Source organism: Mauremys mutica, unplaced genomic scaffold (assembly GCF_020497125.1).
Source record: "Mauremys mutica isolate MM-2020 ecotype Southern unplaced genomic scaffold, ASM2049712v1 Super-Scaffold_100373, whole genome shotgun sequence".
Lineage (NCBI taxonomy): Eukaryota > Metazoa > Chordata > Testudines > Geoemydidae > Mauremys > Mauremys mutica.
In genome coordinates, this window is record NW_025423324.1 from 3,380 (window position 1) to 144,707 (window position 141,328).

The 141,328-nt window shown below is 51.7% G+C and overlaps 2 protein-coding genes and 3 long non-coding RNA genes across 8 annotated transcripts; all 5 read right to left on the reverse strand.

The window, feature by feature from the left end:
* Positions 1-19,261: 19,261 nt before the first annotated feature.
* LOC123361127 lies at positions 19,262-20,083 on the reverse strand. The gene is made up of 3 exons (XR_006576109.1): positions 20,039-20,083; positions 19,790-19,862; positions 19,262-19,400 (listed from the first exon to the last, which is right to left on the reverse strand). It is a non-coding gene; the product is annotated as an uncharacterized LOC123361127 (long non-coding RNA).
* On the reverse strand, positions 20,081-53,013 carry LOC123361126 (zinc finger protein 75A-like). Its single transcript, XM_045001309.1, has 12 exons — positions 52,960-53,013; positions 46,128-46,241; positions 45,231-45,799; positions 35,281-35,337; positions 34,485-34,580; positions 34,004-34,108; positions 33,527-33,662; positions 32,658-32,752; positions 32,022-32,174; positions 31,239-31,384; positions 20,528-20,673; positions 20,081-20,351 (listed from the first exon to the last, which is right to left on the reverse strand). Exons 1-10 carry the CDS (start codon positions 52,991-52,993, stop codon positions 31,283-31,285), a joined length of 1,461 nt encoding a protein of 486 aa, XP_044857244.1. The 5' UTR covers positions 52,994-53,013; the 3' UTR covers positions 20,081-20,351; positions 20,528-20,673; positions 31,239-31,282.
* A 9,897-nt stretch (positions 53,014-62,910) lies between these two features.
* LOC123361128 (zinc finger protein 501-like) lies at positions 62,911-67,276 on the reverse strand. Of its 4 annotated transcripts, XM_045001312.1 has the most exons (4): positions 67,222-67,267; positions 66,696-66,773; positions 66,490-66,603; positions 62,911-66,174 (listed from the first exon to the last, which is right to left on the reverse strand). In XM_045001312.1, the coding sequence occupies exons 1-4, from the start codon at positions 67,253-67,255 to the stop codon at positions 65,063-65,065; spliced, it is 1,338 nt and encodes a 445-aa protein (XP_044857247.1). In that variant the 5' UTR covers positions 67,256-67,267; the 3' UTR covers positions 62,911-65,062. The 4 variants fall into 4 exon arrangements, with proteins under 4 accessions (XP_044857247.1, XP_044857248.1, XP_044857246.1 ...); XM_045001313.1 differs by lacking the exon at positions 66,696-66,773 and having other exon boundaries at positions 67,222-67,276; XM_045001311.1 differs by lacking the exon at positions 67,222-67,267 and having other exon boundaries at positions 62,911-66,171; positions 66,696-67,019.
* A 24-nt stretch (positions 67,277-67,300) lies between these two features.
* LOC123361129 lies at positions 67,301-69,995 on the reverse strand. The gene is made up of 3 exons (XR_006576110.1): positions 69,343-69,995; positions 67,851-67,938; positions 67,301-67,348 (listed from the first exon to the last, which is right to left on the reverse strand). It is a non-coding gene; the product is annotated as an uncharacterized LOC123361129 (long non-coding RNA).
* Positions 69,996-78,565: 8,570 nt separating this feature from the next.
* Positions 78,566-80,693, reverse strand: LOC123361130. Its single transcript, XR_006576111.1, has 3 exons — positions 80,640-80,693; positions 79,108-79,195; positions 78,566-78,612 (listed from the first exon to the last, which is right to left on the reverse strand). It is a non-coding gene; the product is annotated as an uncharacterized LOC123361130 (long non-coding RNA).
* Positions 80,694-141,328: the final 60,635 nt, after the last annotated feature.

Genomic DNA, 141,328 nt, shown 5'->3' on the forward strand with positions numbered 1-141,328 from the left:
TACTGGCTCTGCCGAAAGGAGCAGGCCAACATCAGTGTCAGAAATTCCCCAGAGTGTTAAAGGCAAGTCAGTGAGGTCAGGGGAGAGAGAGGGGGGGTTTCCCAATTACCCTGAGCTGGGGCCGAATCTCCTAACACTGTCATCAATAATCCTACCCCTTCAGGAGTACAGGTTAAAGTAGCCTCAAGCTTACAGAGTAAATCCCGGCCCATCAAAGGGATCGGACAAGCTGGGGAAAAAAGAAAACGGTGAGAAAAACATTTATCAGCATAAATAACATTTAGAGGCAAAGTGAGTCCCAGAGACTGTGGGTTGCCTTCCACCCCAGTTGCAGTTTTAACCTCAGAGGATAGCCAGGGAGAGGGGGCATGATTTAAAAGAGAGAAAGTAGCTCCAGTATCAATGAGGAAACAGACAGGCAGTCCCTGGACTGAAAGGGTTAGATGAGGCTCTTTGCTGGGAGGGGAGAAAGTGAGGAAAGAGCCGGCTAAAGACATTAAGGAAATAAGACCATCACATTGTTTGCCTTCGCCCCCGGGGTACCGTCATTGAGAAGGCTGAGTTTGCTGCAGCTGCTGCCCGTAGTTGATCCAGGCCTGAGGAACGGGCTGGGCTGGTGGTGCAGGAGTGTATTCGTCCCTGGTGTAAGTATCTGCGGATGCGACCGGACCCTCTGGGCGTCCCCAGGGGCATTCACGTTTAAAGTGACCGGGCTGTCCGCACTGAAAACAATTTCCTGATGGCTGGGGTTGCCAGGACCCTCTTCCCCGAGCACCCTGAAATTCCCTGCCACGGCCACGGCTTCTGCCTCGAATACCACCGCGAAAAGCTAAAGCCATCAACTTATATTCTTCCTTTTTCTCTTTCTTTTTACTACTTTCCCTTTCTTTCTCCCATGCAAAACTCCTTCCGAGGTGTGCCCCTCCAATTCCTCCTTATCCCTCTGCAGAGATTCCAATTTGGAGTCCTGCAGATTCCCCTCTGCACTCTGGAGAGAGTCCCCTTGCGGAGGAATAGGGGCAGGTGCAGTGGGGACCAACTGACGAATTAAAACACGCCGTGGTTTACACCCTTCATCGAAATAACATGGAGGGGGTTCACTCCCGGAAGAATACCTGACTGCCATAATTTTTAAAGATTTCCACAGCTCTGCTGCTGTGTCCCAACAAAACCAGTAACATAACTGTCCCGGATGGTCTTTTTCGATCTGGCTCCTTACTCCTCTTAAGGCAGCCTGTTCGAAAGAGCCATACGAAGGCCACCTCATCTCCGGGTCGGCCAATACCGCGGTATACCCAGTCCAATTCCTTACACACAGTGTGTACAACTTCCTCCTAGACATTCCTGTCTGTACTGGGAGTTTCCCTTCAATCCATAACTTATTTACAATCCCCAGCGGACTCTCAAGAGGCACGCTAGTCCCTTGACCCATGGTGTCTGACAGGAGCCCTCCAACTGGCGTTTATCCTGCTGTCCAGTACACGACCCCTCAATATTGAATTGGCTGGGAGAAATCTCCCGTGGCGCCTGCCAATTCGTATATGAGTGGTCTGACCACTGGACAGAGGCACCGCACCAGAAGGAATCCCGGACGAGCCCCCAAATTGTTAGGTAAAAAGCAAGTCCTACTCACCTCTCCAGCACCCGAGTTTGTGCGGAGTTGGTATAGGGCTCAGAAAACTGTCAGAGACCAGACAATAATTCGTTGATCAACGGGCTCATACCATCCTTAGCTTAAGAGCAAAGCTTCGGAGTAAGTGTGGCAAGTTTATTAGGGGTGAGCATCAATGTTTATACACAGAAGTAAACAAAGTGATTAACAGATCATAATGGTCATGCATAATCAATCAAGATTCTACAGGATAAAACAGGTTAAAATGCAAATTGGAGAAGACAAAGGAGGAGGTGGCTGCTTATGGCTACTTATTGGGAGGGGAAGGGTCATGAGTAGTTCGCAGGTCAAAACTTTTGATTAAAAGTTTCAGACAGAGACATGTAGTCTGAGTTAAGTTTCAGTGCGTAAAGAATTCAGACTCAACAGTATCTGCCACATGGGGGGACGAAGTAGGCTGTTAGGAATTGATTCAAGTTCTAGGGCGTCTCCGTAGACCCTTTCTACAGCCGTCTAACTCTGCTGACTTCAGCCTGCCCCGGAGCAGTGAGAGGAGGCCTGGGCCCAGAGGCTAGCCACACTACTAGGTTCTGGGTTGGCATTGCCCCGTCCAATTCTATCGAGTCAGGCCCATGCCTGTTTAGAGGTCTGTTCAGTTCAGGCACTTCTGGGGTAAGACGGCATGTAGGGAAGGGAAGTATCCTGTTACAGGGTTCTGTGAGTTTACCGTTATGATAAATAAAGTGACCAAGAACCATTGAAAGTCTGTATTTAAGTATTTGCTGCCTAGAGCAGCCCTTCTAACCTCCTCTGTGTGTTCCTTACAGCGAATGGATATCACACCCCCGTGACGCCCATGCATCAAATGGAGCCTGGTCATATGAATCTCCGAAAACCCAGCGGGGACCCCCAGGTAGGTTTTGGGGAACATTCTGAGCAGGAGTGTAAAGGAGTAGGGTAGTTTGTGAGCCCTCCAGTGACCCTCGCAGTGAGCATGCTTTAGAAGCCGCCAGAACCCAGTCAGAGCCGCAGTGTGTATGGAGCTGGGCCAGGCCTGTTTGTGTATAGGCAGCAAACAGTGGAACCCCACTGTACCGTGTACTGTGAAAAAACTCAAACAGATACAGACAGACAGACATCTTCCTTTCCAAATGCAAACAGATGGACATCCTACCAAAAGGACTAAAGGTAAACGGCTGCTACTCTGAAAACTGTATCCTGTGGTTTCCTCATGGTGCTTTGTTGTGAAAAGAGTGATAGACACAAGGAGGCCTTTTGATGCTGAATGATAGGATAATGATGTGCTAGCAGCAATCCACTAAGTCTCTCCTATAGGGACTGTGGTACAAAAGCTAAGCTTGAAAAGGCATTTAAATGGCTTTACCACCCAGTAGCCATATGTCGAATGAGGGCATCATTGCTATGGTTACAGTTACACCCCCCCTTTTAAACTTCAGTGAGTTACTGATAACCCCCCAAAATGTTTAGTATCGTCTTCAAATGCAGGCCTCAATCCTGCAAGCATACATATGCTTAACTTTACTCCCTGAGTAATCTGACTGAAGCCAATGGCACTACTCATCTGCATAAAATTAAGTATGTGAATAAATATTTGCAGCACTGGGGTCTGTATCACTGTGAGTACTTTAACTAGAACTTCATCTAAACCATTATTTAAACTAGTTTTAAAATGCTGGTCCCAATACAGAACCCTGGAGGACTCCACTTTCCCCAATCTCCACAAAGAAGAGACACCTTTATCTCCAACCTTCTGCTATCTCCCTACTGACCTGTTCTAAATCATCTGTTTAAAGCAGTTTTACAATAATCCATTATAAAACTTCGTCAAAAATGTCTGAAAATCCATCTGTACAAAATCATATGGTTCTGCTCTTAGAATAATTATTTCATTCTAAGACCGTAATAAAATGTCTGAAATGATTGACTTTTCATAAGCCCACAGCAATTCACATTTCACCTACCTTACTTTCCAATATAGCCTTAAGCCATCTATAAATACTTGCACATAAAACACCTCACAAATCTACCTCTCTATTCCTGACCTCTTGCTCTTTTGTGGCAGACACCTTCTCTTGGATGCCCTGTAGTCCACTCAGTCTGGCAAAAACGCCACTCCTCAGTTCCCCTTAAAGTCCCCTCCTTCATGTCCCGTCAGTGTCATCCTGGACTCTTCCCCCATCCATAATCACTCACAGACAGGCTACCGAAGGAAAACCCTGGCCTCACTCCCACTTTGAACCCAGTCTACAGCCTGCTGGCTTGGTTGGCTCTAACTGTGTCTTGTGTCCATAGGATTTGGGAACTGGTTTTTAACAGGAGATGTGGGTGATTCTAAAACCCGCCATGGGGAGTACTTTCTGAGGCAGCTGACCATGTGTCACGGTGGCCCAAGGCCTGGGCTGACCCAGCAGTATGCCCTTAAGCTGGTTCAGCACACTGACATTCTGCAGTTTGGCTGGTCCTCCTTCCTCCAAACTCTGTGCCATAAGCATCCCCGAGTTCTTTGCACCATGTACTTTTGATGCCATGTATATTCTTGGAGCATGAGGGAAGGATACTGCCCAGTGTTCCCAGAATGCACCTTGACAGACATGATTAAACAGCAACAAAGAGTCCTGTGGCACCTTAAAGACTAACAGATATATTGGAGCATAAGCTTTCGTGGGTGAATACCCCCACTTCGTCAGACACATGTAATGGAAATTGCCAGAGGCAGGTATAAATATGAAGGCAAGAATCAGTCTGGAGATAATGAGGTTAGTTGTATCAGGGAGGGTGAGGCTCTCTTCTAGCAGTTGAGGTGTGAACACCCAGGGAGGAGAAACTGCTTTTGTAGTTGGCTAGCCATTCACAGTCTTTGTTTAATCCTGAGCTGATGGTGTCAAATTTGTAAATGAACTGCATCCAATGAAGTGGGTATTCACCCACGAAAGCTCATGCTCCAAAACGTCTGTTAGTCTATAAGGTGCCACAAGACTCTTTGCTGCTTAAATGAACTGAAGCTCAGCAGTTTCTCTTTGAAGTCTGGTCCTGAAGTTCTTTTGCTGTAAGATGGCCACCTTTACATCTGCTATTGTGTGGCCAGGGAGGTTGAAGTGTTCTCCTACAGGTTTTTGTATATTGCCATTCCTAATATCTGACTTGTGTCCATTTATCCTTTATGAGTAAACCGGATGATTAGTGCAAACTAGGGCTGTCGATTTAATCACAGTTAACTCACATGATTAACTAAAAAAAATTGTGATTAATTGCACTGTTAAACAATACCAATTGACATTTATTAAATATTTTTGGATGTTTTTCTACATTTTCAAATATATTGATTGCAATTACAACACAGAATACAAAAGCAGCAAAGAGTCCTGTGGCACCTTATAGACTAACAGATGTATTGGATCATGAGCTTTTGTGGGTGAATACCCACTTCGTCGGATGCATACATGTATTCACCCACAAAAGTTCATGCTCCAATACATCTGTTAGTCTATAAGGACTCTTTGCTGCTTTTACAGATCCAGACTAACACGGCTACCCCTCTGATACTTGACAGAATACAAAGTATACAGTGCTCAATTTATATAATTTTTATTAGAAATATTTGAACTGTAAAAATGATAAACAAAATAGTATTTTTCAATTCACCTTATACAAGTACTGTAGTGCAATCTCTTATAATGAAAGTGCAACTTACAAATGTAGATTGTAAGGGATAGGGATGGATAGCTCAGTGGGGGGAGGGATAGCTCAGTGGTTTGAGCATTGGCCTACTAAACCTAGGGTTATGAGTTCAATCCTTGAGGGGGCCATTTAGGGATCTGGGGCAAAAATCTGTCTGGGGATTGGTCCTGCTTTGAGCAGGGGGTTGGACTAGATGACCACCTGAGGTCCCTTCCAACCCTGATAGTCTATGATTAGATTTTTTTTGTTACATAACTACACTCAAAAACAAAACAGTGTAAAACTTTAGAGCCTACAGGTCCACTCAGTCCTACTTGTTGTTCAGTCAATCGCTAAGAGAAAAAGTTTGTTTACATTTACAGGGGATAATGCTCCGGGCTGGCTTTATGAAGGATGGGGCCCAATTTGAATACCTGGTGGTGGTCCGGGTCTTCAGCAGCAGGGGGTCTGCTCTGGGTCTTCCGCAGCACCAAAGGACCCCCCGCCACCAAAGAGCCCCGGAGCAGACCCCTTCACCACTGAAATGCCGCCGAAGCCCCGGACTGCTGCCGGGTATTCAAATCATGCCCCGCCCTTCATAAAGCTGGACTGTGGCTGGGTAAATAAACAAAAAAAAATTAAAAGGTGCCTAAGGCACAGGGCCCTAGCGTGGGGCCCTCTTAGGCACGGGGCCCGATTCAGGGAAATTGGGCTAATCGGCCTAAAGCCAGCCCTGATAATGCTGCCCACTTCTTAATTACACTGTCACCTGAAAGTGAGAACAGGTGTTCGCAAGGAACTGTTGTAGCCGGCATCGCAAGATATTTATATGCCAGATGCGCTAAAGATTTATATGCCTCTTCATGCTTCGGCCATTGTTCCAGCTTCTATGCTGATGACTCGTTAAATTTAATTAACGCATTATTTTTTCTGACTGAACTCCTTGAGGGAGAATTACATGTCTCCTGCTCTATTTTACCCACATTCTGACATATATTTCATGTTATAGCAGTCTCGGATGATGATCCAGTACATGTTGTTCATTTTAAGAACACTTTCACTGCAAATTTGACAAAATGCAAAGAAGGTACCAATGTGAGATTTCTAAAGATAGCTACAGCACTCAATCCAAGGTTTAAGAATATGATGTGCCTTCCAAAATCTGAGCAGGACAAGGTGTGGAACATGCTTTCAGAAGTCTTAAAAGAGCAATGTTCTGATGCAGAAACTACAGAACCTGAACCACCAGAGAAGAAAATCATCTTTTTGCAGGTGGCATCTGACTCAGATGATGAAAATGAACATTTGTCGGTCCGCTCTGCTTTGGATCGTTATCGAGCAGAACCCATCATCAGTATGGATGCATGTCCCCTGGAATGGTGGTTGAAGCATGAAGAGAGATATAAATCTTTAGTGCAACTAAGATGTAAATACCTTGTGACACCAGCTACAACAGTGCCATGCAAACCCCTGTTCTCACTTTCAGGTGAGATAAACAAGAAACAAGGAGCATTATCTTCTGCAAATATAAACAAACTTCTTTGAGCGATTGGCTGAATAAAAAGTAGGACTGATTGGACTTGTAGGCTCTCAAGTTTTACATTGTTTAATTTTTGAATGCAGGTTTTGCGGGGTTTTTTTTTACATAATTCTACATATTTATGTTCAACCTTCACGATAAAGGGATTGCACTACAGTACTTGTAGGATGTGAATTGAAAAATACTATTTCTTTTGTTTTTTACAGTGCAAATATTTGTAATAAAAAATAAATATAAAGAGAGCACTGTACACCTGGTATTCTGTGTTGTAATTGAAATCAGTATATTTGAAAATGTAGAAAACATCCAAAATATTTAAATAAATGGTATTCTATTATTAACAGCACAATTAATCACAATTAATGTTTTTAATCGCTTGAGAGGCCTAGTGCAACCACACAATCCTCTCACTTGACCTAGTTACAAACTGATCACAAAACACTTTTCACTGGACTGCTTGCATGGATGAGCGCTGGTTACCATTTCTTCTAGGACAGCACAAAACTCCCTCTCTTTCTGCTAGTTACTACTGCCAAAAAAGGGCAGCAGCTGTAGCAAAGCTGAGATATTCTAGGCCAGCACTTAGCTAAAGTTTCAGATTTTGCTCTATTTAACCCCTTTTTTTGTTTGTTTGTTTTTTTAAACATTTTTCATAGTTTCATAGTGTTTAAGTCCAGAAGGGACCACTAGATCAGTGGTTCTCAATCCGGGGTACATAGAGGTCTTCCAGGGGGTATGTCAACTTCTCTAGAAATTTGCCTAGTTTTACAACAGGCTACATAAAAAGCAGTAGCGAGGTCACTATAATCTAAAATTTCATACAGACAATGACTTGTTTAGACTGGTCTATATACCATACACTGAAATGTAAGTACAATATTTATATTCCAATGGTTTTATTTTATAATTATATGGTAAAATTGAGAAAGGAAGCAATTTTTCAGTAGTAGTGTGCCGTGACAGTTTTGTATTTTTAGCTCTGATTTTGTAAGCAGATAGTTTAAGTGAGGTGGAACTTGGGGTACACAAGACAAGTCAGACTCTCAAAAGGGGTACTGTAGTCTGTAAAGATCGAGACTCACTGCACTAGCTCAGATAGTCTGACCTCCTGCATAGCACAGGCCATTACATTTCTCACAGATACTGCTATATTGAGCCCAATAACTAAAGCATTTCAGTCCTCAGGAAACTAAACTGAGGTGAGTCTCAGTCAGAGAAGTCTAAGTCTAAGTTGGTACAGCACACAGCACAAGGCCCTGCTCGGGATCAGGGCCTGTGGGCATTACTAGGATAGAGAATTAGTTGAATTCTCCAAAGTGACACATCCCCTCATGATCAGTTCAGTACTGCAGGAGTTCAGAGCTTGGCCTTGTGGGCAGTACCATGGGGCGCAGCAGGTTCAGTGGCTCTGGGGGGCTGCACAGGTACAGTGCTTCAGTGGATGGGCACAGTGCTCAGTGGCTGGATGTAGAGGGTACAGTGGCAGTGGTGGCACAGTGGAGGGGCCCAGCCAGGAAGGGGCCCAGGGCTCAGTGGTGGGGGCTTAGTGGAGGGGCACAGTGGGGAGTGGGCACCAGGGCTCAGTGGAGGGGTACAGGGGCTTAGTGGAGGGGGCTGGGGGCACAGTGGAGTGGTGCAGGGGCTTAGTGGAGGGGTGCAGCAGGGAAGGGGCACTGGGGCTCAGTGGAGGAGGGTGGTGGCTCGGGGTCCTTGTGCCCAAGGCTGCTCCTGCCCGGCCTCCCCCGCGTCCCCGCATTGCTCCCCTGCCCACTGCCCTGTCTTTCTCGGCCAGACACTGACACCTTTCACTGATTCACTGCGGAGCTCGGACCAAGCACACTCACACACCCTCCCACCATGGAGCGCATGCTGATGATGCCTCTTTCCTCTCTCCGCAGAGTCCGGGGTCCCTGCGCGTGCCCAGGAGGCTGGCCAGGGAGAGCTCGCGGACAGTAAGTACAGCCAGAACAGCCAGCAGCGCTGCAGGCAGGGGGTGAGGCTGGACAGTGATCCCTGCCGCTGTGCCGAGGGCCAGCAGTATGTGGGCCAGCTTCTGGGGCAGGGCAGAGCAGCCTGGGATGGCAAAGAAAGCCCCCGGCGGGTGGGGTGGTCCTGGGGCAGCCAGTCAAACCAGAGGGCACATTTCTAAAGCTCGGTCTGGGGGCTCCCTGCTCTGTTTTTAAGGGGCACTGAAGAAAAAACAACTTTAACAAAACAGCCTGGGTCAAACATGTCAGGCCAGTTCTTAGCAAATTGGCCACATCCCAAAAATGGAATTGACACTAATTGCAATCCTGTGCGTACTGCCAACAGAGGCCCTGAGTCTCAATGAGCAATAGACGTTGAACTGCTTGGAGCCCTAGCAGGGCTCCAGGCAGAGGTGAGGAACATTGGCAGTGAAGCCTGTTCTGCCTGTGTAGAACCTGTTCTGTGAATGAATGGAAATCTTCATTCTTCCGGGCTACCAGGCCAGCATCTTTCACTGGCACTGAAGGTCACACCCCGAAAAACCATACAAATCAAAGTGATACAATTTCACAAGAGATATCTGTGCCCTGAAATATCATCCATACCTATTGTGTGAGGACTTCTGCCAAGAGTGGCCCACGTGGCCTTCATTCTCTACCCTTTTTCTGCCATTATATATGCTTTTAAGCATGTACATGCACTGAATTCCCCAGACTTAGAAGAAAAAGAGTAATTCTGTTCTAGCACTGATAGAGCTGAAACGGACCCTTTCCTTTGCTTCCAAGTTTGTTGGTTTTGTCAGATAAAGTTAAGGCTCACAATAATTGGATGCATCTTCTGCTGCTCTGAGATTTGGAAACTGATTAGTTAATCTGTATGTTACATAGTGGCAGAAAACTGACTGAGATCCAAAACTCTTTCTAAATTTGTCTTCAATACAAAATCTAGAAAAGAAGTCCAAGCAATTAGTAAGGAATGCTGACTCTGCAAAATAACTATTGCTGATAAACAGCTGGTAAGGAAGTACTTGGGAAATGTGAATACCTACTGTACAAATCAGCTGTTCTGGGTGATGTGTCTAACAAGCTTACTGATCCACTACCATTCCTTTTTTTTTAAACTCAGGGACAATTCAGGAGGTAATGAAATACTGGAGAAATGGAAATTTAGCACCTTATTTTCAATGAAGAATGATTCTGGCAAATACCACCCTAGAAGTGGAACTTCTCTCTCTAGCTGAAAGAGAGTAATGCAAGGGCATTAATATCTGGTAATCCATCCAGTTTGGTGGCGATTTCTGGTAGAAAGTAGAGATTGCTGGTAGGGTCCGTGTTCATTAACATCTTCATTACTGAACCACATTGAATAGTTTCCAACTTTGCGTTACAGAAAAGGATGTTATTAATCTCCCTAGACTCACCTCCACGGCACCAGGCAGCCAGGCCCTTCTCCCTCGACCGACAGAGAGAGACTGATCCTTCTGGCTTCCCTGGCTTTCTTATAAGCCCCTGTCGCTCAGTTTGAGGCATGGCCCCAGCTGCAGCTACTTCCCCCAGTCAGCCAGGATTTTACCTTGCCCAGCCCCAGCCCTCTGCAGGGCTTTTCCAACAACTTCCAGGCTGGAGCGGGGGGGGGGGGTCACCCCCTTACACGGCACAAAGATAAAAGATTTTCTTTCTATTAAAAAAACCCAAAGGAAATTAACAAACAAAAACCCTTCATTTAATGTTACTCACGTTTGCTTTCATCAATAAAATCATTAGGAAATACAAAGTCAAGGCTTTTAAACAGGATGAAAAGGTTACAAAGTGAAGCATTCTCAGGTTAGCAAATGTCCAAAGAAGTGTTGCCCTGGCACCCTCAATTCAGTCCTCTTGTGCATTTGCAGGATGATGCAGACTTTAATGACATGATCCCATAGTATTTTTTTCCCACAGGACCCCTGCCTTATTCAGCGCACAGGGGTTTCTGCTCTGGGGCTGGGTATTGAAGGAGTCTGTTGCCTGTAGGATCCCTGCCTCATTTCTTGCAGAGTTAACGTTGCACAGGCAATGCTTATTCTGGTATTTCCTAACTTGAGAGTGCTTCACTTTGCAGCCTTTTAGTCCTCTGTGCATTTCCTAATGTTTATCGCTTGCTTTACTGAGGAGAACAGTCTCCATAACAAAGGGCTTGGTTATTTGTGTGTGTGATGTCTCCATTATTTATCGGGTCAGTATCACTAGTGTGCGCTTTACAAGACAGAGAAAGTAAGGACACTCCCTGATACAAAGCCCCTATGATCTGAGGAAGACTGACACAGACAAAGAAAGCAGGAGATGTAAGAACTAGGACGTTCTTTCTTTCTTTTGATGAATAGTCATTTATTTATTATGAATTATTATTATGATTAAAGAAAGGGTGGTGGGTTGGGGAACTTGTGTGGTGAGGAGGTTCTATGCAGAAGTTCCCATTGTTTGGCACATGCAGCTGATCTGAAGTGCCGCGCAGTGCTAGGTTTTGGGTAGCAAGCCCCCTCACAATGGCAAAGAGCCTTTTCAGAACTCTGATGCAATCTTCTCTTGATGCTCATCATCTCTGGTGGCCTTTAACCTTAGGCTCATCTCAAGCTCTTTACACCTCTGGAATGCTCTCTGCTGATTTGCTGCCTTCTTGTGGCATGCCCCATTTCTAGCCAGATTTGTCCAGTCCTTTGTTCCTGTAGAACTAAGTGTGGCTGGAACATTAGACTGGAAGAGTTTGCAACAAAAACAGTATGCAGCATTCTGGGGTTTTGAGTACTGTGGCAGAGCTCTGACCTTGCTCCCGTGGGTCCTGCGCTTCTAGGCGGTTTATGCAAGCCTCAGTGGCTCACTGTGACCCTCCACGTAGCCCTTCTCTCTCTAGGGCCAGAGTATCAGAGGGGTAGCCGTGTTAGTCTGGTTCTGTAGAAGCAGCAAAGAATCCTGTGGCACCTTATAGACTAAGGCCTTGTCTACACTACAAGACTATTTCGAATCAACTTAGTTCGAATTTGTGGATTCGACCTTATGAAGTCGAATTTGTGTATCCATACTAAATACACTAATTCGAATTTCTGAGTCCACATTCACGGGGCCAGCGTCGACTTTGGAAGCGGTGCACTGTGGGAAGCTATCCCACAGTTCCCGCAGTCCCCGCTGCCCATTGGAATGCTGGGTAGAGCCCCCAATGCCTGCTGGGGGGAGAAATGTGTCGAGGGTGGTTTTGGGTAAGTGTCGTCATTGAACCATCAATCACAACCTCCCTCCCTCCCTCCTTGAAAGCGCCTGCGGGCAATCTGTTCGTGCACTTTTCTGGTCAGTGACAGCGCGGACGCCACAGCACTGCAAGCATGGAGCCCGCTGCGATCATCGCCGTTTTCTCCTCCTCGCACTTTATCGTCCACCTCTTCCACAGTCAGCTGCTGAGAAATTGGGCTACTTTTCAATGGTGCTGCAAGCACTGGGGGACCATAGGGGACGTTTTACAAACATCAACGTCGGGTGGCCGGGCAAGGTTCATGATGCGTGTGTTTTCAGGAACTGTGGGCTGCTCAGACGCCTGCAGGAAGGTAGTTTCTTCCCGGACCACGAAATAACTGTTGTGGATGTGCAGATGCCTATAGTCATCCTCGGGGACCCAGCCTGCCCGCTAATGCACTTGCTCATGAAGCCCTATACAGGCGCCTGGGACAGCGACAAGGAACTCTTCAAATACCAGCGAGCAGCGTGACCTGTGACTGTTCAGTTTCTTTACAGAGAAGCTGAACCTGCCCCTGTTTCTTTACCCAGTTACTGTTGACTCTCCTCTTCGGTTACATACCCCGTTCACCCCGTTACCCCCACTTCCTGCACACGTGTAAAAATAAAATACATGTCCCATTATTACTTAACAAAGGTTTCTTTATTCATGACTTTTCGTGAAAGGGTTGAAACTGGGACGCAGGCTGTGCTGGGTAGGGTGTGCGGTGATGTAAAGACCGCCTCTAAACTCAAGGAATGACAGGCTCCTGCTCCTAGAGCGGTCCGCAGTGCCGGAATGCTTCTTTCAACGGAGCCTGCCATCCCTCTTTATGGAATTCTGTGTGCAGGCGGATATGTGACCTTGTGGTGGAGGAGGACGGATACAGATTCCTCAGCTGCGTGACTCAGCGGTCCAGGACAAGGACCGCTGTATAAGATCTGTAAGCGCCCTCCCCCGCTGCAAAGTCACATCTCCCCCGCCCACACAGATCCTGGAAACCACCTCCAAAAAACGACCAGGGTGCCTACTGACTGCACCGTGTGTGTGACCCGCTGCTGATCCTGCCCCCGTGTCTGTACCCTGGGAAAGGTGACTGTCCTATGCAATTAACCACCCCCTTCCCCACGCCCCCCATTCAAACACAGTCTTCTTTGAAAAAACATAACGGAAACAGTAATTAACAGCAAAGCATTTCTATTAATTAAGTAGACAGTTAGGGGATGGGACTGGGATTGGGACTACTGTGAGTCTGGAAGTGAAGGACTTCGGCAAATGTAGGGTATGAGAGCTTTTGGGTACTTGAGCACTGTGCTGTGGTGCAGTGACAGTATTCACGTCCCCGGCCGCCCCTCCTCCTGATTATTTTCGGTGAGGGGGGTATGGGACTTTGTGGCAGGGGAGTGCGGTTGCAGATACACTGCAGGGTGTCTCTGTCCTCCTGCGGTCCTGCAGAACATCCACAAGGCGCCTGAGCGTGTCTGTTTGCTCCCTCACTAGTCCAAGCAGCGTTTCAGTCGCCTGCGTTTCTTCCTCACGCCACCTCTCCTCCCGTTCGCTGTGTGAGCGCTGGCACAGAGAGACGGTCTCCCTCCACTGGCCCGCCTCTGCTAGGTAGCAGCCCATACGTTCCTCGAACATCTTGTCCCTTATCTTTTTCTTTTGCCACCTAATCTTTGCCAGCCTCTGCGAGGGGGATGCTGTGGCAGGTCTGGAGACAGTGGAAGCTGTGAGATGGGAAACGGAGTGAATTCCTTGCAAAGATACATTTTTGCGAACAATTAACTGAGTCTAGGCTGTCTCTGTGAATTCTGGGTTGAGACCCCTGTGCCTGCTGGGGCACAAATCATTTTCGCGGTGGATTCTGGGTAAATGTCGCCAGTCATTCCTTCCTCCGGGAAAGCAACGGCAGACAATCATTTCAAGCCCGTTTTCCCAGAATTGCCCTGGCATACGCCATAGCGTGGCAACCATGGACACTGTTTTGCCTTTTGTGTATGTCACCGTATGTGTACTAGATGCCGCTGACAGAGGCGGGCCAGCAGCGCTACACAGCAGCATGCTTTTGCTTTTGCATGACAGCAGAGATGGTTACCAGCCATATTGTACCATCTACCATACCATAAATTGGTAATAAGATGGTAATAAGATAGGCATGGTTACCTGTCCTTTTGCACTGCAGTATTTGCTGCTGTCATAAGTGCCCCTGGCCGAGCAGCCAGGGGCGCAAAAGCAAAAATTGGGAATGACTCCCTGAGTCAATCCCTCCTTTTTGGTATCTAAAAATAGAATCAGTCCTGCCTAGATTATGGGCAAGTGTACTAGAGAACAACTGTATCATAGAACCAGAGAGCACAGCTGCTCTGTGTCAGATCCTGCCTAAATTATGAGCTGTATGCTATTCACAGGGGGTGCTCCTGCAACAACACCACCTGTTCATTCCGTTCTTACCCCAGCCTTCCTGGGCTACCATACCATTGTCCCCCCACTTGTGTGATGAAGTAATAAAGAATGCAGGAATAAGACACAGTGACTTGTTTGTGAGAAATGAGTGGAAGGAAGCCTCCAGCTGCAATGATAGTCCAGGCAGGACATTAAGGAGTGTGGATGAAGGAGCCCATCATCCCTCTGCTAGTCCAGGGGCAATTGAATCTTTTATTTACAATGAAGGGTGGGGGCTGATGGAGCTCAGCCCCCTGTTGCAATGATGAGGACGGTTACCAGCCATATTGCACCATCTGCCATCAAAAATTAGGGACAGGCGCCCTTGATCGACCTTACTGATGCTAGTCGGCATGGCTACCAACCCTTTTGCACTGCCCCATGTGCCAATAGGCTGATGATGAGGACGGATACCCATCTTTTTGTACCATCAGCCATCCATAGCGTGGGGGGAGCAAGGATGTTGGTGTTGAATGCTGCACCATCGCGTCTATCTGCAGCATTCAGTAAAGATAGGGTGACATGTAAAAGAGTCAACAGAGGATTGTTTTCACTTCTGGTGGTGGGTGGGGTGTGTGCGCAAATTGCCGAACTATGCCCTGACCCACCGCAGACACTGTGTTTGACCGTAGAAGCATTTGGAGCTCATCCAAGAATGCAGATACTTTTCGGAGACAGCAGGAACTGTGGGATACCTTGCGTCCTCATTCCCCCCTCCCTCCATGAGCGTCCATTATATTCTTTGGCTTTCCGTTACGCTCGTCACGCAGCTGCGTGCTGAGTCTGTGCTATGCCGTCTGTCCGAAGATTTTTTTAAAATACTTTGGACCAGGTGTAAAATTACAGTAATTACCCTAATTAGATGCAGGAGTCTCCGAGCGAGATCACCCTGAGGAGGGTCACTGAAGGAGATAGAGAGCGCATGCTGCGTGAAAGCTAGCACGAACCATGGCCCGATGCAGCCGTGCTCGGGGAGGCAGTGCTCCCTGAGTACCTCATGAAAGCCTTGCGCGGAAAACTGTGCTACCACGGAGCACCCAATAAGGCAGCTCTCCCCAGGAACCTCCTGCTGATGCTTTTCGATTAACGCAAGGAGAGCTTCGTGGAGATCTCCAAGGATGATTTCTGTTCTATCCCCATATCTAGAGAGACCTCCTTTTCACACAGTTAAGATTCCTGTTATATTAAGAATAAAAGTTAACATGGTTAAAGCACTTACCGACTGCTCCTTCCCCTGATTCAGGGTCTGGGTTAATGGCCGGGGAGGGTTGTTGGGGGATCTCCGTGACGGTGATGAATAGATCCTGGCTGTCGGGGAAACCAGCGTTGTAAGCGCTCTCGCCTGCCTCGTCCTCCACAAACCCTTCCTCATCTTCCCCGTCCGCGAACATCACCGAGGAACTGGCCGTCGACACTGTCCCATCGTCAGAGTCAACGGTCACTGGTGGGGCAGTGGTGGCAGGCTCCGTAGCGTCCGTTTGCCGCTTTGATTTTTTGGTAGCCTTGTCTGGGGTCCTTGATTTTCACGCGGCGCTGCGTTGCATCCCGCCTGTATCCTCTGTCTCTCATGGCTTTGGAGACCTTCTCGTAGGTCTTCGCATTCCCTGTTTTGGAGCGCAGCTCCGAAAGCACAGACTCCTCGCCCCACACACCGATCAGATTGAAGAGTTCCCAGTCAGTCTATGCTGGGTCCCTCTTTCTATTCACGGATAACATTAACTCCTCTGCTGGAGAGCTCTGCATCGTTGCAGGTGCTGCTGAGCTCGCCCCGATGTCCAGCCAGGACGTCAGATTCAAAGTGCCCAGACAGGAAAATGAATTCAAATTTTCCCGGGTCATTTCCTGTGTGGCTGGTCAGAGAATCCAAGCTCGGACTGCTGTCCAGAGCGTCAACAGAGTGGTGCACTGTGGGATAGCTCCCGGAGCTACTAAGTTCGATTTGCATCCACACCTAGCCTAATTCGAGCTAGCCATGTCAAATTTAGCGTTACTCCACCTGTCGGGGTGGAGTACCAAATTCGAACTAAAGAGCCCTCTAGTTCGAATTAAATGGCTTCCTGGTGTGGACGGTTGAGCGGTTAGTTTGAATTAACGCTGCTAAATTCGAATTAAAGTCCTAGTGTAGACCAGGCCTAACAGACGTTTTGCAGCAGTTACAGTCTACTGAGCCCTTTTCATCATAGGCTGCAAAGAGGTTGGTGAGAGAACTCCCACAGTCTCTGTTCAGCCTCCTGTCCTGACAGGGACCTGACTTCCCCTTCCAGGAGCTGTTCCTGTAGTGGTGGGTTGGGGGGAACCCGCCCTCTACTCTGGGTTCCGGCCCAGGGACCCTAATGGTAGCAATTGTTGGCAGCCAACCTTTCACTGCCAGAGTTGCTACATTTCCCTGGGCCACTTCCCCACAGCTCTCCTACTTCTCCCTTCTTCACCCTTACCTTAGGGCTCCTTTAACGATGGTTTGAGGGTGTCTTCAGTAACGAGCCCTTCAGCTGCACTTCCTCTCCTCTGGATCCCTGGCTCTCCTCTGCCTGACTGGAGTGAGCCCTTTTTATAGTATCAGCAGGGCCTTAATTAGAGTCAGGTGGTCACATTACTTAATGGCCTCACCTGACTCGTTACAGGTTAATTAGAGACAGGTGTTCTCATTAGCCTGGAGCAGCCCCTGCTCTGGTCAGTCAGGGAACAGAAAACTGTTAATCCAGTGGCCAGTATATCTGCCTTCTGCTATTCTGCTGTACCCAACTGCCCTGGGTCTATCACAGTACATAAGCCATGGCCTCTCCGCTTTGTCACCATTGGGGATTTCACACCAGGAATGTGTTGGATGGAAACTTCTATTTTCATTTTCTTTGGGGAACATGAAGTTTTTCACTTGCTGTGGCCCAGGCAGTACAAGGAAGTCCCTCAGGCTACTGCTCAAGTGGGTCCACAGTCCTGGATCATCTAGATTTAAGGAACTAAACTCAGCAGCAGCTGTATCTTGTGCCTCCACCACACTCTTCTCTAATCTACACTTTTCTTCAGGAATGTGCATGGTTACATCCATTTGAGATGGAGATATGGATGCTGCAGTAGCTGCCAGGTCTCCTGCACTCTGACTACCTGGAAGATCAGGCATCTCCTCACCACTCACATCCTTACTGGGGCCGGAAGGCTCAACGTGAACCATGTGTATCTCAGGAGAGCTCCTTCCTGCTTAGACAGAAAAGCTTCCTTTGCTGTCTTTCCTTTTCTGAATGCTGCCTCAGAGGGGCGTTTTCTTCTTTCACTCATGACTGCTGTTCTGTGCCAGCTAGAGTGGCAGGGGACAAATAAGCAGGCTGGTAGCAGGGTCTGAATGAGGGAAGATATCAGCATCTTAAGGGCCTAACTGGCTCCTACTACTTCAGTTGACTGACTGCCTGTTCTCCTCAAGCGGGTTCAAGGAAGCAGCAGGAAATAGGAAGCTCCCTGAGAAGCTGGTGTTAATCTGTCCAGACTCCTGGGGGTGCTCGAGAGGTACATAAGAGGCTCCTCCTCCTCTCCCTCCCTGCAGCTCCTGTTGCTTTCTGTTATTCCCTCTCCCCTTTTCTCCTGCCTGCCTGTTATATCTCTTGTGCCCCCTTCCTCCAGCACAGCACTCCACCATCTCTGTGCATCTCCAGCAGAGAGAAAACATATGCACCAGCACCAGACACAATTTTCTACGCTCTGGATCCTAGTGGTGGCCTGCCACAGTTTGGCACCTGTGGCAGCCGCCTCAGTTCGCCTCATGGTAAGGCCAGCCCTGTCCTGTGGGCACGGAGAACCTAACTCCCATTGAGGTCAGCCAGGGAGGCTGGATGTGCACATTGCAGGAAATAGACGGTCAGGGCAGCATAATCCACTGAAAAAACTGCAGCTTGCTAATTGCAACCCAGGCTCTCCCTGTGTGGCTCTTCGTCCTGCCTCTGCTGGCTGGAGCATGAGCAGAGCTTTCTGAGACAGCTGCTGCGGCTGTGGCCAGCCAGCGAAGCGCGTTTCCCATCGTCTCTCTTCTGGCTGTGGATGTTTGACTGCAGCAGCCCCGCAGAGGTCCTGGCCTCGCTCTCTAATGTCCATTCTCCTCTTGCTTTCATGGCGCTTCTTGGACCATGGAGTAGCCTCAGGAAAACATCCCAGCTGTGGACACAGGCACCAGCACCAATTCCCCAAGCCAGAGTCCCCTTTGCAATCCAGGGAACCAGCCTGGGTTGTCAGGAGCGCAGGGTGTGGCCCATGGTGACTGCAGACCCTGCCACTGCTGCACAGCGACTCCTGGGACCCTCTAGCCCATCAGCACTCGGCTCTCCCGCATTCTGCTGAGCGGCTGAGATCTGGGGGAACAGAAACCCTTTGTGAGAGACGGAAAATCTCCTCCCAGGAACACTCTGTCAATGGCTGCCAGAGGCCGTCCATGTGAAACCCCAAATGTGCAGCCCCTTGGATTCCCACAGGGGAGATCTCAGCTCATTCACTTGTCACCCGTGGCCGCAGTCTCTGACAGGGGGAATGTAGAGGGGGGTTTTGCCAATCCTCCCTTTTGCAGCGCCCATAACAGGAGGAGGTTTGGCCTTGTGATGTGAGCCCTGGGTCTGAGAATCAGGGCTCCTGGGATCTGGGGCTCTGGAATGGGGTGTGGTCTAGTGGGTGGAGCTGGATTTGTTGACAGTGAATGAGAGGGGCTTGTGCTGAAGGACCCTGGGTCAATCCCCACCAATTCCCGTGATGTCTACATGTGGCCATGATTTTACTTACCTCTCAATGTAGGTTATTTAGCCCATTCCTGGACACAGGTGTTACATCTGCTGCTGGCCACCCCTGAGATGTAGGTCCTTCATCCACACAAGGACATGGCACATCAAGGTCAATCCAGCAGCTCCCATCCGGTCTTCACCTCCGCAATGGAGGGCGAGCTCTAACCTGAGCAGAGAAAGACAGGGTGGTGTTCTTCAGGGGAATCTGCTGGAGCTCCTGCATCCCCTGCCCCACCTCACACCCCGACACGCTAAGGGTTTTCCAAAGATACCACTAATCTCGGATAAACAAAGCAGCTGAGATGAGGTCAATGTGGGTGGATTTACTGAGCAGACTGGTTCTAATGGAAGAACAGATTTCTTCCCTGCTCTAGGGAGATTCCCATAGGAAAAGTCTCGGATGTTTGGGGTGGAGGCAATGCAAACCCTCAGCCCCTTGAATGGCAGGAAATCAGGACTCGGGGAGTTAAGGGGTGTCTCTGTCCTGCTGGAGGGAGCAGATCTGGAGACCAGGAAGAGCACTAGTGGCATTGTAGGAAAGCCAGTGACTTCTACCTGTGAAAGTGGCTGAAGCTTCTGGCAGACACTAGAGTCCCGGATCCTTGCACCTCCTTTGGGGATCCCTTTCCTAGGAATAAAATAAGGACACCACACAGAGAATGACATTTGAATCCCAGGTCTGGGATCCAGGGCAAAGGGATGATCTCAGCCAGGCTACGTACCAGGAACCTGATTTTGGTCCCAAGAGCCACAATTACCCAGAGGAGGTTTTCTTCCTCATTTGCTTTCAGGTTATTTACTCACAGGATTCATTTGTCTGCTTTGCCGGGTCTCCACTCTCTGCAGCTGTTCATTGGTTTTAGTAACAGTCTTTCAGTTTTTGCTTCTGTTTCCATTTCTTACAGTGTAGCATCTACTCAGCACTTTTTAAAAAAATAAAACAATTCAAAACAAAATCCTGATCCTATATTGAAAAGGAAGGTTCCTGAGAATTTGGCTGCAGAACTTTAGTGTCTGCATATTTCAGTCCCTATTATTTATTCAGGTGCAGGTCTGATGTAATCTGCGCCCCCAAGAATGCTCATATGATGCACGGGGGGGGGGGGGCTTAGAATACCTGTTAAAAGAGAAGAGAGTAGATTAAAAGGTGGGGAAATCAACCAATGCATCAGCCCTTCTCTGCATCATTAAAGCACCAGGCATGGGAGCGAAACAGGTTAAAAATCCCCATGGTTCTTTCCCACTAGACAGACATCCAGAAAGAAAAAGGCCTTCAGCCAATTATTTCCTTACACTCAGAAGGGGTGAAATTCAGCCCTGTGCAGACAGCCAGGGCAAGGTCTGTGCATCACAGTGGGGTTAAGTGGCACTTCACTGCCCAGGTGCTTGGAGACTTCGGTGGCAGTTTTCCTCCTGGATTGGAACAGCCGGCTGGAATCCTGTGAGGTACAGAGCAGAGAGAGGTTTGGGCCACAACGTTCACCTCAGAGGCTGAGCTTCTGCAGACTTTTGGGATGTTCCCATCTGAGGAGGAGGATTTTGGCCAGCCCCAGCTCAGAGCTTTCAGTCACTTCAACCAGTGATTCTCTGGCACAGTTGATCTAAAGCAGCTGAACTTTTCAGGCCTTGCCCCCATCTCCGACCCCCCTCCCACCTCGCATTGCCCCTTAACAGCCCTCTCCCTTCTCTCGATCCCTGCCAAGCCCAAATACAGAGCCTAGCCCACGCTCCTCCTCTCTTAGACCCTCTCCTCACACGACCCTCCCCTACCTTTGACAGACTGATCCCGGCGCCCTTTACCCAGCTCCTGGAGAAATCATGGCTCCTCAGGACAACCTGGGAGTGGATGGTTCCAACCTCTGTGTGGGGTGCGTGGTTTTCCGTCTAAGCATCACTGAGAGCCAGCACGTCTCGATTTCACAGGACGAGGGAAGTCTAGGAAGCGCTGCACTTCTTGAGGACTTCCAACTTCGCCCCATTTATGAATGGCTTCCACCTTATTTGGATCAATTGTAACATCTTCTGGGGAGAGGATGTACCCCCAAAACTCTGTGGAGAGTTGGCTGGAGGTTCCGCTTTTCCAATTCTGCGTTGAGACCATGCTTCCGAAACCTCTCCAGGTTCAGATGTGCTGCGTGTGCTGCTCTGGGTTCTCCAAAAAGAGACGTATGTCACCCGCATAGATGACACTGTCCCCAAATACATCACTGATGAAGTGCTGCAAGGTCAGGGGACCATTAGTTAGCTCAACTAGCATATCAGACTGTTAAAATGTCCATCGTCTGTTTTGAAATCTGTCTTCCATTTGTCCCTTGCCCAAACGAGCCTTAGATTGGAAATCCTTGCAGATGAAGGTTGATGAAACTCTTTGCAGATTTCCTGTGAGCCAACAATTGTGGGATTCACAGCAGAGGGTAATGGTTTCAAATGATTGCTTTGTTCAGGAGCTGATTGTCTAAAGAGAGGCGTAGCAGAGTCCCACATTTCTTCTTCCCCAAAAGGGCCTGCTCTTAGGACCGGTTTTCATGACTGTACGCAGGGATATCCACTAATTCTGGTCCCAACAATGCGTAAATACAGGGAAAAGCAACTTTCAACCAAGGTGGTAGGTCAATAGGGCAGTCATAGTCCCGGTCCAGAGGTAACAAGTCCACATTTCTTTCTAAGGTATCCATGTAATCTTGGTATTTATCAGGAACGCCACCATTAATCAAACCCTAACCCCTCCCCTTGACCCTCCCAAGCCCTACCCGTTGACCCCTTAGTCCCTCCCACCTGTCACCGAAAGTCCCGCCCCATGGGGGGTTTTAACTCCAGGGTCAAGGTGGCCACATGACTGGTAGCAAGGTGTGCCATGTGACCCCTCTAAGAACTCCTCCCACCACTCTCTACCAATCAGGATAGGTTTCATCCCAGAAGGACCACCCTGAGAGGAGATTTGACCAGTCAGGGTGAGTTCCGAGGTGGGGTGACCCATCCAGAAGTGGGTCGTGTGACTCCTCTAAGAACTCCTCCGACCGCCATCTACCAATTAGGATGGGTTTGACCCAATAGGACTGCCCTAAGAGGAGATCTTGACCAATCAGGGAGAATTCCGGGGCAGGGTGACCCGTCCGGAAGTGGGCCGTGTGACCCCACTAAGAACTCCTCCCAAGGCCCTCTGCCAATCAGAGTGCAGCACCATTACCCCATAAGTCCCAGCACCGGACAGATGAGGCCATCTCTTACCAAGGACACATGGTTTAGAAATTGTGGAAAGGCTGCTGAGAGGAAACCTGGACTCCTTCACCACCCCCGTGAGAACTTCAGACTCTGTCTTAGCCCCGAGGGTCTTTGACCATGCACGGAGAAAGCGCTACATCAGCGACAGTGCTGAGGAGGAGGAGGGAGTGACTGAGGGGAGCCCTTCGGCCCAGCCATTGATGGATAAACCGGAACCAGAACCCCAAACCCAACTGCTTGTGAGACACCCCAATGAGCATGGTGGCCTCTCTTTGTCCACCCCCGTAGAGGTGGAGTGTGATTGAGGCTCAGGGGTGTCACCGGTGGAGAAGGTGAACAGAAAAGACGTCACACAGGTTAATGAATGGTTAAGAAGCAATCGCTTCTTAATGGGTAAGGACCCGGGGGTTGTGTAAATCTAAAAACAAGCAGTGGGCTGCTTACACGGTTTCTGTTATGAAAATCAACAGCTCAATGATGTCTTCCTACATGGCCTGGAAACCCTGGACAGCGTTGCATGAAGCAGCGAAGATAACCGGGCCCACCTTGGTTTTGCTCAACGCCGATACAAATTGTTGACGAGGACTCTGAGGATGATGGCCATGAGGTGTTTCGGAGGAGGCTTGGCATAGAACTAACTGAGCCAGTGCCACGTTGTGAGCGTAAAAAAGTCACGCGGACTATTGTATGTGTTGCTGTTTATGCTGCCCTTAAGCACTGCCTGAGGGAAAAGCTTTGTGAAGAATGCGAGGGCCGTGTCATAGATTTGCCAGGCCAACGGCCCATGACTGGGTGACTTGGACTTTAGTGGATATAAACCACAAGCTCTGGGGCCTATGTGCTGAACTGGGTTTGGAAAGATGATGAAACACGGTTATTGCCGGAGGTTCTGCTGTGCAATGTCTGTGCCTAAGCCAAGAACATTCAGCGCAAGGGGGGACCTTGATCAATGCTGTGCGATTGAGTGGAGCCCCTGACTGTGTTTTAAAGAAAATAACCTGCTTACAGCTGGAGTGGAAAAATTGCAGGCACCTTCTGGTTCATTTTCTTTAAAACACAGTCAGGGTCTCCACTCACTTGCACAGCATTTCTCCAGTTATGGCAATCATGTGAACAAGGACGTGTGTATCACGAATTGTGGGGTTTTTGCTATAAAACCTGTTGAAAAATCTCTATTCAGGGGGACGCCAGTTTGCTGTGCCCCCCCCCCCCCGCATGCTCGTAATAAAGGGGCCTCGGGCGATTCTGATCCAAATACAACGCGGGGGCGTTTTTCCACGACACGGCGTGATATTGGCCATCTAGTCCGCACAAAAAGTTACAGATCCCTGCTTAAGGAAAAGACTATTTGTAAGAAATCTAAAAGGATTCAGCTAGAGAAAGGTGAGGGGACAAACACACGATAGAAAACTTGGTAGCTGTAAATTTAAAAAACAAACCCTATTGAAAAGGGCTTTGTGACTCTCTATGTTTCTGTTTGGAGGCCTTTGGCCCTTAAGTGAGCTAAAAGTTTTAATGAAGCATCTTGGCTTGGTTTCAAGGAGCTGTATGTCTTTTAAATCAAAAATCAATTGTGTGTGAGAACCTAGCGCTTGGGGGTTTTGTGTGTAAAAGTGACCCATTTACAGCAAAAAGCTGAAATGTATGTTGTGGGGGGGGGGGAATCCTAAGAAATGTGCTTACAGTAAAACAAACAGGCTGTTCAGACCTGTGTTTGAGTACAATAGAGTTGACTTATCCTGTTGAACTGAGTGGGTTTAAACCCCACTCCCTCCTCACTGAATAGCCAGGGTGACTGCGATTACTTACCCTTGGTGCCATAGGGTTAAATTTGATGTGGGTGGGTGGTTGTGGATGGTGAGTTCTGATTAATATGAAATGAAATAAAACCTCAGGAATTCACAGATGCTATTGGACAGTTTCAATATGACCCCAGGAGCTGGTGGAACACTATTGGACAGATTAAATATGGCCCTGGAGTTGGTCGAATGCTCTGGGTCATTCTTTCTAGAAAACACCCCCACCCCAAACTTTAAGCATGAAAGAAACGTGTTTAAAAAAACAACTCAAGCCCCAAGACATTCATTGATCTCTGCAAAGGGCCCCCTGCTTGGAAATGGGGACTGTTCAATACTCTAAGAAGGCCCCACAGAAACATTTATTTTAACTTACAGAGAAAAAGAAAAAAGAAAAAAGAAAAAAAAAAGCCCTGTTGTGCAGACAGCTTGGTCCCCCCACCCCAGATCACCACAGGGGGTGCTGCGGGACGGGTTCCTAAAGTCCTTAAGGATCTATTAGTTCAGAGCTGTGGGAATTAAATTAAGCTGCTAGCTACTATGCTGAAGTCTGTTGGAAACAATGGGCTAAGATGGTCTAAAAACCTCAGGTCTGTTGGAGACTGTTCTTTTCAACAGAAACTTTCTTGAAAGGCTGCTGGACGGCAGACAGAGGTACGGCTGGCTGGCTTGAACTCTGAAACTATACATTGTATAATGCCTCTCTTTGCCCAGGCTGTCTTAGGAAAATAATGGTGCCTATCTTCATTGCAGCGTGATCTGCTTAGCATGGACCCAGTAACTTTAAGCTGCACTTCACCACCAGGCCAAGGTAAAAACCATTTTAACTATAGTTGTGCTTAATATTGTTTTTAAAACCTTTAGTTATTACACAGTTTGTATAGGGATTTGGTGGTAATAGTCACTAACATTTTTGCTTGTTCTTTAACCTGAAGGCCCAAACACACATGGAGGGAACAGGACCAGCATGTGCCTGCAACACTGGATCCCTTAGTGAAAGGGAACTTTTTTGCAACTGGTTTTTAAAAGCATGTGGGGGGAGGGGTGTTATTGAAAAGTATATGGAGGCAAACTTGGTTTGGTGTGTTTCTAAAGCTGCTGATTTGTGTGTGAGAGGGGTCTGGGCAAGGCATAGGTGTAGGGTGTAAAAGTACTTGGTTTGTTTCAAACCAACAGGGGTTTTTTCCTGTGCAAAATGTGGTTTAAAATGGATTTTAAAAGCAGTTTGGTTTTTATTCTGCAAATTGAGATGTATTTTAAAAAATGTTTTTGAGGTTTTTGTTGTTTGTTGTTTTTTGTTTTACGTTTTAAGTGGTAGAAATAAACTCAAAACCTGTTTGTCGTACAGCCTGAACTGGGTGATTTGGTTTAAAGCTGTGACTTGTTAAACAGAAAAAAACCCCTAATGAATATTTAGTTTTGAAGTTTACAAGAGGGTTTCCTGTGTTTTATAATAATGCTGTTTGCTCCACAGTACGGTGGAAACATGAGAGATCCCTAGAGCAGAGGGAAAACAAGCTCAGAAGAAAAGGGAACGAGACAGCTGAAAGGGAAAATTCACCAGCATCAGTGACTGATGGATGGATGAAGCCCAGTAAATATATTTTGCTTATTGGTTGGGTTGTTCTGTGAGGTTTTGTATTTGAAGTGAATACATAGGTGTGGGTGAGAAAGTTGGTAAAGTTCAGTTTTGTAAAATGGTTCCCCCCACCCCCCATAGGCCTGGGCAACTTTTCTGACAATGCTTAGTCAGTGCTACAAGGACACCTCCTCCAGACCCGCCAAAGAGCCAGGAATCTGCTTGGAGACCTTTAACAACGCCTCAGCCTCAGCAGGGCTTTAAAGGGCTCAGAGCTCCGGCAGCTGAAGGGAGCCCAGAGCCCTTTAAATTCCCCTCCACGCAGCTCCAGCAGCTGGGTTGGGGCTGGGATTTAAAGGGCTCACAGCAGGGGGGAAAGTAACTTCCAGGACTTACCGGTACTGCCGGAATCCTGAGGGGCCATGGCCTCAACCGGAAGAGGTGGGGCCTCTCAAGATTTAAAGGTCCTGGAGCACCAGCTGTGGATGGGAGCCCCAGGGTCTTTAATTTGCCCCAGGCTCTTTAATTTGCCCCTGAGCCCAGGGTTGATTTAAAGGGCCCAGGGCTCAGGCCGCTGCGGAGCCCCGAGCCCTTTAGATTCCCCCCGCAGCTCCGGCAGCCGGATTCCGGTGTGGATTTAAAGGGCCCGGAGCTCCCACGGCTGCGGGGAGCACCGAGCCCTTTAAATCTGGCCCCAGCCCGGCTGCCAGAGCTGCGGGGGAAAATTAAAGGGCTCTGGGCTCCCTGCAGCCGCCAGAGCTCTGAGCCGTTCAAATCCCTGCTGAGGAAGCCGGTGTGGTCCGGCACGGCATATTGGCTCTTCCTGGTATGCCGTACTGGACCATAATGGCTTATTTTCATCTCTGCTTCAGAGATCCCACGGCTGCGGGGAGCCCAGAGCCCTTTAATTTCCCCCTGCAGATCTGGCAGCTGGGCTTGGGCCAGGATTTAAAGGGCTCGGAGATCCCGCAGCTGCGGGAATCCAAGAGACCTTTAAATACCCCCTGCAGCTCTGGAAGCCAGGCTGGGGCTGCGAATTAAAGGGCTCAGAGCTCCCGTGGCTACAGGGAGCCCAGAGCCCTTTAAAATTCCCCCGCAGCTCTGGCAGCCGGATTCGGGTGTGGATTTAAAGGGCGCGGAGCTGCCACGGTTGCAGGGAGCCAGAGCATTGCCGGGCTGGGGCCAGGATTTGAAGGGCCCAGAGCTCCTGCCGCTGCAGGGAATACCGAGCTTTTTAATTCCCAGCCCCAGCCCGGCTGCCGGAGCTGCGGTGGGAGGGGAGGAGGGATTTAAAGGGTTCTGGGCTCCCCGCAGCTGCCGGAGCTCTGAGCCCTTTAAATCCCCACTGAGGAAGCCGGTGCGGTCCAGCACAGCGTACTGGCTCTTGTCACTATGCTGTACTGGCCCGTACCAGCTTACTTTCATCTCTGGCTCAGAACTCCTACGGCTGCGGGGAGCCCAGAGCTCTTTAAATTCCCCCCGCAGCTCCAGCACCCAGGCTGGGGCAGGGAATTAAAGGGCTGAGGGCTCTCTGGAGCGGCAGGAGCTCCAGGCCCTTTAAATCCTGGCTCCAGCCGGGTAAGGCTCAGGCTCCCCACAGCCATGGGAGCTCCAGGCCCTTTAAATCCACGCTCGAACCCGGCTGCCAGAGCTGCGGGGGGAATTTAAAGGCCCTGGGGCTCCCAGCCACAGCCGATGCTCCAGGACCTTTCAATCTTGAGAGGCCACACCCCCTCAGGACTCCAGCAGTACCGGTAAGTCCTGGAAGTTACTTTCACCCCTGACTTAATCATTCCTTTACCTGTGTTCACGTTGTGCGCCGGTGACTCCCCCGAGCCGCAGTCGCATTCCACCTCTAAGGGGGTGGACAAAGAGAAGCCACCATGCTCATTGGGGTGTCTCACAAGCAGTTGGGTTTTGGGTTCGGGTTCCGGCGTATCCATCAATGGCTGGGCCAAAGGGCTCCCCTCGGTCGCTCCCTCCTCCTCCTCGGCACTGTCGCTGATGTAGCGCTTTCTCCGCGGATGGTCAAAGACCCTCGGGGTGAAGACAGAGTCCAAAGTTCTCACGGGGGTGGTGAAGGAGTCCAGGTTTCCTCTGAGCAGCCTTCCCACGATTTCTAAACCATGTGTCCTTGGTGAGAGATGGCCTCGTCTGTCCAGCGCTGGGACTTATGAGGTGATGGTGCTGCACTCTGATTGGCAGAGGGCCCTGGGAGGAGTTCTTAATGGGGTCATACGGCCCACTCCCGGACGGGTCCCCCTGCCCCAGAACTCGCCCTGATTGGTCAGAATCCCCTCTTGGGGTGGTCCTGTCAGGACAAAACTGATCCTAATTGGTTGAGGGCAGTGAGAGGAGTTCTTAGAGGGGTCACAAGACACACGTCGGGATGGGTCACCCTCACACCCCAGAGCTCACCCTGATTGGTCAAATCTCCTCTTGGGGTGGTCCTTCCGGGAGGAAACCCATCCTGATTGGTAGAGGGTGGTGGGAGGAGTTCTTAGAGGGGTCACATGACACACCTGGCTTCCAGTCATGTGGCCGCCTTGACCACGAAGTAATACCCCCATGGGGCGGGACTTCCGGTGACAGGTGGGAGGGACTAAGGAGTCATGGGGCGGGATTAGGGTTTGATTAATGGTGGGGTGTAAGGGTCCGGGTGCGGGTCCCCTTTTCCGGTGAGGGGTCGCTCTTCGCCTTCGGGCGCCTGGGATCCAGGCCGCCTCACTACAGGAGGCTTGAATAGAAGTTCAGTCGATAAAGCCCAGGCCCTAGCTCAGGGCGGGGCAGCAACCAAAGGCAGGGCTCAGACCCTCAGGCAGGGCTGAGCAGCAGTTCAGTCTGTAAAGCCCAAGCCCTAGCTCAGGACAGGGCAGCAACCAAAGGCAGGGCTCAGACCCTCAGGCAGGGCTGAGCAGCAGTTCAGTCTGTAAAGCCCAGGCCCTAGCTCAGGGCGGGGCAGCACCAAGAGGCAGGGCTCAGACCCTCAGGCAGGGCTGAGCAGCAGTTCAGTCTGTAAAGCCCAGGCCCTAGCTCAGGGCGGGGCAGCACCAAGAGGCAGGGCTCAGACCCTCAGGCAGGGCTGAGCAGCAGTTCAGTCTGTAAAGCCCAGGCCCTAGCTCAGGGCGGGGCAGCACCAAGAGGCAGGGCTCAGACCCTCAGGCAGGGCTGAGCAGCAGTTCAGTCTGTAAAGCCCAGGCCCTAGCTCAGGGCGGGGCAGCAACAAGAGGCAGGGCTCAGACCCTCGGGCAGGGCTGAGCAGCAGTTCAGTCTGTAAAGCCCAGGCCCTAGCTCAGGGCGGGGCAGCACCAAGAGGCAGGGCTCAGACCCTCAGGCAGGGCTGAGCAGCAGTTCAGTCTGTAAAGCCCAAGCCCTAGCTCAGGGCGGGGCAGCACCAAGAGGCAGGGCTCAGACCCTCAGGCAGGGCTGAGCAGCAGTTCAGTCTGTAAAGCCCAGGCCCTAGCTCAGGGCAGGGCAGCAACAAGAGGCAGGGCTCAGACCCTCAGGCAGGGCTGAGCAGCAGTTCAGGTAAGTCCAGGCTCCTAAGCCCAAGCGGTGGGGTTGAGGGGGAGACTGCCACCCATGAGTGGGGTGGCAGGGGGGACACAGGCCCACCCACTCCACTGTGTCCCAGCCCGGGGCCCTAGCAGCTGCGGGGATCCGTTGCAGTCAGTGGGGATCCTGGCCGCAACACACTGACATAGGCTCAGGGTCAGCGGCAGCCAGACTGGGGTCGGCTATCCCCGGGCCACTTCCACTCTCCCCCTCCACTGGTGCCTGTGTCGTTGCGGCTTCAGCCGGGGGGTCTACCAGCATCGGCTCCTCAGGAGAGGGGTGTACCGGTGGGCTCGACTCCTCCTCGGGGTACCGAGCTTGGGGCAGGCTTGGCCAGTCCTCCTCTGGGTACCGGGTTCGGGGCAGGCTCGACCAGTCGTCCTCGGGGTACCGGGTTCGGGGCAGGCTCGGCCAGTCCTCCTCTGGGTACCGGGCTAGGGGCAGGTTCCACCAGGTGTCCTCTGGGTACCGGGCTTGGGGCAGGCTTGGTTCGGCAGGAGCTCGGGCACCAGCGTCTGTCTCCTCCCGCGGTCGGGCTCCAACTGAGCGCTGGGCCCAGGCTTTTGTACTTCCTGTCCCGCCCCTTGACTTCCGGGGGGCGGGGACAGGCGGTGGTGGCTCCGCCCACTGAGGCAGCTGATCTGGCTTATCTCTCTCAGGTGCGCCTGGGAGCCAGGCCGCCTCACTACATGGGGCCTGTCTACTGCTGCCAGGTGTTGAGTATGTGCAGGCAGAACCGGAGCCAGTGTCAATGTCCAGGCCGGAGGTCGAAGCCGGGTGGGCAGAAGTATGAACCAATGTCCGTATCCATGCAGAGGTCGAAGCCATGTAGTTGAAACTGAAGGTGTTGGGGAAGATCAGGAGGAGGAGGAGGCAATGCTGTGCAGCGGGTGGGTGGAGGGCCTGGAGCAAGGCTAGAGAAAGGCAAGGAGAATACTGAGCCGGGGTTCAGAACCCAAATCTGGAGCCAAGAAGGGTCATGCCAAAGTCATAGCTAGACACTGGAGTCAAGAGCCCAGCCAGAGTCAACAGCGAGAAACCGGAGGGCAGGGAAGGGCAGGGCAGGGCGTACATGCGGGCAGGAATGAGGATGACTTACTGGAGCCTGGAGACCCCTTATCGGGGGACTCCCTTCCTAGCAATAACAGAAGGACAGCGGGATGACAAAGATGTCTCTGAGCCTGGGGACCAAGCCAAGGGGAGCTCCCATCCAGGCTGTGTGCCAGGACCCCATCACCCTCCCTGTTCATTTCACACGCACAGACCCCCTGGCCGGAGGGGAGAATAAAGGGCAGAAGTGAAGGTGCCCCTGGGGGAAAGGCTCTAGGCCGGGACCCAGTCCACTTCCCAGATCTACACCCAGGATTGTGTGACCAGGCCCACAGCCCTTCCTCTGCGTCTCAGTTCCCACCTGCCGGATGGGGAGGCTCCTCCCCTGCCCCAGGGTGTTCGGGGGGAGTTTCATTCCTGGCTGGGAAGGGCTCAGATACCAGTTGGGTGGATTGGGCCCCAGGTGGGGGATGGTCGGACATTCGCTGCATCAGAGGTGACAGGGGCCATGGGAAGGTCTGAGCAGTGATGATGGGGGAGGGGCCCCATGTCAGGCCACCCCTCCCAGACTGCAATGGCTATTGAGCACAACCCCTGGCTCTGCGGATGCTCTCACTTCTGGGCCAGCCCCACAGCCTGATTCTTCCCAACCAGTATCTGGCCTGGGCCCAGCCCCAGGGGTCGGGGTGGGGCAGGGTGTCCAGAGCGAGGTGCTCAGCCTTGGTTTCTCTCAGTGCTGCGGGGGGCTCTATGGCCGCTCCCCCCAGCCCTTCCCCCCAGGCACAGTGAGACAGAGCAGTACCTGCGGCAGGGGGTCCGAGCTGGTCATGCGAGGGGGGGGGGCCTTCAATCCTGCCCCACGGAGCACAGCTCCTGCAGGGCGTCGGGCAGCTTGCCCATGAGCCTGATATTAAATAGCTGTCCCATGATTTTGTTTGTAATTTCCCCCTGTTGCAAGGGAACAAGGATCAATCAGAGACTCCGACACCCATGAGAACGAAGGGTATTAACGGCACCGGGAGCCAGCAACATTTCCTCCCCACATCTGAGGGACGGATTCCCCCGCCCAACCCCCGAGACGAAATCTTGTCTCTTCTCTAGTGACTTCCATCCCCTCTCCCACCATTGTGGAATGAACTCCTGCCCCCACTCCTCTCAGTCCCCCCGCGAGAACTGTTCTACCTCCCAACCCAGCGGGAATCCAGCTCCGCTCCCCGGAGTCCCCTCAGCCACCCTCGCCCCCTCCAGCCGAGGGCTGGGAGGCTTTGGGCAGTAGTGCCGGGGGTGAGAGGAAGTGGACACTTTTCCCCAAGGGATCCCCATGTCCTTAACGTGATGCCATGGGCAGTGGCTCTGGTGAATGGGGCACTTATGCAGCCTCTGCTGACTGACTCCACCACATCAGCCAGGCTGCCCTGCTTTGAGCTGCTCAGGGGAGAAGCTGGCACTGACCAATGGCACCTGTCTGGGGTCACCCTCTCCTTGCTCCCTGGTCAGCGCATGGGGATGGGATGGGAGCGATTTTCAATGGCCTGGAGGTGAAAGGCCCTGGGGGTCTCTACCCAGGTGACCCCTCTTTGGTTACCTCGTCCTCTAGCAGCTGGCCGGCTTCCCCCACGATGGAATACGTCAGCACCAGGCCAGCATGGCTGATGCGGTTGTGGGGGTGGTGGATGGCCAGCAGGCCCGCCTGGAGGAAACTCCTCTTCTGGTCTTCGGTGAATATTTCTCCGAAGACCTAAAACCAAAAGAACCAGAGCCCTTGCAATGGCCCAGAACCAGGCTCCAAATCCCTCTAGTGTCTCACAAGGTGGAGAAGAGTCCTGGGGCAGCCAACCTTTGGGGTCCCATGGACCAGGAACCCCCTTCAGTAGGAGGCTGCAGGCACTGAGGCCTCCAATAGCTCTTATGGAGCAGGATTCACCGCAGGTGCCATGAGATGCTGGGAATGTGTCTGCGCGCTCTGGAACCCAGCTCACACAGACAGCCCAGGACCCCTGCTGCTCCCAGCAGCGACAGCTCCTGCAGCTCACCCACTAGAGGTTCGGGGTCTTTTAGATCTGGATCATTCCCACGCCTCACCCCACGGACATTCCCAGGAGCCTCACATACTCTGTGGAAATAAGGAGCAGGCTCTTGCCCTGTGTCCATGACACACTCACTGCAGCGGGACACAGCTCCACACCTGAGCTGCTGCAATGCACCGGCGGAGAGTCCTTACCTCTCCCACCCTGGCCAGATTTCTATATCCCAGGTGCTTGGGGTCATGGAGCCCGTCCTGGCACCACAGGTCTGCTGCCTTCCTGGTGTTGAGCCCTGGGAGAGAAAGACACACCCATTGGGGAGGTTTGACCTTCCGCTTTCAGTGCCTGTTTCCTTCTGGGTGCACACTGGCCAGGCTCCTCCTGGCGTCCGCGGCCCAATGGAATCGCAGGGTCCATGCCAGGCGGGTTAGTACCAGAAGGGGGATTTGTTTCAGCCATCACAGTAATCATGTGACCCTTACGGTCATTGTGCTCTGGGAGTGGGTGTCTGTTCATGGGGGTGTCTAATACTGAGAACCCGCCACACCCACTGAAGTCAGGATCTGGCCCTGGCTACCTGACTGGTGACACCCTACAAGCTTTGTGTCCATCTCCTGTGGTGCCTGTTCCTGCCCCTGCCCTCATGACAGGCTCTTTCCCTCCATGTGTCTCAATAGCTCCGTTCCTGTCCCCTCACGAGCTGGCTGCCCCATATGGGGTGGGCTGATTTCCCTGGGCTGGGGGACAGAGCTGGGCTCTGAGATAAAGTAGCCAATTTCCCTGGCACTTTCACACTCATCTCCCTAATTCAGAGAGAGGGGGAGAGAAGGAGTCACCATCTAAGCTGGGGTCGGTCTCAGAGGAGGGTGCTTCTTTCTGTAGGGTCCCATTGCCCAGCAGAGGGAGTCTTAAAGGAGGGGCCTTGTTTCTATTGGGGTTCCTCTTTCCCGCTACAGCGGGTCTAAGCAGAGAGGCCTTAGTTCTAGAGGCGTCCCAATGGCCAGCTGGAGCTAGTCTCCCAGAGGCTCGTTTCCATGGGGTCCCATTGCCCAGCTGGGTTTCTTACCCCTCTTCTGGAGCAGGAGCTTGTGCAGCCAAGAGATCCCACCCTTGGCATGCCGACTGATGTCACTGGCTGGGTGGTATGCACAGAGACCCAGCTGCAGCACAAATTCACCTGCCTTGGAGAAGGTGGAGGAGGTCTGGTGGAAGGAGAAGGAGAGGGGAATCCATCACCATTCTCCCTTCAGCGCCCCAGCGCCCCTGGACCTGAGCTCTGCTCCCACCCCTCTGTAGGAGGCACTGGGGGAGAGCAGCGAGAGCCCTCATCCTCTCTGTCCCCAAGGGAGCTCGGAGCAAAGGGAGCAGGGCAAGGGCCCTCGCTGAGCACTCGCTGCCTCGCTGCTCCAGAATAACAAGGGCCAGGCACGACCCTGCCAGCCAGCGGCCTATGGAACGCAGTCCCTTACGGACCCAGGGGGACCAATTAGCCAGGGGATGAGGAACTTGACTCTGCAGGACGCTGGGGTCAGAGGTCACTTACGTCAAATCCAGGCAGGGAGGTAGCAAACTGGAGCAGGGCCGCGCTGGTCTGGACGGCCCTGGCTCTCTCCTGGGTGTTTTTTGCCAGGAGAGAGCGATGGATGTGCTGCGGGAGAAGGAGGCAGGGGAGGGTCAGCGGGCAGGCGTACATGCTCTACAAACTAGCCTCTCCCCCTCCCTAAGGGGCTCAGACTTTGTGCTCAGGGTGGAGTAGCCGAGCCCCGGTCGCAGAGTTGAAAAGGGGGTTCAGTCTCTCAGGCCCCAGCCAGGCCTGGTGCTCACTGTTAGTGCTTAATGCAACTGTGCAGAGCTCTGGCTGACAGTCCCAGCTCCTTCCCCCTGCGCTGGCAGCTCTGGGAACGTGTGGCCGGCTGGGTCCAAGCTGGGAGGACACAATGAAACGTGGCTCTTCTAGTCTCTCCTTTGCTGCCCTCCCACAGGGCTCAGAGGCAATTCCACCCCAGACCGTCCATTCTACTCACCTCCAGGAGGTGCTGCAGCTTCTCCACGGTGGGGGTCTCTGTTAGGCAGCCCCTGAGGATGGTATCCAGGCTCCGCAAATGGCGGTTGTGCAGAGCCTGCAAGAAGAGGGAGCACCCGTCAGTCATGGGACACGGGGCTACAGCAGTCAGGGGACAATGAGGAGGATTCTCCAGGAGCCCTGGCAAGACTCAAAAGGCGCATCCTGGCCTCTCCCATTCACATCACTCCAGGGACACTTAGCAAGAGTTCATGGCCGGATGCCTGCTGCCTCATTAATCCTTGCTCTGAGCAGTTCTCTGGGCAGGGCCTGGTACCCAGCAGAGTATGGATCAGCCAAACTGCAATGGGTGGGAGGTAGGATCCCCGGGAGAGTCCAGGCAGGAGATCAGAGAATGAGGAGAGGAAGGAAGGCTGGGATCAGCCACGGAGGGGTAACGCAATCCCCTCTGAACCCCTGATCCATGAACAGCACGTCAGGATCAAGGCACATGCCCTGGACCCCAGACCCAAACCAGCTCCAGGGCTCAGGACCTCCATGGGGTTGGACAGGGAAAGCCGCCCGCTTCCCAAAACCAGTGTCTCCCTGCGCAGACAGGGGTTGGAACTTGGACAGTGTCTGCGAGGACCTTGGCCTGTGTGGGACAAATGTCCCCACTTTGGGGTGCCAGATAACAGAGGAGATGTGTCCCCCCATTGGGGGTGAGGGATTCTCTTGTGCAAGACCCCCTGCCTGGGTGGGGACGGAACAAGGAGCAGGACAGACTGGGTGGCAGCGCAGCTGGGGGATTTTTATACCTCAGCTCTGCCCTGCAGGTGCTGCTGGATCACCAAGATGATGTCTTGCTCCTCCTCCTCCTCGCACTCCTCCTCTTCCTCCTCCTCAGGCCACGACACCTGGGCACTGGGGGTATCTGCACCAGGGAGGGAAGGAGAAAGTTTAATCCCTTCTGCTGCTGGGGGGATGCAGTGGACAGAGAAGGCTCCATGTTTCCCCTTTCTCTGTAAGGAGCCCCATGGCGGCCAGGACCCCACCCTGCCCCTCCCAGAGACGCCCTCAGCCCCATCAGCCTCAGGGCCCCATGGCAGTCAGCCCCCCACCCCAACATGATCAGGGAGGCTGGAGCTCCCCAACTCCGCCCAGCATCCCCTGCCATGGGGCGTGTCTGTGCCACCCCCACTGGTGTTAGTGGGGTCACGTGGGTCAGTCCCGGCGCCTTGGCGAGCCGATGGGCACAGGGTGTTACTAGTCCCCCACCGCCCCAGTCCTCCTCCCTTTCCCCTGGGTCTCCCCTCACCTCCAAAGAAGGAGCCTTCAAAGACAGGGCTGCCAGACCGCACGGAGGAGCTTCTGGCCCCGCAGGAGAATGCGGAGCTGCTGGTGTCTGCAGCGCCGCAGTCACTCAACTCCTGCTCTGGGCTGGCAGGAGGCTCCTCCATGGCCAGGGTGGGGCTGGCGGGAGGCTCCTCTGGGGCCAGGCTGGGGCTGGCGGGAGGCTCCTCGGGGGCCAGGGTTGGGCTGGCGCAGGGCCCCTCAGCTGCCATGGTGGTTGGCGGCTCCTGCTGGGCCCTGGGGCGCAGCTCCTGGCTCCTTGGCTTCCTGCAAAGGAAGCCCCAGAGCTGCCGTCCCCGGCTCCTGCCCTCCCCTGGCTCTCTGCTCCACAGCTGAACCCGGGGCCACCTCCGTTTCGGCCCAGAAGGTGCCTCAGGGTCAGCTAGAGGAGCTACTGTGTTCCGCCTCCTCCAGCAGGCGAAGCAGCTCCTCCCTTTCCCCTGGCCACGAGCCTCTTCCCCGCCCGCGGGGACAGAGGGGCCGCTCTCCGCCTGGGCAGGCTGCCTGATGTCGTCTTCTGGCTGTGGAGCCACCTGCCCGGCCTTCCTCCTGAGCATCTGCCTGATTCGCTCCATCCTGGAACAGAGTGGGGAGCAGCCATGAGTCTGGCTTCAAAGCAGCCTCTCATTAACGAGCCTGCCTGCTCCCCTGCCCACCTCCCCTTTGCTGAGGCAATTTCTCCTCCCGACACATCCCACCCCAGGGCACAGGAACCCTCAACCTGGGGAACAAACCCTGACAAGGGACGGGCTGGGAGCCGTAGTGGTGGGATATTCCCACCACACTGGGGATGGTTCTGGAGAACTCCACTTACTTATTCTAGATCAGATGGAGCAGGATGGCAGATGCTCAGGGTTGCTCCTCTCTTCACCCTCTTCAATCTCCACACCCAGGTGGCCGGCAACGGGTGCCGCTCAATGCCCTGCCAGCAGGGCAAGGGGTAGACACCAGATATCGAAACTGGCTGTGAAAACAATACAATGCCACTAGCAGAACGCTCCTGGGACACTCCATAGCTGTACCCGGGGCCACCTCCATTTGGGCCCAGAAGGTGCCTCAGGGTCAGCTAGGGGAGCTGGGGTCTTCCTCCTCCTCCAGAAAGCCAGAGCTGGGAAGTGCCAGCAGGACTCGATTCCCAGTCTCCCTGGCTCCGAGTGGGACCTGTTGTAGTGATTGACGGATTTGCTCCTTGTCCCCCATCCAAAGCCAATAACACATCTCTGGGTTGGCAGTCATGAGTTAGACCCTCTCAGCACCCTTCTGTCTCCTGCAGCCCTCAGCTGTTCCTTGGATTGCGGTGGCTTGGACGGTAACAGGAGTGGATATTGTTACTGGCTCACTGGGTGGTTCTAGCCAATGAGGGTCTCAGTCTAGCCTCAGAGGCCCACACCCCCAGACACTACAGGTCAGGGTGGATTGATTTCATTCCAAATGTTTTGTAGTTGTATTTTTGAGTTATTTTCCTAATGAGGGATTGATTCTCATGAAATTCTTAGTGGTGGCCGATGACAGAACACGGAGCAATGGTCTCAAGTTGCACTGTGGAAGGCTTAGCTTGGCTATTAGGAAACACTAGTTCACTAGGAGGGTGGTGAAGCCCTGGAATGGGTTCCCTAGGGAGGTGGTGGAATCTCCATCCTTACAAGTTTTTAAAAGGTCAGCTTGACAAAGCCCTGGCTGGGATGATGAAGTTGGGGTTGGTCCTGCCTGCAGCAGGGGGTTGGACTAGATACCTCCTCAGGTCTGTTCCAGCCCTAGTCTTCTATGATGCTAGGAATAGGGATCCATTCAAACATGTTGACTTGCTGGTTTTGCAGGATACAGAAAAACAAAAAGGTTGACTCAACCATTTGGTTTCATTTCAAACAAACTGAGGTAAAGAAGTATCTCTAGTTCGTGCCCTGAACTGATTGTTCCTGCTCATAATGTCCTTCCAGATTTTAGAAGTAGTAGCTCACACCTCCTCCTCTCTAGCCTTTATTCATATTTTACAAGGGGAAAAGAAGCCTTCATCCTTTTCGAACTCCCAATCAGTTTCTTACATTTGAATGAAGTAGCTGCATCAACTGGAATGAAGAAAATATTCTTTCTGCACCCGCAGAAGAGGCTAGTGCTGCCAAAATCTGGCTGAGTGTTTCAATAACTTCTGGATGCCCAGGTGCTTAGGCAATGACTTCCAACAGTTCAGTGCTTTGACTTCCTCTGACACTTGGCAGCAAACATGGACTTCTTCATATATGTAGTTATTTAAATTACTTTAATAGGCTGGAGCAACTAGAGGCCTTAACATCACTTGTCATCATTTCAAATTTTATACTGGATAAGTTTAAAAAAAAAACTTTTTCAATATAAATTTAAAACACCCAGTTTAAATAAAAATAAAATCTCTTTTGGGGGGATTGGGGTTGGGCTGTGAAAAAGCCACTGATTGGTCTTGCCCTTGATTTTAAAAGAACTACTTCATCTGAGAGAATCAGAAACTGCTTGTATTCTAGTCAAGGAGAGGAGGCAGCAAAATTCATCCTAGCAGTAATCTGTTGGGCCTTATTTGCTCAGCCTCAAACAAACAAGTGTGCAAAACTCTAGCTAGTCTCTTTTATGTAGGCCCAGCTAAGAGGTGGTGGGAGGGGCAGGAATGCTGTCTCCGTCCCGGATCCAGTAGCAATTGCACAGGATATTGCCACAAAACCTACATTTTACTGCCAAACTCTCTAAGCCATTCCTCTCCTGCGCTTCCTGGTTTCTAAGTTTCAAATCCACAAAACCTTCCCCTTGACAGTCACTGCCCAGGTGGTGCAGCAGGCAGAGGAACCTGAGCAGTAACATTGTGACACCAGAGGTAACTCAGCCACCTGTCGCTCCCTGACTCTACTAACCCTGAGCATAAATCCGAAGCCTGAGCCCTGCCTTGGGCATCGCTCCCACGGAAACCTGCAGGCTCATTTACTGACTTATGCAAATCACCTGTGGAGAGTTAGCACTGACTGGCTGAATTCACTCTCAAGTCACAATACCCTTCATCTTACAGCACGAATGGAAGGGGCACAGGGTGGAAATCAGGCTTTTCTGGTGGCCCATTTTCCAATTGAGAAGAAGGGACAAGAGGGAAGAAGGAAGAGGGAAGCAAAATGGCCACATTCCAAACACCCCCAGCGAGTCACAGATTAATTCCAAGCCCAGAGGAAACCACTGACGTCTGACTTTCTGTTTCACTTCGGCCATAGAATGTGCCTCTAAATAATTCCCATAGGAATTAGAGCAGATATTTTAGTAAAACACACGAGCTTGATTTTAAAAGAGGCCAGTTGTGGAAAATCCAGCACAACCCTCAGTCAATTGCTCCAAACTCTGAGGTTAAAAATGCTCCTCGCCTTCTTTCCAATGTGTATTGGTCTAGCTTCAACTTCCAGCCAATGTCTGCTCAGAACCTTTATCTGGTAAAGGGAAGATGGAGGCTTGCTGCAGCAAGGCTCCAGGGCTCTGCGAGGTTCCCCCTGCCCCGCATCCCTGTCCTCCCTGGCTGTTGGCAAGGGAGCTCTGTGAGGTCACAAACGCCTCATTCATAGAATCATAGACTATCAGGGTTGGAAGGGACCTCAGGAGGTATCTAGTCCAACCCCCTGCTCAAAGCAGGACCAATTCCCAACTAATTGTCTTTGCTCAATGGGCTGAGTTCCTGCCAAAGGCCTTTGTGAAGTCACTGCCGCACCCACCTTTCCCTGGCAGGCCTGACATCTGCCCCTGGCCAGCCCAGCTGGATGTTTGAGCTGCACCCCGGATCACCCACTTGCTCAATATTGATTCTGGGGAGCAAGCAGGCCACCCAGTAAAACAGCAGAGTCTGTTCCACACCCCACACTTAGCTTTTCATAGAGGCATCGGTTGTGAAACAATTCAGTCTCCTACTGTGGCCTCTATTTCACGGGCTATGAAATTTCACACTCTTAGCACCCTATTAAGCCCAATTGCTTGTAATTCACTAAAAGGCACCTTCCCAACCAGTTATGATGGTAGGACACCAGGAAACAGAGACTCCACCTCTCCCCTGGGTAATTTGTTCCAGTGGCTAGTCTCCCTCACTGTCATAATTATATTGGAAATTGACAATCTCTGATAAGGGCCAAATTTATGACAATCTTTTAAATAATTTAAATAGAAGAGAAAAAATAACATTCAGTAGAATACGTTCACTGCCAAGTTTTTCAGACAGTCGCACCACTGATGTGATAGTTAAGGCCCTGGAAGCAAAGTTAGCTGAAATGCTAACCCAGCTTTGGGCAGCAGTAAAGGTGCAGAAAATATTGTCTTCCTTTCAGTTTATTCAAATCGTTCAGTTCAATCGACTAGTTTGTTGAAATTCAAGAAAGCCATTGGGAATTCACAAAACAGGCAAACTTGTTTTCTTCCCTCGATCTAGGGATGAACACTAGGGGATAGATCTACTGGTTCATCAATCTAGAAACTCGTGGAGACAAGAATGTATCATTTCACTTCACTAACCACACATCAAATTGCCTTTGTTTAAGAAATCTGTTAGTTTGAAATGCAAAACATTTTAATACAACTTCTTTCTTATGCTTCCCTTTCTAGCTCTGGCATGACCTTGCTGTGTGACCAGAGAGGTCACTTCTTTTCTCTTTCCCTTGGTATCATGGGGGATGGAGAAAATTCTCTCAGCCCTAGCAGGAGAGAGATTGAGCAAGTCAGGCGTGTTAGGGCCCTCGTGCTCTAAAGGACAATGGGCGATTGTTGTTTGGGGCAAGAATTCCGACGGATTTGTTACTTGTCCCCCAGCCAAAGCCAATAACTCATTCTGTATTTTCAGTCATGCGTTAGACCTTCTCAGCACCCCTCTGTCTCCCGCAGCTCTCAGCTGTTCCTTGGATTAGAGAGGCCTGGATGCTAAGAGAACTGGAATTATTTTACTGGCTTCCTGGGTGTTACTAGCCCATGAGGGTCTCAGTCTGGCCCCCAAGGCCCACACCCCCAGACACTAAAGATCAGGAGGGGTTGATTTCACTCAAAGTTTTTTGTATTTCCATTTTTGAATTATTTTCCTAATGAAAGATTGATTCTCATGAAATCTTAGAGCTGGTAGATGACAGAACAAGGAGCAATGCTCTCAAGTTGCAGTGTGGAAGGCTCGGATATTAGCAAAATCTTTTTCCCTAGGAGGGTGGTGATGCCTTTGAATCTGCTAGGATAGAGTCCCCTATCTTGTACTTAGAGCCTATATTTTTTCTTACCTTCTACACAGATGACAATGTCTTTGAAACAAATCCACTAGGGAATGAAAAACACACGCACAGAATCTCCTGCACACCAACGTCTCTTGGTCCTGAGTGAGAGACCGCGAGCTGGAGGCTTGCTGCAGCAAGGCTACAGGGCTCTCCGAGGTTCCCCCTGCCCCGCATCCCTGTCCTGCCTGGCTGTTGGCAAGGGAGCTCTGTGAGGTCACAGACGCCTCATCATCTTTGCCCAATAGGCTGAGTTCCTGCCAAAGGCCTTTGTGAAGTCACTGCCGCACCCACCTTTCCCTGGCAGGCCTGATGTCTGCCCCTGGCCAGCCCAGCTGGATGTTTGAGCTGCACCCCGGATCACCCCACTTGCTCAATATTGATTCTTGGGAGCAAGCAGGCCACCCAGTAATACAGCAGAGTCTGTTCCGCACCCCACACTAAGTTTTTCATAGAGGTTATGACACAATTCGATCTCCTAATCTGGCCTCTATTTCACAGACTATGAAATTTCACACACTTTGCGCCATATGAAACCCAATTGCTTGTAAGTCACTAAAAGGCACCTTCCCAACCAGTTATGATGGTAGGACACCAGGAAACAGAGACTCCACCTCTCCCCTGGGTAATTTGTTCCAGTGGCAGTCTCCCTCACTGTCAAAAATGTGTGCCTAAGTCTCCTTTGAATTTCTCTGGCTTCAGCTGGCAGCTGTTGGTTCTTGTAGTGCCTTTTTTGGCTAGATCGAATTAGCCCTGCCCCATGAAATGCAATCTTCCCGTCCTGCTGGACCCCCCAGCCAGGAGAACCCAATAGGGGCCTCCTAGCTGTTTCTCTGCCCGGCTGGTGACAGAACTTCCTCTCCATGGGGATATCGCCCAGCTGCAGCCACTTCCCCAATCAGCCCAGCCTAAAGGCTATTTTCTCCAGCCTTGGCCCCTTCCCAGGGCTGTTTTTAACCCCATCAGGGCCAGAGCAGGGGTCCACCCTGCTACAGGGAGCAACAGGGGATTTCCCGCCCCCCCCATGGGGACTGGGGAGCCATTTCCTCCCTGCTCCCGGGGAAATTCCCCAATGCCCCCGGCCCCTGAGGAGCTGCTCGGGATTCCCCCCACATCAACGGGCCCTTGGGAACTCCAGAGGTGCCAAGCACGAATGGTGACTGGGGAACTGAGGGATCCCACAAGGCCCGCGGGTAGTGGGGAACCACGGGGCATTCCCCAGTGCCCAGGAAGAGTGGGGAGCAGTGGGCCAGCGAGGACTGGGGACCATTGGTGGACTCCCCGCCAGCCTACACTGGTGGCAGCTTGCGAGCTGCAGGGGTGTTTCCCCACCAGCCGAAGTGGCTGCAGAGCCACAGGGGATTTTTTCCCCCAACACCTTGGGCTGGGGAAATGCAGAGCATGTCCACCCTCCCCCCACCTTCAGCTGGGACTAGGGAGACACGACAGCTGAATGAAACTTTCCCCACACACAATCCTTTGAGCAGGGGGTTGGACTAGATGACCTCCTGAGGTCCCTTCCAACCCTGAGATTCTATGATTCTAAGGCATTTATGAAGTTGTGAGCAGGGTCCCAGGAGCCACACTGAGATTGCTCAATTAGGGCATACTGCAAAGAATGGGACCGACAATCCTCAAAACTAGGGGCTATTCCAATGCTTAGATTCACCAAGCCAGCAACAAAGCAGCTCCTGCAATACCTTACCTACTACACAGAGCCAAAGCACAGCTCCCTCACAGCAACCCAGCCTTGGGCTCCCTCCCAGACTGCCCACTTCAACACGATGGGGATAAATCAAAATCTTATTCATCACATTACAAAGTTCCACCAATCCCAAAAGATCCTACACATTATCCATCAAGTTAAGGAATACTTCAGTTCTGACCCAAATACACGCTTACAGCCAATTCTTATTAACTCAACTAAGATTTATTAAAAGAAGAAACAAGAGAGTGTGCTGCTTAAACGATCATTATCCATACAGCGATGCATCGAGTCCTTAGGTCAGTTTCACTGTAGAGATGATGCTTTAGAATTGCAAAGAGTCCTTTACAGAATCATTTCATCAAGTTCTAGTCCAATGTCCAATTTCAATGTCAGGGCGTCCCAGATGGGACTGGAGATCTCTGTCTTCCGACTCACGCTCCCCCACTCCCACCCTGAATAACGCTTCGGCAGATCAGAGAAGAAAGGATCATTTTTGCAGCGTCTCGACAGCACACAGTCATTGGCTGAACAACAGGCTTTTAAAGTAACCTTCTATTTCCTAAACATCACTGGTAATTAATTACATGGATTAACATGAGGTGGTTCTTCATAAAGCAGTTCATAGACGGTTTACCACAAACTTTCAGGAGACAAACAATGACATTCTTACAACCAAGTTTTATCTAAATGTTAATATTCCCTTTTGATCTCTGAATTCACAGAATAGAGCCCTAGACAGGAACCGTTTATTTCCATTGTTAACCTCTAACAAAATACAACTAAACAGAGACTACTACAGTTACCATCTTCTCCCATGTCTTTAACAATACACCGTTACCTCTCGAAGCTCTAGTTTATCTCAGGAGGACACATTTTTCTAACATGTCTCCAAAGGTTGAATCTAGGTCAATTACATGCAATTTCCTTAACACTTTCTGTCTCTGTGTCAGAGAAGTTAAGATCCTGTGTGGATTCTCTCATGTTTAATGAGGTGTGATCTCTGCGCGAAATTTCCCCACAGTCTCTCTCCTGTATGGATTCTCTGATGTCTAACAAGGTGTGACCTACATATGAAACCTTTTCCACAGACTAAACACTTGTGGGATCTCTTTCCTGTGTGGAATCTGTGATGTAAAACAAGGGATGATGGGATTCCGAAACTTTCCCCACAGTCCAAAGACTTATAGGGTCTCTCTCTTGTGTGGATTTTCTGATGTTTAACAAGGGCTGACCTCCGTATGAAACTTTTTCCACAGTCCACACACTTGTGAGGTCTCTCTCCTGTGTGCATTCTCTGATGTTTAAGGTGGTCTGACCTCGATATGAAACTTTTCCCGCAGTCTAAGCACTTATGGGATTTCTCTCCTGTGTGGTTTGCCTGATGTTTAACAAGGATTGACCTCCGTATGAAGCTTTTTCCACAGTCTAAGCACTTATGGGGTCTCTCTCCTGTGTGGAATGCCTGATGCCTAACAAGGTCTGACCGCCGTGTGTAACTTTTCCCACAGTCTAAGCACATATGGGGTCTCTCTCCTGTGTGGACTGCCTGATGTTTAACAAGGTCTGACTTCCATATGAAACTTTTCCCACAGTCCAAGCACTTATAGGGTCTCTCTCCTGTGTGGATCCTCTGGTGTGTTACAAGATATGATCGCTGTGTGAAACCCTTTCCACAGTGCAAGCACTTATAGGGTCTCTCTCCTGTGTGGATTCTCTGATGTCTAACAAGCTCTGACCTCCGTATGTAACTTTTTCCACAGTCTAAGCATTTATGAGGTCTCTCTCCTGTGTGTAATGACTGATGTTTAACAAGGGCTGATGTGTCTCTGAAACTTTTCCCACAGTCCAAGCACTTGTGGGGTCTTTCTCCTATGTGGATTGCCTGATGTTTAACAAGGTTTGACCTCTGTATGAAACCTTTCCCATAGTCCACACCTTCATGGGATTTCTCTCCTGTGTGGATTGCCTGATGTCTAACAAGGGCTGACCTCCGTATGAAGCTTTTTCCACAGTCTAAGCACTTATGCGGTCTTTCTCCAGTGTGGATTGCCTGATGTGAAACAAGGCTTGACCGCCGTGTGTAACATTTCCCACAGTCTAAGCACCTATGGGGTTTCTCTCCTGTGTGGATTCTCTGATGTTTAGCGAGTTCTGACCTCCATATGAAACTTTTCCCACAATCCAAGCACTTATGGGGTCTCTCTCCTGTGTGGATCCTCTGATGTGTTACAAGATATGATCGCTGTGTGAAACTCTTTCCACAGTCTAAGCACTTATGAGGTCTCTTTCCTGTGTGGATTGCCTGATGTCTAACAAGCTCCGACCTCCATATGTAACTTTTCCCACAGTCTAAGCATTTATGAGGTCTCTCTCCTGTGTGTAATGACTGATGTTTAACAAGGTCTGATGTGTTTTTGAAACTTTTCCCACAATCCAAACACTTGTGGGGTCTGTCTCCTATGTGGATTGCCTGATGTTTAACAAGGTCTGATTGCTGTGTGTAACTTTCCCCACAGTCTAAGCACTTGTGGGCTCTCCCTCCTGTGTGGTTTACCTGATGTGTAATTAGTGCTGAATTCAAACAGTTCCTGCCCTCGAGGCATTGATAGGATTTCTCTTCTATGTGGCTTTTCCCATGGTTATTAAAATCTGAGCAGATATTGAAGATTTTCCCAGGGACCAAGCATTGAAGGGGTTTCTCTCCAGCATGGATTGTCTGATGTGTAACAAGCTGTGGTCTGACAATGAATCCTTTCTCACACTGCAGGTAGTGGTAGGGTTTCTCTTCCTTGGGATTTGTCCGCAGGGCTGTGGGATCCTTGTCTCCTGCCCCACAGTTAATAGATTCATTCACTTCCTTCCCTGGGTGGTTTCCCATCAGCCTCTCTGACGTGTGCCAATTTCCACAAGCTTCTCCCTGTTCCCAGCACTGGGAAAAATTCCCTTCAGCTCTTCCCACAAAGGTCCCCTGCAGTTCCACTTCCCCGGGAACTTCCTCATGATGATTCCCCTCCACGTTCTCACCGACTCTCTCAGCACCTGCTGGGAGAGAGAGACAATCCAGACAGGAGTCATTGTGCTGGGGAGAAAGAGGAATAGCACAGAGGGAAAACCCAACACAGGAAAGTTGCAAAGAATCAGCAATTGGATTCTGCTTCCAGATCCCACCCAAACACTCACAGGGAAGAAAGCTGTGAAGGAAACTCCTGCAGCTAACAGGAGGGGTGAAAAACAGTGAGCGATACCTGCTGACTGCAGCCCTCCCCTTGTTGACATGAGGAAGAACTGTGGGCTCTTATTTACACCATATTTTTGGGATTCTCAACTTTGCCTTCATTCCCCAGATGGTTTCTGTGTCAGTCCTCACCTGTGCAGGTGCATCTCAGAACCTCTCTTTCCTCACCGGCCTGGAGATCGGGCACCCATGGCTCTTCCCCTCGTTCCAGCTGGGCGATCAGCTCAGGTTTGGGAATTGGAAATCCTATACACGGGGTGAAATCAGACCAGATCAGGGTGCAGGAAGTATTGAGAGACTACTTGTCACAAAGGGCATTCCATGAGCGGAACCTGTCCCTGTGCTGAGGGATAATTCAATTCCAGAGGATGGGAGCAGGGTCACTGACCCCCCTTGGGAGACGCAGGCAATGTTGGGATATGTACATATAAAACCCATATATCCATGTAATATGTTATAGGACTAAGGTGCCACAAGTACCCATTCTTTTTACTATCACTAATAAATACTGATTCCCCCTTTGGGTCTTAATATAATCAACCTGTATTCTACTCCACGGCCCTACAATTCTTTGATGCCACAAGGATCTCAAATTTGGTGGTCTATTTTCAACTGCTGCCCATCTTATGCAATTTTTAACCAAATTTTCTATTCCGCAGTGGGCCATAGACTGACACAGGTTAATGATCTCTTCTCTTTGAAGTTTATCAGGTACCCACTTTACCTCTCCTGTTTCCTTATTCACTGCAGAACCCCCTTTCATACTCCAGGTTCCCCATCTTTAGGTTCAGCCTCCTGTTTTATGCTGTGAATTCTAGTAATTACCATAACCCCCAAAGGTTCCTGTTTTGCTAATTTAGCTAAAACATCCACGTTATCATTCCAATATTCTTCATCCCTTTCTCCCTTTGGATGACTTTTAGTATGTCTTACTTTTAATTTTCCCAGGTGTTCTTTCAACCAATCCTAGATACATTTCCAATTTTCCTTTTGGACCAAATTTTCCCCCTCAGCCGTTTCCCAATGGTTCTTTTTCCAAATCCAAATTCAGGGTAACAGTCCCTGTACCACAAAGTCTGAATCCAGACAGACATAAAGCCAAAGTGCAACATTATTTTGTCTGTTGAAGCAGATCACTAAGGCTACGTCTACACTAAAAACCGCAAAGTGCTCCCACGGCAGCGCTTTGATCTGATAGTGTGGCCACCCACGAGCGCTCGGGAGAGAGCTCTCCCAGCACTCTATGCAATCCACCTCGACGAGGGGAATAGCACCGAGCGCCAGGAACCTGTCCACACTGGCGCGTTACAGGGCGCAAACTTGCTGCACTTGGGGAAGTGGGATTTTTCACACCCCAGCGAGCAAGGTACTGCGCTGTAACACGCCAGTGTAGACATGGCCTAAGAGCTCTGATCTCTGCTAACTGAGCTGAAGTCATGCCCATGGATCCAGAGAGTCTCCCCATTAGCTTGCACAGCAGCATCACCCATATACTGCTTACACCTTTCATGGTACAAACAACCATCTGTGAACCAAACCTTTTTTTCTCCAAAGCGTAACCCTTCATCTACTGGGGGAGCTTCTTCAAGTAACGTTGGTTTAGTTGCTGGCAGTGGGCATTCATGCTCTTCTCCTTCCGTCAGGAGGAGATATGGGAACAACACTGCTTGTTTGTTATTCTCACAGGTAACATCTCTGCTAGTTAACGTCAAAGCCCTTTGGGCCATTCGGGTATTGGAAACTCCTTTCTCCTGCAGTTTTCCAGATCAGATGTATGTCGGGGAGAGTGAGTTATCTGTATTACAACAGGGGCTGTGCCACTAGTCAAAGCAAAAGCTTCAATGGCCCACACAGCAGCTAAACATTCTTTCACAAATTCCAAACCGCTGCTCCATTGGGGTTAATCTTCTAGACGGCTGCGCCACCGGTATTAACTTTCCCTTATCAGTTTCCTGCGTCAAGACTGATGCTAATCCCTGTTGGGTTGCTGGCCACCTACGGCTTGTTCATCTCAGGGAATTTCAATGTCGGGGCTTGTACCAACGCCTGTTTTAAGTCACAAAAAGCTTTTTCTTGTTCAAGCCCCCACTCCCATTCTACTTCCTTTTCAATCAATGCCACAAGGGTCTAGTTATAAAGGCGAAATTCCAAATACGCTTCCTTAAATAGTTAAACCCCCCTAACATTATTCTCAATGCACGAGAATCCACTGGCCTGGGTAATTTCAGCAATGATGTCACCTTTTGTTGATCTACCTGAATTCCTTGCTCCCCTTGGGTCACCCCCGAATAATTCACCCTCTGTTGCACTAATTGGGCTTTCTCTCCATTAGCCTTAAAACCCGTTCCCTGAATAAGTCTCAACACCCTTTTAGTCCATTCAGTCAGCACCTCCTCAGTCTCTCCCCCCACAAACTAATATGTCATCTACATATGAGGTGACATTCTCCCGATCCCCCTTTGGTGTGCAATAGCTGGAGCACAGCGCAGGCCCTGGGGACTTCTTTTGAAGAAGTACCATTGTCCCGTGAAGGTAAACACAAAGCGGGCCCAAGAATCGGGATGGCAAAAAACCAATTTGCTAAATCTATGACAGAGAACCATTTAGAGGTCCCCTATACACTTGTCATGACTTGAGGCAAATCTGCTACTATTGGTGCCATGGCAGGGGTAGCTTTATTCATTTGTCTAAAATCCACTGTCAATCTCTAATCTCCTGAAGCTTTTTACTACCAGCCAAATTGGGCAACTGTGTGTGGAATTCCCCGTTCCAATCACTCCCTGTTGTTCCAGTGATTCAACTATTTTCTCAATTCCAGCCTCTGCCTACACGGGGTATTTACATTGTCTCTGTGGTAGCACGTCATCCCCTGCGATTTTAACACATGCTTTGATTCTACCATATTCTGCTTTATTCTTGGTCCATACATTGGGAAACTCTTTTACCCAGACATTTCGTGGAATCTCCTCCATTGCTTCTGCAGCACATATTCTTGGCGTGTGCTCTGCTGTCAGGGCGTCTTCCATCCAGTCGGGCAAACGTCACAGAACTCCATGCGTTAAATCTAAAATCAACCAATTCCTCGCCAAAAAAGGAGTTCCTAATATTATTGGCTAAGTCGCCTGATTTATCTGAAGCATTTGTTCTTTACAACAAAAGCCCCCTATTCGCTCTCTGGGTATAACAGCTATTTCTACTGAATGATCCATCTTTCCTGCCAGTCCTTTCCCCACAAAGGAAGCTGCTGTAATGATCTCAGACACATAACGAGTCAAATCACAATGTCTATTTACAATATTTCCACCAGCCCCACTATCCAATAGGGCACCTTTGGGTCCATTGTCTCCCACAATGACAGTTGTTCTAGGTCTCCCATTCGAGTCCCATCTTCATCTTCTTACCATCTCTCACTCCTGGGGACCCATTTCCACTGGGAGCAACTTGTCATTGGGGCTTCTCTATAAAACAGGTTCCTATGAATCCTCAGCTTACACAGCTGCAACTCCCTTCTGCTCCTGAGACATTTCTTCTTCCATCCTTTGCATTGCTTTAATCAATTCATCAGTACATCTCCCATTCCGCTTATCCTCAATTTCAAATACCTCCAAGCAGGGGCGGCTCTAGGAATTTGGCCGCCCCAAGCAGTCATGCCTGCGGGAGGTGCTGGTCCCGCGGCTCGGGTAGACCTCCTGCAGGCATGACTGCGGAGGGTCCGCTGGTCCCACGGTTCCAGTGGACCTCCTGCAGCTGCGGAGGGTTCGCTGGTCCCATGGCTCCGGTGGAGCATCCGCAGGCATGCCTGTGGGAGGTCCACCCGAGCCGCGGGACCAGCGAACGTCCGCAGTCATGCCTGCGGCAGGTCCGCTGTCCCATGGCTCCGTTGGACCTCCCGCAGGCATGACTGCGGAAGGTCCGCTGGACCCGCCTGCCGCCCTGCCAGCAAAATGCCGCCCCACGCGCGCGCTTGGCGCGCTGGGGTCTGGAGCTGGCCCTGCCTCCAAGCAATATTTCGAATCACATCTCCTCCATTCTGGGGCTCATTTTGATTATTCCACCTTCTACCTCCTTGAGGTGGCGCATCTTCTCCTCTACCATGGCCTCTTCCTCTCTCATGGTATCCTGATCTACAACACTCTCGTCTGAATGTTATTGATTCAACAAAAACGACTCTGGGTTTCAATCCTTCTACCTGGCTTCCCCCTTTCATCATATTGGCATATTATCCAGTGAATCCATAACAGTTAACCCCTCATCCTGGGCTGCTTGGTTTACCAAATTAGTAGACATTGCTGCTAAATTCCTGTCCAATCCTTCAAACACACGATTCCAAAATTCTCTCTATTCAAATCAACGGCCATCAAAGAATCAGATGTGATATGTCTGGCAATCTCTGCCATGGAGTTAGTCACCGGTTATAGACTCATAGACTTTAAGGTCAGAAGGGACCATTATGATCATCTAGTCTGACTTCCTGCACAATGCAGGCCACAGAATCTCACCCACCCATTTCCCCAGCCAATAACCCCAATGTTATTCTCCTCAACAGGTAATCCCCGGGTGAATCCCCAGGCTTCATGTAATCTGCACTGGATAACTCCTTTAAGGGTCTTTGATCTCTCTCTTTCCCTGACAGCATAATAAATCGCGGCACCAGCCTGCGTGCTTCTGGCTGCCTCTCCAAAGCATTTTTCACTCAATCTACTGCTTGTCTAATCGGTCAAGTGGCAGCTGCCCTGATCAATTTATAACATTCTCTCCTACTTAAATTCTCTGTTCCCCCTAACTCTGCCCATTGTACCAGCCACGCAGCCAGATCTTTCATATTCACTGGGCCTAATGACTTCGCCCTCAACTGTAAATCTGATGCACTTGCCGGAATTATTCATATCTCTTCTGATTGTATTTCTCCCACCCCTTCTCCCTGTCCTGAATGCCCCCGGAACCCCTACCCCTGACTGCCCCCTGCTGCCCCATCCAACCCCTCCTCCTTCCTGACTGCCCCCCCCAGGACCCCTGCCCCTATTCAACCCCTTGTTCCTCCCCCAACTACCCCGCCCCTTATCCATACCCCCACCCCGACCACTACACCGAACCCCCCTGCCCTCTATCCAACCCTCCCCTTCTCCCTGCCCCCTTACCACACTGCCTGGAGCACCGGTGGCTGGCAGCACTTCAGCCGCGCCACCCGGCTGGAGCCAGGCCATGCCGCCGCCACTGCACAGCACAGAACACCGGGTCAGGCTGGGCTGTGCAGCTGGGCTGCCTCAGGAGCTCACAGCGCCACCACCCAGATCATTGCGCTGGCGGCAGAGCGAGCAAGCTGAGGCTGCGGGGGAGGGGGAACAGAAGGGGAGGGGCTGGGGGCTAGCCTCTTGGGCCAGGAGCTCAGGGGCCGGGCAGGACGGTCCCGCGGGCCGTAGTTTGCCCATCTCTGTCTCAAAGAGTGTTCTAAGTTGTTACAATAACACCGTGCGGTATCTCCCTGCATGCTCTCACCCACTTACACTTACGGCAATCAGTTCTTCACATGGTATCTCCCCCTATGTTTCTTTCTCACAAATATATTTTTTGAATATTTGGGGGAATTTAGGGGTAGGTGGATATACATATGGGAGCACCTCTAGGATGGAGGTATTGAGCAAAGGAGATAACACATCTGACTACTCGTGGGCCAGAATGGGAAAAACAGGACCAAACAAAACCATATGTGAAGAGCAACCTTTTGAGGTAAAATTTAAAATATGGTGGAAAGATGGAAAAAATGTGAGATGGAAATACCTACAACCAATTTGGAAGAGCAATGGAGATATTTGTTCATACAAAGAGAGGAAGGTCAACTAATGTTTAGACTTACTTATGGGGCAGGGGGGGGAGGGATAGCTCAGTGGTTTGAGCATTGGCCTGCTAAACCCAGGGTTGTGAGTTCAATCTTTGAGGGGGACACCTAGGGATCTGGGGCAAAATCAGTATTTGGTCCTGCTAGTGAAGGCAGGGGGCTGGACTCAATGACCTTTCAGACCTCCCAGTTCTATGAGATAGGTATCTCTCAAAGTATCTTTTTTTTATTTTATGATTAAAATAGTCTGAATGTGAGCACTCTGAATCGTACCTTTTGGAGTTTGGGATTTGATGTAGTCACCTTAGACGTGACTCATGAACAAGAATGGGCTAATATTCATGTGGGATGGAATGAGTCAATGGCTCTCAAATTATGGGAATATGATATGATGGTGGATTCTTCCATAATGATAAGACTGAGTTGCTTTAGGAAAATGAAAGAGGGAGGATATTTTCAGGGATATAAGATTACACCAAGAATAATGGCAGATGAACACCAACATAGAAGGGGAGAAATAATTAAAGCCCCAACTATTGTGGACCAAACAATCGGGATGAAAAGAACCCAAATTAACATGAGTGCACAACATCTGCAGCGTAGGCCAAAGGCCTTACCTCTATTACAAGCCTGGCGACAACCATGGGGAGACGGGACTATACACAATAAAAGAGGTATAAGAGAATACATTGTAGGCGGAAATTGGTGTTGGAACTGGAATTTTAAACTCATCTGATACTGAGACGTTACAAGGAAAAATGTCAGCCTTGGGTAAGATTTTGAGGGCTACACAGACACATGTGACAACATTTTTGGCACATTACTGAAACAAGGAATAAGAAGTGTGGAGCTCTAATTAAAGCAAGCCCAAGCCTTGAAAACATTTCTAAATATGAATGTATTTGGTCTGCCTGAAATTAACAACACAACAGCACTAGGCACACAGTGTGTACAGATGCACACTTATGAGATACAGTACTTAGGCCTTGTCTACAGTAGCAAGATACTGCGCTGAAACTTGCTCATGAAGGTGGTTTAGCAGCTCTGTCCCAGTGTGGGCGCGCGACCACACTGTCCTGTTAAAGTGCTGCACGGCTTCGACTAACTGAGGGGACGGGAATCGCTTACCCAGTGAGGTCACCGTCTCGTAGTTCTCCTGCATGACGTCCCTGTAGAGGGCTCTCTGAGCGGGGTCCAGCAGAGCCCCCTGCCCCTGGGTGAAATAAACAGCCACCTCCTCGAAGGTCACCGGCATCTGAAACAGCAAGAGTCCCCCACTCAGCACCTGCTGCCCCAGCCACAATCCCACTAGTCACAGGAAAGGAAGAAAGAAAAAGAAAATCTCGGAAGCTTTGGGAAGGCCAGAGATGCAGAATCCCACCCGCACTCTGCTCAGAGCAGCCAGGAGGCTTCATGGGGTGGAAGAAGGTGAAAGCTCCTTGTCCCCCCACAGCAGATGGAGAAGGGAAGCATCTTCTCATTTCCCACACGCCTCCCAGCCACAGGCTGGCACAGGAAGCCGAGCTCTGAGCTGAGGACAGGGACAGGAATCCCAACAGCTTCCCCTCATATTTCACAGCAGCCTCGGGCCAGTGGGGTCAGGCTCCAGCACTGGGAGTCTGGTCAGTTTTCCCAGCCCTGCCCAGGGGGTTTGTTTCATATTTGAGAAATGAGGGAAGTCTTCCCCTCTCCCCACCGCCAATAGGCCTGCGCAGCATGTTTATCACACCCTGTCTCCTCCCAGTCTCTCCCTCCCCGTGCCCAGCCCCTCCCTGAAGATCCCCTACCTGAGCTGGCTCCATCACAGCCATTTCCCTGCCCCGCCTCCTGCACGACAGGACGATCTGGAGTTAAATCTGGACGTGATTCCTCAGCCTGTCGGGGCGATGGGGGAGGTTACAGAAGGGACTTCAGTCCATGTCACACCCCAATTCCGCCCAGGCTCTCTCCCTGCAGACAGACACGTTGGACTCTGCCACGCTGGCAAGAAACCCACTTAGTTTATTAGCACCCAGGCCAGGCCTCTCCTGGCAGAACTGAACCCCCCGGGGCACCATTAAACCCTCCCAGTAACAGCATCTCTGAGCCAAATGCGGGAAAAAGAGTAGAATCGAAGGAGCCATTTTGCAGGATTCCCTCTGGCACTGTAGTGTCAGCCCCTCTAACTCCCTCTCGGCCCTCCCCTCCCCCCAAAGTAGTGAGGTGCTTCAGCAAAGTCAGCAACCGGCTTCTCCTGTCTCAGCTCCGCCCCTTGTTCCCAGGAGAGTCAGTCTGCCCAAGGGGTGCAGGGAATGGATCCGGGCACAGCTGGGAACCTCATAAGAACATAACATAAGAACATAAGAATGGCTGTACCGGGTCAGACCAAAGGTCCATCTAGCCCAGTATCTGTCTACCGACAGTGCCAGGTGCCCCTGAGGGAGTGAACCTAACAGGCAATGATCAAGTGATCTCTCTCCTGCCATCCATCTCCATCCTCTGACAAACAGAGGCTAGGGACACCATTCTTACCCATCCTGGCTAATAGCCATTTATGGACTTAGCCACCATGAATTTATCCAGTCCCCTTTTAAACACTGTTATAGTCCTAGCCTTCACAACCTCCTCAGGTAAGGAGTTCCACAAGTTGACTGTGCGCTGCGTGAAGAAAAACTTCCTTTTATTTGTTTTAAACCTGCTGCCTATTAATTTCATTTGGTGACCCCTAGTTCTTGTATTATGGGAATAAGTAAATAACTTCTCCTTATTCACTTTCTCAACATCACTCATGATTTTATATACCTCTATCATGTCCCCCCTTAGTCTTCTCTTTTCCAAACTGAAGAGTCCTAGCCTCTTTAATCTTTCCTCATATGGGACCCTCTCTAAACCCCTAATCATTTTAGTTGCTCTTTTCTGAACCTTTTCTAGTGCTAGAATATCTTTTTTGAGGTGAGGAGACCACATCTGTACACAGTATTCGAGATGTGGGCGTACCATGGATTTATATAAGGGCAATAATATATTCTCAGTCTTATTCTCTATCCCCTTTTTAATGATTCCTAACATCCTGTTTGCTTTTTTGACCGCCTCTGCACACTGCGTGGACATCTTCAGAGAACTATCCACGATAACTCCAAGATCTTTTTCCTGACTCATTGTAGCTAAATTAGCCCCCATCATGCTGTATGTATAGTTGGGGTTATTTCTTCCAATGTGCATTACTTTGCATTTATCCACATTAAATTTCATTTGCCATTTTGTTGCCCAATCACTTAGTTTTGTGAGATCTTTTTGAAGTTCTTCACAATCTGCTTTGGTCTTAACTATCTTGAGTAGTTTAGTATCATCTGCAAACTTTGCCACCTCACTGTTTACCCCTTTCTCCAGATCATTTATGAATAAATTGAATAGGATTGGTCCTAGGACTGACCCTTGGGGAACACCACTAGTTACCCCTCTCCAATCTGAGAATTTACCATTAATTCCTACCCTTTGTTCCCTGTCCTTTAACCAGTTCTCAATCCATGAAAGGACCTTTCCTTTTATCCCATGACAGCTTAATTTACGTAAGAGCCTTTGGTGAGGGACCTTGTCAAAGGCTTTCTGGAAATCTAAGTACACTATGTCCACCGGATCCCCCTTGTCCACATGTTTGTTGACCCCTTCAAAGAACTCTAATAGATTAGTAAGACACGATTTCCCTTTACAGAAACCATGTTGACTATTGCTCAAGAGTTTATGTTTTTCTATGTGTCTGACATTTTTATTCTTTACTATTGTTTCAACTAATTTGCCCGGTACTGACGTTAGACTTACTGGTCTGTAATTGCCGGGATCACCCCTAGAGCCCTTTTTAAATATTGGCGTTACATTAGCTAACTTCCAGTCATTGGGTACCGAAGCCGATTTAAAGGACAGGTTACAAACCTTAGTTAATAGTTCCGCAACTTCACATTTGAGTTCTTTCAGAACTCTTGGGTGAATGCCATCTGGTCCTGGTGACTTGTTAATGTTGAGTTTATCAATTAATTCCAAAACCTCCTCTAGTGAGACTTCAATCTGTGACAGTTCCTCAGATTTGTCACCTACAAAAGCCAGCTCAGGTTTGGGAATCTCCCTAACATCCTCAGCCGTGAAGACTGAACCTCCCTCTCCACTTCCTGCTCCTGCTGCCCCATTCAGTCTCCCCTCTCCCCCTTTTTAATCTTCTTCCCTCGCCCTGGGAGAACTGGTGAGAGTCCCATTGTCCTGGGCCTTTGCACTTACTAGCTAGATCACCCACTGCGACTGCTAAGAGGGGGTTGATCCTGACTGAGTCTGTGAGGGCAGCAGCTCTGGGACTCGCAGACACATAAGGAACCCCCTTCCCGTCAGGGCCGCCCAGAGGATTAAGGGGGCCTCGGGCAAAGCAATTTCAGGGGACCCTTCCATAAAAAAAAGTTGCAATACTATAGAATACTGTATTCTCGTAGGGGCCCCCATGGGGCCTGAGGCAAATTGCTCCACTCGCCCCCTTCCCCCATGCCCCTGGGAAAAATAAACATTTAAAAACTTTCCGCATCTCAGCACAAACCCAGTTTTGAGAAAATTTCTTTTCAAGTCACCTTTACAAGGTACCACTGGTTCTCTGCATCAGCTAGTGCTAAAAGGCACTAAAGCTCATTAAAAGGGTTGGACAAATATTTTCTGTCAAAACTTTTTTTGGATCGAAAACTAGGGGTTTTTAAAAAGCAGAAAAAAATCATGAACAATGTCTGCTTTCCTTCAAAAATTGTTGTGTTTTTTTTAATTGAAAAGCTGAAATTAGTCTTCCAAAACCTGAACACGGTTTGGGGTTTCAGAAGTGTGTGGCCAAATATTTGCTGCTTGCTGTGTTTGTTTAAAGAAACAATAAAAAAAATTCTGCTTAAAAAAAATCCAAAACTTTTGAGCCACCTCAGCTTCTGACCAAACGCCTGAGCCCATCCAGTCAGAGATTCTTCCAGGTTTCTGATACTCTGCTGGCTTCCTTGACTTCATGTCTGTCTCCATAACTTTGGATTCACTTAGCTTAGAACATAAGAATGGCCATACTGGGTCAGACCAAAGGTCCATCCAGCCAAGTATCCTGTCTACCGACAGTGGCCAATGCCAGGTGCCCCAGAGGGAGTGAACCTAACAGGTAATGATCAAGTGATCTCTCTTCTGCCATCCATCTCCACCCTCTGACAAACAGAGGCTAGGGACACCATTCCTTACCCATCCTGGCTAATAGCCATTAATGGACTTAACCTCCATGCATTTATCTGTTTCCTAGAGACTGGCTCCATGGGGTCCCTCACAAACTGGAGACGGTTACTGTGGGTTTGTCTTGAGTATAGACTATGTACATATTTCACGAACTGAGTATTTGAGCTTGTTCCAGAATCTGGGATGAGCCTATGTTGTGAAAACTGAAATGCTCAAAATAGCACATGCATGTGAATGGACACAGAGTGCTAAAGTTAAACTAAACTCTGGGGGTCACGAGGTTATTACTGGGGGTCGCGAGCTGTCAGCCTCCACCTCAAACCCCGCTTTGCCTCCAGTATTTATAATAGTGTTAAATTTAAAACACTTTTTAAATATATTTATAAGGGGGGGGTCACACTCAGAGGTTTGCTATGTGAAAGGGGTCACCAGTACAAAAGTCTGAGAACCACTGAATTAACCCCTCTGGAGCCTCGGGGAATGCAGGGGATGGGGGTCTCCCTTGGTAGGGTTGGGAAGGAGGTAGGTGGTGTAGGATATTGCTCTTCTCATGTGGTCCATCGGCCATGGAAAAGATAACAGCTTGACTCTTTGTGTTAAATAGCTGTCTGCAAGCTTCAAACTGCTGAATGAGCTTTAGGGTAGGGAAGGCTGTGCCTCCCAAACAGCCTGCCCCTGCCCCTGCCCCCTACCCGACCCCCACCCACTTCTTGCCCCTCCCGCCACCCCCCTCAGAATCCCCGACTCATCCTGCTCCTTGTCCCCTCACCGCCCCCCTGAGTCCCCCCTACCCAACCAGCACCCCGGGACCCCACCCTCCACCAACTTCCCCTGTTCCCTGACTGCCCCAACCCCTATCCACCCCCCTGCTCGCCGAGTCCTGACAGACCCCCGGAATGCCCACAATCCAACCCCCCGTTCCCCGTCCCCTGACCGCCCCCCCCAAACCTCTGCCCCCTCCCTGTCCCCTGACTGTCCCTGGGACTCCCTGCCCCTTATCATGCTGCTTACCCCCGCCTCCCCCCTCTCCTGGAGCCTCAGCGCACTGCGTCCAGGACAGGGGCGGCTCTAGAAAATCCGCCGCCCCAAGCAGGGCGGTGCGCCGCGCCGCTCGCGTCGCGCTTCCCCGGTCCCACGGCCGGGGCAGAAGTGCCTGCGGACCATCCAGTGGTCCCGCGGCTCCGGTGGAGCATCCGCATGCATGCCTGCGGGAGCTCCGTCCGAGCAGCTGGACCAGCGCACCTGCCGCAGTCATGCCTGCGGGAGATCGAGCGGAGCCGCGGGAAGAGGGGACCTCCGCAGTCATGCCTGCGGCAGGTCCGCTCATCCCGGGGCTCCGGTGGACCTCCCGCGGCTCCGGTGGACCTCCCGCAGCCATGACTGCAGGAGGTCCGCCGGAGCCAAATGCCGCCCTGCCGGTAAAATGCCGCCCCACGCGCCTGCTTGGCGCGCTGGGGTCTGGAGCCGGCCCTGGTCCAGGAGCGGCCCTGCTGGACAGCGCTGCAGTGACCTGACTCCAGTGAGGCCTGAGCTCCCACCACTCGGCCCAGAGCTCGCAGCGGGGAGGAGCTCAGGCCGCCCCTGGGTTACCCCCACCTCTCCTCTCTCTTGGAGCTCAGAGCGCCGCGTCCAGGAGCTGCCCTGGCCCCTGGACAGCACCGCCGCGGCCTGGCTCCGGCGAGACCGGAGCTCGCAGTCCCGCCCCCTTACCACGCGGCTCTGCCAGGAGGAGCTCAGGCCCTGCTGGAGCCAGGCCGCTTTAGCTCTGTCCAGGGCCGCTCCTGGACGTGGTGCACTGAGGCGCCGGGGGATGGGGGAAAGCGGAGGCAGGGCCGGAACATTCTTGTGGGGGTCCCTAATGGGCTCAGGGAAAATTGCCCCATTTGCCCCCTCCCCCCCAGGGCAGCCCTGCTTCCTGTCCAGTACAAACTCACCAGCTGGTCCCTGAAAGGGGCCCTTTGTGCAGAGTCACTGTCCTGCCTGGCCCCAGCCCTTCCCCCAGGTCTCCCCACCACCTGCAGGCTGCGGCTCAGGGGCTGGTGTGAGCAGAGCCCGGGGAAGGTGTGTGTGGGGGGGGACATCTGGATATTTGCCCTGTTGTTTCTGAGACTTGTGAGGATAGTCCCCAGCCCCCCACCCCAATGCTCCCTGCCCCCGGTTCTCCCTTCCCCAGTCGGTCTCCTCTTGCTCCCTCAGTCTCCCCATGGCCTCCCCTCCGCACACACCCCCTTTCCCTCCATTGCAGCCTCCTTCCCATCAGCCCCATGATTCCCCCCTGAAGCCTGATCCCCCTGCATCGCCCGCCCCCCAGCCTGTCTCCTACAAGCCCATCACCCACTTCCTGTTCCCCACACATCCCTGTCCCCCCTCCATCCCCGCCCCTCTTATGCCGCCTCCTGCTCCCCCCGCCCCGCACCCACCGGGGCTGGCAGCAGCTTTCCCGGGCCCCGGGCGGGAATCGCAGCCAGCTCCGCGGGGAGCAGCCTGGGGCCAAACCTCCCCCTGCAGCCGGGGAGGGGGGGGGGGCGGGTCTCTCTCACCTTCCCTCCGAGCGGGGCCCCCGGGGCAGGGGCCGGGGCCGGGGCCGGGCCGGGCCGGGCCGGGGGCTCTGCCCTGGGAGAGGCTCCTGGGGGGGGAGCAGCGGGAAGGGCCCTGCTGGAGATTCCCCTCTCCCGGCTGCAGCCAGGGCTCCGGGCTCCCAGCACCAGCCGCCCCCCGGGGCTCGGGGATCTCGCCAGGAGCCTGGGAGCCAGAGTCACCGCAGCGGCTGCGAGTCACTTCCTGCGGCCGGGCCGGAGCCCAGCGCTCGCTGCCCGGAGCCGCCTCCCGGCTGCTCCTGGATCCTAGCGAGCAACCAAGCGCGCTGCAGCCCCCTCCCCCCCCCCTCCTCTCTCCTGGGCTCAGGCAGCTTCTCCCAGCACTAAGGGGGCATCCTGCATAGAAACGTCTCCTATCAGCTTTCAGTCTCGCTTGCAGCCTCCCTGCACGACAAACCCGGGCTCGGGCCGCTGGCTGATCAGCCCGTCTGTGGCAAATTTCTCTCCGCATTGGGCTGGGTAAGGCCTTGCTCTAACCTGGCTCTCTGGTCACAGGCAGGGCCGGTGCTACCATTAAGGCAAACTAGGCGGTTGCCTAGGGCACCAAGATTTGGGGGTGCCAAAAAGCAGTGCCCTCAATTTTTTTTTTTTACAGTATTCCTGGGCTGGGTTGCCGGCAGCTCGCTGGCACGTGCGGCTCAGACTCCCTCTCCCAGCGCAGCGACTGCTCCATGCAATTATTGTCATTGCCAGGGGGTCAACGTGCTCGGGGAGGGGGCGTAGCACAGGTGAGCTGGGGTGGGGAGCCCTGTGGCAGTTCCCCCCCACACCCTGAGGCACCCCCCTATCTCTCCCCCCCCTCCCCCCCGGCCCAGGGAGCCATGCGGCAGCTCCCCACCCCAGCTCCACTCTGCTATGCCCCCTCACTGCACCCTCACTGCTCCCGCCTCCCAGGCTTGCAGCGCCAATCAGCTGTTTGGTGCCGCAAGCCTGTGAGAGGAGAAGAATTAGAGCGAGGGCAGAGTACTGGGGAGGAGGCAGAGCAGAGGTGAGCTGCAGTGGGGAGTTGCCGCATGGCTCCCAGGGGAGGGGGGAACAGCCGTGGGGGGGGGGCCCTCAGGTAAAGTGGGGAAGCTGCCACAGGGGGGGTGCCTCAGAGCAGGGAGCTGCCTCGGGGCTGGGAAGGGGCGGCACAAGGTGGAAGTTTAGCCTAGGGCACGAAACTTCCTTGCACTGGCCCTGGTCACAGGCTACCGACACTGGAGCAAAAGTCTGGTTGTCTCAGCTGGCTGGGCCAGATTTGTAGGGGAGAGAGTAGAAGGGGGAGGGAGGGTGGCACAGTAGTTTAGACCAGTGGGAAGGAAACAGATGCATGAGGGGAAGGCTGGCAGCAGAATTTCAAGTCTCACATCCCAGGGGGAGTTCAGGGTTTAGCCCAGGGGTCTCAAACACGCGGCCCGCGGGCCGCATGCGGCCCGCGGAGCTCTTCCCTGCGGCCCGCGGAGCTCCCCCACCAGGGCCGGCTCTAGAGTGGGGAGCCCAGAGCCTTTTAACTCCCAGCCGCGGCTGGGAATCGGAAGGCTCCGAGCTGCCCGCCGCGGCGGGGAGCCCAGAGCCTTTTAACTCCCAGCCGCGGCTGGGAATCGGAAGGCTCCGAGCTGCCCGCCGCGGCGGGGAGCCCAGAGCCTTTTAACTCCCAGCCGCGGCTGGGAATCGGAAGGCTCCGAGCTGCCCGCCGCGGCGGGGAGCCCAGAGCCTTTTAACTCCCAGCCGCGGCTGGGAATCGGAAGGCTCCGAGCTGCCCGCCGCGGCGGGGAGCCCAGAGCCTTTTAACTCCCAGCCGCGGCTGGGAATCAGAAGGCTCCGAGCTGCCCGCCGCGGCGGGGAGCCCAGAGCCTTTTAACTCCCAGCCGCGGCTGGGAATCGGAAGGCTCCGAGCTGCCCGCCGCGGCGGGGCGCCCAGACCCTCTTAACTCCCAGCCGCGGCTGGGAATCGGAAGGCTCCGAGCTGCCCGCGGCGGCGGGGAGCCCAGAGCCTTTTAACTCCCAGCCGCGGCTGGGAATCGGAAGGCTCCGAGCTGCCCGCCGCGGCGGGGAGCCCAGAGCCTTTTAACTCCCAGCCGCGGCTGGGAATCGGAAGGCTCCGAGCTGCCCGCCGCGGCGGGGAGCCCAGAGCCCTTTAACTCCCAGCCCCGGCAGGCTCCGAGCTGCCCGCCGCGGCGGGGAGCCCAGAGCCTTTTAACTCCCAGCCGCGGCTGGGAATCAGAAGGCTCCGAGCTGCCCGCGGCGGCGGCGGGGAGCCCAGAGCCTTTTAACTCCCAGCCGCGGCAGGCTCCGAGCTGCCCGCGGTGGCGGGGAGCCCAGAGCCTTTTAACTCCCAGCCGCGGCTGGGAATCAGAAGGCTCCGAGCTGCCCCCCGCGGCGGGGAGCCCAGAGCCCTTTAACTCCCAGCCGCGGCTGGGAATCAGAAGGCTCCGAGCTGCCCGCAGCGGCTGGGAATCAGAGGGCTCCTGGCGCTTCCCGCCGCCAAGCCGCCAAACAGCTGTTGGTGGTGCTTAGCACTTTCCAGGAGGGAGGGGGGAGGAGCGGGGAGCCGCGCACTTAGGGGAGGAGGTGGAGAAGAGACAGGGCAGGGGCGGAGCCTCATGGAAGGGGTGGATTGGGGGTGGGGCCAGGGGCAGCAAGGGGGCGTGTCAGTGATGCGGCCCTCGGGCCAATGCACTCGTCCTCATGCGGCCCTCGGGGTCATTTGAGTTTGAGACCCCTGGTTTAGCCGAAGCAGAAGCAGTTGAGGATGTCGGCTGGTTCCTCTTTTCTGCTTTGCCCTGCTCAGCTTCTCTTTCAGGATCAGGATGATGAAAGCCCAACGGTGCCATGTGGGTCCCAGGAGACAGTGGGTGTGAGACATACCCCAGGGTACAATCTGGACTGTTGTCCTGCTTAATTCTCCATCCCAGGGCATGTTTTACACTGCTTCCCTGTGTGAACAACAAACCCCTCCACGCTCTGCTCACACACAGCCACCAGCCTGCAAAGTCACTCCTGGCTGCATTGTACTGAGTGCGACTAGCCAGACACTCAGGAACTTACCAAACGACACAGCAACATCAGCCAGTTTTCGACTCCCAGCCTTGTGCCCCGGGAATGTGCATCTTGGACAGCTCAGTCTGGTCACTGGGCTGGACAAACTCAGTCCTTAGTGGGTCACCCCCACAGAGGGGCTGGATTAGGCCACAGCCTTGTTCTCTCCAGTCAAATCCCCCAAACACTCCAATGAAAACACACAGGTCCAGACAAAACACTCAAACCACTTTACTAACTGGAGCAAGGGGGAGTTGGGGGGTTTTCAAGTGAGAAAGATGTAAACAGTTAGAACTAGTTACAAAAATAAAATTAAAACATGCATTTTAAATCTTAAATTTTACCAAGCTAAGGAAGATGCGAAGCAAACAGGATTTCCCACCCCACCGGATGTTGCAGGAAGTTCACAGTTCTTAGTACCCAGGCTGGATTATCTGCCAGCCTTGATCCACCCTCCCCAGTACAAAGCCCGTGTTGCTTTTAAAGCCACCTTGTTGCCATCTTTAAAGATGGGGGAAGATGTGAAAATGGAGACAATTCTTGCTTATGTTTTTATACCACTCTCCTCTTTGAGGCTCACGCCGCAGCTGAGGAGCAGGCGACAGTCAGTCTATGGCGTAAGTGAGCGTCCAGCCGTCCTTCAGGGCAGGGGTTCTCAACCTTTCTCTTGCTGAGGCCCCCTTCTGCATCCTATAAAAATGCTAGGGCCCAAGCGAGGGGGGGGGAGAGGGCAGCGGAGTGTGAGGCTCTGGGAGAGGGGGACACCCTTGGGCGTAGGCATAGTTTTACTTCTATTTGGGGGGACAAGGGCTGGCTGGGCTCAAGCCAGTTCCACACAACAGGGTCCAGAGAGGGCGTTGACTCACCCCCTGACTCACTCAGGAAGCCCCCCACCTGTCTGGGTAGTGGGGGGATGCAACCAAAAATATAACTCAAAGGGGAAGACTCAGTTCAAAAAGTTTGAAAACTGCTTCGGGTGCGGGCAGGGGGGTAGCTAAGGACTGTATGCGGGCAGGGGGGAAGCTCAGGGTGCAGGCATGAGGAAGCTAGGGGCTGTGTAGTTGCAGGGAGGCTCCCAGTACAACTCACAGCTTCAGGGGGCGTTGGGGATTCCATTTTCAGCCTCCCCACTGCTCCCGGCTTCGGGGATGTGGGGAAATGCCAGCTTCAGTTCCATGGCGCTCCCTGCCAGGGCGGGGGGGGGGGGGGGGGGCCTCGGATTCAGCTCTGCAATGCTCCCGGACGGAGCAGGGGAGCGCAGGAATCTTGAGAGACATTTTAACCAGACAATAATATTCAGCACATGACGACTTTTTCTATGACCTCTCACAAGACATACTTTGTACGTTTATCATTTTCTAAACGTGGTGGCCATAATAGTGTAGACCAGTGGCTCTCACATGTGTTTCATCACACACCCCCTTCCATGTGTCTGTGATCATTTACGCCCCCACCCTCACAAGCACATATATGGCCACCCAGCTCTAATGGCAGAGTAGTTGCTGGCGATGTACCCAGCTCTGAAAGACTCCAATAGCAGCACAGAAGTTAGGGTGGCCACGTGAAAAGACTTATCACCCCACTGCCACCCTTACTTCTGTGCTGCTGCTCCACCTGGGCTTGAGAGCCTGAGCATTTATCCCCACCTCCCAGATAGGCCTGTTCCTTCTTCATGAGCCCCAACCACCCAGGGCCGACAGCCAGTGCTCTTTTAAAAAAAACAACAACCCACAGAGGTCACACCTCCCTTGACACATTCCTGAGCCTCCATTGGGAGGCTCTGCCCCACAGTTTGAGAATTGCTAGTGTAGAGAGTCACCGTGGGGATTGGTAGCCAAGATGGTAACACCTGCTCCTTTCTGGAAAATGTCCGAGCAGGAGAGCGGAACAGATCCCATTGACATTAACCTTCCAAAACACATTTTGGTGATTTCAGCTATAAACATTCCCTCCATCTTTCAGCCCCTACCCCCAGCAAATTCAATGAGACTGAGCTAGAATTGGACAGGTGGCAGGGGCGACAGGTATAATCACTGAATTATTGATCTCTGAGTGAACAGAACACAGGAACCCTTGGGATAAATTGTTAACCTCTAACAAGATATAGCTAAACATAGACCACTACAGTTACCCCTCTTCTTCCAAGTCTTCAACAATACATGTTTACATTTCAATCTCTAGCTTATCTAAGGTGGACACACTTTTAAAATCTCTCTCTAAAGGTTCATAGGGGTAGCCGTGTTAGGCTGGATCTGTAAAAGCAGCAAAAAAATCCTGTGGCACCTTATAAACTAACAAATGTCTGTTAGTCTATAAGGTGCCACAGGATTCTTCGCTGCTTTCTCTAAAGGTTGAATCTGAGTCAATTACATGCAAGTTGCTTAACATTTTCTTGCCATGGGTCATAGAATTTTACATCTTGTGTGGATTCTTCCATGTTTAATGAGGTCTGACCTCCGTATGAAACTTTTCCCACACTCCAAGCACTTATGAGGTCTCTCTCCTTTATGGATTGCCTGATGTTTACCAAGGATTGACCTCTGTATGAAACTTTTCCCACAGTCCAAGCACATATAGGGTCTCTCTCCTGTGTGGATTCCTTGATGAATAACAAGGTTTGACTTCCATGTGAAACTTTTCCCACAGTCCAAGCACTTATGAGGTCTCTCTCCTGAGTGGACTGCCTGATGTTTAACAAGGCCTGTTCTCCGTGTGAAACGTTTCCCACAGTCCAAGCACTTATGGGGTCTCTCTCCTGAGTGGACTGCCTGATGATTAACAAGGGATGATCTCCAAGTGAAACTTTTTCCACAGTCCAAGCACTTATGGGATCTCTCTCCTGTGTGGATGGCCTGATGAATAAGAAGGGATGCTCTCCGCTTGAAACTTTTCCCACAGTCCAAGCACTTGTGGGGTCTCTCTCCTGTGTGGACTGCCTGATGTTTAACAAGGTCTGACTTCCGCTTGAAACTTTTCCCACAGTCCAAGCACTTATGAGGTCTCTCTTCTGTGTGGCTTTTCTCATGTGAATTTAGTGCTGATTTTGACCTGAAACATTTCCCACACTCAAGGCACTGAATGGGCTTCTCTCCAGTGTGGCTTCTCCCATGGTTATTAAGATCTGAGAGCTTATTGAAGGTTTCCCCACGGTCCAAGCATTGAAGGGGTTTCTTTCCGGTATGGATTGTCTGATCTGTCACAAGCTGTGATCTCACAATGAATCCTTTCCCACACTGCAGGCGGTGACAGGGTGTCTCTTCCTTGGAATTTGTTTGCTGCATTCTGGGATCTTCGTCTCCTCCCCCACCATTAATAGATTCACCCACTTTCTTCCTTGGGTGGTTTCCCAGAAGACTCTCTGACATGTGCCAATTTCCCCAGGCTTCTCCCTCTTCCCAGCACTGGGAAAAATTCCCTTCACCTCTTCCCACAAAGGTCGCCTGTGGTTGCACTTCTCCAGGAACTTCCTGATGTTGATTCCCCTCCTCGTTCTCACTCCCTCGTTCAGCACCTGCTAGGAGAGAGAGACAATCCAGACAGGAGTCATTGTGTTGGGGAAAAAGAGGAATAGCACCGAGGGAAAACCCAACACAAAGACTCAGCAATTTAATTCTGCCTCCACATCCCACCCAAACACTCACAGAGAAGGAGAGACGGGAAAGAAACTCCTGCACCTAAGAGGCAGGGTGGAATGGCGTGAGTGATATCTGTTGAGCACAGCCCTGCTCTGGGTGAGATGAGGAAGAACTGAGGGTGCTTATTCACACCATATTTAGGGATTCTAAACTTCTTACTTCATTTCCCAGATGGTTTCTGTGTCAGTCCTCACCTGTGCGGGTGCATCTCAGAAGCTGTCTTTCCTTGCAGGCCTGGAGATCCGGCACCCAAGGCTCTTCCCCTTGCTCCAGGCGGGCAATCAGCTCAGGTTTGGCAATGGGAAATCCTGTGCAGAGGGTGAAATCAGACCAGATCTAGATGCATGGAGCATTGGTGGAGTATTTGTCACAAAGGACATTCTGTGAGCGGAACCTGTCCCTGTGCTCTGCTGCAGAAACGTGGAATCCAAGAGGACGGGAACATGGTCACTGAGCCCCCTTGCACAGAAGAAGATGTCTGGGGAGGTGAGCTGAATTATTACTACACCCTCACTAGGCGTTCCCAGGATCTGTGCGCTCTGAGGGCCTTGCTGACTCACACACGGCTCTGGACTTAAACCCCTACCTCTTTCTAAACCTGCAGAGCCCAGAGCCCTCCCCATGGCTGGAGCTAGTCCCAACGAGGGAGGTGAACAGGGATTGTGTCTGCAGCCGAGAAACAACACAGATAGGACAATGCTGGATTTATGCCCCTTTGAAAGCTGGAGCAGTGGGGATGGTTTAGCTTTTTCACTGGGTATTGACACCCATGTCCCACTGGAGGGGGCACGGAGATGCAAGTCTCTCTCACACGGCAGCTGTGCATTATGGAACCCACTCACCTCTGATCTAACTGACCAGGGAAGAACCTGACAGACACGCAGACCCCACGGCTTCTAGTATCCGAGGGGCCGGGAATCCCTTACCCAGCGAGGTCACCGTCTCGTAGTTCTCCTGCATGACGTCCCTGTAGAGGGCTCTCTGAGCGGGGTCCAGCAGAGCCCCCTGCCCCTGGGTGAAATACACAGCCACCTCCTCGAAGGTCACCGGCATCTGAAACAAGAATCCCCCACTCAGCACCTGCTGCCCCAGCCACAATCTCGCTAGTCATGGGAAAGGGAAAAAACCATGAAGCTCTGGGAGTGCCAAAGTAACTGAATCCCACCACCCACCTGCTCAGAGCAGCCAGGAGGCTTCAGGGGTGGGAGAAGGTGAGAGCTCCTTGTCCCCCCAGCACACGGAGCAGGGCAGGGTCTTCTCATTTCCCACACACCTGCCAGCCACAGGCTGATACGGGAAGCAGAGCTCTGAGCCGGGGACAGGGACAGGAATCCCAACAGCTTCCCTGCGTCTTTCACAGCAGCCTCTGGTAGGTGGGTTCAGAATCCAACACTGGGAGCCTGGAAAATGTTCCCAGTCCTGCAGACGGCGTTATATCCTACTTGAGAAATGGGGGAATGTCCCCTCTCCCGCCACCAATGGGCCTACTCAGAAAAACAGCAGGCTTATCACACCCTGTCTCCTCCCTGCCTCTCCCTCCCCAAAAATCCCCTACCTGAGCTGGCTCCATCACAGCCATTTCCCTTCCCTGTCTCCTGGAAGACGGGACGATCTGGAGTGAAACCTGGACGTGATTCCTCAGCCTGTCGGGGTGAGAGGGAAGGTTACAGAAGGGGCTGAAGTCCATGTCACCCTGATTCCCCCCAGAATCTTCAGACCCTCCCAGTACCAGCATGACTGAGCAAAATGACAGGAAAAAAGGGGCCACTTTGGGGGATTGCCCCCATTGCTGTGTAAACCCCTCCCCCTTAGCAGTAGCCGGAGCCCTCTGATGGCAACACCTGAAGAATGAGCAGCCCTGGATTCCCCCAGCAGCCCCCAGGGACAGGCAGGCAGAGGCTGAGCCCATTGGCCCATCTGCACTCACCCCCTGCCAGAGCCAGCAGTGACTCCGGTCTGACTCTGGTGTGGCTGAGATCTGAATCCTGCCTGGAAACGAGACCAGGGCCTCGGACAGCCCTCAACACTCAGGACACACAGATCCCATCAACACAAGTGTGTCTGACAATAACACACAGGGAGCAAGGTGTGAGGGGGGGGGGGGGCTGGGTTTTTGCCTTGTAGCCTCTGCGCCCTGAGGGGTTAGTCCCCTGATCACCCTCAAAGCTGGGTGGACCAGTTCCAGGAGAAGAAAATCTTCTCTCCGTCCCTCCCTCCTCGTGTCCCGTGGGGCGGAGAAGCCGCCTGGGCATCTCCCCCCCCCCTTCCTCCGCCAGTCTCTCCACATCCCCCCTCCCCTCGCAGTGCCCCCCCCTCACATCTTCCCCCATTCCAGCCTCGCTCCCCTCAGCCCCACAATCCCCCCGGTCCCCCCGCATCGCCCCATCTTCCCTTCAGTGCGCCCCGCCCCCATCCCAGCCTGCCCCCCGCAGCCCCGCACCCGCCTCCTGCCCCCACCCCGCTCCCCCGCCTGCCCTCACCCCCGGCACCTCTTTAGCCTCCGCCCCCTGCAGCCCGGGGGTGCCGGGGGGGGGGCGGGTCTCTCTCACCTTCCCTCCGAGCGGGGCCCCCCGGGGCAGGGGCCGGGCCGGGCTGGGGGCTCTGCCCTGGGAGAGGCTCCTGGGGGGGGAGCAGCGGGAAGGGCCCTGCTGGAGATTCCCCTCTCCCGGCTGCAGCCAGGGCTCCGGGCTCCCAGCACCAGCCGCCCCCCGGGGCTCGGGGATCTCGCCAGGAGCCTGGGAGCCAGAGTCACCGCAGCGGCTGCGAGTCACTTCCTGCTGCCGGGCCTGAGCCCAGCGCTCGCTGCCCGGAGCCGCCTCCCGGCTGCTCCTGGGTCCTAGCGGCAGGGGCCGCTTCACTTTTTGCAGGGTGCAGAGAAGCCGCGGCCCCACCTGCCGGGGACAGAGAGCACTGGAGCCCGCAGCCCCACACCGTGTCACTAGGCGGGCTCACATAAATGCCCCAGCGGGAGCCAAGGCGCCCACGGGCACCACACCGGGGACCACTGATCTAGACTAAACCTAGACAAAGCTGGGACGCAATTTTACCAATAGATGGAAACAGGGCTATTAAATCTGAAGATCAAACTGTGCTTCAAAGTTCACCCCCAGGTCTGTGACGCTTCCTTCTCCAGCACTCAGGAATCTGACTTAAGATCGCAGACCTCAAAGCTGTGACTCCTAAGCCTGGAGAGCCAGGGACAGGTGGTAAGTGACACCTTGGGAGAGGGAGGGATAGAACGGAGACAGGTTAAACTTTCCATGGCTGGGACAGAGCCTGCTGTGTCGAGGGTGGAGTGTGACAGTGACAGGGGAAGGAGGGAATCTCTCGCACTCACCCAATCATCCGGAAATAGCACATCCGACGAAGTGGGTATTCACCCACGAAAGCTCATGCTCCAAAACGTCTGTTAGTCTATAAGGTGCCACAAGACTCTTTGCTGCTGAAATAGAAGCAAAGCTAAAACACCCCATTTTACTGTCCCTGCTCCCCACTTTTTTAGCATCTAGTTAATTCTGGTGCATAAGGGATAAAATGTACAAACACTAAATGCTTTCCGGCACGGCCTGGTGTAATGCGAGACTATCTGGGAACGAGACAATCTGGCCCCAAAGGGGGAACTCAGGGACTAGCAATCACTCTGCTAACGGGAGATTGGGGGATCAGAAACTGTTCCCTGCAGGCTAAGCAGCTGCACAGTAGGCTATACACCCCAATCCCCTCATCCCCAGCCACACCCCAGAGCCTGCACCTGCATCCAGAGCCCTCAGGCCCTGCCCCCCCAGCCCTGAGCCCCTTCCCACACTCCGAACCCCTCAGCCCCACCTCCACCACATGAATTTTGTTCTGTGCACCAATGTGGAGATGACGTGTCACATACTGGTGCATAGAATCAAATTCATTCCGCACATGGATGTAAAAAAAAAAAAAAGAGGGAACACAGGTCAGAGCACATAAGATGCTCAGAGTGAGTTTACACTAGGAAATCTGGTGGAGGGTCACAGAGATCTGCTAGCTAATCCCCACCACACCTCCTAGCATAGCCAGAACTTCAGAGGCTGATGCTGTGGAGGCAGAGGTAGGATCTCCAGGCCTCCGACAATAGACCCTGTGGGAATCAGTCCCTCTTGGTGCTGTCTGAATGCAGAGGGGGCTGGGAGAAGGGGCAGAGGGGGTGAGTGAGGAGAGGCAGCACCTCTCTACCCCTGTGCTCTCCCTCGCCTCTTATCCCATGAGCCCCAAACACTTGATAGCCCAGCACCCAGCTTCCCAGCTCCACCAACCCCAACCATTCAATCCCCAGTGTCCTCCCAAAGCCGTGGTCCCTTAACATTTGACTCCCCCAGAGCCCAGCGCCCTGGGGGATTTGGGGAGACGAGGAGTTACCAGCCCCCAGGGACACTCCCCCTGCAGAGAACAGCACCAGGTAAGTAGGGGAGCCCAGCACATACCTCTGTGGTTCTCTGTTACTGAAGCTTTTCCGACATGCCAGGCGTTTATAAAGTCTCTCTCCTGTGTGGCTTGCATGATGTGTAACAAGGCCTGATCTGAGGGTACGTCTACAGTATGAAATTAATTTGAACTTATTCTATTCGAATTTTCAGAAGTGATTTTATACATTCGGTATTGTGTCCCCCCACTAAAGCACGTGAATTTGGCGGAGTGTGTCCACACTACTGAGGCTAGCATTGAATGTCGGAGCGGTGCACTGTGGGAAGCTATCCCACAGTTCCCGCAGTCCCCACTGCCCATTGGAATTGTGAGTTAAGGTTCCAGTGCATGATGGAGCAAAAATATTCTCGTGTGTGTTTCTGGGTGTGTGCCATCACTCGCTTCTCCCTCCGTGAAAGCTACAGCAAACGCCATACTGCCAGCAGACAATGCAGTATGGTGCATTGCCTGTCTCCTGGTACAATGAATCCACCTCGCATGTCCTCTTGTCTTTCTATCTACTCTTTTATCTAACCATTTCCACCTTTTTTTGGCTACCGTGAACCGAGCAGCACAGCTTCCGCCGCAAACTCTGCTCTCCCACTCTTGCATCGCCAGCTAATTTTTCCATGTTGTCTGTCCTGGGCTTGAGTGCAAGCTACAGAAGGCAACAATTCCCTGCAATTTTTCGGCCATCGTGAACTGAGCTGCACAGCTTCCGCCACAAACTCGGCTCATGCTTCCACGGCAAACTCTGCTTTCCCACTCTTGCAGCTCTAGCGAGCTTCCCGAACCCATGAAAGCTACAGAAGACAGACATTTACCGCCTTTTATCAGCCATCTTGAACCGAACAGCTCTCCTACATCTCGCGCCCTTTTTCCAGGATTACCCGTGCAGGCACCATTGCGAGCAAACATGGAGCCCAATCAGATCTCCGCTGCAGTTTTGACCATTGTAAATACCTCGCACATTATCCAGCAGTAAGTGCAGTACCTGCAAAACCGGGTGAGGAAGCGACGACAGTGTGATTACTATACTGATGAGGACATGGACACAGACATTCCTAGATGCACGGCATGTGGCGATTGGGAAATCATGGTGGCATTGGGCCAGGTTCATGCCATGGAACGCCGATTCTGGGCCCAGGAAACAAGCACAGACTGGTCGGACCACATAGTGTTGCATGTCTGGGATGATTACCAGTGGCTGCATAGGGCCACTTTCATGGAACTTTGTGACTTGCTGTCCCCTGCCCTAGAGCGCAAAGACACCAAAATGAGAGCAGCCCTCACAGTTGAGAAGTGAGCGGCCATAGCACTGTGGAAGTTTGCAATGCCCGACAGCTACCGGTCAGTCGGGTATCAGTTTGGAGTGGGCAAATCTACTGTGAGGGCTGCTGTGCTGCAAGTAGCCAACGCAATCATTGACCAGCTGCTATCAAGGGTAGTGACTTTGGGAAACGTGCAGACCATTGTGGATGGCTTTAATGCCCTGGGGTTCCCAAACTGCAGTGGGGCAATAGACGGAACACCTATCCCTATCTTGGCCCCAGCACACCAGGGAGGCCAGTACATAAACTGCCAGGGGTACTTTTCCATGGCGCTGCAAGCACTGGTGGATCACAAGGGATGTTTCGCTGACTTCAGTGTGGGATGGCGGGGAAAGGTGCATGACGTTCGCATCTTCAGGAACTCTGGTCTGTTTGAACAGCTGCAGGAAGGGACTGACTTCCCAGACCAAAAAATTACTGTTGGGGATGTTGAAATGCCTAAAGTTATCCTTGGGGACTCAGCTTACCCCTTAATGCCATGGCTCATGAAGCCGTACACAGGCAGCCTGGACAGTAGACTCAGACTCATAGACTCACAGACTTTAAGGTCAGAAGGGACCATTACGATCATCTAGTCTGACCTCCTGTACAACGCAGGCCACAGAATCTCACCCATCCACTTCTATAACAAACCCCTAACCTATGTCCGAGTTACTGAAGTCCTCAAATTGTGATTTGAAGACCTCAAGCTGCAGAGAATCCTCCAGCAAGTGACCCCTGCCCCATGCTGCAGAGGAAGGCGAAAAACCTCCAGGGCCTCTGCCAATCTGTCCTGGAGGAAAATTCCTTCCCGATCCCAAATATAGCGATCAGTTAAACCCTGAGCATGTGGGCACGACTCACCGGCCAGCACCCAGGAAAGAATTCTCTGTAGTAACTCAGATCCCATCCCATCTAACATCCCATCACAGACCACTGGGCATACTTACCTGCTGATAATCAAAGATCAATTGCTAAATTAATTGCCAAAATTAGGCTATCCCATCATACCATCCCCTCCATAAACTTATCAAGCTTAGTCTTAAGTAAGGAGCAGTTCAACTATAGGCTGAGCAAGTGCAGAATGGTGGTAGAATGTGCTTTTGGCCATTTGAAAGCGCACTGGCGCAGTTTGCTGACTTGGTTAGATCTCAGCACAACCAATATTCCAATTGTCATTGCTGCTTGTTGTGTGCACCACAATATCTGTGAGAGTAAAGGGGAGACATTTATGGCAGGGTGGGAGGTTGAGGCAACTCGCTCGGTGGCCAATTTCGCACAGCCAGACAACAGGGCGATTAGAAGAGCGCAGCAGGGCGTGCTGCACATCAGAGAAGCTTTGAAAGCCAGTTTCATGACTGGCCAGGGTACGGTGTGACAGTTGTGTTTGTTTTGCTTGAAGTTACCCGCCCCCTATATATAAATGAAAGGAAATAAAGTCAAATTTGTTTAAAAACTGTTCTTTATTATTTGTTGCACAACACATTGAGAGAAATCAGAAGGTAGACCAGGGGAAGACAGGGTATTGGGTTAGGGGGGTGGAGGAGGAGGGAAGGACAAATCCAGAAACCAAATCAAAAGGTCATACATGCCAGCTTTCTGCTGCTTGGGCGATCCCCTGGGGTTGAGTGTGTGGGTCTCCGTAGCCTCCTCCCTCTTGTTCTTGGGCGTCTGGATGAGGAGGCTGTGGAACTTGGGGAGGAGGGAGGGCGGTTATACAGGGGATGCAGTGACAATCTGTGGTCTTGCTGCCTTTCCCGCATTAGATCCTCCATACAGCGGAGCATGTCAGTTTGCTCCCCCATGAGCTTGACCATAACGTCCTGCCTGCTCTCATCGCGCGTGTCCCTCCTCTCTTCAAATTCCTGTAATGCTTTACGGGACTCCGCAGTTGTTTGCCTCCACACATTCAGCTGGGCCCTATCAGTGCGGGAGGACTGCATGAGCTCGACAAACATGTCGTCCCGAGTTCATTTTTCCCATGATCTCTTGTGATGGGGGACTCTGCATTGTCGCCTGTGATGGTGGACTGTGCTGACGGTCACCTGTGCTGATGGTGACCAAACAGGAAATGAAATTCAAAAGTTCCCAGAGCTTTTCCTGCCCACCAGAGAGTTGCATTGGAGTTGAGAGTTGTTAGGGGGCTTATTCCTTCACCCTCTCACTTCCCTGGTCCTTCTCGCATGAACAGAGAGCAACAGTACCCGAAGTCCAAAGGTGCAAACGATTCGATGTTTATTGGGATGAACTTCCAGGAAGCATGATTCCACTTTCCTTCCTCAGTGTCCCCCTTCCCAGCTCTGACACCACAGAGCCATGCCTGTGTCCCTGTTCTTGTTCCCATTCCCTGTTCTTCTTCACCCCACTTAGCAAAACATGAATCCAATTCCCCCACCCCCAGTTCCCATTCCCCCCTTACTTCCTGATTGACTGCAGACTATATAGTAAAACTTGAATTCTGCTTAGCTTATACCTTAACCAATCGTTTTACTGAAATTTAACTAACCAATCCTAACATACTGTAACACGGTTATTTAACCAATTATATCCCACGACCTTAATTGGTTTACATCCAACAAAATTAATTATACAGCAGACAGAAACAATCACAGAATCAGACAGAGATTATACAGACAAACAATAGGGAAGTGGAGACTACAGTGATAGAACAATACAGAAATGAGGATTTCACATCCCAGCTATTGATAAGTGAGTTCTTGCCAGACGGGACGCTATCAAACGAAGTTTCCTTTTACATCTTCTAGGCTCTTCCCTTTCTCTGGAGGTGACAAGACTATCAGGACAGGATTGTATTCCTAACAGCCCAGTAGCACCTTATTTCAATGGGACTAGTTTGGAATGTGAGGATGTGACCATACACTTCCCAGCTTATGGCTGCCTCTGCTGCTTAGCCGAAGGCCTTAGCCTAAGAACCAGGCCTCAGACTGTCACAGTGAGAGAAGACCCTTACACCAGCAGACAGTGATTCTGATTCTTTCTTTTATATCTCTATAACTAGCTAAGTGATAAGAATACACCTAAATTCTTACAGTATAGGCCTTTGCAGACAGGCCTGAATATCTATATCCTAACAAGAGTGTTATCCAGAGCGGTCACAAGGGAGCATTCTGGGATAGCTCCCAGAGGCCAATAACGTCGAATTGCTTCCACAATACCTTTAACCCGGGATTGCGATCTCGATTTAAGCGCTACTCCACTTGCCGAGGTGGAGTACAGAAATCGGATTAAACAGCCATTTAAATCGAAAAAAACAGTATGGTCATGTGAACGGAATCTTTTTTTTTTTTAATTAACTCATCTAATTCCGAAATAACAGACTAGTGTAGACCAGGCCTGAGTCAATTAAATACAAGCTGTTTAACCCTTTCTTGTCACGTGTCACAGAAGTTTAGATTCTGTGTGGATTCGCCCATGTTTAATGAGGTGTGATCTCTCTCTGAAACTTTTCCCACAGTCCAAGCACTTGTGGGGTCTCTCTCCTGTATGGATTCTCTGATGTTTAACCAGGACTGATCTCCGTGTGAAATTTTTCCCACAGTCCAAGCACTTATGAGGTCTCTCTCCTGTGTGGACTGCCTGATGGTCGACAAGGTCTGACCTCCGTTTGAAACTTTTCCCACAGTCCAAGCACTTATGGGGTCTCTCTCCTGTGTGGACTGCCTGATGTTTAACAAGGTCTGACCTCCGTTTGAAACTTTTCCCACAGTCCAGGCACTTATAGGGTCTCTCTCCTGTGTGGATTGCCTGATGTTCAACAACGTCTGACCTCCGTATGAAACTTTTCCCACAATCCAAGCACTTATGGGGTCTCTCTCCTGTATGGATTGCCTGATGTTTAACAAGGTCTGACCTCTGAATGAAACTTTTCCCACAGTACAAGCACTTATGGGGTTTCTCTCCTGAGTGGACTACCTGATGTTTAAGAAGGTATGACCTCTGTAGGAAACTTTTCCCACAGTCCAAGCACTTATGGGGTTTCTCTCCTGTATGGATTGCCTGATGATTAACAAGGCTTGACTTGTGTATGAAACTTTTTCCACAGTCCAAGCATTTGTGGGATCTCTTTCCTGTGTGGATTGCCTGATGATTAACAAGCTTTGACCTCCGTATGAAACTTTTCCCACATTCCAAGCACTTGTGGGGTCTCTCTCCTGTGTGCATCCCCTGATGATAAACAAGGTCTGATCTCTGCTTGAAACTATTCCCACAGTCCAAGCACTTATGGGGTCTCTCTCCTGTGTGGATTGCCAGATGTTTAAGAAGCGCTGACTTCGTTATACATTTTTTCCCACAGTCGAAGCAGTTATGGGGTCTCTCTCCTGTGTGGATTGCCTGATGATTAACAAGGTTTGACCTACGTATGAAACTTTTCCCACAGTCCAAGCACTTATGGGGTCTCTCTCCTCTGTGGATTACCTGATGATTAACAAGGTCTGATCTCCGTATGAAACTTTTCCCACAATCCAAGCATTTATGGGGTCTCTCTCCTGTGTGGATTGCCTGATGATTAACAAGGTCTGATCTTCGCTTGAAACTTTTCCCACAGTTCAAACACTTATGAGGGCTCTGTTCTGTATGGATTACCTGATGACTAAAAAGGTTGGACCTGTGTATGAAACTTTTCCCACAGTCTAAGCACTTGTGAGGTCCCTCTCCTGTGTGGATTCCCTGATGTCTAAGAAGGTGAGACCTCTGCTTGAAACTTTTCCCACAATCCAAGCACTTATGGGGTCTCTCTCCTGTGTGGACTGCCTGATGTTTAAGAAGGTGTGACCTTCGCTTGAAACTTTTCCCACACTCCAAGCACTTGTGAGGTCTCTCTCCTCTGTGGATTGCCTGATGCTTAAGAAGGTTTGACCTTTGTATGAAACTTTTCCCACAGTCTAAGCACTTATGGGGTCTCTCTTCTGTGTGGCTTTCTTGATGTGAAATTAGTGCTGACTTAGAACTGAAACATTTCCCGCACTCGAGGCATTGAATGGGCTTCTCTCCAGTGTGGCTTCTCCCATGGTTATTAAGATCTAAGTGGTTAGTGAAGCTTTCGCCACAGTCCAAGCATTGAAGGGGTTTCTCTTCAGTATGGATTGTCTCATGTGTAACAAGCTGTGATCTCACAATGAATCCTTTCCCATACTGCAGACAGTGCCAGGGTGTCTCTTCCTTGTGATTTGTCTGCTGCGCTCTGGGATCCTTGTCTTCTCCCCCACCATTAATAGATTCATCCACTTTCTTCCTTGGGTGGTTTCCCACAAGCTTCTCTGACCTGTGCCAATTTCCCCAGGCTTCTCCCTGCTCCCAGCACTGGGAAAAATTCCCTTTAGTTCTTTCCACAGAAGTCCCCTGTGGTTCCACATCCCTGGACACTTCCTCATGATGATTTCCCTCCTTGGTCTCACCCCCTCGCTCAGCTCCTGCTGGGAGAGAGACAATCCAGACAGGAGTCATTGTGCTGGGGAGAAAGAGGAATAGCACCGAGGGAAAACCCAACTCAAAGACTGAGCAACTGGATTCTGCCTCCACATCCCTCCCAAACTCTCACAGGGAAGGAAACTCCTGCAGCTAACAGGATGGGTGGAAAGGCATGAGTGATATCTGCTGACTACAGCCCTGCTCTGGGTGAGAGGAGGAAGAACTGAGGGCATCACTCACACCATATTTTGGGATTCTCGATTTTTGCCTTCATTCCCTAGATGGTTTATGTGTCAGTTCTCACCTGTGTGGGCGCATTTCACAATCCTTCTTTCCTCGCAGGCCTGGAGATCGGGCACCCACGGTTCTTCCCCTTGTTCCAGCTGGGCGATCAGCTCAGGTTTGGGAATGGGAAATCCTGTGCAGAGGGTGGAATCAGACTGGATCAGGGTGCATGGAGCATTAGTGGAGTATTTGTCATAAAGGATATTCTGTGAGTGGAACCTGTCCCTGTGCTCTGCTGCAGAAACGTGCAATCCAAGAGGACAGGAACATGGTCACTGAGCCCCCTTGCACAGAAGATGTCTGGGGAGGTGAGTTGAATTATTACTACACCCTCACTAGGCGTTCCCAGGATCTGTGCGTTCTGGGGGCCTTGCTGACTCACACACACCTCTGGACTTAAACCCCTGCCTCTTTCTAATCCTGCACAACCCAGAGCCCTCCCCAGGGCTGGAACTATTCCCAATGAGGGAGGTGAACAGGGATTGTGTGTGCAGCCAAGAAACAACACAGACAGGACAATGCTGGATTTATGCCCCTTTGAAAGCTGGAGCAGTGGGGATGCTTTAACTTGTCCATTGGGTATTGACACCCCTGTCCCACTGGAGAGGGCATGGAGATGCAAGTCTTTCTCACACGGCACTCGCCTCTGATGTAACTGACCAGGGAAGAACCTGACCAGATTAATTATGCAGACCCCACAGCTTCTAATAACTGAGGGGATGGGAATCCCTTACCCAGCGAGGTCACCGTCTCATAGTTCTCCTGCATGACGTCCCTGTAGAGGGCTCTCTGAGCGGGGTCCAGCAGAGCCCCCTGCCCCTGGGTGAAATACACAGCCACCTCCTCGAAGGTCACCGGCATCTGGAACAACAAGAGTCCCCCACTCAGCTCCTGCTGCCCCAGCCACAATCCCACTAGTCATGGGAAAGGAAAAAAACCATGAAGCTCTGGGAGGGCCAGAGTAGCAGAATCCCACCCCCACCCTGCTCAGAGCAGCCAGGAGGCTTCAGGGGGTGGGAGAAGGTGAGAGCTCCTTGTCCCCCAGCACACAGAGCAGGGCAGGGTCTTCTCATTTCCCACACGCCTGCCAGCCACAGGCTGATACGGAAGCAGAGCTCTGAGCCAGGGGCAGGGACTGGAATCCCATCTTATTTCACAGCAGCATCTGGCCAGTGGGTTCAGGCTTCAGCACTGGGAGCCTGGAAAATGTTCCCAGCGCAGTGCAAGGGGGTTAAATCCTGTTTGAGAAATTGGGGAACGTCCCTTCCCCCACCACCAATGGGCCTACTTAGAAAAACAGCAGGTTTATCATACCCTGTCTCCTCCCTGCCCAGCCCCTCCCTAAAAATCCCCTACCTGAGCTGGCTCCATCCCAGCCATTTCCCTTCCCTGTGTCTTGGAAGATGGGCCGATCTGGAGTGAAACATGGATGTGATTCCTCAGCCTGTCGGGGCGAGAGGGGCGATGGGGGAGGTTACAGAAGGGGCTTCAGTCCATGTCACACCCCAATTCCACCCAGCCTCTTCAAACCCTTCCAGTAACAGCATCTCTGAGCCAAATGCTAGAAAAAGAACAGACTCAAAGGGGCCATTTTGGGGGATTGTCACCCACTGCAATCTAAACCCCTCTCCCTTAGCAACAGCTGGAGCCCTCTGGTGGCAACACCAGAAGAATGAGCTGCCCTGGCCTCCCCGTGCAGCCCCCAGGGACAGGCAGGCAGAGGCTGAGCCCATTGGCCCATCCCCACCAGGGCCGCCCAGAGGATTCCAGGGACCCGGGGTCTTTGGCGGCGGGGGGCCCTTCCGTTCCGGGATCCACCGCTGAAGTGCCCCGAAGACCCGTGGCGGGCCCCCCCCCCCGCCGGCGAATTACCGCCGAGCCGGACCCGCCGCCGAAGGGCAGCCCGGTCTTCGGCGGTAATTCGGCGGAGGGGGGCCCCCACCGCGGGTCTTTGGGGCACTTCGGCGGCGGGTCCCGGAATGGAAGGGCCCCCTGCCGCCGAATTAACGCCGAAGACCGGGCTGCAGTTTGGCGGCGGGTCCTGCTCCGTCTTCAGCGGTAATTTTCCAGCGGGGGGGTCCTTCCGCCCCGGAGTGGAAGGACCCCCCCACCAGCGAAGACCAGGAGCGAAGAAGCTCCTGCGCCCGGCCCCGCAAGAGTTTTCCGGGCCCCCCGGAGCGAGTGAAGGACCCCGCTCCAGGGGCCCCGAAAATCTCTGCTGGGGGCCCCTGTGGGGCTCGGGGCCTGGGGCAAATTGCCCCTCTTGCCCCCCCCTCTGGGCGGCCCTGATCCCCACTCCCCCCTGCCAGAGCCAGCAGTGACTCCGGTCTGACACTAGTGTGGCCGAGATCTGAATCCTGCAGGGAAATCAGACCAGGGCCCCGGGCAGCCCCCAACACTCAGGACACACAAACCCCATCAGCATGGGTGTGTGTGACAGTAACACACTGGGAGCAGGGTGTGGGTGGGGTGCTGGGTTTTTGCCTTGTAGCCTCTGCGCCCTGAGGGGTTAGTCCCCCCCTTCCCCCCATCACTCCCAAAGCTGGGTGGACCAGTTCGAGGAGGAGAAAAGATTTTCTCCACCCCTCCCCACTTGTGGCCCATGGGGCAGAGAAGCTGCCTGGTCATCTCCCCCCCTTCCCCCGCCAGTGTCCCCCCCTCACATCTTCCCCCATTCCAGCCTCACTCCCCTCGGCCCCATAATCCCCCCCATCCCCCCATCTTCCCTTCAGTGCCCCCCGCCCCCATCCCAGCCTGCCCCCCGCAGCCCCGCACCCGCCTCCTGCCCCCACCCTGCTCCCCCCGCCTGCCCTCACCCCCGGCACCTCTTTAGCCTCCGCCCCCTGCAGCCCGGGGGTGCCGGGGGGGGGGGGGCGGGTCTCTCTCACCTTCCCTCCGAGCGGGGCCCCCCGGGGCAGGGGCCGGGCCGGGCTGGGGGCTCTGCCCTGGGAGCTCTGCCCTGGGAGAGGCTCCTGGGGGGGGAGCAGCGGGAAGGGCCCTGCTGGAGATTCCCCTCTCCCGGCTGCAGCCAGGGCTCCGGGCTCCCAGCACCAGCCGCCCCCCGGGGCTCGGGGATCTCGCCAGGAGCCTGGGAGCCAGAGTCACCGCAGCGGCTGCGAGTCACTTCCTGCTGCCGGGCCGGAGCCCAGCGCTCGCTGCCCGGAGCCGCCTCCCGGCCGCTCCTGGGTCCTAGCGCTGAAGGGATCGCGCTGCAGCATCTCTGGGTCCGGCTCCTGTTCCACTCCCAGGCGCTAAGGTCAGAAGGGCCCATCACGAGCATCTAGCCCAGGGGGTCTCATGACCAAATTTGGTGGCCTCAGAGTGTGGCCAGCAACACTCACTGGTGTCCGCTCTGACACTTTCCCCATGAATCCTAACTAACTTTAGGAGAAACCAATACATATGCACACAGGTAAGAGGGGGGAATGTTCCTCCTAGTGTGGGGGAACTTTTCTGGCTTATACGGAGCCATGGTGGAATTGGCTAGTGAAAGAATCTGAGTCCTTTACCCAGAGGCCTGCATGACCTCAAGGACCCCTCCCCTTCCACTCTGGTCCCCATAACCCCCAGGCTGGGCTCAGGGCTCCTGAGGTGCTCAACCCCCAAACTTCTTGTGATCACCCAGGACAGGTATCCCCATCATGGGGTGTTCCCTTCACTCTGGACGCTTCCCTGATCATTGCACAGAGTTCAGAACAAATACAATTTATTAAACAACAATTAATACAAAAATGAGGAGAAAAGTGGGAAAGATTAAAGGAAAACATGTCACTCCACTCTGTGGGGGGCAGGGGGGACCACAAACAGTGTCTGTGGGATGCCAGGGCAGTTCACAGTCTGTTCCTCCCATGTCCCAGGCCTCCTGCCCAAGCCCTGGCTGTGCTGCAGGGATGCTGTGAATCAGACACTTAGTCTGGTGGTGGCCACATGCCCTCAGGCTCTAGGTGGCAGGATCCTTCTCCAAGATCAGCCTCTTCCTCTCAGGGTTATTTATAAATAAATAAATGGCGATATACCAATCTCCTAGAACTGGAAGCAACCTTGAAAGGTCATCGAGTCCAGCCCCCTGCCTTCACTAGCAGGACCAAGTACTGATTTGTCCCCAGATCCCCAAGTGGCCTCCCTCAAGGACTGAACTCACAACCCTGGATTTAGCAGCCCAATGCTCAAACCACACCTAGTCTGGCCTGCAAGGCCTCTTGGCTGAGGGCGTCTCCTTGCCCTGGGCCCCTTGCCCAAGATCCCCTTGGTTCACTGCTCCCAGCTCTGAACTGCTCCAGTTTCCCTCTGCCACAGCACTGCTGCTGCTCTGCGTCGAGCCCAACTCTCTCTTTCCTTGGCACCTCCTGCTCTGCACCGGCCCAGCCAGCTCCACTCACACAGAGGAGAGGAGAGGACCCCGGGCTGCTGACTATCTCATTGGCTTGCCTGCCCTGTCAATCAGGCTGACCTAAAGCATTGACCCCTTTCCATTGTCGGTCTCAGGATCTTGATTTCTCGTTGGCCCTTCCCCTTTCTTTTGGTATTAGGAGGTGGCCAAACGATTGAAATGGCCAACTAGTGGCCAACTCATTAAGTTTCAGTAAGAGGCCAACAATCCCCTTACACCTATAAACGTGAAAATCATAATTTATTTATTACTAGCTAGTAAGTCTGCTACTGGGAAAAAATGTTATTTCTACGCTTGCTAAAATTTTTAACAACTTCTCAGCTAGCGACTCAGGTTGCCAACTTGGTAATATTTAAAAATGGACACTCAAGCAGGATTGCTGGAACCTTCCCTGCCCCACCTCTTCCCCCTGAGGTCCCATCCCTGCCCCACTTCTTCCTTCCAAGGCCCTGCCCCAACTCCCCCTCTTCCTCCAAGGCTCTGCCCGCCCTCCACTTCTCTTCCTCCCCTCCCTGGCTAGGTCAGGAGGGACTTGCCTGTGGAGCCAGGCCTAGTAGCTGCAGCTGCCCAGGGCAGATAGGAGGCAGCCCCGGCTGAGTAGGGTCTGATGCGAGTGATGACCCAGTTCCTCCCCACCCGCAGTAACTCGACTTTGGGTGTCCGATCAGTAGATCTGACCAGATATTGTCAGGTCCCCTTTTCGACTGGATTTCATGGTTGAAAACCAGGCACCTGCCCACACTAACAGCACCCAATGTGCAATAAGTGCTGGGAATGCGTCAGGAACAACTTCTGCTTTCTGATGGTGGAAGAAGTAACCGGAGGACAGACGGGTTAGACTCAGTTCTGACCAGCAGGGAATGGGGCTTAGATGGGGGGGGACTTCACACAGAGCTTGTAGGGCAGCCACAGTCCTGGGAGAGAGCTGCTGCTGGACTGGAGAGTCCGGGCTCTCAGCTCCCCACACTGCCCCTCTTAGGTCGGTGGAAGTGCTCCTGGTGAGGACATGCCGCACCGACCCAAGAAGGATTGTGTGAACATCACCTACCACAGTCATTACTGGAGTGGTTATAAGTCAACCTCATACAGGTCAACTTAGGTTTGGAGTGTTGCCGTACCCTTACAAGCAAAGGGATTTCTCTCACCCCAAAGCTTTCAGCAGTCCATGTTCATTGGAAAGCCTTCCAGCTAGGACCACTCCCCCAGCTCAATGATGCTCCTATTGTCTTTCAAGTGATCTTGCTCCCATAAGTAGAGATGGAGCAGGGGAGGTGGCCAGAGCCCTTCTCCTCGCCCCTTCTTATACTCAGAACCTTTATACTGGAAAAGTCTTTAGTGGGTCATGGGGTCAAGGAACTCCATGGCACAGGTGAGCTCCACACTATGCTACAGATGAATTGTAAGTTTCTTTGTTTACCCCCTTCTTTCTATTGGTGGACGGCCAAATAAGAGTTTTCTAACAGGGACAGTCAGTCCTTTGTTGTCTCTGAGGATGGTCTGTGGGCGTTCCCCAGTACTATGGCATATTTCAGTAACAAACTGGGTTACCCTATGGCTGGGTTTTCCCAGAGAGAGCCTCTTTTTTGAGCCTGCTCAGTGGAGACGCTCTCTACACCAATATTCCACATGAGGATGGGCTACAAGCTGTCAGGAACAGTATCCCTGATGAGGCCACAGCACACCTGGCAACTGAGCTTTGTCACTTTGTCCTCACTCACAACCATTTCAGATCTGGGGACAACTTATACCTTCAAGTCAGCGACACTGCTACGGGTATCCGCATGGCCCCACAGTATGCCAACATTTTTATGGCCGACTTAGAACAACGGTTTTTTGGCTCTCGTCCCCTAGCGCCCCCTCCTCTACTTGTACTACATTGATGACATCTTCATCATATGGACCCATGGGAAGGAGGCCCTTGAAGAATTCCACCAGGATTTCAACAATTTCCACCCCACCATCAACCTCAGCCTGAACCAGGCCACACAAGAGATCCACTTCATGGAAACTACAGTGCAAATAACTGATGATCACATAAACACCACCCTATACTGGAAACCTACTGACCTCTATACTTACCTACATGCCTCCAGCATCCATCCAGGACACATCACACGATCCACTGTCTACAGCCATGCCTCAAGACACAACCGCATTTGCTCCAATCCCTCTGGCAGAGACAAACACCTATAAGAGCTTTATCAAGCATTCTTAAAACTACAATACCCGCCTGGGGAAGTGAGGAAACAGATTGACAGAGCAAGATGGGTACCCAGAAGTCACCTATTAGAGGACAGGCCCAACAAGGAAAATAACAGAACACCACTGGCCATCACGTACAGCCCCCAGCTAAAACCTCTCCACCGCATCATCAACCATCTACAGCCTATCCTGGAGACAGTTTATTCTTAAGCAATTGCAAGAGGGGAACTACACACCCGGGCAGGGAATTTCCCTTACTTTAGGTAGGGCTCCAAATATAAACAATTGGGGCAAGGCCTTTCTACCTTTTTTTTTATTTAAATAGACAATAATGATTATAGCTGCAGTTTGTTTATACATTTTTGCCGGATTTTTTTAAATAGGCTTTGCTGCAGTTTACATTTTATTATTATTAAAGCCAGGTCAAAAAACAGCATTTCTGACCATTTCCCCAGCCGCCTAGCACAAACCCTACTTCTACAAATCTTGCGCTATTAGCAAGAAGGTTAGCCTGTCTTTTACTCTGTCACTTGACAACACAAAATGGCTACTACACTTCCACACACAACTCTTTTGTGCTTCTAGCACAACAATCAATTTTAATCTTTTATTTTTATTAAACCTTGCATTTTTGATTTTAGATTAAATGGTTTAGCCTCATGGGCTTTGGTTGGCTGCAACAACAATGCATGGTTAGTACAGGAGCGGTGTGACGTTATGAGTGTAATATAATATCTCATTGAAGGTGACAGGACCAGAACGAGTTAATTAACTCATAGACTGACCTGACCCATGGGTGAACCTTAAGGACTGGTTAGGAAGATATGTAACCGACTAGAGCTTTGAAATACAAGTCTGCATTGTTAGAGGTAGAAGGGGAGATGTTTGCTCAGGTCTTGTGATGTCAGCAAACAAGTCTTGTCTATTGCTATAGTTTTAATTCAAAGATCAAAAAAGGAATATTAGCATTTATGATGATACTTGAGGGAAATAGTATTATTGTCTATGTGTCTCTTTGAAGGTTGTGCTAACCTGTATCTGAACTGTTTAATGGATAAATTACTCTGTGCTAATTGCCAGGATGTTTGGAAGAAGGAGTTAAGCCTATTGTTTTCTCAGGCCAAAAGGCTGCTGGAAATGTATAAGAAGCCTGGGACATGATCCTGCTTCATCTCAGATCTGCTCTGGGTTTCAAGAGGGGGAAACCTTAAGCCATAAGGATTGAGATCCCCAGTCACTGACTGGAGCCACCCTGAATATAAACATTGGACTATAACCTATGGACTATTTCTAAAAGGACTTTTGGCAACTACAAGCTGATCTCTGCTATGCATCTGAACCTCAAGAATTGAATTCAAGTCTGTCTGTAGATTGATCTTTTAACCAACACTCTCTCTCTTTTCTTTTTTAATAAATTTTAGCTTAGTTAATAAGAATTGGCTATAGCTTATTGTGGGTAAGATCTAAGTTATAATTGGACCTGGGTATGTGGCTGATCCTTTGGGATTGGAAGAACCTTTTCTTTTATATGATGAAGTAAGATTCTCAGGAATCATCATCATATCTGACAGGTGTGTGTGGACGGAAGCCTGAAGCTGGGCACTTTAAGGGAACTGCGTGGTTTGGACTTCTAAGTGACCAGTGAGGTACTAGAGAAGCTGTTTTGTGCTGGTTTGGTAAATCTAAGTATTGGAATAACCACCAGCGTTTGGGGTTTGTATGCCCCGTTTGGTTTGCAGTTCACCCTAATTGAGTGACCTCAGCTGGCTCCCACGGGCAGCACCGTCACAAGCGGCGCCAGCGTTTCTGGCGCCCTAGGCAGAATTCACGGGGCGGCATTTTGTGCGCTCCCCACAGGGCGCGTGGGAGCTTCCGGTCCCGTCGTGCCACCAAAGAAGGACCCTCTGCCGAAATGCCGCCGGCGACAGCGGCAGTCATTGAGCTGCTCAATTGCCTGCTGCTGTTTTCCGCGGCACATCGGCAGAAAGTCCTTCTTCGGCGGCGCAACGGGAGTGGAACCGGAAGCTCCCGTGTGCCCCGTGGGGAGCGCACAAAATGCCAACCCCCGAATCCTGGCGCCCTAGCGACTGCTTAGGGTCACCTAATGGAAGGTTAGTATGAACATGTAAGGTATTATTATTATTACATTCTTTACGACAACATAATTTTAAGCTAAACAAAAGCAATAAAACCATTAACATTCCCATTGTAATAATATGATGGGGCTGTTGCACAATACATCATAATTAGTAAATAAAGCAGATACCCTATAGGCTGTATGAAAGACACACTTTTCAATTTGATATATATATTTTGGAGCATATGAATCTGACCTTGTAATTCAGAGATTTTCTGGACCTTTGGTAGCAGTGAAAGCAAATTTTGGAATCGGTCAGGTACTAAGGCAGTTCAATTAAAGGGTTATTTGGAATCTCAGGGCTGACTGTAGAACTCTATTGCCTGCAGCAGTGGTGAGATTAAAATGTATGTCTTGCAAAGTGGTGGCTTTGACATTGGGGTGGAAAATTAACCACGCGTTGTGTTTGAATCAGATCAGCCTGAGGCTTCTTTATTTCAAGCATATGCTGGTAGCTCTCCGAGGAACCTTAAAGCTTAAAACCACAAACAGTTACACACCCACTTTTCCAAACCTTATTAGTAACTTAGAAGTTTATCAAAAACAAGCCTTATTAAGAATATAGCAAAAGAAGCTTTTCCTGTTATTCACAGGTTGTCCTCTTGCGGTTACTGGCTTTTCTAACACTCCTTCTTCTTTGGCAAGTTTCTTTCTTGTCCCCCTTCTCCAACCCTCCTACTCACTTATGCAGTTAGCTTACCTTGGATAAATAGAGGCCTGGGAGAAATATGAGGCCTATTGAAGTTTTCTCTTACAACATACACGCGGCTATTATTAGCTTGGAAAAGCAGGTGTTCTGTAGGGTCATTTTTTGTCCCATACCCTTCCAACAAACGTTGTCATGAACAGTGACAACTTCCCCAGGCTTCAGTTTTTGTACACGCTGAAGCTGTAGGGGTTCTAAAGGCCAAAGTGTCCACTGATTCCCTATTTTTATTTAAATGTCGGGGGTTATTCCAGGAGCACTGACTACAAATCGGTTAGGCATACCAGGTCGTTTAATTTCCCAAATGTTTTGGTGAATTATTTAATCCCACATGCATTTTTGCAACGGACCCAGCAGGATACGGTATGTGGGAACCCACATCCCTCCAATCGGTCCGTATGCTTGGAAGGAGCACTGCGAATGCCTGCACTTCCACCCAGAAAGTCTTTACGGCCATGGATCAGATGATACTCCTGAAGTGTCTGTCTGTAAGAGCTGTAGGCAAAGCCTGATCCTCCAGATCACTCTGAATGGCCGTGAGCTGGTCATTCAGGAAATCCTGAACTTCTGAACAAGCCAGATCTCACCACAGTGCCTGCCCAGCCTCAGTGATATTTAGCACCATCGTCATCAGAAGTTTCTGGGTCATTGACCTCAGGGCAGAGATAACATGTAATTCAGCCTGTACCTGGGTTAGCTGTGCTCCAGAGAGAAGACCCGTGGCCTTTTCCAATTTATTTATGTTGTTGGCCTTTATAGATATTCCAAATTGCAGCTGTGCTACTGGCACCATTTTATAGGTGATTAGTGAAGTCCCCCCCTTCTTTTTTTCTTTTTAGAGGAAACCCAGGCCCTTTGCTGTGCTAACCTAATGGCAGTTCCTTTTCAGCAATTAGAATATATAGAGGTGACCTGAAAACTGGAGACGGCAGTGTACATTTTATAGTCCCGAGCATAGCATTAATTAGTTTATTGCTATTTTAGCTTTCTTTTTTTTTTTTTAGGTGAAGTACCATACCACATTTATTGGCTAAACACTTTTAGATACTTTTGGGAGGCATTAGCATTAATAGCATGGGAAGGGATATATTGCAATATGGTGCAGGTTAAATTATTGGTTTCTGGGATTATTTTAGTACAGGTAAAATTTCCGGTGGCAGAACAGACTTTTCGGGTATACGTTTGATTATTTACCCTAGTTGGGTGACAAAGTAAAAATAAGGGACTTTTTCATTTCACATGCTATACATTTCGGGAACGGCCATTATATTTACCTTGCAATACAACACATTAATTTTAGATTTTGGGGGCTTATTTGTAGTGATAGTCTAGATTTCTATTTTTATTGACCCATTTGTTTTTTTACTTGTTTGCTTATATGACTGATTTTGAATTTTAAAGAATCAATTTTTTTGAGCAGAATTTTAGTAAATCACTAAGACGTGAAGGCTTTGGCCACTGTATTTCATTAGAATATATTTGTATTTGGGTATATTACAGGGGAGGTAGTGGTGGTGGGGGAGATGGTAGGAGTAGCATTTGTGGCAGCAAAATGCCTTTGGTATTCATCATCTGAAAGCCAACTGGGGAGTGCTATACATGCTGAAGGTACTTGTCCAAAAGCACAGCATGCATTACTTGGAATAAACCCCAAAGTCCAACGAATACCACATTTCCAAGACTCGTCCCCATAACTTCCTTCTTGCTAGTATACAATATTTTGTTTTTTTTCCCACCAGTGCCAGTTTTTAATGTTCTTTGTGGTCAGAAATCCCTGGGCTTTGGTGATTTCAGTAGAGCAAGTGTTCCTACTTCTTTCTTGGCACAGTGGTGGTTTAGCATTTTGCAGGGGAGAGGTTACTAGCACATCACCCTGTAATGCTTTAGGTTTTTTAGCACAAGCCAAATGCATGGTAGTTCTGTCAGTGGACAAGGGAGAGGTTACTAGCACTTTATCTTGTCCTTTTTTCCTGCTGCCCAAAAAAACCAGGGGCACCAGAAGGAGAAACAGGCTGATCATCAGTCGTAAAGTCCTCTTGAGGTGGAGAGGCCTTTTTGCAGTGAGAAGCACGGGTCCAGGCAGTCAGTTCTTGGCATTTTACAGTGGTGTTGGTAGTCAGCAGGACTTGATAAGGGCCTTTCCAGCATGGAGCCAGGGTGGTCTTTCGCTGATGGACCTTTATGTAGATCCAGTTTTCTGGTTTCAGCAAGTGGGAAGGTTGTTCAGCTATAATCATTATTGTCGATTAAAAAAAAGGTAGAAAGTCTTGCTCCAACTGTTTATCTTTGGAGCCCTACCTGGAGTAAGAGAGATTCCCTGCCTGGGTGTGCAGTTCCCCTCTTGCAATTGCTTAAGAATAAACTGTCTCTGATTTGTTACAACCAACCTAAAAGAAAAAACTCTGTTTTCTTCCACAATTATTGATGCCGTGACTCGGATGGTAACGCCCAGCTCAGCCAGCGGCAGCTACTGCGGACTGTTCCCCTTCGAACCCCAAGGCGCCAATCAAGAGGTAAGAGACCTTTTGAAATCTCTAATGGGGTATCGAAGGAGGACTGCCCATGGAACTGTCTGTCCCTCTGGGGCTCATGCCATCCGAACTTATTGATTTTGTAACAAAATCAAATGCAGAGAGGTACTGAGGAACTGTTGCCGCTCTCAATAAGATTAGTTTGAAGTGATCAGGGCCAGCTCAAGCTTTTTTTGCCACCCCAAGCAAAAAGTGCCGCCCCCAGGCACGTGCTTCCTCGTCTGGTGCCTGGAGCCGGCCCTAGAAGTGGTACTGAGGATTTAGTTTTCCCTGATGTGTAACAAGGCCTGATTTCAGTCAATTACATGGAAGCTGCTTAACCCTTTTTGTCATGTGTCACAGAAGTTTAGATCTTGTGTGGATTCTCTCATGTTTAATGAGGTGTGATCTCTGTATGAAACTTTTCACACAGTCCAAGCACTTGTGAGGAGTCTCTCTCCTGTGTGGATTCTCTCATGTTGAACGAGGTCTGATCTCCATGTGAAACTTTTCCTACAGTTCAAGCACTTACAGAGTCACTCTCCTGTGTGGATTTTCTGGTGTTTAACCAGGGCTGATCTCTGTCTGAATGTTTATCTACAGAGCAAGCACCTGTGGAGGTCTCTCTCCTGTGTGGACTGCCTGATGTTGAACAAGGTGTGACCTCAGTTTGAAACTTTTCCCACAGTCCAAGCACTTGTGGAGTCTCTCTCCTGTGTGGACTACTTTATGTCTAACAAGGTCTGACCTCCATATGAAACTTTTCCCACAGTCCAAGCACTTGTGGGGTCTCTCTCCTGTGTGGATTGCCTCATGTTGAACAAGGTGTGACCTTCTTATGAAACCTTTCCCACAGTCCACGCACTTGTGAGGTCTCTCTCCTGTGTGGACTGACTGATGACAAACAAGGTCTGACCTTCGTATGAAACTTTCCCCACAGTCCAAGCACTTGTGGGGTCTCTCTCCTGTGTGGAGTGCCTGATGTTCACCAAGGTTTGACCTTCTTATGAAACTTTTCCCACAGTCCAAGCACTTGTGGGGTCTCTCCCCTGTGTGGACTGCCTGATGTTTAACAAGGTGTGACCTTTGCATGAAACTTTTCCCACAGTCCAAGCACTTATGGGGCATTTCTCCTGTGTGGGTTGGCTGATGTTTAACAAGGTCTGACTTTCGTATGAAACTTTCCCCACAATCCAAGCACTTGTGGGTTCTCTCTCCTGTGTGGATTGCCTGATGTTTAACAAGGTCTGACCTTTGTGTGAAACTTTTCCCACAATCAAAGCACTTGTGGGGTCTCTCTCCTGTGTGGCTTTTCTTAAGTGACTTTTGTGCTGACTTTGGACTGAAACATTTCCCTTCAGCTCATCCCACAAAGGTCGCCTGGGGTTGCTCTTCTCCAGGAACTTCCTGATGATGATTCTCCTCCTCATTCTCATTCCCTCGCTCAGCACCTGCTGGGAGAGAGATAATCCAGACAGGAGTCATTGTGCTTGGAAGAAAGAGGAATAGCACCGAGGGAAAACCCAACAGAAAGACTGAGCAATTGGATTGTGCCTCCACAACCCACCCAAACACTGAAAGTGAAGGAGAAATGGGAAGGAAACTGCTGCAGCTAAGAGGATGGGTGGAAAGTTGTGAGCGATATTTGCTGACTACAGCCCTGTCCTAGCTGAACGAGGGAGAACAGGGGGTGCTTACTCACACCATATTTGGGGATTCTCAACTTTTTCCTTCCCTCCCTAGATGGTTTCTGTGTCAGTCCTCACCTGTATGGGGGCATCTTGGAAGCCTTCTTTCCTCACAGGCCTGGAGATCGGGCACCCACGGCTCTTCCCCTTGCTCCAGGCGGGCGATAAGTTCAGGTTTGGCATGGGGAAATCCTCCACAGAGGGTGAAATCAGACCAGATCAGGGTGCATGGAGCATTGGTGGAGTATTTGTTACTAAGGACATTCCGTGAATGGAACCTGTCCCTGTGCTCTGTTGGAGGAACGTGGAATCCAAGAGAAAGGGAACGTGGTCACTGAGCCCCCTTGCACAGAGGAAGTTGTCTGGGGAGGTGAGTTTAATTATTACTACACCCTCACTAGGCGTTCCCAGGATCTGTGCGCAGGGGGCCTTGTTGACACACACACAGCTCTGGACTTAAACCCCTGCCTCTTTCTAAACCTGCAGAGCCCAGAGCCCTCCCCAGGGCTGGAGCTAGTCCCAACGAGGGAGGTGAACAGGGATTGTGTGTGTAGCCAAGAAACAACACAGACAGGACAATGCTGGATTTATGCCCCTTGGAAAGGTGGCATGGGGGGATGGTTTGGTTGTCCACTGGGTTTTGACACCCATGTTCCACTGGAGACGGCACAGAGATGCAAGTCTCTCTCACAGGGCAGCTGTGCATTATGGAACCCACTCGCCTCTAATGTAACTGACTGAGGAAGAACCTGAACACATTCAGATACGTAGGTCCCACGGCTTCTAATAACAGAGTGGACAGGAATCCCTTACCCAGCGAGGTCACCATCTCGTAGTTCTCCTGCATGACGTCCCTGTAGAGGGTTCTCTGAGCGGGGTCCAGCAGAGCTCCCTGCCCCTGGGTGAAATACACAGCCACCTCCTCGAAGGTCACCGGCATCTGAAACAACAAGAGTCCCTCCCTCAGCACCTGCTGCCCCAGATACAATCCCACTAGTCACGGGAAGGGGAAAAAATGTGAAGCTCTGGGAGGGCCAGAGTGGCAGTATCCCACCACCACCCAGCTCAGAGGCTTCAGGGTGGGAAGAAGGTGAGCGCTCCCTGTCCCCCACATCAGACGGCGCAGGGCCCGGATTTCTTATTTCCCACATGCCTGCCAGCCACAGCCTGACATGGGAAGCAGAGCTCTGAGCCGGGGACAGGGACCGGAATCCCAACAGCTTCCCTTCATATTTCAAAGCAGCCTCAGGCCAGTGGGTCCAGGCTCCAGCACTGGGGGTCTGGAAAATGTTCCCAGGCCTGCCTACGGGGTTGTATCCTGTTTGAGAAATGGGGGAATGTCCCCTCTCCCCTCCCCCGCCTCCAATGGGCCCACTCAGAAAATCAGCAGGTTTCTCACACCCTGTCTCCTCTCTGCCTCTCCCTCACCCCGCCCAGTAGCTCCCTGAAAATCTCCTACCTGAGCTGGCTCCATCACAGCCATTTCCCTTCCCAGTCTCCTGGAAGACGGGACCATCTGGAGCGAAATGTGGACGTGATTCCTCAGTCTGTCGGGGCGAGAGGAGGAATGGGGGAGGTTACAGAAGGGGCTTCAGTGCATGCCACCCGCAGATTCCCATGGAAGAAACAGAGTCTTCACTCTTGTGTTTGTTAGCAGCAAGTCAGAGGCAGTTTATTTCAAGCAATTGCAGGGGGAGCCTATGGAGAGGGGGGGGTTCCCTTTCTTAGGCAGGTCTCCAAAGTACAACAGTTTAAAGCACATATTTATAGGTTCCCCTCACATATATCAACGGATACAGCTGAATCTTGTTATACATTTTCCTTCCCATTCTTATCTGAAAGCAAGGTTAGAAAACTGCTTCCCATGTCGTTTCCCCATCCGCCTCGCACAATCGCCGCTTCTACAAATCTCGTGACATTAGGGTTAGGGTTAGCCTTGTCGTGGAAAAACGACCACGCATTGTGTTTGGATCAGAACTGCCTGAGGCCTTTGACTGATTACCAGCGCACAGGGGCGGACCGCTATTGGAAACAGCCTCCTCGAAGCTGGTTACAGACAGGCTTATAAAGCTTAAAAGCACAAACTCGTTACACAAGGCTCATACATTGCCTTGTCATTTCCTTACTAGAAATGTTGCAAAATCAATATAAATTAGAGCAAACTTAAATTCCTCTCCCCAGCAGCTCTGGTGGACCTGGGTCGAGCTTGGGGAGGGGATTTTTTTCCACTCTGACTCCTTCTGCCCCATGTACACAGAAACAAGCAGGATCTTAGTTCAAGGCCTGTAAGCAAGCTTGACCAAACTCAGGACCTTGACTAAAGCTTAAGGCCGGCTAAATTTTCCCTCACAGCCTGTCTTCTGCTCTGTCTCTTAAAAACACTAAAATGGCTGCTGCAAATCCCCTTTTCACACTTCCACATTCCCCCGAGGCTCTTCAGACACTTCCAGTAACAGCAACTCTGAGCCAAATGCTAGAAAAAGAGCAGAACTAAAGGGACCACTTTGGGGGATTTCCCTGCACTGCCCTGTAAACTCCTCTCCCTGAGGAACAGCCAGAGCCCTCTGGTGGCATCACCTGAAGAACGAGCTGCCCTGGACTCCTGCAGCAGTCCCCAGGGACAGGCAGGCAGAGGCTGAGCCCAGTGGCCCATCCACACTCCCTGCCTGCCCAAAGCAGCAGTGACTCCGGTGGGGCTGAGATGTGAATCCTGCAGGAAAATCACACTAGGGCCCCGGGCAGACCCCAAAACTCATGAGACACAGACCCCAGCAGCACGGGTGTGTCTGACAATACATAGGGTGACCAGATGTCCCGATTTTATAGGGATGGTCCCGATTTTTGGGTCTTTTTCATATATAGGCTCCTATCACCCCCCACCTCCCAGAGCCGGCTTTAGGCCTGTTCCACCAATTCCCCCGAATTGGGCCCCGTGCCTAAGAGGGCCCCGCGCCCAATGAGAATCCGTTCCCTGGCTAGAGGCACCTTTTAAATTTTTACTCGCCTGGCAGCACTCCGGGTTTTCAGCGGCAATTCGGCGGCGGGTCCTTTGCTTGCTCTGGGTCTTCGGTGGCGGATCCTTCAGTGCCGCCGAAGACCTGGAGCGAGCAAAGGACCCGCCGCCGAAGTGTCGCGGAAGACTCGGAGCACCGCCCGGTGAGTACAAGCCCCACGTGTTTTTTTACATGTGTTTTTTGTTTGTTTGTTTTTTTAAGTCATCCCTGCTGGGGCTCCCTTGAAACTGTTCGAATTGGGCCCCACACTTCCTAAAGCCGGCCCTGCCACCTCCTGTCCTGATTTTTCACACTTGCTGTCTGGTCACCCTAGATAATAACACACTGGGAGCGGCGGTGGGGGGGGGGGGGGCTGGGTTTTTGCTTTGTAGCCTCTGCCCCCTGAGGGGTTAGTCCCTGATCGCTCCCAAAACTGGTTTGATCAGTTCCAGGAGGAGAAAAGCTTCTCTCCGCCCTTCCCCCTTCGTGTCCCGTGGGGCGGAGAAGCTGCCTGGGTATCTCCCCCCCCCCCACCTCCGCCAGTCTCTCCACATCCCCCCTTCCCTCGCAGTGCCCCCCCCACATCTTCCCCCATCCCAGCCTCGCTCCCCTCAGCCCCACAATCCGCCCGATCCCCCCCATCTTCCCTTCAGTGCCCCCGCCCCCATCCCAGCCTGCCCCCCGCAGCCCCGCACCCGCCTCCTGCCCCCACCCCGCTCCCCCGCCTGCCCTCACCCCCGGCACCTCTTTAGCCTCCGCCCCCTGCAGCCCGGGGGTGCCGGGAGGGGGCGGGTCTCTCTCACCTTCCCTCCGATGTTTAGCACCGAGCCCACAACAGGTTACTCCGGCCCTGTTTGGGGTGCAGGCTCTGGGATGAAGTTGGGGGAGCAGGAGGGTTGCAGGCTATGGGGAGTTGGAGTGACGGGTGCAGGCTCTGACCTGGGGCAGGGGATTCGGGTACAGGAGAGGGTATAGACTTGTGGGCTCTGGGAGGGAGTTACCAAATCAGCACGTTGTATAAGAGAAAGGAGCTGCAGTGATTTCATATAGACATAGAAAATGATTTAAGACACTTTTACATAGTCAAAATGTGAGATGCAGAGTGTGAGGGAGGGAGGGGGCGTCTGTACAATATTTCCCTGCATTCAGTCTCCTGGCTGGAGCAGTAACAGCCCCGCAGCACTTGTATAGGATAGAGAGGAGCTGCGGTGTCTGAGCTTTGACAGTCTAGGAATTGGGCTGCCTGTGCCTTTAAGACCCAGCCCCAGGAACCCGCCCCCTGCTCCGGGGCTGACACGCGGCAGAACTGAAAACAGCCTCTGCCCCCCCCCACAACCCCGACACCCCCCAGATCTGCGAGCCCAGCAGGTGGCTCATCCCGAGGGGCCACTGTCCCCCCCCACCTCCTCCCTAAACGGGGGTTTTGTCCCCGCACAGGGTCTGGCAGCGTCCCCCCCCCCCAGGGCTTAACCGCGGCTCTCACCCCCCACCCCCGATTTTTCCCCTTCAGCCTCTCTCCTGCCGCTGCCTAGAGCAGCTTGACCCCCTCTGGCCAGTAAATTTCTGCCCCCCGCTCAGACCCTGGCAGCCCCCCCGCTGCGATTTGCCCCCTTGAGCATTTTAAACGCCCCCAAAGAGCAGGCAGCAAATCGTGAGTAGAAGTGAGGGCAGAGAGAGGGCAGTGGCGACAGCGGAGGTTACTGGGCATGCTCAGTTCGGCCGCGCATGCTCAGTGCAGCCAAAGTAGCGAATCGGGAGCGGTTCATGTTTCTGTCGGTACACCCTGCCATGAGAATCTGCTCCCTGCCGCAGGAAGTGACTCTGGCTCCCAGGCTCCTGGCGAGATCCCCGAGCCCCGGGGGGCGGCTGGTGCTGGGAGCCCGGAGCCCTGGCTGCAGCCGGGAGAGGAGACTCTCCAGCAGGGCCCTTCCCGCTGCTCCCCCCCCAGGAGCCTCTCCCAGGGCAGAGCCCCCAGCCCGGCCCCTGCCCCGGGGGGCCCCGCTCGGAGGGAAGGTGAGAGAGACCCGCCCCCCCCCCCCCCGGCACCCCCGGGCTGCAGGGGCGGAGGCTAAAGAGGTGCCAGGGGTGGGGGCAGAGGGTGGAGGCTAAAGAGGTGCAGGCGGGGAGAGCGGGGTGGCGGGGGGCAGGCTGGGCTGGGGGCGGGGGGCACTGAAGGGAAGATGGGGCGATGCGGAGGATCGGGGGGATTTTGGCCCCTTTAGTTCTGCTCTTTTTCTAGCATTTGGCTCAGAGATGCTGTTACTGGGAGGGTCAGAAGAGCCTGGGGGGAATCGGGGGGTGACATGGACTGAAGCCCCTTCTGGTACCTCCCCCATCACCCGACAGGCTGAGGAATCACGTCCATGTTTCGGTCCAGATGGTCCTGTCTTGCAGGACGCAGGGAAGGGAAATGTCTGTGATGGAGCCAGCTTGGGTAGGGGATTTTCAGGGAGCTCCTGGGGGGACAGGGACAGGAAGGAAACAGGGTGTGATAAACCTGCTGATTTTCTGAGTGGTTCCATTGGTGATGGGGGAGGGGAGATGGGACATTCCCCCATTTCTCAAACAGGATACAACCCCCTTGCACTGGGCTGGGAACATTTTCCAGCCTCCCAGTGCTGGAGTGAGACCCCACTAGCCTGAGGCTGCTGTGAAATACGCAGGGAAGCTGTCGGGATCCCTGTCCCCGGCTCAGAGCTCTGCTTCCCGTATCAGCCTGTGTCTGGCAGGCGTGTGGGAAATGAGAAGACCCTGCCCTGCTCTGTGTGCTGGGGGGACAAGGAGCTCTCACCTTCTCCCACCCCCTGAAGCCTCCCGGCTGCTCTGAGCAGGGTGGGGGTGGGATTCTGCAACTGTGGCCCTCCCAGAGCTTCCATTTCTTTATCCTTCCTCCCACGTGACTACTGGGATTGTGGCTGGAGCAGCATGTAATGACCGGGGCCTTTTGTTGTTTCAGATGCCGGTGACCTTCGAGGAGGTGGCTGTGTATTTCACCCAGGGGCAGGGGGCTCTGCTGGACCCTGCTCAGAGAGCCCTCTACAGGGACGTCATGCAGGAGAACTATGAGACGGTGACCTCGCTGGGTAAGGGATTCCTGTCCCCTCAGATACTAGAAGCCGTGGGGTCTGTGTATCTATATGTGGTCATGGTCTTCCCGTGTCAGTTAGATCAGAGGTGAGTGGGATCCATAATGCACAGCTGCCATGTGAGAGAGACTTGCATCTCCGTGCCCCCTCCAGTGGGACATCGGTGTCAACACCCAATGGACAAGCTAAACCATCCCCACCACTGCAGCTTTCAAAGGGGCATTAATCCAGCATTGTCCTGGCTGTGTTGTTTCTTGGCTGCACACACAATCCCTGTTCACTTCCCTCATTGGCACTAGCTCCAGCCCTGGGGAGGGCTCTAGGCTCTGCAGGTTTAGAACGAGGCAGGGGTTTAAGTCCAGAGCCGTGTGTGAGTCACCAAGGCCCCCAGAGCGCAGAGATGCTGGGAACGCCTAGTGAGGGTGTAGTAATAATTCAACTCACCTCCCCAGACAACTTCCTCTGCGCACTGGGACTCAGTGACCGTTTTCCCGTCTTCTTGGATTCCACGTTCCTCCAGCAGAGCACAGGGACAGGTTCCACTCACAGAATGTCCTTTCTGACAAAAACTCCACCAATGCTCCATGCATCCTGATCTGGTCTGATTTCACCCTCTGCGCAGGATTCCCCCTTCCCAAACCTGAACTGATTGTCCGGCTGGAACGAGGGGAAGAGCCGTGGGTGCCCGATCTCCAGACCTGCAAGGAAAGAAGGCTTCCGAGATGCCCCCATACAGGTGAGGACTGACACAGAACCATCTAGGGAATGAAGGAAAAAGTTAAGAATCCCCAAATATGGTGTGAGTAAGCACCCTCAGTTCTTCCTCGTTTCAGCCAGGATAGGGCTGCAGTGATCAGATCTAGCTCACGCCATTCCACCCAGCCTCTTACCTGCAGGAGTTTGCTTCCCAGCTTTCCTTCCCTGTGAGTGTTTGGGTGGGATGTGGAGGCAGAGTCCAATTGCTCAGTCTTTGTGTTGGGTTTTCCCTCGGTGCTATTCCTCTTTCTCCCCAGCACAGTGACTCCTGTCTGGATTGTGTCTCTCCCAGCAGGTGCTGAGCGAGGGAGTGAGAATGAGGAGGAGAATCATCATGAGGAAGTTCCCGGGGAAGTGGAACCGCAGGGGACCTTTGTGGGAAGAGCTGAAGGGAATTTTTCCCAGTGCTTCGAACCCGAAGAAGCCTGTGGAAATTGGCACAGGTCAGAGAGGCTTCTGGGAAACCACCCAGGGAAGAACGTGGATGAATCTATTAACAGTGGGGGAGGAGAGGAGGATGCCAAGGAAGAGACACCCTGGCACTACCTTCAGTATTTGAAAGGGTTCATTGTGAGATCACAGCTTGTGACACATCAGACAATCCTTACTGAAGAGAAACCCCTTCAGTGCTTGGACCGTGGGGAAAGCTTCAATAAGCTCTCAGATCTTAATAACCACGGGAGAGACCACACTGGAGAAAAACCCTCTCAATCCCTTGAGTGCGGGAAATGTTGCATTTCGAAGACACAAATAATTAGACATCAGTTAAGCCACAGTGGGGAGAGACCCCACAAGTGCTTGGACTGTGGGAAAAGTTTCATAGAGAGGTCAAACCTTATTAAACATCAGGCAATCCACACAGGAGAGAGACCCCACAAGTGCTTGGAGTGTGGGAAAAGTTTCAAAGAGAGGTCAAACCTTATTAAACATCAGCCAATCCACACAGGAGAGAGACCCCACAAATGCTTGGAGTGTGGCAAAAGTTTCATACGAAGGTCAGACCTTGTTCAACATCAGGCAATACACACAGGAGAGAGACCCCACAAGTGCTTGGACTGTGGGAAAAGTTTCATAAGAAGGTCACACCTAGTTCGTCATCAGGCAATACACACAGGAGAGAGACCCCACAAGTGCTTGGACTGTGGGAAAAGTTTCTTACAAAGATCACACCTTGTTAAACATCAGGCAATCCACACAAGAGAGAGACCCCACAAGTGCTCCGACTGTGGGAAAAGTTTCTTACAAAGATCACACCTTGTTAAACATCAGGCAATCCACACAGGAGAGAGACCCCACAAGTGCTTGGACTGTGGGAAAAGTTTCTTACAAAGGTCCAACCTTGTTAAGCATCAGGCAATGCACACAGGAGAGAGACCCCACAAGTGCTTGGACTGTGGGAAAAGTTTCTTAAAAAGGTCAAGCTTTGTTTATCATCAGGCAATCCACACAGGAGAGAGACCCCACAAGTGCTTGGAGTGTGGGAAAAGTTTCCTAAGAAGGTCACACCTTGTTAAACATCAGGCAATCCACACAGGAGAGAGACCCCACAAGTGCTCAGACTGTGGGAAAAGTTTCTTACAAAGATCACACCTTGTTAAACATCAGGCAATCCACACAGGAGAGAGACCCCACAAGTGCTTGGAGTGTGGGAAAAGTTTCATACGAAGGTCACATCTTATTCAACATCAAGCAATCCACACAGGAGAGAGCTCCCACAAGTGCTTGGACTGTGGGAAATGTTTCACAGAGAGTTCAAACCTTGTTAAGCATCAGGCACTCCACACACGAGAGAGACCCCACAAGTGCTTGGAGTGTGGGAAAAGTTTCATACGAAGGTCACATCTTATTCAACATCAAGCAATCCACACAGGAGAGAGCTCCCACAAGTGCTTGGACTGTGGGAAATGTTTCACAGAGAGTTCAAACCTTGTTAAGCATCAGGCACTCCACACACGAGAGAGACCGCACAAGTGCTTGGACTGTGGGAAAAGTTTCTTACAAAGGTTAAGCTTTGTTTATCATCAGGCAATCCACACAGGCGAGAGACCCCACAAGTGCTTGGAGTGTGGGAAAAGTTTCATACGAAGGTCACATCTTATTCAACATCAAGCAATCCACACAGGAGAGAGCTCCCACAAGTGCTTGGACTGTGGGAAATGTTTCACAGAGAGTTCAAACCTTGTTAAGCATCAGGCACTCCACACAGGAGAGAGACCGCACAAGTGCTTGGAGTGTGGGAAAAGTTTCATACGAAGGTCAGATTTTGTTTATCATCAGGCAATCCACACAGGAGAGAAACCCCACAAGTGCTTGGATTGTGGGAAATGTTTCATACAAAGATCACACTTAGTCCATCATGAGGCATTACACAAAGGTGCGAGACCGCACAAGTGCTTGGAGTGTGGGAAAAGTTTCCTAATAAGGTCACACCTTGTTAAACATCAGGCAATCCACACAGAAGAGAGACCCCACAAGTGCTTGGACTGTGGGAAAAGTTTCATACGAAGGTCAACCTTTGTTTATCATCAGGCAATCCACACAGGAGAGAGACCCCACAAGTGCTTGGACTGTGGGAAAAGTTTCATAGAAAGGTCAAGCTTTGTTTATCATCAGGCAATCCACACAGGCGAGAGACCCCACAAGTGCTTGGAGTGTGGGAAAAGTTTCATACGAAGGTCACATCTTATTCAACATCAAGCAATCCACACAGGAGAGAGCTCCCACAAGTGCTTGGACTGTGGGAAATGTTTCACAGAGAGTTCAAACCTTGTTAAGCATCAGGCACTCCACACAGGAGAGAGACCGCACAAGTGCTTGGAGTGTGGGAAAAGTTTCCTAAGAAGGTCACACCTTGTTAAACATCAGGCAATCCACACAGGAGAGAGACCGCACAAGTGCTTGGAGTGTGGGAAAAGTTTCCTAAGAAGGTCACACCTTGTTCAGCATCAGAGAATCCACACAGGAGAGAGACCCCACAATTGTTTGGACTGTGGGAAAAGTTTCATACAAAGGTCACATCTTATTCAACATCAGGCAATCCACACAAGAGAGAGACCACACAAGTGCTTGGACTGTGGGAAGAGTTACATACAAAGGTCACAGCTTGTTCAACATCAGGCAATTCACACAGGAGAGACTCCAGAGGTGCTTGGACTGCGGGAAAAGTTTCATATAGGGGTCTGACCTTATTAAACGTGGAAAGATCCACACAGGATTTAAGCTTCTGTGACACATGGCAAGAAAAGATTAAGCAACTTGCATGTAATTCCCTGAGATTCAACTTTTAGAGAGAGATTTTAAAAGTGTGTCCACCTTAGTAAGGTAGAGTTTAACATGTAAATACGTTTTATGAAATACTTGAAAGAAGAGGGCAAGTCATGTCTGAGTAACTAATTGCCTTCTATGAGGAGATAAGTGGCTCTGTGGATGAGGGAAAAGCAGTGGATGTGTTATTCCTTGACTTTTGAGCTGTATAAGTAGGGGCATTGCCAGGAGATTGAGGGACGTGATCATTCCCCTCTATTCGATATTGGTGAGGTCTCCTCTGGAGTATTGTGTCCAGTTTTGGGCCCCACATTACAAGAAGGATGTTGACAATTTGGAAAGAGTCCAGCGGAGGGCAGGAAAAATGATTACGGGTTGGAGCACATGACTCATGAGGAGAGGCTGAGAGAACGGGGATTGTTTAGCCTACAGAAATGAAGAAAGATGGGGGATTTGGTAGCTGCTTTCAACTACCTGAAAGGGTTCCAAAGAGGATGGATCTAGACTGTGCTCATTAGTACCAGATGACAGAACAAGGAGTAATGATCTCAAATTGGGTGAGGAAAGTTTAGGCTCGGTATTAAAAAATCTTTTTCACTAGGAGGGTTGTAAAGCACTGGAATGGGTTATGTAGGGAAGTGGTGGAATCTCATTCTTTTGAGGTTTTTAAGGTCAGGCTTGACAAAGCCCTGGCTGGGATGATTTAGTTGGGGTTGGTCCTGCTTTGAGCAGGGGGTTGGAGTAGATACCTCCTGAGGTCCCTTCCAACCCTGATATTCTATGATTCTAAGAGGGGTAAATGTAGTAGTCTATGTTTAGCTATCCAAAGAGTTCCTGTAGTCTGTTAAATCAGGGATCAATAATTCAGATTCAGAGCTGTGCCACCTGCCTAGTTCTAGCTCAGTGTCATTGAATTCGCTCAGGGTAGGGGCTGAAGGATGGAGGGAATGTTTATAGCTGAAATCACCAAAATGTGTTTTGCGAGATTAGTGTTAATCGGATCTGTTCCCCTCTCATGCTTGGACCTTTTCTATGGGGATCCCGGAGACAGAAAGAGCAGGTGTTACCATCTTGGCTACCAATCCCCACGGTGACTCTCTACACTAGCAATTCTCAAACTGTGGGCAGAGCCTCCTAATGGAGGGACAGGAATGTTTCAAGGGAGGCATGATCAGTGTGGGTTGTTTTTGTTTTTGTTTTTTAAAGAGCACTGGCTGTCGTCCCAAGGTGGCTGGGGCTCATGAAGGAGGAACAGGCCCATCTGGGAGGTGGGGATAAATGCTCAGGCTCTCAAACAGAGGTGGAGCAGCAGCACAGAAGTAGGTGTCAATGGGGTGATATGTCTGCTGTGAACAACGATATTGAGGAATATCACTTTTCACGTTGCCACCCTCACTTCCGTGTTGCTCTTGGAGGGCTTCAAAGCTGTGACCTTCACCAGCAATTGCTCTGCCATTACAGCTGGGTGGCGATATATGTGCTTGTGAGGGTGCGGGTGTAATGACCAAAGACACAAAGAATCTGGGGCGGTGGGTGGCTGATGAAGCGCATTTGAGAACCACTGGTCTACACTATTATGGTCACCACATTTACAAAATGATAAATCTTCTCCAAAGTATGTCCTGTGAGGTATCATAGGGAAAGTTATCGCCTGCTGAATATTATTGTCCCATTAAAATGTGTCTATCAGCACTGTCCATTGAGCTCTGAGAGTTTGCTGTATGTTTTTTACATGCTGTAAAGCTGGAAAATACCCACAGACGAGCTCCGCAGAGACAGTGGCACCTGCACAGCAGCTAGGTGCTAAGTGGCCAGTAATTGCTGAGACGGCCCTTCACCAGCTGTGGAGCCGGGAACAAGAGAGTTACAATTCACTAGAGTGACGGCTGGACGCTCACTTTGGCCACAGACTCATTGTCGCCTGCCCCCTGACTGGGGGGTGAACCTCAAAGAGTGGTACAAAAGCACTAGGGAGAATTGCCTATATTTTTACCTCTCCTCCCATCTTTACAGAAAGCAAGAATCCGCCTTGAAAGGCAACAGGGGCCGTGGAGTTGGGAGGATGGTCCAAGGCTGGAAGGAATCCAGCCTGGGTACTCAGAACTGTGAACTGCCTGCAACAGCGGGTGGGGTGGGAAATCCTGTTTGCTTCACATTTTCCTTAGTTTGGTAAAATTTAGCATTTAAAATGCATGTTTTAATTTTCTAGTTTTATCCGGTTCTGATCTTTGACATCCTTCTCCCTTGTAATCCCTTAAAACCCCCTTGCTCCAGTTACTAAAGTGGTTTTAGTGTTTTGTCTGGACCTGTGTGTTTTCGTTGAAGTGTTTGGGGGAGGTGACTGGAGAGAACAAGTCTGTGGCCTAATCCGGCCCCTCTGTGGGGGTGACCCACTAATGACTGAGTTTGCCCATCTCAGTGACCAGACTGAGCTGTCCAATATGCACATTCTTGGGGCGCAAGGCTGGGAGTAGAAAAAAGCTGATGTTGCTGAGTCATTTGGTAAGTTCCTGAGTGTCCGGCTAGTCGCACTCAGTACAGTGCAGCCAGGAGGACCCACATGGCACAGTTGGGCTTTCATCCTCCTGATCCTGAAAGGGAAGCTGAGCAGGGCAAAACAGAGAGGAGGAACCAGCTGACATCCTCAACTGCTTCGGTTTCGGCTAAATCCTGAACTGCCCCTGGCATGTGCGACTTGAGGTTCTGCCACCAACCTTCCCACCACGCGTCTGTTTCCTTTCCAATGGTCAGGGGTGAAAGTGACTTAAAGGCTTTAGCGATATGCGGGAGTCCTGAGGAGAGGGAGGGGCCTCAACCGGAATTGGTGGGGTCTTTAAATCCCTGGGCCCTTTACATTGAGATTAAAGGGCCCGGGACTCCGACTGCGGTAGCAGTGGCTGGGAGCCCAAGGCTCTTTAAATCATGGCGGGAGCTGTGGCAGTGGCTGGGAGCCCCGGGGCTCTGGCAGTGATGTAAAAGGCCCAGGGCTCTGCTGCAGTAGCGGTGGCCAGAGATCCTGGCCCTTTGAATTGCTGCCAGAGCCCTGCTGCTGGACCCCTGGGGTAACAGCAGCAGCCGGAAGCCCCAGGATTTGGACGGTGCTTTAAAGGATCCATGGCTCCATAAAACAGGAGGCTGAACCTAATGGTGGGGAACCTGGAGTATGAAAGGGGGTTCTGCAGTGAATAAGGAAGCGTGAGAGGAAAAGTGGGTACCTGAGAAACTTTAAAGAGAAGAGATCATTAACCTGTGTCAGTCTATTGCCCACCGAGGACTAGAAAATACTCTCTTTTAAGGTAAAACCAGTTTGGAATGCGGCCTAAGGTGCGAGAGGACGTGGAATATTTGGCTAAAAACTGCATAAGATGGGCAGCAGACGGGAATAAACCACCGAATTTGGGATCTTTGTGGCACCAAAGACTTGCAGGGCCATGGATTAGAATACAGGTTGATTATATTAAGACCCAAAGAGGGAATCAGTATTTATTAGTGATAATAGATTCTTTTTGTGGCTGGGCGGAGGCAATTTCCACCAGGAATCATTCTGCAGAGACCACCCCCAAGAAGTTGTGGAAAGTTCTGTTTAGTAGATATGGGACTCCAAAAGTAATTGGTTCATATGATGGAGCAAATTTTATAGGAAAAGTAATTCTAAAAATGTTAAAAGCTTTAGGAGTAAAGCAACAACTACATATCCCCCACCATCCTCGATCATCAGGGCCAGTAGAAAGGATGGATCAGACTATGAAGCAAGCCCTTTGCAAAGTGGTGCACGTCGCTGGCAAAGGTTGGGACAATAAATTACCAATGGTGTTTGCAGCCATCCAGAGCAATGATGGATTGGATACTGACTACCAACCGTATCACATTCTCTGTGGAAGGTCTATGAGTTTGTGGAACCTTTTAGTGTGGAACCCTTTATTATATGGAGGAGATGGAGGAGTCTCTGTTGTCCTGGGCCTTCATCTGCCAGTCCAAGGAGCCAGTTTTGGGCAGGAAGCCAGGATCCAAGGGGTGCCATTTTCTCCAGTTCTTACACAGTTTTGAAGCCGTCCCGCTGGTGTTATTTCCTTTCTTGCCGATTCTTCATTTTTTTCCAGGGACATGACAAAACTGGTGTATTATAAACAGTTCTTTTTGACCAATTCACCCTTCAGTTCTCGCTTCGGTTGCCAAATGCAAATCATGCACTCATGTCGAAACACACTCCAGCCACATGTTACATGGATTGATGGGTTATATATGTACATATCCCAACATTGCCTGCGTCTCCCAAGGGGGCTCAGTGACCTTGTTCCCATCCTCTGGAATTGAATTATCCCTCATCTGGCTGGCTGAGGGCTCTGGCTCTACCCAGTGCCCCCTCACCTCCTCCCGGGAGCTCAGAGGTGCACGGAGCCCCTCCATGCCTGTGGTGGGGGCCCTAGAGACAAGCCAGAGCCAGGAACAAAAGTTTGTAGCATGTGAGTGAGCAGGGCTTGGGGAGTCAGGCCCGGCAGGGGTGTTGAGCAAGTCTGGGAACAGGTTGTCATAAACAGACAGTTAAGGGTTAATGCCTCTTTTACCTGCAAAGGGTTAAGAATTTCACCTAGCCTGGCTGACACCTGACTAGAGGAACCAATGGGGGAACAAGGTGTTTCAGAAGGAAGGAGGGAAGTTTTCCTTTGTTTAGAGAGTCTCAGTTTCAGCGGGAGTGAAAAAGATCAAGGAAACAGCCTCTTATCAGAGTAGTAAATTTTAGAAAGGCATAAAACTGGTCTACAATTTTTGAGAAGTCGTCTGCTTCAGAGATAAAATGTGCTATTTATTATGTATTTTGATGTGCTGAATTCAAATATGATAATTAAAACAACTGATTGGCTACTGTTTCTAAGTTATGTAAGTTTTTACATTTTATGTCTATGTATATTGTGTAGATAGTAGAGTTTTAATCATAAATTGTAAACCTAGGTCTTTTCATGTGTTTATGGTTGCTTTACATGATAATATTTCACCTGTCCTGTTTACGTAATGCTTTAAAAATCAGCAAAAGGGTTATATAAATAAAATTTATTATGAAACAAAAGGCAAAAAACTATTATGTACATAGTTTAGACCTATTCAGTGTCTACTCGGCGCTTCTTGGCTTGTCTCTTGTATTCATTAAATGGAGCATCTCTTGTCACTGTCCAGCAATAGTCTGCAAGCATTGATGGGCTCCATTTGCCCTGATAGCATTTCTCCATCGTTGCAATGTCCTGGTGAAATCGCTCACCGTGCTCGTTGCTCACTGCTCCGCAGTTCGGTGGAAAAAAATCTAGATGAGAGTGCAAAAAATGTATCTTTAGTGACATGTTGCAACCAAGGCTTTTGTATGCCTTGAGGAGGTTTTCCACCAACAACCTGTAGTTGTCTGCCTTGTTGTTTCCGAGAAAATTTATTGCCACTAACTGGAAGGCTTTCCATGCCATCTTTTCCTTGCCACGCAGTGCATGGTCAAATGCATCATCTCGAAGAAGTTCACGAATCTGAGGACCAACAAAGACACCTTCCTTTATCTTAGCTTCACTTAACCTTGGAAATTTTCCATGGAGGTACTTGAAAGCTGCTTGTGTTTTGTCAATGGCCTTGACAAAGTTCTTCATCAGACCCAGTTTGATGTGTAAGGGTGGTAACAAAATCTTCCTTGATTCAACAAGTGGTGGATGCTGAACACTTTTCCTCCCAGGCTCCAATGACTGTCGGAGTGGCCAATCTTTCTTGATGTAGTGGGAATCTCTTGCACGACTATCCCATTCGCAGAGAAAACAGCAGTACTTTGTGTATCCAGTCTGCAGACCAAGCAAGAGAGCAACAACCTTCAAATCGCCACAAAGCTGCCACTGATGTTGTTCATAGTTTATGCACCTCAAAAGTTGTTTCATGTTGTCATAGGTTTCCTTCATATGGACTGCATGACCAACTGGAATTGATGGCAAAACATTGCCATTATGCAGTAAAACAGCTTTAAGACTCGTCTTCGATGAATCAATGAACAGTCACCACTCATCTGGATCGTGAACGATGTTGAGGGCTGCCATCACACCATCGATGTTGTTGCAGGCTACAAGATTACATTCCATGAAGAAGAATGGGACAAGATCCTTTTGACGGTCACGGAACATGGAAACCCTAACATCACCTGCCAGGAGAGTCCACTGCTGTAGTCTGGAGCCCAACAGCTGTGCCTTACTCTTGGGTAGTTCCAAATCCCTGACAAGGTCATTCTGTTCACCTTGTGTTATGAGGTGTGGTTCAGAGGAGGAGGATGGGAGAAAATGTGGGTCCTGTGACATTGATGCTTCAGGACCAGAAGTTTCATCCTCTTCCTCTTCCTCGTCTGACTCAAGTGAGAATGATTCTGGTGCATCAGGAACCGGCAGTCCTTCTCCGTGGGGTACTGGGCGTATAGCTGATGGAATGTTTGGATAATGCACAGTCCACTTTTTCTTCTTTGACACACCTTTCCCAACTGGAGGCACCATGCAGAAGTAACAATTGCTAGTATGATCTGTTGGCTCTCTCCAAATCATTGGCACTGCAAAAGGCATAGATTGCCTTTTCCTGTTCACCCACTGGCGAAGATTTGTTGCCCAAGTGTTGCAGCATATGTGTGGGGCCCACCTCTTGTCCTGATCTCCAATTTTGCAGCCAAAATAAAGGTGATAGGCTTTCTTAACCATAGTGGTTATACTGCGCTTTTGTGATGCAAAAGTCACTTCACCACAAACATAGCAGAAGTTATCTGCACTGTTCACACAAGTACGAGGCATCTCTGCTCACTTTGGCTAAACAGAAATGTGTCCCTTTGCAAAATCAAACACTGACAAATAAGAGAGCACAACACTGTATGATTTCTAGAGCTGATACAGGGCAATTTGTTCAGCAGAGTGATGTAAGCTTCGTTATGATTGCATCATCCATGACTTCTAGGAATAACATGATGCAATTCATATCATGTATGATGCAATACCAGCTTCAGATTGCATCATTCATTATTTTGCCTAAAAAGCAAGTACTGTCCAAACCCAGTCATAGATTTATTCATAGATCCAGTCAAAGATGTATTTTAGTCATTTCTGGTTTAAATTGAGATCCCTTCCCTTTATATCCCTTCACTTATCCTCCGCTATTCCCAAGTCAAGGGTCGTATATACTGACCCAATAGCATATCTTGAAAACTAGAGCCAATCAACAATTTTAAGCATCATTTTCATTCTCAGTGACCCAGAATTAGTAAAGTTTGACTACATTTATTTCAGAAGCATTTTGGCTGTAGAGCAGTGTAAACTGTCTTGTGCAATTAGAGGTAGAATCTAATTGGCTATTTGGATATTTTTCATTAGTGTACTAAGTTTTTGCCCAGGGGAACATCCTCTGTGTTTTGAATCTGTTGTCTGTAAGGGTAGGTCTACACTACGGGATTATTCCAATTTTACATAAACCGGTTTAGTAAAACAGATTGTATAAAGTCGAGTGCACGCGGCCACACAAAGCACATTAATTCGGTGGTGTGCGTCCACGGTCCGAGGCTAGCATCGATTTCTGGAGCGTTGCACTGTGGGTAGCTATTCCGTAGCTATCCCATAGTTCTCACAGTCTCCCCGACCCCTTGTAATTCTGGGTTGAGATTCCAGTGCCTGATGGGGCAAAAATCATTGTTGCGGGTGATTCTGGGTAAATGTCGTCAGTCATTCCTTCCTCTGGGAAAGCAACGGCAGACAATCATTTCACGCCCTTTTCCCCTGGATTGCCCTGGCAGACGCCATAGCATGACAGCCATGGAGCCTGTTTTGCCTTTTGTCACTGTCACTGTATGTGTACTAGATGCCGCTGACAGAGGCGATTCAGCAGCGCTACACAGCAGCATTCATTTGCTTTTGCATGATAGCAGAGACGGTTATCAGCCGTTCTGTACCATCTGCTTCCATTGTAAATTGGCAATGAGATGACGGTTACCAGTCTTTCTGTACTGGACTGTCTGCTGCTGTCATGGGTGCCCCTGGCTGAGGTCGGCCGGGGGCGCAAAAGACAAAAATGGCTCCCTGAGTCAATCCCTCCTTTATGGTATCTAAAAATAGAATCCGTCCTGCCTAGAATATGGGGCAAGTGTACTAGAGAACCAGTGTATCAGAGAACCAGCAGAAATGATGAGCTGCATGCCATTCACAGGGGGTGCCCCTGCAACAACCCCACCTGTTGCTTCCCTCCTCCCCCAGCCTTCCTGGGCTACCGTTGCAGTGTCCCCCCCATTTGTGTGATGAAGTAATAAAGAATGCAGGAATAAGAAACAGTGACTTGTTAGCGAGATAAAATGAGGGGAAGGCAGCCTCCAGCTGCTATGATAGTCCAGACAGGACATTAAGCAGTGTGGGGGAGAGGAGCCCAGCATCCCGCTGCTATGATAGTCCAGGCAGTACAGAATCTTTTCTTTACACATGAAGGGCGGGGGCTGATGGCGCTCAGCCCCCTTTTGCTATGATGAAGACGGTTACCAGCCGTTCTGTACCATCTACTGGGAATGACCGGGAGGCCAGCCAGGAGCACTCATGGGCTGATGATGAGGACAGATACCAGTCCTTCTGTACTGTACCATCTGCCACCAGGTTGATGATGGCGAAGGATAGCAGTCATATCGTACCATCAGCCACCAAGGAGGGGGGGCGAGGATGCTGCAGTTCACTGCCACAGCATCGCATCTACTAGTAGCATTTAGTAGACATAGGGTGACATTTAAAAGAGTCAAGAGATGATTTTTTTCCCTTTTCCTTCTGGGGGTGGGGGGTGGGTAAATTGACGAGCTATGCCCTGAACTACCCCGGACAATGTGTTTGACCCTACAGACACTGGGAGCTCAGCCAAGAATGCAAATGCTTTTTGGAGACTGCAGGAACTGTGGGATAGCTTGAGTCCTCAGTCCCCCCTCCCTCCTTCGCTCCATGAGCGTCCATTTGATTCTTTGGCTTTCCGTTACGCTCGTCACGCAGCAGTGTGCTGAGTCCCTGCTGTGGCCTCTGTCTGGAGATTTTTTAAAAATGCTTTGGAATTTCATCTTCTGTAACGGAGCTCTGATAGAACAGATTTGTCTGCCCGTACAGCGATCACATCTGTACGGTCCATGCTGGAGCTCTTTTTGGATTTGGGACTGCATCGCCACCTGTGCTGATCGGAGCTTCACGCTGGGCAAGCAGGAAATGATATTCAAAAGTTTGCGGGGCTTTTCCTGTCTACCAGGCCACTGCATCCAAGTTCTGATTGCTGTCCAGAGCGGTCACAGTGGTGCACTGTGGGATACCGCCCGGAGGCCAATACCGTTGATTTGCGGCCACGCTAACCCTAATCCGATATGGTAATACCGATATTAGCACTACTCCTCTCGTTGGTGAGGAGTACAGAAACCAGTTTAAAGAGCACTTTATATCGAAGTAAAGGGCCTCTTAATGTGGACGAGTGCGCCGTTAAATCGGTTTAACACTCCTAAAATCGGTTTAAACGCGTAGTGTAGACCAGGCCTGAGAGTAGCTGGTATGCTAATGTCTCCCAGAGGGTTTTCTTTTACCTTTCTTTTCTTTAATTAAAAGCCTTTTTCTTAATACCTGATTGACTTTTTCCTTGTTTTAAGATCCAAGGGATTGGATCTGGACTCACCAGGGAATTGGTGAAGGAGTCTCTCAAGGCTACCCAGGGAGGGGAGGGTTTTGGGGGGAAAGGGAGTGATCCAGACACTGAAAAGTCTGGATGGTGGCAGCGATACCAGCTCTAAGCTGGTAATTAAGCGTAGAAGTGTCCATGCAGGTCCCCACATCTGTACCCTAAAGTTTAGAGTGGGGAAGGAACCTTGACATGGTGAGCAGCAATGTGGGATTTTTAGGAACCAAAAGCCAGATTTTTTTCCCTCTTTTGAGATGCTGGGGAAGCAGTGAAGGAGAGAGACCCTGAAGGCAAACAGATAAAGGTTTTTCTAACAAGGCTTTGTTCGAAAGGATTTCCAGCTGGGCTTAGCTGGAGGGTAATTAACAGTTTGCAAAAGACAAGTAACAAGCCAGTTTTTCTGGTCTCTTCTCATTCTCAGAAGTCCAGACAAAAGCTGTGGGTTTGTTTTTTTTTACCTCTCAAACCAAACTAGCTCAGGCAGAGCAGGGAAACATGCCAAGGGAAAAAAAAAGCCATACTACTGGAGCTGGAATTAGCCAAACTCCGGGCTGAGGAGAGCCAAAAGGAACATGGCAGACAGATGGCCAGAGATGAGGCTGCCCACAAAAAAGCTATGGAGGAGAAACCAAAAGAGATGGAGGTGAGAGGAAACCAGATGGAGGAGAGGGAAAGAGAGAGAAAGCATGAGCTGGAATTGGCAAGGGCTAAGCAGGAGTTACCAGCCAACCCTAACAACCCTTCTCCAGGTACTGCTTTACATCCCAGAAAATTCCCACCTACAATCAGGTGATGATGTGAGGCCTTCTTAGAAAATTTCAAAAGGGCCTGCCATGGGTACAGCATCTCTATAGACCAGTACATGTTAGAGCTGAGGCCACAGCTCAGTGGACCCTTAGCAGAGGTGGCGGCTGAAATGCCTAAGGAACAAATGAACGATTATAAACTTTTTCAAAACAAGGTGTGATAAACTCAGGACAGACAGTTGCAAGAGGGGGGGAGGAGTCAATCCCAGAGGGTTAAAAGGCCCCTCCTCCTTATCAACTGAGAGACAACTACAGGTCAATCAGGTTCAGCTGAGAAAGGGTTACCAAGGTAGCAAATTGGAATCAGCTGAGGGGGCGCTACCTGAAGGTAATTAGGACCAGGTGATTTCAAGTTGGGGCTGCCTGAGACCTTTTTAAACCCCTTCCTGGGAGGAAGGAGGGGGGAAAAAGCAGAGAGAGAGAAGGAGCCTGGCTGCCAGGAGCGTTGGAGCAGCAAGCCTCCCCAGGAGGAGTGACAGGACGCTCTCCCACAAGGCAGGGTAAAAATACTTTAAACAAGACTGGTGGAGAGACAGGGAACAGACTTCCCTTGAGTCCTAAGGGGGACTGCAATTGCCCAAGCCTGTCTTCCCAGGGCTAAAAACAGCAGAGGCTGGGGAGACTGAGAAGGTACTTTGCCACAAAGGCCAGAATCAGAATGGGGCTAACACCTGAGCATGCCCGTCGGCAGTTCAGAGCCCTAAGGTGGAAACCAGATGTGTCATTTACCCAACACGTCTACCACATTGGAAGGAATTGGGATACTTGGATATCAGGAGCAAGTGCTAAATCTCTGGAAGAGCTGTCCTTCCTAATGCAAATGGAGCAGTTCTTAGAGGGTGTTCCTGAGGAAATAGAAAGGTACCTCCTAGATGGGAAACCTAAGACTGTATCCGAGGTGGGGGAGATTGGAGCCAAATGGGTGGAAGTGGCAGAAAAGAAAAAAACTACTAGCAGTTGGAGCGAATATCAGAGGGGGCAAACTGAAACCAAACCCTATCACTAGGGGCAACCCAAAACCCCACCCACAACCCAAGGAAAGCCCCAGACATCTTATTGTCCCACCTTACCAGTCTCCAGCAACCCACCCCGACCCAATGACCAGTCAGCTGGGCCATGTTTTAAATGTAATGAACTGGGACATAGAAAGGCCACTGCCCCAAGAACCCCAACCGAGTACAGTCCATTACAGCACAATCACACCAGAGATCCCCAGGCACAGATGCCTCTCAAATACCCTCGGAGCGAAAGGAAACGTTGAGAGTGGGCGGAAAGAAGGTTATCGCGTGGAGAGACACCGGGGCACAAGTGTCAGTTATCCACCAATCCTTAGTGGACCCCAAATTCATCAACCCAAAGGCCCAAGTGACAATTCACCCATTCAGGTCAAAATCTTTAAACTTGCCTACAGCTGAGTTGCCTGTCCAGTACCAGGGCTGGTCAGGAAGGTGGACTTTTGCAGTCTATGACAATTATCCCCATGCTACTGGGGGAAGACTTGGCCAACCATGTGAAGCTGGCCAAGAGGGTGGGAATGGTCACATGCAGCCAGGCCAAGCAAGCTTCCACACCCATCCGTGTTCCTGAGCCGTCCACCAGGGTCCCATCTGTGTTACCAGAGACCCGACAGAGGTGGTGGAACCGGATCTTCTACCCATGAATGCTACAGGCCTAGTGAATCCAGTCCCAGAACCGGAACTGGCAAAGCAACCAGCACCAGAACCGTTGCCAGCACTGACTCCAGCGCTTGCAAACCCATCTACAACCCCAACGCCAGAGGGAACCAGCGGGCCTGAACTGGCAGAAGCAGCAGACAACCCTACCCACGAGGCTCAGCCAGAGCCTGAAGTATCACCTAGTGCATCAGCGGAGAGCTTTTCACAATCAACGAAAACAACCCCATCACCTACCTCGCTTCCAGACGGACCGAGCCCAAGTCCAGAGTCCAAGGGGGAACTGATGTTTCCAGCATCAAGGGAACAGTTCCAGGCTGATCAGAAAGCAGATGACAGCCTTTAGAAAGCTTGGGTGGTGGCACGGACACCCAGCCGCCTCTCAACTCTTCTAACCCATCCCAGTTTGTTGTAGAACAAGGACTTTTATACAAGGAGACTCTTTCTGGTGGACACCAGGAAGACTGGCATCCTGAAAAACAGTTGGCAGTTCCAACTAAGTACCAGGTAAAGCATTTGATCTTATCCCATGATCATCCCCATGGCCATTCTGGAGTGAACAGAACCAAGGACTGGTTGGGGAAGTCTTTCCACTGGGAGGGAATGGCAAGGATGTTGCTAATTATGTCCGGTCTTGTGAGGTGTGTCAACGAGTGGGAAAGCCCCAAGACCAGGTCAAAGCCCCTCTCCAGCCACTCCCCATAATTGAGGTCCCATTTCAGCGAGTAGCTGTGGATATTCTGGATCCTTTCCCAAAAAAGACCCCCAGAGGAAAGCATTACATACTGACTTTCATGGATTTTGCTATCTGATGGCCGGAAGCAGTAGCTCTAAGCAACACCAGGGCTAAAAGTGTGTGCCAGGCACTAGCAGACATTTTTGCCAGGGTAGGTTGGCCCTCCAACATCCTTACAGATTTGGGAACTAATTTCCTGGCAGGGACAATGAAAAACCTGTGGGAAGCTGATGGGGTGAATCACTTGGTTCCACCCCTTACCACCATCAAACCAATGGCCTGGTGGAGAGGTTTAATGGAACTTTGGGGCCCTGACAGGAGCGGCTCTAGGCACCAGCAAAACAAGCTGGTGCCTAGGGCGGCAAAATATAGGGGGCGGCAAAAGGCTGGGGCCCCAGCTCATCCTGCCGCTGCGAGCCGAGGAGCGGCCCGTCCCCTGCAGCCGGGGCAGGGCCGCGCTACCGGCTCCGCTTGGGGGAGAGGGATGGCCCCTTACCGGTAGCGTGGCCCCGCCTGGCTGCAGATGCCGGCCCGCTCCTCCTCCGCTTGTTCGCGCCCGTGTCCTACACAGCGCAGCAGCAGCTTGGCTCGGGGGGGGGCTGAGCTCCGCCCCGCTCAGAGCCGTGTGGTGAGGGGGCGGGGCTGGGAGCTCCGGGCCAAGCGGAGACAGCTGAGCTCAGCCCGGAGCTCGCAGCCCCGCCCCCTCACCACGCGGCTCTGAGCGGGGCGGAGCTCAGCCCCCTCCGGAGCCATGCGGCTGCCTCGCTGGGCAGGGCTGCTTCTCGAGGTGTGCAGTGAGCTGGGGGTAAGCAGCCGGGGCCGGGGGGTTGGCTAAGGGGCAGGGAGTCCCGGGGACACTCAGGGGGCACAGGTTCTGTGGGGGGGGGCGGTCAGGGGCCAGGGAAGGGGGGGTTGGATTGGGGGGTCTCAGGGAGGTGGTTGTCAGGCACCCCCCGACCCCATTACCCCCCAGGCCCAGCCCTGACCCCCAGCTCCAAGCCCAACCCCTCGGACCTGGGCACCGCCCCAGCCCCATCCCCCACAGCCCCGACCCCCAGCTCTGAGACCAGCCCCTCTGAGCCGGACACCCCCCTGACCCCATTCCCCCCACAGCCCTGACCCCCAGCTCTGAGCCCAGCCCCTCTGATCCGGACACCCCCCTGTACCCATTCCCCCCACAGCCCTGACCCCCAGCTCTGAGCCCAGCTGCTCTGAGATGGGCACCCCCCGACACCATCTCCCTCACCCCAGACCCCCAGCTCCGAGCCCAGCCCCCGTTGAGCCGGGCACCCCCCAACCCCATCTCCCACAGCCCTGACCCTCATCTCCAAGCCCAGCCTCTTTGAGCTGGGCACCCTCTGACCCCATCCCCCCCCACCCCAGACCCCCAGCACTGAGGCGAGCCCCTCTGAGCCAGACAACCTCCGACCCCATCTCCCCACAGTCCTGAGCCCAGCCCCTGTGAGCCGGGCACCCCCCAGAGCCCAGCTCCCCACCCAGCCCTGGGCAACAGCAGCACCACCTCCAGGCAGTGACAGCCCATTGGCACCAACCATCACCATCACCCAGCAACAGCCCATTATGTAATTGCAAACGTATACAGACCAGTAAAGCATTTAATGTTTTTAAATAATGTATTTGGTGTATTTTCAAATTATTACAAATTAATTTTCACTAGTTATTTTTTACATTTCCAAATACATGTTACTATAGTATTGCAACATAAGGGGCCCCCAAAATTGCTTTGCCCCAGGCCCCCTGAATCCTCTGGGCGGCCCTACCCAGTGTGTGTGAGGAGCCGGGGAGGGAGGGAAACGGGGTCCCCTGGAGCCGAGCCCAGGCTGCGATGGCGGCGAGGGGCTCCTGGAGTGTGTGAGGAGGTGAGAGGCCGGCTGGGCTTGTCGGTGCTGAGCAGGTAGCCCCACAGCCGGAGATCCTCGCCTTCCCTCCTGCCGGGGCTGGGCCAGGGCACCGTGAGGCTGAAGAGCAGCAGGTCTGGGGGGCTCTCCAGGTCCTCGGCTGCCAGCATGTCGGGGGTGAAGGCGGTGAGCGCGAACTGATCCACCTTGGCCACCAGCAGTGCTGCGAAGCCCAGGGAGGGGGCCATGTTCTTTGCGCCGCCCCGTAGCCGCGCCGCCACCTGGAAGTACTCCCGCTCCACGCCGCCCAGCAGCTCCACCCGCATGGGGACAGAGTCGCAGCTGGGCCAGGGCTCGGCTGCAGTGTGCTGGTAGCGGATCCCACATTTGGGGGGGAGCCCAGTGCTGGGGCAACAGGGGGTGTGAGTGGGGGGCACTGATGGGCGGGGGGGGCTCATGTCTGGGGGCGGCGGGGGCAGCCAAAAAATGTTTTGCTTGGGGAGGCAAAAAACCTAGAGCCGGCCCTGGGCCCTGATATGTAAATTTGTAAATGAACACTCCAATGATTGGGATCTAGTGTTGCAGCAGTTGCTTTTTGCCTACAGGGCTGTACCACATCCCAGTTTAGGAGTTTTACCATTTGAACTTGTGTATGGCCACGAGGTTAAGGGGCCATTACAGTTGGTGAAGCAGCAATGGGAGGGGTTTAAGCCTTCTCCAGGAACTAACATTCTAGAATTTGTAAACAACCTACAAGGCACCCTCCAACACTCTTTAGCCCTTGCTAAAGAAAACCTAAAGGATGCTCAGGAAGAGCAAAAGGCCTGGTATGATAGACATATCAGAGAGCATTCCTTCAAAGTAGGGGACCAGATTATGGTCTTAACGCCGCTACAGGCCCATAAGATGAAAGCGTCATGGGAAGGGCCATTCACGGTCCAAGAGCGCCTGGGAGCTGTTAACTATCTCATAGCATTCCCCACCTCAACCCTAAAGCCTAAAGTTTACCATGTTAACTCTCTCAAGCCCTCTTATTCCAAAGAATTAAAGATTTGTCAGTTTACAGCCCAGGGAGGAGATGACGCTGAGTGGCCTGAAGGTGACTACTATGAAGGAAAAAGTAACGGTGGCGTGGAAGAGGTGAACCTCTCCGCGACCCTTGGACGTCTGCAGCGACAGCAGATCAAGGAGCTGTGCGCTAGCTTTGCACCAATATTCTCAGCCACTCCAGGACGGACTGAACGAGCATACCACTCCATTGACACAGGTAATGCTCACCCAATTAGAACCCCACCCTACCGGGTGTCTCCTCATGCCCAAGCTGCTATTGAACAGGAGATCCAAAGCATGGTACAGATGGGTATAATCCGCCCTCTGACAGTGCATGGACATCTCCAGTGGTTCTAGTTCCCAAAACAGATGGGGAAATACGCTTTTGCATGGACTACCGTAAGCTAAATGCTGTAACTCGTCCCGACAACTATCCAATGCCACGCACCGATGAGCTAATGGAGAAATTGGGACGTGCCCAGTTCATCTTTACATTAGACTTAACAAAGGGGTACTGGCAAGTACCGCTAGATGAACCCACCAAGGAAAGGTCAGCCTTCATCACCCATGCAGGGGTGTATGAATTTAATGTGCTTCCCTTCGGGCTGCAAAAATCACCCGCCGCCTTCCAAAGACTTGTAGATGGTGTCCTAGCAGGATTGGGAGAATCTGCAGTTGCCTACCTCGATGATGTGGTCATTTTTTCTGACTCATAGGCAGAACATCTGGAGCACCTGGAAAAAGTCTTTGAGCGCATCAGACAGGCAGGACTAACTGTTAAGACTAAAAAGTGTAAAATAGGCCAAAACAGAGTGAGTTCCCTTGGACACCAGGTGGGTCAAGGAACGATAACTCCCCTACAGGCCAAGGTGGATGCCATCCAAAAGTGGCCTGTCCCAAAGTCAAAGAAACAGATCCAATCCTTCTTAGGCTTGGCCGGATATTACAGGCGATTTGTACCCCACTACAGCCAAATCGCTGCCCCACTAACAGACCTGACCAGAAAGACACAGCCAAATGCAGTTAAGTGGACTGATGAGTGTCAGAAGGCCTTTAACCAGGTTAAGGCGACACTCATGTCTGACCCTGTGCTAAGGGCCCCAGACTTTGACAAATCCTTCCTAGTAACCTCAGATGACTGAGTTTGTCCAGCCCAGTGACCAGACTGAGCTGTCCAAGATGCACATTCCTGGGGCACAAGGCTGGGAATGGGTCCTAGCGCTGAAGAGGCTCCTGTGCAGCATCTCTGGGCGCATGTTACCAGCACTGGGTGACCAGACAGCAAGTGTGAAAAATCAGGAGGGGATGGGGGGTAATAGACACCTATAGAAGACAAAGCCCCAAACAGCGGGACTGACCCTATTTAATTGGGACATCTGGTCACCCTACCAGCACTGGTGCAAAAGTTGGAGCTGGCTGGGCTGGCTGAGCCAGACTCCTGGGAGAGAGAAGCAAAAGGAAAAAGAGAGGAAGTAAGAGGGGAGGGGAAGGGTGACAGCAGAAACCCGCCCTCATATCCACCAGGGGGCAGGGCCGGCCTCAGGGCCTTTTCCCTTAGCCCCTGCGGGCTCCCCATCCTGCACCCCCTTTGCCACTAATCCTCGCCCCCTTCTGCACCCCAACTCCTACACTGTGCCCCTAACCCCTACATTTTTTTACCTTCACCCCAACCTCTGCACAGTGCTACTATCACCTTAACCCCTGCACTTCCCTGCCACCTGCGCCCCCAACCCCAGCCCTGCGCTGCCTGTGTCCATTTTATTTGTCAATACCAGGGCCGTCCCTAGCCATCCTGGGCCCCTACACAACCCCCCTGTGTAGGAGGGGGGGCAGACCTCCATGGGGGGGAAGCCCCAGGCCTCCACAGGGGGGTTGGCTTGGGAGACAGGGAGGAACCACCCCCCAGCACTCACCGGGGTCACGGCTGGGGCCAGGTCTCTGTACTTCTTGCCACCGGTGAGTGTAGGCCAGGCCCTGCTGCAGAGTCCTCAGGGGCGGGGCTGGGGTAGATCAGGGGCAGGAAGAGGCGGGGTGGGGCAAAGCCAGGGCAGGGGCTTTGGTGCCCCAAACTTCCTGGTGCCCCACATAGCTGCACACTTTGTGGACGGCCCCCTGGGCCCTGGTCTGTACATACATGTGGAGGCTCCAGCATGGCAGCGGCAAGCATTGGCCCCTGGCTGCACGGAGGTGGGAGATCACCCTGCAGCCTTCCCCCTCCCCTCCCCTCCTAGGAGAGGGACTTGGCAGTGAGATACCTCGGTGTGCATGTCAAAAGGCCACAGGGAAGCATTTCACATGGTGGCTGGCATGTCAGCCAGGACCCAAAATAGCTGATACCAATGGCTGAGTCCAGCCCGCACCGGGCCCTTGCCTGCCAGGGCTCTGGGCCATCACCTCCTAAATGGTCTTTCATTCTCCCTAGAATGGAACATTTCCCTCTCGGCCTGAACAGCCCAGCAGTGCTTGGGGTGCGCAGTGTAGTAAGAACAGGAATTCTCTTCAGGCACCAGCCTCTTTTTTTTGCCCTGACTCAAACAGGGCTTGTCTACACCAGGCCGAGTTTTAGCGACACGTCAGCGTCTATGGCTGCTAGCTCACTGAGTCAGACACAGACACCCCTCCTCGCTCTTGTACCAGTGCTGGTAACATGCGCCCAGGGAAACTGCATTGAGCCTCGTTGATCGCTAGGACCCAGGAGCAGCCGGGAGGCGGCTCCGGGCAGCGAGCGCTGGGCTCCGGCCCGGCCGCAGGAAGTGACTCGCAGCCGCTGCGGTGACTCTGGCTCCCAGGCTCCTGGCGAGATCCCCGAGCCCCGGGGGGCGGCTGGTGCTGGGAGCCCGGAGCCCTGGCTGCAGCCGGGAGAGGGGAATCTCCAGCAGGGCCCTTCCCGCTGCTCCCCCCCCAGGAGCCTCTCCCAGGGCAGAGCCCCCAGCCCGGCCCGGCCCCTGCCCCGGGGGCCCCGCTCGGAGGGAAGGAGAGAGAGACCCGCCCCCCCGGCACCCCCGGGCTGCAGGGGGCGGAGGCTAAAGAGGTGCCGGGGGTGAGGGCAGGCGGGGGAGCGGGGTGGGGGCAGGAGGCGGGTGCGGGGGCTGCGGGGGGCAGGCTGGGATGGGGGCGGGGCGCACTGAAGGGAAGATGGGGCGATGCGGGGGGATCGGGGGGATTGTGGGGCCGAAGGGAGCGAGGCTGGAATGGGGGAAGATGTGGGGGGGTACTGCAAGGGAAGGGGGTTGTGGGGAGGCGGGAGGGGGACAGAGGCAAAAACCCAGCCCCACAGCCCCCCACCCTGCTCCCAGTGTGTGTTATTGTCAGACACCCCCGTGCTGGCGGGGTCTGTGTCTCATGAGTTTTGGGGTCTGCCCGGGGCCCTGCTCTGATTTCTGGGCAGGATTCACATCTCAGCCCCACCGGAGTCGCTGCTGCTTTGGGCAGGCAGGGAATGTGGATGGGCCACTGGGCTCAGCCTCTGTCTGCCTGTCCCTGGGGGCTACTGGGGGAGTCCAGGGCAGCTCGTTCTTCAGGTGATGCCACCAGAGGGCTCCGTCTGTTCCTCAGGGAGAGTAGTTTACAGGGTAGTGCGAGGAAATCCCCCAAAGTGGCCCCTTTAGTTCTGCTCTTTTTCTTGCATTTGCCTCAGAGATGCTGTTACTGGGAGGGTCTGAAGATCCTGGGGGGAATCTGGTGGTGACATGGACTGAAGCCCCTTCTGGTACCTCCCCCATTGCCCCTCTCGCCCCTACAGGCTGAGGAATCACGTCCATGTTTCGGTCCAGATGGGCCCATCTTCCAGGATGCCGGGAAGGGAAATGTCTGAGATGAAGCCAGCTTGGGTAGGGGATTTTCAGGGAGCTCTTGGGGGGACAGGGGCAGGAAGGAGACAGGGTGTGATAAACCTGCTGATTTTCTGAATGGGCCCATTGGTGATGGGGGAGGGGAGACGGGACATTCTCACATTTCTCAAACAGGATACAACCCCCTTGCACTGGGCTGGGAACATTTTCAAGGCTCCCAGTGCTGGAGTGAGACCCCACTAACCTGAGGCTGCTGTGAAATACGCAGGGAAGCTGTTGGGATTCCAGTCCCTGTCTCCGCCTCAGAGCTCTGCTTCCGTGTCAGCCTGTGTCTGGCAGGAGTGTGGGAAATGAGAAGACCCTGCCCTGCTCCGTGTGCTGGGGGGACAAGGAACTTTCACCTTCTCCCACCCCCTGAAGCCTCCTGGCTGCTCTGAGCAGGGTGGGGGTGGGATTCTTCAATTGTGGCCCTCCCAGAGCTTCCATTTCTTTATCCTTCCTCCCATGTGACTAGTGGGATTGTGGCTGGAGCAGCAGGTAATGACTGGGGCATTTTGGTGTTTCAGATGCCAGTGACCTTCGAGGAGGTGGCTGTGTATTTCACCCAGGAGCAGGGGGCTCTGCTGGACCCCGCTCAGAGAGCCCTCTACAGGGACGTCATGCAGGAGAACTACGAGACGGTGACCTCGCTGGGTAAGGGATTCCTGGCCCCTCAGATACTAGAAGCCTTCGGGTCTGCATGTGTGAATCTGATCATGTTCTTCCCATGTCAGTTAAATCAGAGGTGAGTGGGTTCCATAATGCACAGCTGCCATGTGAGAGAGACTTGCATCTCCGTGCCCCCTCCAGTGGGACATGGGTGTCAACACCCAAGGGACAAGCTAAACCATCCCCACCCCTGCAGCTTTCAAAGGGGCATTAATCGAGCATTGTCCTGTCTGTGTTGTTTCTCGGCTGCACACACAATCCCTGTTCCCTTCCCTCGTTGGGACTAGCTTCAGCCCTGGGAAGGGCTCTGGGCTCTGCAGGTTTAGAAAGAGGCAGGGGTTTAAGTCCAGAGACGTGTGTGAGTCGACAAGGCCCCCAGAACGCACAGATCCTGGGGACACCTACTGAGGGTGTAGTAATAATTCAATTCACCTCCCCAGACAACTTCCTCTGCGCACTGGGACTCAGTGACCGTTTTCCCGTCTTCTTGGATTCCACATTCCTCCAGCAGAGCACAGGGACAGGTTCTGCTCACAGAATGTCCTTTCTGACAAATACTCCACCAATGCTCCATGCACCCTGATCTGGTCTGATTTCACCCTCTGTGCAGGATTTCCCCTTACCAAACCTGAACTGATTGTCCGGCTGGAACGAGGGGAAGAGCCGTGGGTGCCCGATCTCCAGACCTGCAAGGAAAGAAGGCTTCCGAGATGCCCCCATACAGGTGAGGACTGACACAGAACCATCTAAGGAATGAAGGAAAAAGTTGAGAATCCCCAAATACGGTGTGAGCAAGCACCTTCAGTTCTTCCTCATCTCAGCCAGGATAGGGCTGCAGTCATCAGATATAGCTCACGCCATTCCACCCAGCCTCTTACCTGCAGGAGTTTGCTTCCCAGCTTTCCTTCCCTGTGAGTGTTTGGGTGGGATGTGGAGGAGGAGTCCAATTGCTCAGTCTTTGTGTTGGGTTTTCCCTTTGTGCTATTCCTCTTTCTCCCCAGCACAGTGACTCCTGTCTGGATTGTGTCTCTCCCAGCAGGTGCTGAGCGAGGGAGTGAGAATGAGGAGGGGAATCATCATGAGGAAATTCCCGGGGAAGTGGAACCGCAGGGGACCTTTGTGGGAAGAGCTGAAGGGAATTTTTCCCAGTGCTTCGAACCCGAAGAAGCCTGTGGAAATTGGCACAGGTCAGAGAGGCTTCTGGGAAACCACCCAGGGAAGAAAGTGGATGAATCTATTAACAGTGGGGGAGGAGAGGAGGATGCCAAGGAAGAGACACCCTGGCACTACCTTCAGTGTTTGAAAGGGTTCATTGTGAGATCACAGCTTGTGACACATCAGACAATCCTTACTGAAGAGAAACCCCTTCAGTGCTTGGACCGTGGGGAAAGCTTCAATAAGCAATCAGATCTTAATAACCACGGGAGAGGCCACAGTGGAGAAAAGCCCTCTCAATCCCTCGAGTGCGGGAAATGTTGCATTTCGAAGACACAAATAATTAGACATCAGTTAAGCCACAGTGGGGAGAGACCCCACAAGTGCTTGGACTGTGGGAAAAGTTTCAAAGAGAGGTCAAACCTTATTAAACATCAGGCAATCCACACAGGAGAGAGACCCCACAAATGCTTGGAGTGTGGCAAAAGTTTCCTACGAAAGTCAGACCTTGTTCAACATCAGGCAATACACACAGGAGAGAGACCCCACAAGTGTTTGGATTGTGGGAAAAGTTTCATACGAAGGTCACACCTAGTTTGTCATCAGGCATTACACACAGGAGAGAGACCCCACAAGTGCTTGGAGTGTGGGAAAAGTTTCATAAGAAGGTCACACCTAGTTCGTCATCAGGCATTACACACAGGAGAGAGACCCCACAAGTGCTTGGACTGTGGGAAAAGTTTCTTACAAAGGTCCAACCTTGTTAAACATCAGGCAATCCACACAAGAGAGAGACCCCACAAGTGCTTGGACTGTGGGAAAAGTTTCTTACAAAGGTCCAACCTTGTTAAGCATCAGGCAATGCACACAGGAGAGAGACCCCACAAATGCTTGGACTGTGGGAAAAGTTTCTTAAAAAGGTCAAGCTTTGTTTATCATCAGGCAATCCACACAGGGAAGAGACCCCACAAGTGCTTGGAGTGTGGGAAAAGTTTCATACGAAGGTCAGATTTTGTTTATCATCAGACAATCCACACAGGAGAGAGACCCCACAAGTGCTTGGAGTGTGGGAAAAGTTTCCTAAGAAGGTCACACCTTGTTAAACATCAGGCAATCCACACGGGAGAGAGACCCCACAAGTGCTTGGACTGTGGAAAAAGTTTCTTACAAAGGTCAAGCTTTGTTTATCATCAGGCAATCCACACAGGAGAGAGACCACACAAGTGCTTGGAGTGTGGGAAAAGTTTCATACGAAGGTCAGATTTTGTTTATCATCAGACAATCCACACAGGAGAGAGACCCCACAAGTGCTTGGAGTGTGGGAAAAGTTTCATACGAAGATCACACTTAGTTCATCATCAGGCATTACACACAGGAACGAGACGGCACAAGTGCTTGGAGTGTGGGAAAAGTTTCATAAGAAGGTCAGACTTAGTTCGTCATCAGGCATTACACACAGGAGCGAGACCGCACAAGTGCTTGGAGTGTGGGAAAAGTTTCCTAATAAGGTCACACCTTGTTAAACATCAGGCAATCCACACAGGAGAGAGACCCCACAAGTGCTTGGACTGTGGGAAAAGTTTCATACGAAGGTCAACCTTTGTTTATCATCAGGCAATCCACACAGGAGAGAGACCCCACAAGTGCTTGGACTGTGGGAAAAGTTTCATAGAAAGGTCAAGCTTTGTTTATCATCAGGCAATCCACACAGGAGAGAGACCCCACAAGTGCTTGGAGTGTGGGAAAAGTTTCATACGAAGGTCACATCTTATTCAACATCAAGCAATCCACAGAGGAGAGAGCCCCCACAAGTGCTTGGACTGTGGGAAATGTTTCACAGAGAGTTCAAACCTTGTTAAGCATCAGGCACTCCACACAGGAGAGAGACCGCACAAGTGCTTGGAGTGTGGGAAAAGTTTCCTAAGAAGGTCACACCTTGTTAAACATCAGGCAGTCCACACAGGAGACAGACCCCACAAGTGCTTGGACTGTGGGAAATGTTTCACAGAGAGTTCAAACCTTGTTAAGCATCAGGCAATCCACACAGGAGAGAGACCCCACAATTGCTTGGACTGTGGGAAAAGTTTCATACAAAGGTCACATCTTATTCAACATCAGGCAATCCACACAAGAGAGAGACCACACAAGTGCTTGGACTGTGGGAAGAGTTACATACAAAGGTCACAGCTTGTTCAACATCAGGCAATCCACACAAGAGAGACTCCAGAGGTGCTTGGACTGCGGGAAAAGTTTCATATAGGAGTCTGACCTTATTAAACATGGAAAGATCCACACAGGATTTCAGCTTCTGTGACACATGGCAAGAAAAGATTAAGCAACTTGCATGTAATTCCCTGAGATTCAACTTTTAGAGAGAGATTTTAAAAGTGTGTCCACCTTAGTAAGCTAGTGTTTAACATGTAAATATGTTTTTTGAAAGACTTGAAAGAAGAGGGCAAGTTATGTCTGAGTAACTAATTGCCTTCTATGAGGAGATAAGTGGCTCTGTGGATGAGGGAAAAGCAGTGGATGTGTTATTCCTTGACTTTTGAGCTGTATAAGTAGGGGCATTGCCAGGAGATTGAGGGACGTGATCATTCCCCTCTATTCGACATTGGTGAGGTCTCCTCTGGAGTATTGTGTCCAGTTTTGGGCCCCACACTACAAGAAGGATGTGGAAAAATTGGAAAGAGTCCAGCGGAGGGCAGGAAAAATGATTAGGGGTTGGAGCACATGACTCATGAGGAGAGGCTGAGAGAACGGGGATTGTTTAGCCTACAGAAGTGAAGAAAGACGGGGGATTTGGTAGCTGCTTTCAACTACCTGAAAGGGTTCCAAAGAGGATGGATCTAGACTGTGCTCATTAGTACCAGATGACAGAACAAGCAGTAATGATCTCAAATTGGGTGAGGAAAGTTTAGGCTGGGTATTAGAAAAATCTTTTTCACTAGGATGGTGGTGAACCACTGAAATGGGTTACGTAGGGAGGTGGTGGAATCTCGTTCTTTTGAGGTTTTTAAGGTCAGGCTTGACAAAGCCCTGGCTGGGATGATGTAGTTGGGGTTGGTCCTGCTTTGAGCAGGGGGTTGGAGTAGATACCTCCTGTGGTCCCTTCCAACCCTGATATTCTATGATTCTAAGAGGGGTAACTGTAGTAGTCTATGTTTAGCTATCCAAAGAGTTCCTGTAGTCTGTTAAATCAGGGATCAATAATTCAGAGATTATACCCATCAGCTGTGCCACCTGCCTAGTTCTAGCTCAGTGTCATTGAATTCGCTCAGGGTAGGGGCTAAAGGATGGAGGGAATGTTTATAGCTGAAATCACCAAAATGTGTTTTGCGAGGTTAGTGTTAATCGGATCTGTTCCCATCTCCTGCTCGGACATTTTCTGTGGGGATCCCGGAGACAGAAAGGAGCAGGTGTTACCATCATGGCTACCAATCCCCACGGTGACTCTCTACACTAGCAATTCTCAAACTGTGGGCAGAGCCTCCCAATGGAGGGACAGGAATGTGTCAAGGGAGGCGTGATCAGTGTGGGTTGTTTTTGTTTTTTGTTTTTTAAAGAGAACTGGCTGTCGTCCCCAGGTGGCTGGGGCTCATGAAGAAGGAACAGGCCCATCTGGGAGGTGGGGATAAATGCTCAGGCTCTCAAACCCAGGTGGAGCAGCAGCACAGAAGTAGGTGTCAATGGGGTGATAAGTCTGCTTATTGAGGAACATCACTTTTCACGTGGCCACCCTCACTTCTGTGCTGCTGTTGGAGGACTTCAGAGCTGTGACATTCACCAGCAATTACTCTGCCATTACAGCTGGGTGGCGATATATGTGCTTGTGAGGGTGCGGGCGTAATGACCAAAGACACACAGAATCTGGGGCGGTGAGTGGCTGATGAAACGCATTTGAGAACCACTGGTCTACACTATTATGGTCACCACATTTACAAAATGATAAATCTTCTCCAAAGTATGTCCTGTGAGGTATCATAGGGAAAGTTATCGCCTGCTGAATATTATTGTTCCATTAAAATGTGTCTCTCCGCACTGTCCATGGAGCTCGGAGAGTTTGCTGTATGTTTGTTACATGCTGTAAAGCTGGAAAACGCCCACAGAGGAGCTCCCCAGAGACAGCGGCACCTGCACACCAGCTAGGTGCTAAGTGGCCAGTAATTGCTCAGCCTGCCCTTCACCATCTGTGGTGCTGGGAACAAGAGAGTTATAGTTCACCAGAACGACGGCTGGGTGCTCAGTTAGGCCACAGACTGATTGTTGCCTCCCCCCTGGCTGGGGGGTGTACCTCAAAGAGGAGAGTGGTACAAAAGCACAAGGGAGAATTGCCTCCATTTTTACCTCTCCTCCCATCTTTACAGAAGGCAAGAATCCACCTTGAAAGGCAACAGGGGCCGTGGAGTAGGGAGGCAGGACCAAGGCTGGAAGGAATCCAGCCTGGGTACTCAGAACTGTGAACTGCCTGCACAGTTCTAGTTTTAGAACTGTGAACTGCAATTTTCTAGTTTTAACCAGTTCTGACCTTTGACATCCTTCTCCCTCGTAATCCCTGAAAACCCCCTTGCTCCAGTTAGTAAAGTGGTTTTAGTATTTTGTCTGGACCTGTGTGCTTTCATTGAAGTGTCTGAGGGATTTGACTGGAGAGAACAAGGCTGTGGCCTAATCCGGCCCCTCTGTGGGGGTGACCCACTAATGACTGAGTTTGTCTATCTCAGTGACCACACTGAGTAGTCCAAGATGCACATTCTTGGGGTGCAAGGCTGGGAGTCGAAAACTGGCTGATGTTGCTTTGTCGTCTGGTAAGTTACGGAGTTTCCAGCTAGTCGCACTCAGTACAGTGCAGCCAGGAGGACCCACATGGCACAGTTGGGCTTTCATCATCCTGAAAGGGAAGCTGAGCAGGGCAAAACAGAGAAGAGGAACCAGCCGACATCCTCAACTGCTTTGGCTTTGGCTAAATCCTGAACTGCCTCTGGCATGTGCGACTTGAGGTTCTGCCACCAGCCTTGCCTTCACGCATCTGTTTCCTTTCCAATGGTCAGGGGTGAAAGTGACTTAAAGGATTTAGCGATATGCGGGAGTCCTGAGGAGAGGGAGGGGCCTCAACCGGAATTGGTGGGATCTTTAAATCCCTGGGCCCTTTACACTGAGATTTAAAGGGCCCCGGACTCTGGCTGCGGTAGCAGTGGTTGGGAGCCCCAGGCTCTGTAAATCATGGCGGGAGCTGCGGCAGTGGCCGGGAGCCCCGGGGCTCCGGCATTGATGTAAAAGGCCCAGGGCTCTGCTGCAGTAGCGGCAGCCAGAGCCCCTGCCCCTTAAAATCGCTGCCAGAGCCTCGGGATAGCAGCAGCAGCTGGGAGCCCCAGGATTTGGGCGGTGATTTAAAGGGTCCAGGGATCCATAAAACACAAGGCTAAACCTAAAGATGGAGAACCTGGAGTTATGAAAGGGGGTTCTGCAGTGAATAAGGAAACGGGAGAGGAAAAGTGGGTACCTGAGAAACTTTAAAGAGAAGAGATCATTAACCTGTGTCAGTCTATGGCCCACCGAGGAATAGAAAATACTCTCTTTTAAGGTAAAAGCAGTTTGGAATACGGCCTAAGGTGTAAGAGGACGTAGAACATTTGGTTAAAAGCAGCATAAGATGGGCAGCAGACGGGAATAGACCACCGAATGTGGGACCCTTGTGGCATCAAAGACTTGCAGGGCCATGGAGTAGAATACAGGTTGATTATATTAAGACCCAAAGAGGGAATCAGTATTTATTAGTGATAATAGATTCTTTTTGTGGCTGGGTGGAGGCAGTTTCCACCAGGAATCTTTCTGCAGAGACCACCACCAAGAAGTTGTGGAAAGTTCTGTTTAGTAGATACAGGGCTCCAAAAGTAATTGATTCAGATGATGGAGCACATTTTATAGGAAAAGAATAAAAATGTTAAAAGCTTTAGGAGTAAAGCAACAACTGCCTGTCCCCTGCCATCCTCAATCGTCAGGGACAGTAGAAAGGATGGATCAGACTATCAAGCAAGCCCTTTGCAAAGTGGTGCACATCGCTGGCAAAGGTTGGGACAATAAATTGGTGTTGGCAGCCATCCGGAGCAATGATGGATTGGATACTGACTACCAGCCATATCCCATTCTCTGTGGAATGTCTATGAGCTTGTGGAACCCTTTATTATATGGAGGAGGAGGAGGAGTCTCTGTTGTCCTGGGCCTTCATCAGCAACTCCAAGGAGCCAGTCTTGGGCAGGAAGCCAGGGTCCAAGGGGTGCCATTTTCTCCAGTTCTTACACAGTTTTAAAGCCGTCCTGCTGGTGTCATTTCCTTTCTTGCTGATTCTTCATTTTTTTCCAGGGACATGACAAAACTGGTGTATTATAAACAGTTCTTTCTGACCAATTCACCCTTCAGTTCTCGCTTTGGTTGCCAAAATGCAAATCATGCACTCATGTCGAAACACACTCCAGCCACATGTTACATGGATAGATGGGTTATATTTGTACATATCCCAACATTGCCTGCGTCTCCCAAGGGGTCTCAGTGACCCTGTTCCCATCCTCTGGAATTGAATTATCCCTCAGCTGGCTGGCTGAGGGCTCTGGCTGTACCCAGCGCCCCCCTCACCTCCTCCCTGGAGCTCAGAGCTGCGCGTAGCCCCTCCCTGCCTGTAGTGGGGGCCCTAGAGACCAGCCAGCCCCAGGAGCAAAAGTTTGTAGCTTGTGAGTGAGCAGGCCTGGGAGAGTCAGGCCCGGCAGGGGGGTTGAGCAAGGCTGGGAACAGGCTCTGGAGGCTGGGAAGAGGGGGGTTGGAGCCGAGCTTGGTAGAGCCGGGCATGGGACTTTGTGGAGAGAAGGAGGAACCTGCCTGGGGATGGCTGAGGTGGGCTGGGAAAGGAAAAGAGCAAGGAGGGGAGTGTCTTTGTCTGACTCAGTGAGCTAGCAGCCATAGGCGCTGACTCCATGGGTGCTCTAGGGCTGGAGCACCCACGGGGAAAAATTGGAGGGTGCTCTGCACCCACCGGCAGCCAAGCTCCCTGCCCCAGCTCACCTCCGCCTCCTCCTCCTCCCCTGAGCGCGTGGCGTCTCCGCTTCCCCTCTCAGCGCTTGCTGCCGCAAAACAGCTGTTTCGTGGTGTAAAAGCTCCGGGAGGGAGGGGGGAGTGGGAATGTGACGTGCTGAGGGGAGGAGGCAGGGAAGAGGTGGGGCCAGGACAGGGATTTGGGGAAGGGGTTAGAATAGGGCAGGGGTTCCCAACGCGGTGCCCGTGGGCGCCATGGTGCCTGCCAGGGCATTTATGTGCACTCACCTAGTGCCCAGTAGGAAAGAGAAGCCGCGGCCTCGTGTCTACCGGGGACAGAGAACTCTGGGCCTGCAGTCTGCGGGTGCCGGTGTTCTCTGTCCCCGGCCGGCACTGGGGTGCGGCTTCTCTCTGGCTTTTCCGGGGCTGCAGGCTGCCGGCACAGTTCTCTGTCCCCGGCAGGCGTGGGGCCGCGGCTTCTCTCCGGCTTCTCCGGGGCTGCAGGCTGTGGGCACCGGTGTTCTCGGTCCCCGGCAAGCACAGGGCCGCGGCTTAAGCCGGAGAGAAACCGTGTCACTGTGCTTGCCGAGACAGAGAACTCCGGGGCTGCAGGCTTCATTCTATGTTAAAATAAGAATAATCAATATATTTGGGCCAGCAGTTCAACAATGTTTTGCTTTTTTTAAAATAAATAAGATGAAAACTGTTTATGATATTTATTTTGTAAAAACTCCTTAATTTTTCTTACAGGTAGATAAAAAAGAGCAAAATCACATGGTACGGTGAAAGAGTAATTGCCGAATAATTTAATTAATACCTTTTACATGTAAAATTGCCCTTTTTATCTTATGGATTCATATATTCTATAATATAAATTATGATGTTTTTCATTTTATTTAATGTACAAACACGAAATAAGGCTTGAAAAATTGTTGGTGCCGCCACACTCTTCTGAAAACATGATTGTGCTACTGGCCCCCAAAAGGTTGGGGACCACTGGAATGGGGCAGGAAGGGGGTGGAGTTGAGGTGGGGGACTTTGGGGAAGGGGCTGGAATGGGGGTGGGGTAAGGGGGGGGGTCGAGCACCCTCCGGCGCCGGCAGAAGTCCGCACCTATGCTAGCAGGGAATGTGCTGGGGCTTCCTGGGGAGCAGGCTGGTGCCCCCGTTGGGAGCAGCTGTTCCGAGCTGCCCCATTCTGCATCTGCACCTCTCCCACCAGTGCCCGGTGCTCTGCGGGCAACTCCCTGCAATCTCCTTTTCACTCTGCCTTCCTCTGCTCTGAAGTTTAAGCCCAGATGCCGAGGATCCCCTTTGGCCGTTTCCCTCCTGTGGTGGAGTAGGGACTGTCTATGTGGGGGAGGGGAGAGCCAGGGAGGATTTTAGGTGAGATGCAGGTATTCAGCGGTAACATGAGCTAGGCCTGGGGGAGGGGAGGTGACACCTCTGCCCAGGAGCTAGACAAAGAAAAGGGGCGGAGGGGAAGGGTTGAGTCAGTCTTCGGTTGGGGAACTGGGTGGTGGGTTTTCAGGGGATCCTAGGCTGGGATCCAAGCACCCTGAACCCCCCAGAAAGGCCAGATTGAGGGGTCCTGGCTCTGAACACAAGCTGGGCTGTATCCTGTGTTCCTGTTGTTCAATAAACCTTCTGTTTTACTGGCTGACTGAGAGTCACTGTGAGTCCAGGAAGAGGGGTGCAGGGCCGGACTCCCCCATACTCCGTGACAACTGGTGGGCGGTGGGATTGACTGCACCCCGTGGACGGCGCTTCCTGCAGTAAGTGACTGGGGAGCAGTAAAACGAAGGGGCGATTCACCCCTGGGAGAGTGTGGCCAGAGAGAAGGACTTGGCAGTAACAGGATCCCCCCGGGGGATTGCAGCGAGCGGTCCCAGGGGCGGAGGAGTCTGCAGCTCAACCCTGGCAGAGAGGGGGTGACCTCAAAGACTGGCACACTAGGGGTCCCCCTGGAACCCGTGGGGAGCGGCGAGCACCCCGGCCTGCGAGTGGCCAGCAGGAAGATGTATGCCACGCAGCGCAAGTGTGACCTGGTGGAGCTGTGCAAGCTGAGGGGGCTGCACAGTGGGAAGCTCACCAAGGCCCAGCTGATTGCCCGGCTGGAGGAGAGAGACCGCGTCAATGAACCGGTCCCGGTCTCTGAGGGAAGCAGCCCGGCAGATGCAGCACAGGCACTAGTGTCTGTCCCCGCTGGGAGTGGTCAGCCGGCCGCTGAGGGCGTCCCGAGACCCCCCACCCCTAGGCATAGGGTGATGGGGAGCCCAGCGACTACCGAGGGCTCAGTGGCCAGCAGGGGATCGTCCCAGCGGAGCTCCCTGTCCCTGGAGCGGAGGCGGCTGGAATATGACAGGGAGGTGCTCGAGTTAAGGAGGCAAGAACTGAGACAGGAGCGGGAGGAGAAGGAGAACCAGCGTAAACACGAGGAGACCCAGCGCCAGCAGGAGCGGGAGGAGAAGGAGAAGCAACGTAAACATGAGCTGGAACTGGCCCAGCTGAAAAACAGCGAGGCCCCGGCTGCGGGGAGCGAGGGGGGACCCAAGCCCACAAAGAGCTTTGATAAGAGCTTCCTGGCCCGGCGTAAGGAGGGGGAGGACATAGATACCTTCCTGACGGCCTTTGAGAATGCCTGTGAGCTGCACCAGGTTGACCCTGCAGACAGGATTCTGTTCCTCACCCCCTTACTGGACTCCACCGCCGTGGAGGTGTACAGCCGAATGAGAGGGGCGGAGGCGGGGCACTACAACCTGTTCAAAGAGGCCCTGCTCCGCGAGTTTGGGCTGACCCCGGAGATGTACCGGAAGAGGTTCCGGAGTCAACATAAGACCCGGGAGGTCACATACCTACAACTGGTCAACCGGGCGCAGGGGTATGCCCGCAAGTGGACAGCCGGGGCCCAAACTAGAGAGGACCTGCTTGACCTATTCATACTGGAGCACCTGTATGAGCAGTGCCTGTCGGACCTGAGGCTGTGGTTGATGGACCAGAAGCCGGAGAACCCGCAGCATGCAGGCCGGCTGGCCGACGAGTTTGTGGACCGTCAGGCAGGGGATAGCAGGGAGGCGTCTCGAAGGAGCAGGCCTGCCTCAACGCAGAGAGAGAGAGTCACCACGGGGCCTCCCAGCGGGTGCCTATGGAGAACCCCCACCAAAGGGGAACGTCCAGCGTCAGGTCCATCCGACCCCCTCGAGGGGACCCACGAGACATGGGCTGCTATCACTGTGGCCAACGAGGCCACATACGGGCCCAGTGCCCCAAGCTCAGGGACAGACCGAGCAGACCCAACCCGCAGAGGGTTGACTGGGTAAAGACCCAATTGGATGAGGGGCAGCATTCCCAGGAAAGGGGGGCTGGCAGTGTTCCACCTGGGAAGGAGGGAGGAGAGCCCCAGGTCAGCTCCTCGGGGGGGCTGGATGCTCCGGACCCAGGGTTTTTGGTCTACAGGGTGGGCACGGGGCTGCCCCTCCGGAAACAGTGCCTTGTTCCCCTGGAGGTGGATGGAAGGAAGGTCACTGGGTACTGGGACACAGGCGCAGAGGTGACGCTGGCCCGGCCCGAGGTGGTGGCCCCAAATCGGATGGTGCCTGATACCTACCTGACCCTGATGGGCGTGAGCGGGACCCCATTCAAGGTGCCTGTGGCAAGGGTGCACCTGAAGTGGGGGGTCAAGGAGGGCCCCAAGGATGTGGGGGTGCACCCCCATTTGCCCACAGAGGTGTTAATGGGGGGGGACCTCGAGGCCTGGCCAGGCAATGCCCGGGGTGCCCTGGTCGTGATCCGTAGTCAGAGTCGGCGCAGGGCACTGCGCCCTGACAACGGGGAGGGTACTCCGCCCGAGGCGCAGGACCCTGACCTGGTGGGGAGGGAACGCCCAGAGACACGGCCCAGAGAGGCTGCGGCCGCAGACCCAGACGGGGAGAGAGAGCAGGTCCCCATCCCTGTCACAGCTGCTGAGTTCCAGGCCGAGTTGCAGAAGGATCCCTCCTTGCAGAAGCTCAGGGACCGGGCTAACCTCAGTGCAGTACAGACCATGAGGAGAGGTTGCAAGGAGAGGTTCCTGTGGGAGAAGGGGTTCCTGTATCGAGAATGGGCTCCCCCCGGGGAGGTGGAGTCATGGGGGATCAGGAAGCAACTGGTGGTTCCCCAGAAGTTTCGCCACAAGCTGCTGTACCTGGCCCATGACATCCCCCTCGCAGGGCACCAGGCAATCCGGCGCACCAGGCAGAGGCTGCTACAGAACTTTTACTGGCCTGGGGTCTTTACCCATGTCCGACAGTACTGCCAATCCTGTGACCCCTGCCAGCGGGTGGGGAAGGCCCGGGACAAGGGGAAAGCAGCTCTGAGACCTTTGCCCATCATAGAAGAACCTTTCCAGAAGGTGGCCATAGACATGGTGGGACCTCTCAGCAAGGCGACTCGGTCAGGGAAGAAACACATCCTGGTGGTGGTAGATTTCGCCACTCGCTACCCCGAGGCGGTAGCCTTGTCCTCTACCGAAGCAGACACCGTGGCGGATGCGCTGCTGACCATTTTCAGCCGGGTGGGGTTCCCCAAGGAAGTCTTAACGGACCAGGGGTCCAACTTCATGTCGACCCTGCTCCAGTCCTTGTGGAAGAAATGGGCGGTCCGACCCAGCTGGGCCTCAGCGTATCACCCCCAGACCAACGGGCTGGTGGAGAGGTTCAACGGGACGCTAAAGATGATGCTAAAAACATTTATGCACCAGCACCCACAGGACTGGGACAAGTATTTACCTCACCTGCTGTTTGCGTACAGGGAGGTACCCCAGGAATCTACTGGGTTCTCGCCTTTCGAACTGTTGTATGGAAGGCAGGTAAGGGGGCCCCTGGACCTGTTGAGAGACGAATGGGAGGGGAAGGCTGCACCCGATGGAGAGTCGGTGGTGGAGTATGTCCTGACCTTCCGGGAAAGACTTGCCGAGCTCATGGGCCTGGCCAGGGAGAATCTGGCCCGAGCCCAGAGGAAGCAGAAGGTCTGGTACGACCGCACGGCGCGGGCCCGCGCCTTCGCCACCGGGGATCAGGTGATGGTTCTCATCCCCGTGAGGAAAAACAAACTCCAGGCTGCCTGGGAAGGGCCCTTCAATGTTGTCAAGCAGCTAAATGAGGTAAACTATGTGGTGGAGCTGTCGAACCGGGCGCACCACTGCCGGGTGTACCACGTGAATATGATGAAGCCATATTATGACCGGGGGAATATGGTGTTGGCCGTGTGTGGACATTGGGAGGAACCGGGGGATGACCCTTTAGTGGCTCTATTCCCAGGGACAAAGGCTGGTTCCCCCCTGGAGGTGATTCCCCTCTTGGATCAGCTGACCCCGGCCCAGCAGGCTGAGATCAGAGGGGTGCTGCATCTGTACCGACAGCTGTTTTCCAACCAGCCTGGACGCACTAATGTGACTGTCCACCGGGTGGAGACTGGGTCACATTCCCCTATAAGATGTTCCCCTTTTCGGGTCACCGGGAAAACTGCCCAAGACCTAGAAAGAGAGGTCAGGGACATGCTGGCCTTGGGGGTGATCCAGCCATCCGCCAGCCCCTGGGCCTCCCCAGTGGTGCTGGTCCCCAAGAAGGACGGGTCGATCCGCTTCTGTGTGGACTATAGGAAGCTCAATGCCATCACCGTATCTGATGCCTACCCCATGCCAAGGCCTGACGAGCTCCTGGACAAGCTGGGAGGCGCTCGGTACCTCACCACCATGGATCTTACCAAGGGCTACTGGCAAGTGCCGCTGGACGCAGATGCCAGGCTGAAATCGGCCTTTATCACTCCTCTGGGGCTCTATGAGTTTTTGACCCTGCCCTTCGGCCTCAAGGGAGCGCCGGCCACCTTCCAGCGCCTGGTGGATCAGCTTCTGAGGGGGCTGGAGAGTTTTGCTGTGGCGTATATTGACGACATCTGCGTCTTCAGCCAGACCTGGGAGGACCACGTGTCCCAGGTTAGACGAGCGCTGGACCGACTCCGGGAGGCTGGGTTAACCGTAAAGGCGGAGAAGTGCAAGGTGGGGATGGTGGAAGTATCTTACCTGGGCCATCGGGTGGGGAGCGGCTGCCTAAAGCCGGAACCAGCCAAGGTGGAGGTGATCAGAGACTGGCCAGCTCCCCAAACCAAAAAGCAGGTCCAGGCCTTTATCGGGATGGCGGGGTATTATCGAAGGTTCGTGCCCCACTTTAGCGCCATAGCCTCCCCCATCACTGAGCTGTGCAAGAAGGGGAAGCCAGACAAGGTGGTCTGGACCGAGCAGTGCCAGCAGGCTCTCCAGGCGCTGAAAGAGGCTCTGCTCAGAGGCCCAGTTCTGGCAAACCCAGATTTTGACAAGCCCTTTATGGTGTTCACCGACGCCTCAGACACGGGGCTGGGGGCGGTGTTGATGCAGGAGGATGAAAAGGGGGAGAGACACCCCATCGTGTACCTGAGCAAGAAGTTGCTACCCCGGGAACAGAACTACGCAGCCATCGAGAAGGAATGTCTGGCCATGGTGTGGGCCCTTAAGAAACTGGAGCCCTATCTCTTTGGGCGCCACTTCACCGTGTACACCGACCACTCTCCCCTGACCTGGCTGCACCAGATGAAAGGAGCCAACGCCAAGCTCCTGAGGTGGAGCCTGCTCCTGCAGGACTATGACATGGACGTGGTCCACGTGAAGGGAAGTGCCAACCTGATGGCGGACGCGCTGTCCCGGAGAGGGGGCCCCAAACTTCCCCGGGTCACTGGGCAGAGTGACCCCGCTCAGTTCAGTCTTGGAGGGGGGAGAGGTGTGGTGGAGTAGGGACTGTCTATGTGGGGGAGGGGAGAGCCAGGGACGATTGTAGGTGACATGCAGGTATTCAGCGGTAACATGAGCTAGGCCTGGGGGAGGGGAGGTGACACCTCTGCCCAGCAGCTAGACAAAGAAAAGGGGTGGAGGGGAAGGGTTGAATCAGTCTTCGGTTGGGGAACTGGGTGGTAGGTTTTCAGGGGATCCTAGGCTGAGATCCAAGCACCCTGAACCCCCCAGAAAGGCCAGATTGAGGGGTCCTGGCTCTGAACACAAGCTGGGCTGTATCCTGTGTTCCTGTTGTTCAATAAACCTTCTGTTTTACTGGCTGGCTGAGAGTCACTGTGAGTCCAGGAAGAGGGGTGCAGGGCCGGACTCCCCCATACTCCGTGACACCTCCCCTCCCTTCCCCAGCAGGGATCAGCAGCAGACGTGGGCTGGGAGGAGGGAGAGGTACACACATAACCTGGCTGAGGAGGAGGGACAGTTACAGGAATATAAAAGAAGGGGGCATTTGCTTTTCCTGGTTACAGGTGGGGAGGGGATAGCTCAGTGTTTTGAGCATTGGCCTGCTAAACCCCAGGTTATGAGTTCAATCCTTGAGGGGGTTATTTAGGGATTTGGGGCCAAAATTTGTCTGGGGATTGGTCCTGCTTTGAGCAGGGGGTTGGGCTGGATATCTCCTGAGGTCCCTTCCAACCCTGATATTCTGTGATTAACAATATGTCTGTGTCAACAGGAAACTGACACTAAAACAAAAGTGGGGATATGTACCCATAGGCACCAACTTTTCCTGGTGCTAGGGGGTGCTCAACGCCCCTGGCCCAACCCCAGCTCCACCACTGCCCCACCCACCCCTGCCGAACATTTGCCCTCTCCCTGCCCCATTGGACTCCTTCCCCAAATCCACACCCCAGCCCCACCTCTTCCCCAAGCGCACCACATTCCCCCTCCTCCCCCTCCCTCCCAGTGCTTGCCGCCGTGTAACAGCTGTTTTACGGCAGCAAGCGCTGGGAGCTGGGGGGAGACGCGGAGCCACAGGACAGTCAGGGGAGCAGGCAGAGGCGGAGCAGAGGTGGAGGTGAGCTGGGGTCAGAGGGTGGGCCGGGGAGCTGCCAGTGGGTGCAGACCACCCACCAATTTTTCCCCATGAGTGCCCCAGCCCCATAGCACCCCCGGAGTCAGCGCCTATGGATGTACCTGGAGCAGAAAAGCAGCAGTCAGGGCTGCAGAATGCATGGGAGAGCAGAGGTGTAGCGAGCGCCCTCCGTACCCTCCGACTGGAGGGGGCCCCGCAAGGAAGGGGGCCCCTAAAAGTGGCAAAAAAAATGTAAGGTATAACTAGGTAAGTGACATTTATTGACGCTATTGCACAATCCATGTCGGTTTTACTGACAAAACCGTGAAGTCATTATGATACATCATAATGCTCTTGGCTACATCAGTTGTCTGTCGGTCAGTTTCGAATTTTAGTTGGACCCATTCAAAGAATGTGTATTTGCGTTCATAATGGCGGTCGGCGGATAAATGTTATTAATTTAGTTGTTTAGTTTTTTATCGTTTCCAACGCAGAAGCGTGCTTTGTGATGTCTAAGAGAACGTATAAGAGCGGAGCTAGTAAACAAAAGGCAGCAAAAGATGCCGAGAAGGAACTTGAGAAAATTCCAAAGTTGTCAACGTATTTTGCGCTGCAATCCAACGTACAGGTACAGGCACATGAAACGGACAGCGCTAGCAGCGACGAATCGTATCCAGAAGTATCCAGAAGTGCTTCAAGTGAGGTCGAAGGTGAAGCCAGTTGTTCTACCAAACAAACTGTGACAGATATTCCAGCTGCTGCTGGGAAAGAAGTATCTGAATCTGAACCACTGACTGATGATCCAGGAGACTGACCATCTATAATATCGGACAGGCAAGTGTGTGATATTGTTGCACGTGGCCCACCGCAGCAGAATGAAAGTTACGAATTTCCATTTAACGAGGAAAGACGGGAGGTTCACAAGTACTCATTTCTATCGAACCATGGCAAATGGCGAGAAAATAAGACGTTCATGGTTAATGTACTCAGTTCAGAAAGATGCCATTTTTTGTTTTTGTTGTAAATTATTTGGCACTGGCGACATACCGCTACGTTGTGGAACATCTGCTTGGAAAACACTGTCAAAAAGACTTCAGCAACATGAAACAGGCAAAGGTCATCAAGACTGTATGGTGAAATGGTTTGACCTTCGGTCAGGCATAGTAAACCGTACATCTATTGACCAACTCAAATTGCAGGCTTTTCTGAAAGAAAGAGATTTCTGGAGAAATGTTGTCAAACGGATGGTTGATGTCGTTATTTTCTTGTCTTGTTTGAATTGCTTGCAAAGTATGATACTGTCCTCAGCGAACTTTTACAGAGGATTAAGAAGGCAGAGACGCATGTTCAGTACCTCAGTCCACAGATCCAAAATGAGCTGATTCAACTTGTTGCCAGTAACATTCAAGAGGCCAACATAGCGCAGCTTAAAAAAGCAAAATATTATTCAGTTATTTTGGACTGTACTCCCGACGTGTCACATGAAGAACAGATGTCTGTGGTGTTACGCTTTGTTGAATGCAACGGTGAAGATGGTGTCAATATTCGTGAAGCGTTTGTTGGTTTTCTTAATGTTCATGATACAACTGGCGAGGGCTTATTGGAAGCGTTTCTTGAAAAGGCAAACAATTTAGGAATAGACATTGCTGACATGAGAGACCAAGCTTATGATAACGGCGCAAATATGAGAGGAAAGAATAAAGGAGTTCAAGCCCGCATGCTAGAAATAAATGACCGTACCTTGTATGTACCATGTGGAGCTCACACTTGGAATCTTGTGATCTCAGACGCGGCAAAGTCATCGAAATATGCTGTTGACTTTTTCGGTCTGATTAACAGAATATAAGTTATCTTTTCTTCGTCACCTTCACGTTGCGATATACTTCAAGAACATATGCCAATATCTGTTAAAGGGTTATCGGACACTCGTTGGGAGTCGAGAATTCATGCTGTGAAGCCATTGCATTATCACCTTGAAGAATTGTGCAATGCTTTTGTCATCTTTGCGAGAATATGCGCTCGAAAAGAAAGATGGCAATACAGCACCAGAAGCCAGTGCGCTTTTAGACCATGTTACTACGTGGCCTTTTGTTCTGACTGTGTACACGTGGTACGATATACTATTTCACGTCGATAAAACCAGCAAATTAATTCAGTCACCAGATGTGTCAATTGACGTACTGCAGGCAGAAGTCGGTGCTACAATGAAGTTTTTGGAAGACTATCGAAATACAGGATATAACTCTGTGGTCACAAATGCACGTGAAATAGCAGAGCATATGGGTATTGAGCAGGTGTTTCCAGAAACCAGGGTGCGACGTAAGAAGAGAATGTTTGATTACGAATGTACTGATGATTTGAGTCGTCTTTCTGCCAAAGAAAAATTCAAATCGCAGTTCTTTCTTGTTCTCACTGATCAGGCCATATCTTCTGTTTCGTCGCGATTTGACCAACTCGTGGAGTGGTATAAGTTGTTTGGATTTCTGTACAACGCTAACAGCCTGAAGCAGTGTCACAGAGAAAATGAACTGGAGAATCACAGCAAAAATTTTGAAAGAAAAATGGGAGACATTGATGCCAACGAACTCATAATGGAATTGAATCGTTTTATTTATGTCATCGAGAAAGAGAGAGGACTTGTCACGGCAAACAATTTTTTAACGTACATATACAAGAACAGCCTTCAGGAGATATATCCAAATCTTTGCATTTGCATCAGAATTCTTCTGACCACACCACTTACTGTCGCAGGTGCTGAAAGGAGCTTCAGCAGAATGAAACTGATCAAGAATATCCTGCGCTCAACCATGACAGATGACAGGCTTTCTGCGCTTGCAGTTATCTCAATCGAAAACAAGATTGCCAGATCTCTGGACTATGACGCATTGATTAACCAATTTGCGGAGAACAAGGCTTGAAAGAAGCGCTTTGCATAAATATGGAATACATGTACACTGTAGGCCTATGTATACATAATATGAACCCTGTATATTGTATAAAATAAATACCGCATTCCAGTTTCTGCATTGTAAGGGGCCTCGGACATATGTTCGGAGGGGGACACGTTCTATGTTGCTATGCCCCTGAGGGAGGGAGCGAACTCTTAGCTGAGGAAGAAGATGGATTCACTCTTAACAAGGCTGGAGTAGCCCAACACTTTTATTTAGGGGCAAGGGACATTTATTTTTTTCTTGAGGATCCAAGTATCTGCAGCTCTGTCTCTCTGGCCGGAAGTAGTTTGAACAAGAGAGAGTTCTAAACAGTGTAGAGTCGAGAGCAGGGTGACCAGACGTCCCGATTTTACCAGGAGTGTCCCGATATTTACTTGTTTGTCCCACGTCCCGACTGAACATCGGTCAGGACACAAACTGTCCCCACATTTTGCCCTCGCGCCCTCCCGGCCCCGCCCCGACACCACCCCTTCCCTCCCCCATTGGATTCCTCCCCAAATTCCCGCCCTGGCCCCGCCTCTTCCCCAAGGACGCCGCATTCCTCCTCCTCCTCACCC

Excerpts from the sequence above, each read along its gene's own strand:
- LOC123361128 (XM_045001310.1), bottom strand. The coding sequence starts at position 66,918 with ATGGGGAGGGCTCTGGGCTCTGCAGGTTTAGAAAGAGGTAGGGGTTTA. Across the intron at positions 66,604-66,695 it reads GTTTCTGCAGCAGAGCACAG|GATTTCCCATTGCCAAACCT; the intron begins GGACAGGTTCCG and ends CCCTCTGCACAG. Across the intron at positions 66,175-66,489 it reads TCTGAGATGCACCCGCACAG|CAGGTGCTGAACGAGGGAGT; the intron begins GTGAGGACTGAC and ends TCTCTCTCCTAG.
- LOC123361126 (XM_045001309.1), bottom strand. The coding sequence starts at position 52,993 with ATGCAGGAGAACTACGAGACGGTGACCTCACTGG. Across the intron at positions 46,242-52,959 it reads CGAGACGGTGACCTCACTGG|GATTTCCAATTCCCAAACCT; the intron begins GTAAGCGATTCC and ends CCCCGTGTATAG. Across the intron at positions 45,800-46,127 it reads TCTGAGATGCACCTGCACAG|GTGCTGAGAGAGTCGGTGAG; the intron begins GTGAGGACTGAC and ends CTCTCCCAGCAG.